This window comes from Mobula birostris, chromosome 9 (genome assembly GCF_030028105.1).
Source record: "Mobula birostris isolate sMobBir1 chromosome 9, sMobBir1.hap1, whole genome shotgun sequence".
Classification (NCBI taxonomy): domain Eukaryota; kingdom Metazoa; phylum Chordata; class Chondrichthyes; order Myliobatiformes; family Myliobatidae; genus Mobula; species Mobula birostris.
The window spans coordinates 112,418,492-112,562,670 of record NC_092378.1 but is presented as its reverse complement, the minus strand read 5'-3'; positions in this window follow the sequence as shown (position 1 = coordinate 112,562,670).

Here is a 144,179-nt window from a genome sequence, read left to right as displayed (position 1 = left end):
ATGATGAGTGGTGCTCTGCTTCAGTGGGCAACGTTACACATGGAACTTTGTCCTGGCTAAAGTGGCTAGGCCTCTGTTTGGTGCAAATTTCCTGTGGGCCCAGGACTATTTGTTGCTCTTAAGAACTGCCAGCTTGTGGATGTCAAGAACTTTGGGTTGTTATCCTGTTCCCCCAGTAAGTTCCCCACAACGACTCTGTCACGAGCATGCACCACTGCATGTGAGTTTACTCCACTGCTGGGCAAATTCCCAAACCTCACCAAGTCCACATTCTCCCCCACAGTCACAAAACATGGGCTCGAACACCACATTCTCACAACTGGCCCAACCGTCCATGCCCGCACACGTATACTGCACCCAGAAAAACTGGCAACCTCAAAGGCTGAGTCTGCCAACGTGGAAAGACTCAGAACTGTTTGCTGGTCAAATAGCCCCTGTGCTTCACCCCTCCATATGGTCGCTAAGTCTGATGGTGCTTGCTGCCCATGTGGTGATTACCGATGCCTTAACAAAGCCACCACCCCCAATTGTTACCCAGTCGCACACGTTCAAGACTTTTTGGTACATTTTGCCAGAAAGTTAATTTTTTCCAAAGTCAATCCAGTAGAGGCTACCATCAGGTGCCCCCGTGCTAGGAAGACATTCCCAAAATACAAGGGGTGATTGATACTTTTGTGGCCTAAGGTAGAAGGAGACAATTTTAGAAAACCTAGCACATTTTTTTCCAATATAATCCCCTCCCACATTTACACACTTAGTCCAGCGGTCGTGGAACATATGGATCCCTTCTTTGTAGAAGTCGGCGTCTTGGACCTCCAGAAAGTGGTCCAGAAAGTGGTCCACAGCAGGGGTGATTGATAAGTTTGTGGCCTAAGGTACAAGGAGGTGAGTTATACAGCTCTCGTTACGTGCATGTGCAGTTCAACTCTTTAAGTGATTATGCAGAAAATTTAAAGTTAATAACTCATCTCTTTCTACCTTAGGCCACAAACTTATCAATCACCCCTGCTGTGGACCACTTTCTGGAGGTCCAAGATGCCGACTTCTACAAAGAAGGGATCCGTATGCTCTAGGACCGCTGGACTAAGTGTGTAAATGTAGGAGGGGACTTTGTTGAAAAATAAATGTGCTAGGTTTTCTAAAATTGACTCCTTCTACCTTAGGCCACGAACTTATCAATTACCCCTCGTAGCTGTGATATCCCCGGTTTGGCCTTTTTGAGTTTCTGTGCATGCAGTTTGGACTAAAAAATGCAGCACAGAACTTTCCAATGGCTGATGGACTCTGTATTTTTCTTTTTGTTTACCCGGATGACATACAAACGTACTTGTCATCAGTGCGATCAAATCTGAACATGTATCCCATCTTCGCAGACTTTTGGCTTAAGCCAACACTGGTTGATTATTAACCCTGCTAAATGACAGTTTGGTGTGGTGTCAACCATTGACTTTTTCAGCCATCGCATCTCCACAGAAGGTTTGAAACCCTTCCCATCAAATGTAGCCGCACTACTAAAAAACTACAGGAGTTTTTAGACATGGTGAATTTGTATCACTGCTTCATCCATTGAACACATGCGCCCACCCCACCTGCTCCCCAGCACACTTGTAGCCATTGCTACTGACGCTTCAGATTGTGCCGTGGGTGCTGAGGACGAACAGTTGTTTGGAAGCGTGTGGCAGCCGCTCACCTTCTTCAGCTGGCAGTTCCGTCCCTCCAAAAGGAAGTACAGCACACTTAACCGTGAGCTTCTCAGTCTCTATCTGACTCTCCGCCATTTTTGTTTTCTTCTAGAGGATCGCCATTTCACAGCGTTCGTTGCCCACAAGCCCGCACGCCAAAATGATGGCCAAAATATCAGACTCTTGGCCTGCACGGCAGCAATGCCAGCTGCCTACATATCCGAGTTCACCACAAGTGATATACGACATATCAAGAGGGAAAATAATGCCGTGGCTGAATGTCTCTCACGGCCAGCTGTTGAGACTATACACAATGGAATTGATAATACAGGCTTGGCAGCCGGCTAAGCTACTGACCCAGAGGTTCAGGCTTACCGAACAGCAGTCATGGGCCTGACGTTAAGTTCGGGGAAAGTGGTGTTTCTCTCCTGTGCGATGTCTCAACCTGTCACCTTTGCCACACTGTGCCCGCAAACTGGAGGTGGACTGCTTTTGACTCCATACATGGTCTCTTGCATCTGGGCCGGAAGGCCTCACAGAAACTGGTTGCACTAATGATTGTGTGGCATGCCCTTAGAAAGGATGTGTGTGATTGGACTGCAGCCTATGTGGAGTGCCAGCAGGCAAAAATTAACTGTCATGTCCGGGTACCATTGGTACCTCTTGAGTCCCTGAGGATGGTTTGACCATGTCAATGTGGACCTTGTTGGTCCTCTTCCCCCCTCATGCAGTTTCAGGCACTTTCTTACCGTGGTGGACTGTACCACCAGGTGGCCAGAAGTCGTTCCTCTAGCGTCGATGATGGCTGTAGACGTGGCTTGGGCATTCACCAGCACCTGGGTTACTCAGTTTGGCCCCTCATCTGATACTTGCTCTGACCACTGTCCCCAATTCATTTCAGAACTCTGGGCTGTGATGAGCCAGATCGTCAGCGTTAGGCTACATCACACCACAGTGTATCATCCACAGTCCAATGGCCTATGCGAGTGGTATTACTGCTCCTTAAAGGATAATCTGAGGGCTTCCCTGACCGATGCATGTTGGCATGATCTTCTCCCATGGGTCCTGCTGGGGCTCAGAACAGCTCCAAAAGAGGGCCTGCGGTCGTCTGCGGCTGAGTTGGTAGACGGGCAGCCGTTACGAGTGCCAGGTGATTTTATTCCTGACACCACGACCACTTGGTCGGCCTCTCAACAGTGTTCCACCCTCCTCAGTAAAATTCAATTCCTTTTCACCTATCCCCGCTCCCATCATGGTGTACGGCACTGTTGGGTTCCTGACCTACATTCCACTTCATTTTCTTTTGTCTGCCACGATGCACACCAACATTCCCCTAGATTCCCTTACGATGGCCTGTTCTGCATTTTGGAAGAGGGAGAAAAGATTTTTGTCATAGGTAAACCTGAATGTATTTCAGTAGATCATCTTAAGTCATCCCACCAAGATTTGGAGGATTCTACTACCACGCCCCTGGCATCACAACATGACCATGAGCATGTCAACGCACATCTGGATGAGCCAGAGGTGCCTGTGGTTCCTCCACCCATGGAACACAGGAGCCGAGCTGGGCGGCTCACCCGAGCTCCAGACAGGCTCACAATGCCGGTTTTAGTGAACTCTGGGCGGGAAGGTGCGGGGTAACATAATTGGGAGGAATGTACGTCATTCACAACCACCAACTTTGAGTTGTGGTTTCACTTTAAGAGGCTGGTCTGACATGATGATATTATTATGCAAAAGGTTTTTAGTGTACTTTTGTGTTTAGGTTTCGGAGTTCAATAAAATGTGTTACGGGTTTCATTAAATATAAAACGCCTCACCTTGTTTTATTGGCGAAAATCTACAGTGGCAATCTCTGTCAAGGAAACGGAATTAGTGATGGGCAGTTTCTGGCTAGGAATCAGAGTTAGTGGTGGGCTGACCCCAGCTGGGGAACAGAATTGATGGTGTGTTGTCTTTGTCTAGGCAACAGATCTATTTGGTGGGTTGTGTCCGCCAAGAGAAACAGAATTAGTGGTGGTCGGTCTCCAGTTATGGGAACATAATTAGTGTGGCTGTCTCTGGTTAAGGAAACAGAGCTCGTGGTGGGCAAACTCTGTCTAGGTGACAGAATTAGTGGTGGGCAGTCTCTGACTAGCTATCAGAACTAGCGTGGGCTGTCTTTGGTTAGGGAGCAGAGTAGTGGTGGGCTATCTCTGTCTAGGGAACTGAATTAGTAGTGGGCAGTCTCCAGCTAAGGAACAGCTATAGCGGTATGCAGTCTACTGTTCAGAAACAGAACTAGTGATGATCCATCTCTGGCTAGGGAACTGAATAGTGGTGTGCTGTATCTGGCTAGGAAACAAAACTAGTGGGAAGATTCTGGCAAGCAATCAGAATTACTGGTTAGCCATCTATGACCTGGAAATAGAACTAGTGGGATGCAGTCTGCAGCTGGCAAATATACAGTGCTGTGCAAAGGTTTTAGGCACAAAATCTGTGTATCGGTAGGGTGCCTGAGACTTTTGCACAGTACTATATATTGGTTAAAATTGGAAGGTGGTTGGAAAGAGTACTTTTGTATTAGCTAAGGAACAGAACTAGTGGTGGTCTCCTGTTTGAAAACAGAAGTAGTGGTGGTCAGTCTCTGACTCAGATACAGAACTTCTGGCATGCAGTCTCAGGCTAGGAAACAGAAGTAGTGATGGGCAGTCTCCGGCTTGGGAACAGAATTAGTGCTGGCCAATTTCGGCAGGGAACAGAACTAGTGGTAGGCAGTCTCCGGCTAGCTGACAGAACTAGTGTGGGCTGGGAACAGTGACCGACTAGGTTAGGTGCCTGGACAGGAAGGATTTCTCAAATTACTGTATGTAAATCTATAAATGTGGGGCAGTAAAGGGTGGTAACACCAAGATTTTTCTGATTTTTTTTCACAAAGCAAACTATGGGAATAAACTGCTTTCAAAAGGATAACCGGAGTAACAGACAGAAAAATGCTTTTGTGTTAATTTCATCAACAGCTATTTTATTATGTAGGTCACTGGTATGAAGGAAACGAAATAATCAAAGAACAGGGAAAATATAGAATCAATTAGAAAGCCTAATTAACGGAGCAGTAACATTAAGTTTTATTCTGTTCTCAGTCGAATTACAGTTACTGTGAACAATACTACATGATTAATTGTGCAGTCACTTAAAGAAAAACTGTGAAAAGGTACAGAGCGTTGGTAATTAAATTGTATAATGAGGAAGAATATGGGAACTGATGTAGCATCAGAAAATCTTTTGCATTTTCAACTAAGATGCTTTGAAATTATTCTATGGCCCTAAAGGTACCTTAATTTGGCCTTGGATGGAGGTTGGGGCTATGCGTGGGAGAGGGGTAGCAAATGCAGCATTTTGATTCATATAGATACCAACAGAATCAACAAACTCATTCGTAAGGCCAGTGACACCAACAGAATCAACAAACTCATTCGTAAGGCCAGTGATGTTGTAGGGATGGAACTGGACTCTCTCACGGTGGTAACTGAAAAGAGGGTGCTGTCTAAGTTGCATGCCATCTTGGACAATGTCTCCCATCCACTACATAATGTACTGGGTGGGCACAGGAGTACATTCAGCCAGAGACTCATTCCACCGAGATGCAACACAGAGCATCATAGGAAGTCATTCCTGCCTGTGGCCATCAAACTTTACAACTCCTCCCTTGGAGGGTCAGACACCCCAAGCCAATAGACTGGTCCTGGACTTATTTCATAATTTACTGGCATAATTTACATATTACTATTTAACTATTTATGGTTTTATTACTATTTATTATTTATGGTGCAACTGTAACGAAAACCAATTTCCCCCGGGATCAATAAAGTATGACTATGACTATGACTATGACTATAAGGCCCAAGGTAGCTATGTAATATGTATTAGTCTTACGGGATGATGCACCAGGGTGAGAGGTGTTGGGCTCCTTCTGCACTCGCAGAGGGTGTGTGTAAAAAGAGTTCTTCACAGAGAAGGCACTGAAATTCCAGAACTCTGTGCCCCCACTGGCTGGTGGAAGCTGGACCATTGGAAGTATTTAAAGAGGAGGCAGATGTGGAATAGGGGTGTATGGAGAAATGGCACAGAGGTGGAGTTAAAGCCTACATAGATCAACCATGATTAAAGTAAATGTCGGGACAGGCCTGTTAGTTACTTGTGTTTCTGTGACAAAGAGTGCTATTCTGAATATTCCTTCTCGATTCTGATTGTTCATGGGCCTGTGATTCTCATGAGCCAGTAAGTATGTTACACACACCATGAATCTTCTTGGATAAACTGATTCTAGTGTCAGGGATATGTATTTTCTGTCAGACTGCCAATCAAGTTACCGAAACCCATTATTTGGAAATTAAAACAACAGGAATTCTGCAGATGCTGGAAATTCAAGCAACACACATCAAAGTTGCTGGTGAACGCAGCAGGCCAGGCAGCATCTCTAGGAAGAGGTGCAGTTGACGTTTCAGGCCGAGACCCTTCGTCAGGACTAACTGAAGGAAGAGTGAGTAAGGGATTTGAAAGTTGGAGGGGGAGGGAGAGATCCAAAATGATAGAAGAAGACAGGAGGGGGAGGGATAGAGCCAAGAGCTGGACAGGTGATAGGCAAAAGGGGATACGAGAGGATCATGGGACAGGAGGTCCGGGAAGAAAGACAAAGGGGGGGGACCCAGAGGATGGGCAAGAGGTATATTCAGAGGGACAGAGGGAGAAAAAGGAGAGTGAGAGAAAGAATGTGTGCATAAAAATGAGTATAAAAACAACACCTTATATTCCGTCTGGGTAACAACACCTTATATTCCATCTGGGTAGCCTCCAACCTGATGGCATGAACATCGACTTCTCTAACTTCCGCTAAGGCCCCACCTCCCCCTCGTACCCCATCTGTTACTCTGCTTCTCTGTTGGTGGATTAGAGTGCAAGTTGTTATTTTTCATGTAGTTTAACTTTCTTTCTGCTTGCTTATGTGTTTATATAATTACACATAATTTGTAGTATAGCTGGTTCTGTACTTCTTTGTTTGTAACGATTTGTTATGGGGGTTTAGTGACCTGTGGGTCAAAAGCCGCTTCCGTCATGCCAGCCATTGATTGGCCTGTTTAAAGCATATAGCAGCTCTTTCCCATTGGTTATCTTTTGCGCCATGGTACCGATGTCCAGTTTCAGGCACGTCAGACGTACAAGAATAGCACGTGCAGGAGGCTCTCTCTCTCTCTCTTCCCTTTTGTCTCCTGTGGCTCTTCAGACTGAGGTCGTGGCCAGTGCTGAAGAACCATTGGGAAAGTATACTCCAGACTTAGAGGACCTGCGTGCACTCTTAGCTAAATATCTGTTTGTTGAACATTCAGTTTCGTAGCCTCTGTAACTTGGAGGGACCTCGATGTTTAGTTGAATGTTTTGTTGTCTGTAAATAAATGGTTAATACCCTTATTTGTAATCAATGTCTTCTGCCTCACTCACCAAACCCATGAAGCTACTTCCATGTTACATTTGGCACTGCTTTGGCTGATTGAGGAAAGTTATTTAAGAGAGGACTCCCCCCACCCCCGTCGGATGAGTAATGTTGAGTCCCGGGGTAAAGCGATAACAGTCCGGGATTTGGGGCTCTCGCCAACCTACCGATGGGTTAGGGAGCCTGTAAGTTGGTCAGACCAGTTACATTTCCCTGGGGTTGAAACTGGACACCACATTCTGCCCATTCTTAACATGCTAGGATTCCCCAGGAGGAAGGATAGCTGAGGGGTGTTCTCTGGCTGTTTGCAGCCATCATGAGGCATCAGCACCAGGCAATCGCAGGCCCGAGGAATGAGGAGGAGGAGGAGGAGGAGCTGTTCCACTATGAGGGCTGCTCTGTGGGTTGGCCCAGACCCAGGCCACAGAGTTAGAACACAAGAAAATGGAGATAACCTGTCGGCTAATGACTGTACAGCAATTAGAGGTGGGCTGGCGGATTAATCGGCAACTGGATCCCATTAAGGCCTGAGCCTTTGATACGGCAGGGCAATGGTCCTACTGTGTGGATGGGGTTTGGGGGTGGGGGTGTCCAGTTGGACGGTGAAAATGGGGAAGAGAGGATAGAGTGGTCTCCCAGGATTCTCTTTCGAAATGATCATCCTTTCCCCTGTGTACCCAAAACAGTATGGGCCAGGCCAGTTGTCACGTGGTTACCTACCCACCATGCTGTGGGGCAATGGCCCACAAGTTTTTCCTCCCAGAAGAGAGGGGAGGAGGAATTTAGGGAATGTGTTGGTGGGTGGTACAAAGGGCCCTTTAAAGACAACAGATCAGGGAGTTCTCCGCTAGGGATTTGCCAAGATTGGCAGATAAGTATAGAGAGAAGCCTGGAGAGTCTCTGGCCGCACGATTGTTGAGCATATGGGATGAGCGGGGAGTGGGGCTACTGGAGTGAGCCTATCCAATAGAGAGTTGGGTGATTTAGGGAGCCTATTGCTCCAACACGCAATCAATAATGCCCTGAGGATACTGCTCGCTTCCCCTGAGCATAATGCATTTTATGGGATTGAGTGGTAGTGGTAGTTCAGGTTCAGGGACCCTTCTCTCTTTGAATAGGATTTAAAACCCAGAGTGGAATGGAGAACAGTAGAGGGAGGCACTAAAGCCCTTCACCAGTGGGCTCTTATTACAGAATTATACAGTGATAGTGATAATCTACCAGAGGATGTTGAACTGGGCATCTGGTTATGGCAGCAGCTCCCCACTTGAAAGGAGCAGCCCTGTCTGTTGGTTATGCCGCAAATGCAGCCATTCAGGGTTTGGAGTATGTAGGAGATGGTGCAAGCAGCCAGGTACAGAACTCTGATCAGCATACAGTGAGTGGGGGATCCCACATCACCAGTAAGGAAACAGTTTTGGCTTCCAGAAAGAGCAGGTAAATGGGGGATCCCACTCCCGCCCTCCATGCAATACGGAGGGGAGTACTGCCAGAAGGAGAGAGGTCAAGAGGCCATTAAGGGAGGATCATTCTTCAAGCCCTCTCCCAACAAGAGCTCCTTTTGTCCTCTGCTGGATCTCATATTTCATCCAGGATATCCCAGATCTCTTGCCAGAGGTTCTGCAAAAGGCAGTGGTCGGCCTTCAGCGGCAACAAGTGTCAGGAGATGGTTAGTGCCTTCATGCCTCATCACCCCCGCCTCCCTTAGGAGGGGGTGATTCAGCCTGCATCCCTCTTCCCCTTAAATAGAGTGTGAATAATTTGAGTGCGGCAGAATTGTTGGGTGCAGTGTGACCACACATCAGTTCGCTTGAGTGTTTGTGTGTCTGACTGGTTTGTCTTTAAGAGGCTGTGTGAATATATCAGCCCCGCCCAGTTATTCTTTCCCTTTTCCTTTGTTCTTTAGAAAGTGTGTTAATTTTTCCCCTGTGGGACGTAACTGTTTGCAGTCACATCCGAGGGTACTAAAGGAAGAGAAATTTTGAACCTCAAGATTCGTGTCTCATTCTTAACTTCCGAAGAACCTTCTGGACAATATAATCTCAGGATGTAACACTGCCAAAGGAATAATTTTGAGGTACAGCTGAGTCACTATGGTCATGTGGGAGAGTCTGGCTTCCATTTTGTACATTAGTAATTTCTTCTCCAGCCACTGGGAGGAGGAGCTTGAGGACGATACTAGTGATAACTTTCCTTCTGGTGAAGGGCAGAAGGCCTCTCTGTAGTTACCACAGTCGAACTTGTTGCCTTTCTTGTAGGCAGTCACAATTATGCTTACTTACAGGTCCTGTGCCATATCCATTTTTTCAGTGATACAACATGGAATAGGCCCTTCCAGTGCTTCAAGCTGTGCCACCAGCTGTTGTATATTTAATATTTCAGTAATATTTGAGTAAGCTTCTAAATATATTGCTTGATTAAGCATTCTTTGTTACTTATGTAATTCATTTTCATTATATGTAAAAATATGTGAACTGCATAGGTCACGACAAAACCAAATGATATGTGCATGCTGCGCTTAAGATAAAAGATGATGTTAGACCTGCATCTCTTACCTCCTTTTTCTTCCAATTCGTTAATGCTTTGGAGTTACAAAACATAACAGGGGCGGTAAGGTATTTTTAAAATGAACTCAATATAGCTACTTATCTGTGGAAGCCAGTGAGACATTCGAGTTTTAAAAAAGAACACAACACATGTTCTTCAGAAGGTAAGACACGATTGAGTTTAAAAAAAGGCAAAAAGCAGAAGAATTCAGGGTTCCAAAACAGTGAGTACTGGGTAATAATAATCATAGAAAAAGTGCAGAAATGGCTGTCTACATCGGAAAGATAGAAGGATTTGGTTGATCAATGGGTAACTGGCTCATGCAGACTGAGCTAATTGAACAGTATTTTCAAGCAAATTAATTAGCCAATGAGAAACAAGTAACAACTTTTCTGAGTGCATTGAGTTTAAAAGCATATATCTTGCTTTGAAGTTTGACTGCTCCAACCAAACTAGCAGAAATGAGCTTTGCTGATATTGTGAAAGTAATGCAGAAACATTTAGAACCAAAGCCATTGTTGATTTCAAAATGCTTCGGTTTCATAAATGGAATCAAAAGGAAGGAGAGTCTATTTCAATGTGCATGGCTGCAATGAAGAAATTGTCAGTTTAGTACTGGGTTTAATGAAGCACTGAGAAATTGTTTAGTTTGTGGAATCCTGCAAGAAAGCATTCAAAAATGGCTCCTAACTGAAACAAAGCTTGCATTTAAAAAAACAGTTGAAATAGCTGTATCAATGGAAACCACAGGGAACCCCCTGAGATGCAATTGCATTGCAGTCAGAAAAGAAAGTGAGCGTGAAGAAAATTGCAACGTCAAAACAGAAACCTGCCTTGTCAAACAAATTGTGTTACCTTTGTGGTGGGGGCTCAATGCAAATTGCAGAATTGCAACAATACACCAGATCAATGCAGATTTAAAGGTGAAACTTGTAGAAAATACAACAAAATAGGGCACATATAAAGAACACGCCAGGCAGACAAAACTAAATGAACTGCACAGAAAAGAGAATAAGGTAAAAAGTCAAGTTTCAGTTTCTAAAAGCACTATTCTGTGTGTTGATGAAAAAAATCTGATAATGCCAAGATTTACACAGGACTGTGTAGCCCTGAGATTTACAATGTGAAAACTAACATTGGACGAGAAATATGACATAAACCAGAAGTGAAAGGCAAATCAATTTAAATGGAATTGGACCCTGGCTCACCTGTTTCAGTTATTCCAACAAAGTGAGTTTGAATGGCATTTCGAAGATACTGATACTGGCAACACCAGTGGTCCCAGTAGGCAAGAAGAATAGGTCTGTCAGGATCTGTGGTGATTTTTAAGGTCATCATAAACACAGTACTGAAAGGAGATCAATATCTTCTGCCCATGGTAGAGGATATTTTTGCAGCCTTTCTGGAGATGTAAATAGAGATAGAAGAAGATTCCAAGCGTTTTTCACCGTAAACACTAACAAATGGCTTTATCACTATAAAAGGCTTATTTTTGGAGTAGTATCTGCACCTGAACTCTGGCAGAAAACTATGGCCTGGGTGCTGCAAGGCTGCCCAGGCACTCTGTGTTACCTGGATGGCATCATTGTTACTGGTAAGGATGACAAGGAACATTTCCAAAACCTCAGAACAGTGTTAAAAAGATTAGAAGATCTTGGGCTCAGAACAAGATGTGACAAGTATGAATCCTTTAAAGCAAGCATCACCCACCATGGGCACAGCATTGACACACAAGGATTACACAAGTGTGCTGATAAAATTCAAGCAGTGGTGGATTCCCAAAGACCAAAGGACGCGTCTCAGTTGCAGTCTTTTTTTTTTAGGATTTTTCAACTACTAAGACAAGTTCATGTCTATCCTGGCTACTGTGCTCCAACTCTTGAACATTACTACAGATCAGGAAGAAATGGCAATGGACAAAGCAGTGTGAAGTGGCTTTCAAAATGGTAAAAGAAATGGTGATGTCAGACATCGTCCAGTGAAGCTTGCCTCTGCCCTGTGGAATAGGTGTAGTCATATCAAATGTTATGAGTGATGGCACATTAGCCTTTGCATCATGTTCTCTTACTAGTTTGATGAAGAGGACTTGAGCCTGGTTTGGGGTGTAAAGTGTTTTAACTAGTACTTGTATGGGAGAGAGTTTACTCTCATTACTGATCATCAACCACTAGCGTCCATTTTCAATCCACAGAAGGGCGTTCCACTAAAAGTAGCAGCACAATTCCAGATAAAAACGGTGGAGGCATTTTATGTTTAAGAAAAATCGTAACAACTTATTTATTGTACTCCAAACACTGAACACAAAGTGCGGTAAAAGTACTTAACGATACTACGTCATCACGTCAGCAGTTATAATGGGTGACTTCAACCTACATGTAGATTTGATGAACCAAATTGGTAAGGGTGCTGAGGAAGAGGATTTCTTGGAATGTATGCAGGATGGTTTTTTGAACCAACATGTCGAGGAACCAACTAGAGAGCAGGCTATTCTGGACTGGGTTTTGAGCAATGAGGAAGGGTTAATTAGCAATCTTGTCGTGAGAGGCCCCTTGGGTAAGAGTGACCATAATATGGTGGAATTCTTCATTAAGATGGAGAGTGACATAGTTAATTCAGAAACAAAGTTTCTGACTTAAAGAGGGGTAACTTTGAAGGTATGAGACGTGAATTAGCTAAGATAGACCGGCAAATGACACTTAAAGGACTGACGGTGGATATGCAATGGCAAGCATTTAAAGGTTGCATGGATGAACTACAACAATTGTTCATCCCAGTTTGGCAAAAGAATAAATCAAGGAAGGTAGTGCACCCGTGGCTGACGAGAAAAATTAGGGATAGTATCAATTCCAAAGAAGGACCGTACAAATTAGCCAGAAAAAGTGGCTCACCTGAGGACTGGGAGAAATTCAGAGTTCAGCAGAAGAGGACAAAGGGCTTAATTAGGAAGGGGAATAAAGATTATGAGAGAAAACTGGCAGGGAACATAAAAACTGACTGTAAAAGCTTTTATAGATATGTAAAAAGGAAAAGACTGGTAAAGACAAATGTAGGTCCTCTACAGACAGAAACAGGTGAATTGATTATGGGGAGCAAGGACATGGCAGACCAATTGAATAATTACTTTGGTTCTGTCTTCACTAAGGAGGACATAAATAATCTTCCAGAAATAGTAGGGGACAGAGGGTCCAGTGAGATGGAGGAACTGAGCGAAATACATGTTAGTAGGGAAGTGGTGTTAGGTAAATTGAAGGGATTAAAGGCAGATAAATCCCCAGGGCCAGATGGTCTGCATCCCAGAGTGCTTAAGGAAGTAGCCCAAGAAATAGTGGATGCATTAGTGATAATTTTTCAAAACTCGTTAGATTCTGGACTAGTTCCTGAGGATTGGAGGGTGGCTAATGTAACCCCACTTTTTAAAAAAGGAGGGAGAGAGAAACCAGGGAATTATAGACCGGTTAGCCTAACGTCGGTGGTGGGGAAACTGCTGGAGTCAGTTATCAAAGATGTGATAACAGCACATTTGGAAAGCGGTGAAATCATCGGACAAAGTCAGCATGGATTTGTGAAAGGAAAATCATGTCTGACGAATCTCGTAGAATTTTTTGAGGATGTAACTAGTAGAGTGGATAGGGGAGAACCAGTGGATGTGGTATATTTGGATTTTCAAGTGGCTTTTGACAAGGTCCCACACAGGAGATTAGTGTGCAAACTTAAAGCACACGGTATTGGGGGTAAGGTATTGATGTGGATAGAGAATTGGTTAGCAGACAGGAAGCAAAGAGTGGGAATAAACGGGATCTTTTCAGAATGGCAGGCAGTGACTAGTGGGGTACCGCAAGGCTCAGTGCTGGGACCCCAGTTGTTTACAATATATATTAATGACTTGGATGAGGGAATTAAATGCAGCATCTCCAAGTTTGCAGATGACACGAAGCTGGGCGGCAGTGTTAGCTGTGAGGAGGATGCTAAGAGGATGCAGGGTGACTTGGATAGGTTGGGTGAGTGGGCAAATTCATGGCAGATGCAATTAAATGTGGATAAATGTGAAGTTATCCACTTTGGTGGCAAAAATAGGAAAACAGATTATTATCTGAATGGTGGCCGATTAGGAAAAGGGGAGGTGCAACGAGACCTGGGTGTCATTATACACCAGTCATTGAAAGTGGGCATGCAGGTACAGCAGGCGGTGAAAAAGGCGAATGGTATGCTGGCATTTATAGCGAGAGGATTCGAGTACAGGAGCAGGGAGGTACTACTGCAGTTGTACAAGGCCTTGGTGAGACCACACCTGGAGTATTGTGTGCAGTTTTGGTCCCCTAATCTGAGGAAAGATATCCTTGCCATAGAGGGAGTACAAAGAAGGTTCACCAGATTGATTCCTGGGATGGCAGGACTTTCATATGAAGAAAGACTGGATGAACCGGGCTTGTACTCATTGGAATTTAGAAGATTGAGGGGGGATCTGATTGAAACGTATAAAATCCTAAAGGGATTGGATAGGCTAGATGCAGGAAGATTGTTCCCAATGTTGGGGAAGTCCAGAATGAGGGGTCACAGTTTGAGGATAAAGGGGAAGCCTTTTAGGACTGAGATTAGGAAAAACCTTCACACAGAGAGTGGTGAATCTGTGGAATTCTCTGCCACAGGAAACAGTTGAGGCCAGTTCATTGGCTATATTTAAGAGGGAGTTAGATATGGCCCTTGTGGCTACAGGGATCAGGGGGTATGGAGGGAAGGCTGGTGCAGGGTTCTGAGTTGGATGATCAGCCATGATCATAATAAATGGAGGTGCAGGCTCGAAGGGCTGAATGGCCTACTCCTGCATCTATTTTCTATGTTTCTATGTTTCTATCACATCAGACCAGCCTCTCACAGTGAAACCCAACTCAGTGTCTGGCTGTGAATTCTGTATGTTTCCACCAATGACATTACCCTACACAGGCTCCCCCAGAGTTCACTGGAATCAGCAGTGAGAGCCTGGCCGGGGATCAGACAAATTGCCCAGCTCGGGTTCTATGTTCCATGGGCGGAGGAACAGCAGGTGCATCTGGCTTACCCTGAGGTGTGTTAACACACTCATGCCATGTCGTAATGGCAGAGGCATAGTCGCAGAATCCTGCAAAATGTGGTGGGTCAGTTTAAGGCGATCTACTGAAATACGCTTAGGTTAACCACTCACATCTATGGTAAAAGTCTTTTCTGTCCATTTCAAAATGCAGAACAGTCCCTCATAAGGGGGCCTAAGGGGATGCTGGTGTGCCTCATAGTGGACAAAAACAAACGAGGTGGAACGTAGGTCAACAGGAACCCAAGAGCGCTGTACACCACGGTGGGAGGTAGGAACAGGTGCAAATGTATTGAATTTACTGGGGGGGGTGGTGGCACGCCGTTGAGAGGCCGTCCAGGCAGGCATGGCATCAGAAAAAAAATCACCTGGCACTTGTAATAGCTGCCTATATGCCAACTCAGTGATGGACAACTGCAGGTCCCCTTTTGGAGCTGTTTTGAGCCACAGCAGGACCCAAGGCAGATGATCAGGCTAACACTCTCTGATAGGGTAGCCCTCAGAGCAGCTTTTAAGGAGAGGTCAAACTGCTTTCATAGGCCATTGGACTGCAGGAGATATGCTGTGGTGTGATATAGCCTAATGCCAATGTTCTGGGCTATTGCAGCCCAGAGGTCTGATATGAAATGGGGGCCACATTCAAAGGAATTATCAGATAGGGTGCTAAACCAAGCAACCCTGATGCTAATGAATGCCCTCGCCATGTCTGCAGCCATCACTGATGTTAGAGGGACTACCTCTGGCCACCTGGTGGTATAGTCCACCATGTAAGGAGGTACGTGAAACTGTGGGAGGGGGAGAGGACCAACAAGATTCACATTGACATGGTCAAACTGTTGGTCAGAGACCTCAAAAGATGCCAATGGTGCCTGAATATGATGGTTAATTTTTTGCCTGCTGGCACTCCACGCCGCTTGCCATCCAATCATGCATGCCCTAAAGCTGTGCCACACAAACCTTAGTGCAGCCAGTTTCTATGAGGCCTTCTGGCCCGGATGTGAAAGGCCATATATGGAGTGAAAAACTGTCCGCTTCCAGTTCGCGAGGGCGACCAGTTGAGACATCACACAGGAGAGAAACCCTTGCTTCCCTGAATTTAATGTCAGCCAAATGCAGGCCTGTGACTGCTGTTCAGTAAGCTTGGGCCTCTGGGTCAGGAGCTTGGTCAGCTGCCCTGCCTGCATAGTCAACCCCTATGTGTATAGCCATGAGGGGCAATCACCATGGCATTAATTTCCCCCTTGGTATCAGTTGTGAACTCTGATATGTAGCTCAGTTGGCATTGCTGCTGTGCAGATCAAGGGTCTGGTACTTTGGCCATCCAAGAGGTTTGTGGTTAATGAACGGTGTGAAATGGTGACCCTCTAGAAGAAAATGAAAATGGTGGACAGCCAAATAGGGAGCGAGAAGCTCAGAGTCAAATGTGCTGTATTTCCTTTCGGTGGGATGGAGCTGCAGGCTGAAGAAGGCAAGTGGCTGCCTCACGACTCTGAATAACTGTTCTTGCACACCACCCACAGCATAGTCTGAAGCGTGGCATTCCCTTTTACACAAAATGTTATGCACACATAATGACAAATACTTCATGGTGAACTGTTGACATGCTTCTACTAATTACAGATGGTACTATTATGGACTGTTTTATATGCAATACAAATAAGTCCTTAACATTACAACCAGGGAAGGGTAATAAATTTAAAGCCGTTTATAAGCTCCAATATGAAATATATAATTTAATTAGAGCCACATAATCCTTTTATTCTTTCAGTAAAACTCATTAAAGTTCCAAGATCTGGAAAATGCATTGAAATAATTGGAAGAGCTTTAAAGACTATGGAATTTTAACGTGAGGAAATTAAAGTTAGATTTAACGGAGCATTCAGTTGATTGTAGTTGTATCAGCCTTTCCTTAGAAAGCCTAGAATTACATCAGTAATGATAAGCTTGAACTACAGATACAGATGCGTAGCAATTTTCAGGCACTGTTGTGTGGAGACCAGCTGGGCACATGTTTTATGCACAGTCCTGAGTCTTCCTCCTTTAGTACCAGTCCATTCCTCACTGATTCTCACACATCCCCATTTTAAATTGACAAGAGACTGCACATCCTGGTATCTGGAGCCACACGCAATCTGCTGAAGGAACTCAGTGGGTTCAGCAGGAAAGAAATTACCGAAACTCTGCATCAGGACTGAGGGTAGAGAGATGAGAAGATGGGCAACAGGGGGAAGGGAAGAGAAATGGCAAGAAAGGTCTTCAAGGTGATTGGTGGACCGTGGAATGATGTAAGATGACAGGTAGGTAGTGCCATGAACACGCCCTCCTTCATCACCATCCAGGGACCAAATTAGTCCTTCTAGGTGAGGCAGAGGCTCACATATATCTCCTCCAAACATGTCTACCACATCTGGTTTTCCTCGTGTGGTCTCCTCTGCATTGGCAAGACCAAGTGCAGATTCACCTCTGCCCACAGTGGTCATCCTGAGCACCCAGTTGCTGACCATTTCAACTCCCATTCCCACTCCCACACTGGCCTTCTCTACTGCTGGATGACACTTAACAAACTGGAGGAGCAAGATCTTATATTTCTCCTGTGTAGTCTGCAAGCTAATGGCATGAAAATTGAACACAAGAGATTCTGCAGATGCTGGAAATTCTGAGCAACACACACAAAATGCTGGAGGAACTCAGCAGGTCAGGCAGCATCTATGGAAATGAATAAACAGTCAATGGATGAAGGATCTTGGCCAGAAACATTGACTGTTTATTAATCTACAGAACCCGCTGAATCCCTACAGCATTTTGTGTGTGATAAATACTATATGAAATATTCATTTGGCACAAATACAGAGTTTTCCAATTGTAGGTAACCCCCATTTTTCTTTTCTTCCCCCTCTCTGAAACCGTCCCATCTCCTTTTCATCCTCTGATCCTCCCATTTTTATGCCTTTTCCCACCTCCAGCCCTGCCTTCATCTACCTTTGTCCCTTTCACTCCCCTATCCACCCACTTCACACACAGGTTTACCACACTATCATACCTCCTATAAGGTTTCAACTGTTATTCACCTTTTCTTTCTCCTTTGTTGGTTCCCATTCTCACCTCCATTATTTATCCAAATCCAGCACTGGTATTCCTACTTAACTCCTTCCAGCAACTTTTTTTCCATCTCCACACCTTACTCCATCTGTTGTCTTTTTTCTTTTCTCCTTGTCTACCCCCATCTATCATTCACCTGCCATAGTCTTTCGGCTCCACCCTGATCATCCCTGACCTGCCTGTCATCATATACCCTTCCTCAGTCCATCAATCCCCTTGAATTTCTTTCTTGCCACTTCCCCTCGCTCTATGTCGGCCATCTTGCCTCTGCTCTCTCAGTCTTGACGCAGGGTCTCAGCCTGAAACTTTGACAACTTCTTTCCTCCCACTAATGCTAATTTACCCTTGGGTTTGTCCAGCAGATTGTTAGCGTGTCTCCTGCATTTTTCAAATGGATGCTTCACTGCTGATGGAGTGCTGAGGAATACCTTCTGTTCTCTTCATCCACACCCCTCCCTAATTATCGCTGCTCTGGCCTTTCTGTGCACAGGAACATAGCTAAACCTCCTCACACAATTTCAACAAGCCACTTCCATGTTTCTTGTTTAAGATGATTTATGAAGAGCAGAAGGTCTTGTCTCAGTACACATGCCAGAGGAGGATCTACGACAACTATGACCAAGGTGGAGATAAGGAACACTCACCCAAAAGATAACTATGCTGTATCTGATGAGATAACCCAAATGATTAGCCTCTCTGACACCCTCAGACAGCTCAGTAATCTCTATAAGAAAGGGGATGCTTGAGCCAGAGAATAACTTTTCAGTAAATTCCCTGGAGATGAGAAAGAATTGTTGTTTGCCTGGAGGTATAGATTGGCAGAGAACTTGGATTTTATCTTCATGTAAGGAATATTCCTATCACTTGCTTAGCTATGTGGTTCTGAAAATCTGAGATCTGATTAGGTCATTTAATACGCCTGTTTTTTGGGTGCTCATTTAGTATGGCAATAGCAAAATAGCTTTACCACAAGTGACACCGGGGACAGTTTCTGCCATGTAATCATGCACATGCTGGAGGAACTCAACAGGTCAGGCAGCATCTATGGAGAGGAATGAACAGTCGAAGTTTTGGGCCAAGATGGTAGGTGGAGGGGAAGGAGTACAAGCTGGAAGGGGGAGAGTGGATGAGGAAACTGGGGGAGGGGTTCTGATAGGTGGAAGAGGAGAAGGGATGAAGAAGAAGAAATCTGATAGGAGAGAAGAGTGGACCATGGAAGAAAGGGAAGGGGGAAGGGAACTGGAAGGAGGAAGGGAACTGGAGGGAGATGATGGGCAGGTGAGGTGAGAGGGGAACCAGAATGGGGAATGAAAAATGAGAGAAGGAGGGGAGGGTAAAACTCCACTCCCAGTTTTGCTCTGCCATGTATGAAAAATCTGTGCAATTTACCACCTTAAATCAGCAAACTCCTCCTTTCATGGTAAGTATTGATGGTCAGAGGCAATTATTCACAGATGTTGGTGGAGGGTGTGGTGGGATGTGGAGTGTTCACAATATTGAGATATGTATAGTTTGCAACTTAGATTAAGGGAGTTTTGAGGAAATGGAGACATAGCATGATAGTCAAGATCATGGAGTATGGTCCAGTAATTGTTTTATAGTGGGAATGCTATCCCAGAGCTTGAGAAAGAACATGGTTAAGTCTTTCCAGACATTACAGTTGCAATAAAGATTACTAATCAAGGTATACTCACTCTAGGGTTCTTCTTACACAGATCTACACTAAGATTCAAAACTGGAACCAACAGATGACCTTACACGGTGCCATTTCGGCTTGAAACTCATCATCTCAGAGGCAATCACTCAGGGAAGTATCATTTAGGATGGGACAAAAGGTGAGGCATGGTGCAAGGATAACCAAGGTCAGAGGGCATTAGTAGTTAGAAACGAAATGCCATATGTTTCCAAATCCTGATTTGTTCAACTCTGAAAAGGAGGACTGGCAGCTGGGTGTCCAACCAGGGCAGAGATGGATTCATGGCATTAGACACCTCAGCTTAAATAAAACTAGTGGGTCCAATCCTACCAATTAGAGGAATAGACTGAGGATGATGGCCAAAATCAATATGTAGTCAAGAGAGTTCTCCCACAGTATCACATCCGTGTCAGACTCTGTGCTCCAGACATCCATGGGGTTCTTTGCGAAATCCCAAGACATATCTCTGCTCCATACAATGAGAACCATCTGCACATAAAATGTTTCATATGAACTTTTCTTTTGAAAGGATCATAGAAACATAGAAACATAGAAAATAGGTGCAGGAGTAGGCCGTTTGGCCCTTCGAGCCTATACAATCATTCAGTATGATCATGGCTGATCATCCAACTCAGAACCCTGTACCTGCTTTCTCTCCATACCCCCTGATCCCTTTAGCCACAAGGGCCATATCTAACTCCCTCTGATCATTTAGAACAGACTTGAAGCTGTCCTGTTCAGTCACTTTGGACAACAAAGGAAGATTGGATTGACTCAAAATGACAGTATTATGCATTGTATCAGTGAGATGGGACACAGCAGGATTCCATTTACATTGCTCCAACTGCCTTTTGATTGCCAGTGGGATCACTCTGCTGCCAGAGACGGGAGACTGATTTTTGGTCACTGATGGGATCCCTTTGCTGCTGAAGAGGGGAGACTGCCTTTTGATCACTAGTGGAATCACTCTGCTGCCGGAGAGGGGAAAGCCTGCCACTGTGTCTGGAGAAAGTTACCCAGGTTTTCTGTGTTTTGGATATGAACTGGACTATGGAAGTTTTTTTCAGTCTTATAGTTTTTTTATATTCTGTGCTTTTCGACTGATCTTTCTCATTTATTTGTGTAAGGGGGATTTGGGGGGGGGTGGAGTCAATGTGCCTATTCCATTTTTATTCAGTTTTTTATGCGAGGAGGCTGGATTTGGGGGTAGATGATTGTGCAGCCGTTCTTCTCTTTCTTGGTTTCATAGCTACCTGGAGAAGAAGAATTTCAGATTTACAGCATATACTTTGATAATAAATGAACCTTTGAACATTTAAACCCTTAGGCATTTAACTAACGTTCTCTGCAGATCGAACTATCAAATTTTATGATACTGAAGTAGTTAAAAAGAAAATAACTTTTAACATAAACTGAAACCAGTATGAGTGTGGAAGTGTTGAAACTTTAAAATTAAAAGTTGTGAGTGTATTCCCTTCTCTCCTGTAGGAAATGCATTGCTGGCAATTCTCCTGTACTTACCCAAAGTGGCAAGTATTGGCCGTGACAAAGAATGCAATGTGCTATTTGACTGGCAAAGATTAGTAACTGATGTTATCTGTCTAGACTTCTCGCTGCTGCTACAAAGACTTCACCCACCCTTGACAGTTTCTTCTCCCCCCATTGGGCGGAAGACACAAAAGCCTGAAAGCACATACCACCAGGCTGAAGGACAGCTCCCATTCCACTGTTATAAGGCTGCTGAACAGTTCCGTACAACAATAAGAAGGACACAATGACTTCACAATTTAACCCTTTATTAGCTTGCACCTTATTGTCTGCCAGCACTGCACTTTCTCTGTAACCGTAAAACTTTATTCTGCACTCTGTTGTTTTCCCTTGTTCCACCTCAATACATTGATATAGTGAATTGATCAGTATAAGCAGTATGCAAGTTTTTCACTGCACCTTGGTACATGTGACAATAATAAGTCGGTTTACCAATTTACTAATTTACCCTCTAGCAGGAGTTATTGGGCAGATATCAGATATGAGTTTGGGATTGTTGGAACAGCAATGTGTGGAGTCTTGCGTCAGATTTAAAAAGCGGGCAGGGTTTGTTGGGACTTTCTGCTGTGCTTGAGGTATTTTGAGTTATTAGGCAACTGGCAAAGGCAAAAAATGAAGTTAGATTTAAGCGAAGTGGCCATTGTTGGAGCAAAATAGATTTAGAGTGGGGAACTGGGGCTTTAGTTCAAGAGCCTTTGGTGAGAAGAGGCAGAGTCTAGGTTGGGGTTTCTCTTTCTTAATTAATGCCTAGTGAGAGTAGTGAAAGTGGATTTCAGGTTAGGGATGGGCTTCTCATGCAAGATGTTGGAGATCTGGGAGACCTGCAGTCTCTCTGATTGCTACATCTGTGAGAAGTGCATTTGGGTCAAGCTCATTACAGACCTTGTAAGGGAACTGGAGCTGGAGCTAGATGACGTCCGGCTCATTTGAGAGAATGAGGTGTTCATATATAGGAGTTGCAGAGAGGTAGTCACCTCTAAGTTGCAGGAGGCAGGAAGCTGGGTGACTGTCAGGAGAGGGAAAGTGAATAGGCTAACTGTGCAGAATATGCCTTTGACTGCTCCCCTTAGTAACAAGGGCATTGCTTTGGAAAGTGTTGGGGGGTGGGGTGATGACCTACCGGGGAAAACCGCAACAATAAGGTCTGGCACTAAGTCAGTCTCTGAAGCTCAAAGGGAAGGAGGAGAAGAGGAGAGAGGTGCTCATAGGAAAACAAGCAAGACTGATGAAGGGTCTTGGTCCGAAACATTGACTGTTTATTCATTTCCATAGATGCTGCCTGACCTGCTGAGTTCCTGTGACATTTCGTGTGTGTGTTGCATTCCAGGTTCTGGTACGTTTTTATTGCTATTAGCTGCTAATTACAATGAAGATCCCCAGTGTATGGTGCAGAACTGCTGGCATAAAACAAGTCTGGGGTTATTAGTGGGCTCTATATGGAAATTTACATACAACTCGTCAATTGTGTGACATGCAGTAGCAATTTGGTGGCTAATTGTCAAATTGTACATTATTTCCTCTTCTACTTTTGAGTCAGGAGGAATTGAGCCAAGTGCTCTTGTGCTCAATAACACTGAGGCAATGGGGCTTCTAATCAGAATTTCCTCAGGAGAAAGAGAGGAGTAGTGAGGGAGCCAAGAGTTACACAATGCTTAGAAGAGGGTATCAGACATTTATTTTTTAAAATTTCATTGTTTTTTAATTGACATACAGCCTTTCGGCCCTTCGAGCTGCACCATTCAGCAACCCCCAATTTAACCCTGTCCTAATCATAGGACAATTTATAATGACCAGTTAGCCTACCAATTGGTATGCCTTTGGACTGTGGAAGGAAACTGGAGCACCCAGGGGAAACTCATGCAGTTACGGGGAGAGCGTACAAACACTTTACAGGCAGCAGCGGGAAATGAGCCCGGGCCGCTGGTACTGTAAAAGCATCGCGCTAACCACTACGCTACCGTGCTGCCCTGAAACACATTCATATCAGGCAATGACCATGTAAGAATTAGCATGTGTGTTAAACTGGTAAACATCAAGATTGAAATACCTTTAGTGAAAAGAATGCATACGACTATGCTTGTTAAATGCTGCCTCAGTCTTCCTCCCAGGTCCTTATGTGGCAGGATTACAGGATGTCATGGGAGGGACAAAGACACAGATTGGCATTGGAGCAACACACATCAAAGTTGCTGGTGAACGCAGCAGGCCAGGCAGCGTCTCTAGGAAGAGGTACAGTCGACGTTTCAGGCTGAGACCCTTTGTCAGTCCAAGGGTCTCGGCCTGAAACCTCTTCCTAGAGATGCTGCCTGGCCTGCTGCGTTCACCAGCAACTTTGATGTGTGTTGCTTGAATTTCCAGCATCTGCAGAATTCCTGTTGTTTGCGAGATTGTCATTGGAATTGGAACTGGGATTGGGTTATTATTGAGATGATCTGAAATACAGTGAAAAGCTTGTCTTGCTTACTCTTCATAAAGATCAGTTTATTACGCAGTACAAGTTTAAACAATAACAGAATTGCAAAATAAAGTGCAATAGCTACAGAGAAAACGCAGTGGAGGAAGTCAATAAGGTACATTCATTAAAAGGTAGATTGTGAGGTCAAGGGCCCATCTTTTTGTCCTAGGGACCTTTTTAATAGCAGTATTACAGCAGGGTAAAATCTATCCTTGAACCTGGTATATGTGCTTTCATGCTTGTAGATCTCACCCACTGGGAGAAGGGAGAAGAGTAAATGTTTGAGCTAGGTGGGATCCTAGCTGTTTTACTGCAGCAACGGAAAACATAGACACGGTGGATGGAGCGGAGGCTGGTTCTGATGATGTTGTGAGCTGTGACCACAACTCTGCAGTTTCTTGTGGTCTCAGGCAGAGCAGTTGCCGTACCAAGCTGTGTTGCTTTCAGATAGGAGGCTCTCTACATGTATCAATAAAGATTGGTAAGGGTTGATGGAAACATGCCAAATTTCTTTTGCCTCTTAATGGAAGTAGAGACATTGGTGAGTTTTCTTGGCTATGGTCTACATGGTTGGACCAGGACATGATGTGTCTACATGGTTGGACCAGGACATGATATGTCTGTATGTTTGGGCCAGGACATGATATGTCTGCGTGGTTGGGCCAGGACATGATGTGTCTACGTGGTTGGCCCAGGACATGATGCGTCTACATGGTTGGACCAGGACATGATATGTTCACGTGGTTGGACCAGGACATGATATGTCTACATAGTTGGACCAGGACATGATATGTCTACATGGTTGGACCAGGACATGATATGTCTACATTGTTGGACCAGGATATGATGTGTCTACATTGTTGGACCAGGATATGATGTGTCTGCATGGTTGGACCAGGACATGATATGTTTGCATGGTTGGACCAGGACACGATATGTCTACATGGTTGGACCAGGACATGATATGTCTGCATGGTTGGACCAGGACGTGATGTGTCTACATGTTTGGACCAGGACATGATATGTCTGCATGGTTGGACCAGGACATGATATGTCTGCATGGTTGAACCAGGACATGATTTGTCTACATGGTTGGACCAGGACATGATGTGTCTGCATGGTTGGACCAGGACATGATATGTCTGCATGGTTGGACCAGGACATGATTTGTCTACATGGTTGGACCAGGACATGATGTGTCTGCATGGTTGGACCAGGACATAATGTGTCTGCATTGTTGACCAGGACATGATATGTCTGCATGGTTGGACCAGGACATGATGTGTCTCCATGGTTGGACCAGGACATGATATTGGTAATATTCATTCCTAGGAACTTGAAGCTTTCAACCCCATCAACCTCGGTACCATTGATGAATACAGAAGCATGTTCTCTACTCCTTTTCTGAAGTCAACGACCAGCCTTTTTGTTTTGCTGACGTTGAGGGAAAGACTGTTGCCATAACACCATGTTACTTAGCTCCTTTTCTCCTTCCTGTACTCTGACTCATCATTATCTGAGATACATCCCACTATGGTGGAATCATCTACAAACTTGTAGTTAGAGTTAGAGCAGAATTTGGCCACACAGTCATGAGTGTACAGGGTGTAGAGCAGGAGGCTGTGGGCACAGCCTTGCAGAGCACCAGTGCTGAGAATAATTGCAGTGGAAGTGTTGCTGCCCATCCTTACCAATTGTGATCTGTTGGTCAAGAAGTCATTTGATTTTATGCATTTAGTAGAAATCAAAGCTGGAAATACTCAGACAGTTAAGTGAAGAAAGGAACAGAGTTAATATTTTGAGTCACTTTATTCATTTAGATTTATCACCTTTAAGAGTTAGATCCAGTGTCAGGACAACTATGAGCTGGAAGTTCGTCCACATTATATAAGTGAGGCCTGGGGAAGGCCAACTGACAACCATCTGGATGGAAAATACAAATACAGAATCCTGTCCTAGCTGTAGTTTGATTTTCTGACTCCCTGAAGCTTGAAGCTCAGCATTCCTGCACTATCAGCTGAACAGTTATATTTCTAACTTCCTCCTTCCATGCAGACGTTCTAACCTAGGTCAGCAGATTCGAACACTCACTCAGAAATGTGACGAGGTATCATACATATTGGTGAATTTTGATTATTACTTTTGTGTCTGTTTGTGAAACCTATTGGACATAGTAGGGTTTTACTTCCTACTAATAAGATGATCTGAAGTGTACAGACCAGTAATCTCAACTATTGTGTTTGGCTTACAGTTTGTCTAGATCTAGTCTAAAGGACTGATGTGAAAGTTAGTCTCTTTGACTGACTCATAAATTGCACATTATTTCTGGAGATGTGAGGTGGGCAATCAGAGGATTTGGGGAGTTATGTGGGATTAGAACATTCTATAGATGGCCTCTGCAATCCATCGCTCATTAAACCTGCACAAGTTGATGCACTAAGTCAATCTTACCATCCATAAAGTCTCGGCAAGTTCCACTGGCTGTCAGGCCCCAAGACCAGGTTCCACAGCCTCATTTTCAAACCACTCTACTGCCCAATTAATGAAGGGAGCTGCTAGGATTATACCCCTTTTCCAAATTAATGAAAGCCGCACAGAAGCACATCACGATTTGTGCTTTATGTGTTGGTACCATGGCATCCACACACTCTTATATTGCATACAGTGTTAAAACAATTTTAGCCCTTTTCCCTCACTATTTTGTTTACTTACACTTGTTACTATTTACCTGAAGAGAAGGTTCCTGATCACAGCCCTAAAGTTAATTTCAACTTTTTAATTAGTCTTATGTAACTAATCCCAACGAGAAAGTTCTGAATTCTCCTCCACACTTATCAGTCTCAAATTATTTGCCCATCACTTGCTGGAAAAGTACAATTAGCCATTGAGACTCTCAACTCTGTGCTCTGTGAACCTTTTCTCTCGCCTCCCTCAACACTCTCAAATAAATGCTATCTATCCCATGGTTTTGACTTGTTTTGAAACCAATTTTGCAGTTTAGGATTCTCATTTGATTAATGATTAAGTCATTGTTTTTACGAGTGACAGGACATGATACTCACATGTATCATGTGAATCCTCTGATGCAGAAAAAATTCCAGCATCTGCAGATTCACTTGTGTTTACTTCTCCACTGAGAGGTCCTTTCTTGTTCCGATGAAGGATCTCAGCCCAAAACGACAACTGTTTATTGTCCTCCACAGATGCTGCCTGACTTGAGGAGTTCCTTCAGCATTTTGTGTGTGTTGCTCTGGATTTCCAGCATCTGTAGAATCTCTTCTGTTTATGATTTCAAATGTCAAAGTCACTTTATCATCAAAGTATATATATGTTACCATATATAACCTTGAGATTCATTTTCTTGTGTGCATACAATAAATCTATAATAGAATAATAACTGTCAATGGAAGACCACATTGACTTGGGCATTCAACCTGTGTGCAAAAGACACTAAACTATGCAAATAAATAAACAAGCAAACATACAAATAAATAAATAAATATTGAGAATATGAGATGAAGAATCCTTGGAATTGCGTCCATGAGTTGAGAGAACTTTTCAACAATGGGGCAAGTGCTTTCCTGTGACAATATTCATGTAGATGTGCTCAACGGTGGGAGGGCTTTACTCAAGATGGACTGGACTTTATCCATTACCTTTTGTAGTATTTTTCATTCAAGGGCATTGGTGCTTCCATACCAGGCTGTGATGCAGCCAGTCAATATATTCTCCACTACACCTCTATAGAAGTTTGTCAAAGTTTTAGATGTCATGCTGAATTTTCGTAAACTCCTAATGAAGTAGAAGCGTTGCTGTGCTTTCTTCATAATTGCCCTTATGTGCTGGGCCCAGGACAGGTCCTCTGAAATGATAAGACTGAGGAATTTAAAGTTGCTGACTCTCTCCACCTGTGATCCACTGACGAGGACTGGTTCATGGACCTCTGGTTTCCTCCTCCTAAATTTAATAGTCAACTCAAACACAAGGAAATCTGCAGATGCTGGAATTTTAAGCAGCACACATAGAAGTTGCTGGTGAACACAGCAGACCAGACGACATCTATAGGAAGAGTCGACGTTTCGGGCCAAGATCTTTTGTCATAACTAACTGAAAAAAGAGCTAGTAAGAGTTGCCAATCACCTGTCCAGCTCTTGGCTCCATCCCTCCCCCTCCTGTCTTCTCCTATCATTTTGGATCTCCCCCTCCCCCTCCCACACTCAAATCTCTTACTAGCTCTTCTTTCGGTTAGTGCTGACGAAGGGTCTCGGCCTGAAATGTCGACTGTACCTCTTCCTAGAGATGCTGTCTGGCCTGCTGCATTCACCAGCAGCTTTTATGTGTGTTGCTTAATAGTCAGCTCCTTGGTCTTGCTGACATTGAGTGAGAGGTTGTCACTGTGGCACCACTCAGCCAGATTTTCAATCTCCCTCCTATATGCTGATTCATCACCATCTTAGATTTGGCCAGTGGCGGTGGTGTCATCAGCAAACTTGAATGTGGCGTTGGAGCTGTGCTTAGTCACACAGCCGTAAGTGTACAGTGAGTGGAGCAGGGGACTAAGCACACGGCCTTGTGGTGCACCTGAGCTGATGGGGATTGTGGAGGAGATGTTGTCGCCAATCTGAACTGAATGGAGTCTGCAAGTGAGGAAATTGAGGATCCACTTGCACAAGCAGGTATTGAGGCCAAGGTCTTGAACCTTATTGATTAGTTTTGAGGGAATGATGACATCGAATGGTGAGCTGCAGTTGATAAAGAGAATCCTAAGTATATACCTTTGCTGTCCAGATGTTCCACGGTTGAGTGAGGAGCTGACGAGATGGGATCTGCTCTGGGCCTGTTGCCGCAGTAGGCAAATTGCAGCAGATCCAAGTTGCTTCTCAGGGAGGAGCTGATATGTTTCATCACCATCCTCTCAAGGCGCTTCATCACAGTGGATGTAAGTGCTACTGGACAATAGTCATTGAGGCAGGTTACCATGTTCTTCTTTAAATTTGTCCTACATTTCATCCCATTAATCCCTTTTATTAATAATACAATAAAACAGGTAAATGTCCTGGATTAGGTCATTTCTATTCTCAGAATATGTTAAGTACTTCCATTCTCCAGATGAGAAAATCTGTAGTAATGTAAGTTGCTTATATGAGCTGGCAATGGTCAAGTTGTCAGCATATGTATCTGGCAAGGAGTTATGATTATCTGAAAAAGTGTAATATTTCACACACCCTTTCTCTTTTTTGTACTCATTTTAATATAGGGGGTGGTCATACAGCTCCAAAGATGTCCCACATAATTTCTGATAGCTTTTGTTCAATTTTACAACAATTAACATACAACATATAACAAAAGCATTTACAAACTATGAGAGTAAGAGATTTCTAACTAGCAGCTGCAAACTTCATTAAGTAGACACCAATCAGGACCTCATTACCAACTGGTTGTTGAATAAAACATGTTCTTTGACCCTCTGCCACTTTTATAATCAACAATACAATTTTGGCAGATGTGGTATGATAATAAGATGTTTCAGTTTCCTGTGCTGAATAATATAACCCAGAATTACAATATGAGGAGCCATGGAAACTAATTCCTAACTCTCTGTTTTCTGGCTAGCCTAAAATTTATGACTCTTTTCCTTGTAATGAATTCCCTCAAACCTATGCTTCCATATGCTTTTCTGAAGTACTTTTCCCCTGTGTATTGTCACTGCATCATTGGTGCTGTATTTTGTGTAGCAGACAATAATTTTCTCTTTAAGGATATTAGCAGAAGTAGAACAATGGGTTGGTATGAGATGTGGGGATTTCATGATACATGTTACAAGTGCACAATTAAGGCAGTAGTCTAATTAGTCTGTAGCTTCTGCAACTGTACTTATGTTAAGTATTTACATTTCCGCAAGCAGTAAATGGTTCTATTGCTGAAATGTCAGGGTTTTAATTTTGAAGCAATCTGAATATTTTAATCAGAAGTGTAAAAGTAGAGGATATCAGGTGGTTAAGTAGAAGAATTTAGTCAGACAGTTAAATAGGGAAGGAATTGAAGGATATAGCCCTAAAGCGGGAAAATGAGATTAGTGTACTGTAGATGGTGCCCATGGAGAGCATAGATACAATGGGCCAAAAGGCCTATTTCTCTGTTGTACAGCTCAACTCCCATTGGGGGTATAGAATCTCTAAAGTCTATAAAAGGGTGGACAAGGAGGCCTCTGCTGCTTTTATTGGGAGAACATTATTCTAACACAAGTAACATACAGATAAGAACCCTTGTACAAAATTGAAGCAATGAATCATTAGCTCCGGGCAAAGTATCATCTTGCTTCTGTGATCACACTTCCTGGTGGGAGCTCTCCAAATCTCACTTCTGATCAGGTTTGGTCCTGGGCCAGGTTGGTAATGATCACATGCACTATGTGTCTCTGATAGTCGATAGAATTTGGCATTGATAGGGATAGGCAACTGATATTGCGGTGGCCGGCAGGAGAAAGGAGAGGCACTTAATTTTAAGAATGAAGACATTACCACCACTCTGGACGAACGGAATGGAACATTCACTGCCAGATTTCTGCAGGATGTGTAGAAAGAGCATTTTAAGTGACGCTGAAGCTGGCTTTCCTCTTAGATCAAGGCCTACTCCTGGAGGGGAAGCCAAGGGCATTCATGAACTATGTAATCCATTTGGAAATTAGAAAGTGACATCAAAAATACTCAAACATGCCCAGCCATCTCTGTGTGTCAGTGAGTCATGTGCCTGGAAGACTAAACTGCCATTTCCAGCTGCACCAGTGACATTCAGATTGCACTTAGCAATTGGATTTTAGAATAAATTTCACTCAAGGTAGAATTTATAGGTCTCCGTCGTCACACAAAGAAGATATCGTATTAGCTACCGGTTATAGAAATGCAGAATATGTAGTGTGTACATGTGTATATGGCACTTTCAAAACTGGTTTGTATCACATGATATGACTCCAGATTCATTGCACCCATACATTGCTATTTAGTTGAGAATCACTGACTTTATTAAAGGATGTTATGTTTTAGCTCTGCATATGCTTATTTGCTAACATAGCATGCAATCGATATTTACTTTTCACCTACGGTGGGGGGAGCTGACTACTAAGAGGTGTGGCTGAAAAGTGAAGTGACTTGGAGAGTTTGTCTCTGCATTAACCAAACGCAGTGCCATAGGAGCAAGTCACTCAGTACATGAAGCATGGTTACAAATTGGATGTTTGTGTACTCAAAGCCTCAGTTGTCATGACATTTATTCTAGGTGTCAGGGATCTCTGTCTCTGGATGCTTTTAAAACCATCTTAAAGTTACTTTGTTCCAGTTAAAGAATCTGGAAAACGTCACATGCAAAATCACTATAAGCCGGTGAGTGGAGTAGTGGCAACAGCACAGGACTTCGAAGCGAGTGGTCTTGAGTTCGAATCCCAGCGGACTCCTTGCACGCTTCACATCCGCGCTGGGTTGAGCATCGAGCTAGCAACTCAGCCTTGTAAAAAACAAGCAGGTGCTATGGAAATGGGAAAAAATGTCATCTAATGTGCCACAAGGGAGAAAATGGAACAACACCAACAACAAAATCACTATAAATATTAGAACTCATTGGGGATTAGGAAATAACAGAATGATGGAGTGACAGAATGAAGAAAGAGAATAAATTGCTCAAATTTTAGTTTCTGCAATGGATGATTCGTTTGTCTGCAACCTATTGGTGTGTTCTTCTAGTTTGGAAGAACTGGAGCTATGTTTGGAAATCCTTGTAGTTTGGAAATCTTTTATATATCAGAAATCTGTGAGTGTCAAGTCTGTGTTAAGAAGTATTTGTCTAAACTTAAACACATGTCATTAAAAAGAAGCTAACTGTGTTTAAATTATTTCATTAGTTGGAAGCATCTCCTGCTTGGTGGAGTTGAGCACAACTCAAGCAGTGGGCATAGTCAGCTATCCTTTGGCACAGAGACTAGACAAGGAAGTAAGCTAGCCCTTGAAGAGTAAGTGGATACAGCATAACCTCCCTATAGTGAGGGTACCCCATAGATATCTGTATTCCTTATACTGAGGGGACACCATAGATATCTGTATTCCCTATACCGAGGGGACACCATAGATATCTGTATTCCCTATAGTGAGGGTACCCCATAGATATCTGTATTCCCTACAGTGAGGGTACCCATAGATATCTGTATTCCCTATAGTGAGGGTACCCATAGATATCTGTATTCCCTATAGTGACCGTACCCCATAGATATCTGTATTCCCTATAGTGAGGGTACCCATAGATATCTGTATTCCCTATAGTGACCGTACCCCATAGATATCTGTATTCCCTATAGTGACCGTACCCATAGATATCTGTATTCCCTATAGTGAGGGTACCCCATAGATATCTGTATTCCCTACAGTGAGGGTACCCATAGATATCTGTATTCCCTATAGTGAGGGTACCCATAGATATCTGTATTCCCTATAGTGAGAGTACCCATAGATATCTGTATTCCCTATAGTGAGGGTACCCCATAGATATCTGTATTCCCTACAGTGAGGGTACCCATAGATATCTGTATTCCCTATAGTGAGGGTACCCATAGATATCTGTATTCCCTATAGTGACCGTACCCCATAGATATCTGTATTCCCTATAGTGAGGGTACCCATAGATATCTGTATTCCCTATAGTGACCGTACCCCATAGATATCTGTATTCCCTATAGTGAGGGTACCCATAGATATCTGTATTCCCTATAGTGACCGTACCCCATAGATATCTGTATTCCCTATAGTGACCGTACCCATAGATATCTGTATTCCCTATAGTGAGGGTACCCATAGATATCTGTATTCCCTATAGTGACCGTACCCCATAGATATCTGTATTCCCTATAGTGACCGTACCCATAGATATCTGTATTCCCTATAGTGAGGGTACCCATAGATATCTGTGTTCCTTATAGTGAGGGTACCCATAGATATCTGTATTCCCTATAGTGAGGGTACCCATAGATATCTGTATTGGATGGGGCTTCAAGTATTCTTCGGAGTTTAGGGTTTTGTGGACAGGCAATCCGAAGCCATCAGAAGCAGCAAACCCATTTCGATGCTATTGAACTTGAGATGTTGCTGGTTGAAGGAGTGATATGTGAAAGTTCTGGGGTTGGAATTCTGTGTGGACAGGACGAACAAGGTCTGAAGACCCCCTGGGTTCATGATTTGGTGAGAGCGCGAGGCCTGGTGTTTGGTGATTCTCAGTCCTGCCGAGGATTGAGGCCCATGGGTTGAATCAGAGGTGCGAAGTTGAGGTCTGTTAGCCAGAGTCCCTGGCCTGCGAACCTCTGTGAGTCAGCTGAGATACTCGAAGACTCAATGTCTTCCTGGCCAAGTCTAATTCAAGTCTGAACCCGAGTCCACTGGAGGCTGAAGAAGATGGATCGTCTTGGTTAGTCTATGAGGATTGTGTTTGAGAATGGGAGGCAAGAAAATGGCCTGTTTTGCCTTTGTTTTGTTGCTTGTGCTCTGTGTTGATTATGTTAGAGCAATTCAGAAAGTGAAAGTTATAGGAGATGATTTTGTTACTTCAAAAGTAACAGCTATAAAAGGTAAAGATATGATGTCAGTGAAATAGTCTAAATACAAGCTTATGTGAAAGCTGACGCATGAAGATGGAAAGATTTAGAAAGTACCCAAAATAGATATTATATTTACAGTATCCAGTAATGTATACAAATATAGTGTGTAATTGTAGCTTATATAATGAGTGGAATCTGTATTAAGCTTTTGTGAATAGATTATTAGATACCTAGAACATGAAAACAATGATCCAGAATGCACAATAAAATGTTTGACAATTATTTTGAGGCCACAAACTTGGAAGGAAACTTGTTGTGAATGAAGCTCACCACACCTAGGAAGTGAAAGACTGGTGCCTGGTGTTGATACTTAAATACAGTTGGAAATGAAGAGTTTTATGCATAGTAAACAAGAAATCCCTTAAATGCATATTCTTGAAATTTACAAGTTTGTTTTAATATGAATAGTTATCTGATTGTCTAAGTTTGTAATGTATATATCCAATTGATTGTATGTGTTTAATTCCATATTACACAGATATCAATGTAATATATATTGAATAGAGTAATTTTAAGAGCTGGCTTGTGTCACAATAGATATGGGCATTTAGTTGGGAGTTTCTACTTTCAATAAAAAATATGGTTATAGGTGCCTCGTTTTCAGCTCTAACTCTGTTTACTGTCGTATGCAAAGCACCAACACAAAGGACTCATGGAAAGTCGACCTAAGAAGTATCAATACACATCAAATCCTGGAGGCCAAAGCTCTTCATCATCAACGATGAAGGGTCTCGACCGGAAACGTCGGCTGCTTATTCCTCTCCATAGGATGTTGCCTGACCTGCTGAGCTCCTCCAGCACATCCAACATCCATAGAATCTCTTTATGTATCCAAGAAGCATGCCATTGAAGCAAGAATGCATAATTCAGAACAATATCAGAATCAGTCATAAGTCGTCTCTTTACCACACACCTGCTCCCTTCTGAATTTTCCAATATTGGTTTTGTATGTTTTCATTTATTTTTTTTTAAATTTGGAAAACATTGACTTACCAGCAGGTTTCACTTTGCTTCCACGTAGCCATGTAAGATGATGTCACCGCATGGGCCTCCTTGCAAGTGGTAATTAGAGTTCTCATGGAGTCTTTTTCCTGATAGATTGCTTTGAAGTATTAAAATGTCACTGCTCAGTCCAAACTCCAGCGGAGGTCTTTATTATGACAATAAGAATGAAATGCTAGTTGTCTTGGCATTTATTCGAGCTTATTAATTTATATTCTATTCCAAACGATGAGTCAAAGGCAATAACATTTTGAATATACACACTTGTGAAACTTAATGGGCCTTATTGCTTAACACTTGTCCGTATATTCTTTGAAAAACTGATTGCATTATTGTCTGATGAATAAAATGTAGCAATTATCTTTAACTTTTGGACTTAAGGCAACTAATTACCTTTTTTTTCCCAAATGACTGGTTTCAGCTGGCAGTGTCGTGGGTATAGGAATTCTCAATGAGGAAATTATCAATTCATGCTGCCTTTGACATCTTTATCTGCCTGAGAGTAGTGCATCTTGGTATTACTCAACCATGTTGCCTTGATCTCAAGTCAATAAAGAAAGAGATCTGCCTATGAGCAATTATCAGAAGTTAGCTATCATGCACATGCTCCCGTGTGTATGTGTAGGTTGGCAAGGTGGAGGGGGCGAGGTTAAAGAGCTGTGAGCCTGCTTAAGGAATAATTAAGAAATATTGTGTTGCTGATTGAGGCAATCAGTGGCAATTCTGAGTCTTTGGGATAAAATCATGAAAGGAGCAATTTAAAGCATAGAAATTCACCCCAGGTTGGTAACAGTGAAGTGCTGGATGATAGCGGCAACATTTTGCACTTTGCTTCCGAAGCAGAGCAACATGGAAGTCAAGTTAATAGAACAGAATTGTGTGGTGTGAGCACAATTAACTGATCACTACCAACCTAGACAAATTTCAGCCCCCTTGTATTTTCCTCAACCAAACAGTGTCATTGGGTGAAATTTACAGATTTCAAATCTTCATTTTATTTTCATTTCTATTATTCCACCTCAAACAAATCACAAATAAAAAGCAATTTAAATGCAGCCACACGTGAAATAGAACTAATTTCTACATAAAATGCATTGTCTGAATCATTTGCAAGGATGGTGCTGCAGTGGGTCATTTTCAGAGGATCACATAATCAATCTGGCTGAGTCGGGTGCTAGGCTTTTTACATCTTAGGATGGAAATGCGAGCACCAACTAATTACTTTAAGAAAACATTTCTCAGTAAGAATAATTAGCATTCAGACACCAATCCCATCAATCCCTGATGACAGCCCTAGATCTGATCAGTCAAACTTCAACACTTCTGATCTATTCTGTGTGAAAATCTTCCTTCACAATGTCGTCTGCTGGTGGTATGCCATTTCTGGGAGGTGAGAAGCTATCCAACTGGGTTCAGACTATGTTTTAATTCAAAGTTCAAAGTAAGTTTATTATTGAAGTAGTCACTACCCACTACCTTAAGATTTGTTTCCTTGCAGGCATTTGCAAGAGAATAAAGAAATACGATAGAAATTATGAAAAACTGTAAATAACAAAGATTTCAATGGGCTGGAAGCTGCATTATTCTCTGTACTCAAACACATTCCACAATATACTCACTCGCCACTTTATTAGGTACATGAGTGGAATGGTCTTCCACTGCTGTAGTCCATCCACGTCAAAGTTTGATGAGTTGTGTATTCAGGAATGTTCCTCTGCATATTACTGTTGTAATGTGTGATTATCTGAGTTACTGTCACCTTCCTTGTCAGCTTGAACCAGTCAGGCCATACTCCTCTGAACTCTCTCATTGACAAGCATTTTCGCCCACTCACTGCTGCTTGCCGGATGCTTTATTTTGTTTTTTTGTACCATTCTCTGTAACTTCTACACTGTTGTGTGTGAATATCCCAGGAAATCAGCAGTTTCTGAGATACCCAAACCAGCCTGTCTGGCACCAACAATTACTCCACAGTCAGATTCACTTAGGCCATACTTCTTCCCCATTCTGATGTTTGGTCTAACAATATCTGAATGTCTTGGTCACGTCTGCATGCTTTTCTGCTTGGAGTTGCTGCTACATGATTGGCTAATTAGGTATTTGCATTAACGAGCAGGTGTACAGATATACCTGATAAAGTGACCATTGAGTATATATATATATATATGTAGCCCACCTGGCTTGCTGCTCACATTGGTCTAGGGGAATCAGCTTTCAGCCCTGCCAAACAGGGTATTCAAGTTTTGGTGGATGCTGTGTAATGTACCCCCGTACAAACCCACAACGCAAAATATCAAACAGTACACAATATGCGATTAAATGATTACACTTTATAACTCTTACTTCAGCTATGTGGTTAGTAGAGAAACAAAATATAAATGAAAAAGGCACCACTTTTATTAAATAGTTAGTGCACAAAATCGTTGGAGCTCATGCCTCAGGTATTCCTCCATAAACAACCTCTGCCATCTCCGCCATCCGGTGGTCTACCAGCACTCCCCGCACACATCCTTCCTCTTCCTTATTCTCGAACGAAAACCAGCGAAAACCCCGGCTCCCAGACGTACAAGAAAGAATAACATTTCTCCCATTGGTTAGCCACCCGTTATCTGTAGTTATAACCCAAACATTGCTGCTACAGGAAAACCATTACCTCAGCAGTTAACATCACAGAGAAGCCATTACATATAGCTTTATTATCCGAATAATAAATTCACATGAAGTGACAAATTTCTTCATTTGCAGGTCATAATTTCCCCTCAAATGCAGCTTCTCCATATGCAGCAGTACAGTTGGTATTCAAACACCTTTTTTCTCTTATCTTTCAACTAATTTCCTTGTTGATGTTTTTTGCTAATTAACTATGATGACCTCAAGGCACAGAAGAAACTTCAAATTCACGTTCCTCTGCAAATCATTGGGTTTAAGATGGTTCTGATGAAGCCCAGTGACTACTTACTCGTAGCCAATAAAACATAAGAATACAACTAAATACTTCATTAATAACACTTTTTCTTGTAAAGCTTATGGGAAACGATCACCGCTAACAATGGAGAGGTGAGTGAAGGCAAGGCTGAGCCGAGGGTTGAAGTGTGCAGCTGCGAGGTGAAGTCAAGGTGAGGTTGAGGCATGTTCGAGGCACAGTCAGGGCAAGTGGACTGCAGCAAGGTTGGAGTGGTGGGCAGGCAGATTTGAGGAATATCCTCCTACACCAAGACCGAGATTTGATGAATCTCAGTACCAGGCCAGTTTGGAAAAATTGGGGTGAGCTGTAACATGGTGGTGGGGACTAGGCCCAGAGCATATTGATGTGTTTGGTCCGGGTTCTAGTGCGAGGAACCACCTGATGTTTGGACAATTTAAATGCAGGCCAGATGAATTGAAAAGGCAGGGTGTTGGGACTAGAGGCAAGGGTTGGGCTGGTTCTGCTCGCTGCTCTGTGACATTTACTCGGCTCTGTGCTGAACTGAGGCTGAGGTCGTGGCCTGCGCCAGCTTCTTTGGCCTCTATGTCTGAAATCCCCCACAATATTTACTCAGCTCTGTGCTGAACTGTGACTGACACTGTGACCTGCTCTGGCTGCTTTGGGCTTTATGTCTACAGACTCACTCTTGTTCTGAATACTATTTGCTTACTTTTATTGTGTGGACAATTAGTTTTTTTTTGTTCTTTGCACATTGGGTGTTTGACGGCCTTTTTTAATGGATTCTTTTGGGTTTCTTTGTTTTCTGGCTGCCTGTAAGGAGATTAATCTCAAGGTTGTATAATGTATACATAATTTGATAATAAATGTACTTTGAACTTTGATATCTTCTTGCTTTTCTTTTACAATAAAGCATTTTTTTACAATGTGTATAAGATGATGGGGGTCATTGATCATGTGGATAGTCAGAGGCTTTTTCCCAGGGCTGAAATGGCTAACATGAGGGGGCATAGTTTTAAGGTGCTTGGAAATAGTTACCAAGGGGATGTCAGGGGTAATTTTTTCACACAGGGTGTGTGGAATGCACTGCCAGCAGCGATGGTGGAAGCAGATACAATAGGGTCTTTTAAGAGCCTCTTAGATAAGTACATGGAGCTTAGAAAAATAGAGGGCTATGTGCTAGGCAAATTCTAGGCGGTCTCTAGGGTAGGTTACATGGTCGGCACAATGTTGTAGGCCGAAGGGCCTGCAATGTGCTGTAAACTTTTACATTCTACGTTCTAATAATGATTCCACTTGAAATCTAGAATTCTCCATTCAGTGTAACCTGTAATTGAGTTAAAAAAATTTCAAAAACTTCCTATTCTTTCATCCATTCAAATACACAAAGTATAGTGGTCCAAAATAGCTATAGTTTGCATCAATCAGAATGTTGCAGAGTTATTGACTAAGTATACACTTCACTATAGATTTATCCACACTTCATGTTTTGAGGCCAATTGATTGGTTGAAGGAAAATCATAACCAGTCTAAATCATGTGGAAAACTTAGCCAAGAAGGTGAAAAATACACTTCCGGAAGATGAAGTATATCAATTTGCATCTTCTCTGATTCGTTATTGATTGTATCAGTTTTCCTTCTTGAAATTTCCTGCTTCCAGTTTTATTAGAACAGGGCACATAAGACAGTATGGCACTGGACAGGTCATTCAGCCCACAATATCTTCTTCCTGTGTATCATTCATATTCATCTATTCCTGTCATATTCATGTGTGTGTTGGAATATTTGTAAGATATCTCCAAAGATCACTTATGATACTTTGATGATATAAATGTGTTGGGTTCAGAAGCTCTGACACATCCTCTCATATAACTTCCAGTGTAGACCCTGGAGTTGAATCATCACAGTTAGTATTCCCCTCATAGAGCTTCCTGGTTTTCAATCAACAACAACCCAATGTGATACTCATCAACTTTCTTATGTTACACTTAGTATATCTGTCATTTGGTCAGTTCATGTAATAATTCTAAAACAATTAATTCAACAAACCTAAAAGTGTAGCTAATCAATGTATCTATTCAAATAGATCAATAGAAATTTGATCTTCGTGCCACATTCCAAACTTGTGGAAGTAGAATACAATGTACATAGGATACTGCTTTATATGTTCAAGGTTTTGTACATGCAACCATGAATTAATTTCTACCCTCACTGCCACTGAAATGAACACATAATGCCAGAATCAGAATCAGAATCAGGTTTATTATCACCGGCACATGCCGTGAAATTTGTTAACTTAGCAGCAGCAGTTCAATGCAATACATAATATAGAAGAAAAAAAGGTAAAAACAAATAAATAAATAAGTAAATCAATCACAGTATATGTAGATTGAATAGATTAAAACTCATGCAAAAACAGAAATAATATATATTAAAAAGGTGAGGTAGTGTTCATGGGTTCAATGTCCACAGGAAATCTGATGCTGGTCACCTGCACTAAACACACAACATTGGAGTCCTGTTCACTTTCAAAACCTGGTTACATTGACAAGAATGGAATTGAGCTCCAGAAGTAGAGAACACACAGAGTTCTATTAGTTATTTGAAGCTAATGTTTAGTTCCCCAAATGATAGTTCTTGTAAGCTTGTAGTTCTGCATTAAGTTTCAGGCTTCTGATACACATTGGCAGGATCTTGTAGCACCTGCTTTTATATGGTTTTCAAGTGTATGCATGGATTTTAGAGCTTCCCTTTGTGACTTTAAGTGTCTGGCTCAGGGATTAATATGAGACATAATATTCTCATTGAAAAATTGTGTCCAGCTGTCAAGCTCTCCTCTCGTTGAAAGCTAGGAATCCAGAATGCATTAATCAGGACGAGTTTTCCATTTACTTATTCAACAATGAAAGCAACAAGATTTTATTTGGAGAATGTGCTTTTATCATAATTCTTGATCAAGAGTAGAAAAAAATCTTGTGTGATTGGCATTTCATGCATTTTCAAGTATGAGGTCAGTACGAAACAATAATACTGGAATGACTACAATAATTGGCATTGAATCTGATAGCAGTGTAGCAACCAACTTAGAATTAGATATCAAAATAAGTAAACGAGCTATGACTTCACTTTGGCAAGATCAGCATAATCAATGTTGTTTTTTGTTCAAGATTTAATTCTTTTCAGAGGCCACAGTCAATCTGACATGCTTGGCAGTCATGAACAACATCACTAATGTTAATGTCAAGGGAAGGCTATCATAAGTGCATTATCTTCCTTTTTAAATCTTTTTATTGAATTAGTGCACAAAAGGTAAACCATATAGGCACTGATACACAGTTGCAATATAACTTTGCAAGAGATATTAATACACAAAAAAAAGTTAGTACAAACAGTGCAGTTCAGTTATAAAATAACCAGGTAATATAATAGTATACTAATTTTCAAACATGTCAATAAGGAAAAGGAAAAAAAAACAAAAAACCCCCCCCAAAAAAACCCACCGTGCAACTAAACTAAAAAGCAAAGCAAAGCACTGGGCTAACTAGGTATCAAGTAGAGTTAAACAACTTAAAACAATCACGTCCTCAAACCCTACCTCCATTAAAAACAGTTAAAAAGCAAGAAGGGAATGTAGATATGACCAGAGAAGGAAAAAAAGTTACATTAAATGAAAATGTTGAATAAAAGATCTCCAAGTCTGTTCAAATTTAACTGAAGAATCATAAAAATTACTTCAAATTTTCTCCAGATTTAAACATAGTATTGTCTGGGAAAACCAAAAGAATGTAGTTGGAGCATTAATCTCCTTCCAATGTTGTAAAATACATCTTTTCGCCATTAAAGTAAGAAATGCAATCAATTTACGGGCTGAAGGGGAAAGATTACTGGAAATTTTAGGTAATCCAAAGATAGTAGTAATAGGATGGGGAGAAACATCTATATTCAATACCTTTGAAATAATATTAAAAATATCTTTCCAAAAATGTTCCAAAGTAGGACAGGCCTAAAACATATGAGTTAAGGAAGCTATCTCCCCATGACATCTGTCACACAAAGGGTTAATATGAGAATGAAAACGAGCTAATTTATCTTTAGACATATGTGCTCTATGGACAACTTTAAATTGAATTAGGGGGTGTTTAGAACAGATAGAGGAAGTATTGACTAGTTGTAAAATATGCGCCCAGTCATCCTCCGGAATAATAAGACCCAATTCCTTTTCCCAATCTGACCTAATCTTATCAAATGGAGCTTTCCTAAGTTTCATAATAGTATTATAAATAATAGCCATTACACCTTTCTGATATGGATTAAGGTTAATTATAGTGTCTAAAATATATGTAGGAGGTAGCGTCGGAAAGGAAGAGAGTATAGTACTTAGGAAATTTCTAACTTGGAGATATCTAAAAAAACGTATTCTTGGTAAGTTATATTTGTTAGATAATTGCTCAAAAGACATAAGGGAACCATCTAAAAATAAATCCAAAAACCGTGAAATACCATTAGTCTTCCAAATTTGAAAGGCACGGTCAGTGGAAGAGGGAGGGAAGAATATGTTACCTAAAATAGGAATCGCAAGTCCAAATTGATTAAGATCGAAAAATTTTCGGAATTGAAACCAAATACGTAAGGTATATTTAACTATCGGGTTACAAACCAGTTTACAGCGTTTCAAATCAAAAGGAAGAGAAGAACCTAAAATTGAGCCAAGTGCATAACCTTGAGCAGATTGTAATTCCAATACTACCCATTTAGGAATGGATAGTGTATCTTGATCAAGTAACCAAAATTTCATATGTCGAATATTAATTGTCCAATAATAGAATCTAAAGTTGGGTGATGCGAAACCTCCATCTCTCTTAGTTTTCTGTAGATGTATTTTACCCAATCTCGGGTTTTTATTTTGCCAAATAAATGAAGAAATTTTAGAGTCAACTTTATCAAAAAAGGATTTGGGAACAAAAATCGGTAGTGCCTGAAATACATATAAAAATTTTGGAAGAATAAACATCTTAACAGCATTAATACGACCAATCAAAGTTAAATAAAATGGAGACCATTTAAATGAGAGTTGAGTAATGTGATCGATTAAGGGTAGGAAATTAGTCTTAGATAAATCTTTATGTTTACAGGTAATTTTAAACCCAAGATATGAAAAATGATTATTAACCAATTTAAACGGAAGATTCTGATATAAGGGAACTTGCTTATTAATCGGAAAAAGTTCACTCTTACCGAGATTTAACTTATAACCTGAAAATAGACTACATTGTGCTAATAAATCTAAAGCAGCAGGGATCAGCATAGAGTGATACTTTATGGGACTTTAAACTCCGAGTTATCCCAATAATATTTGGAGATTCTCGAATGGCAATTGCAAGAGGTTCTAATGCAATATCAAATAATAAAGGACTAAGAGGACAACTTTGTCTGGTACCTCGAAAAAGAGGGGAAAAAAGGTGAGCTTAAAGAGTTAGTATGGACTGAGGCCATAAGAGGATGATATAACAATTTGATCCAGGATATAAATTTCGGGCTGAAATTGAACATTTCAAGCACCTTAAGTAAGTAAGGCCATTCGACTCTGTCGAAGGCTTTTTTCAGCATCTAAGGAAATGACGCACTCAGGATCATTTTCTGAGGGGGTATAAACAATGTTTAACAGTGTGCGAATGTTATAAAAAGAGTAACGACCTTTAATAAAACCCGTTTGGTCTTCTGAAATAATATAAGGAAGTGCTTTTTCTAATCTGTTTGCTAATAATTTAGAAAAGATTTTAGAATCAACATTTAATAAGGATATTGGTCTATAAGATGCACATTGAGCAGGATCTTTATCCTTCTTTAATATTAAAGAGATCGATGCTCTATAGAAGGATTCAGGAAGTTTACCAAGTTTTAATGAGGCCTCCAGAACCCTGAATAACCAAGGGATTAATGAAGATGCAAAACATTTATAAAATTCCACGGTAAACCCATCAGGACCAGAAGCTTTCCCTGGACTCATAGAGAAAATAACATTCTTAATCTCATCAGCAGTAAAGGAAGTGTCAAGCATAGAAGATATATCATGTGAAATCTTAGGGAAATCTAGGTTATCTAAAAAGTCATACATATATTTAGAGTCTCGTGGAAACTCTGATTGATATAAGGAGGAATAAAAATCAAAAAAAGATTGATTAATCTCAGTTTGATCAGATATCGGTTGATCATTTTGATTACAAATCTGATTAATTTGAAATTTGGAATAGTTAGTCTTCAACTGGTTAGCCAACAGTTTACCAACTTTATCACTATGTATATAAAATTCACTTCTTGTTTTCGTTAATTGATTTGCAATCGAGGACAAAAGTAATAAACTATGTTCCATTTGAAGTTCAGTTCTTTGTTTATACAACTTCTCAGAGGGAGCTGTAGCGTATATCTTATCAATTTCCTTAATCTTGTCTACAATAACCAGCTCCTCATCCTTCAACCTCTTCCTCAAAGCAGCAGAATACGAGATGATCTGACCACGAATATAAGCTTTAAACGTGTCCCAAAGGATGTTCTTAGAAATATCTTCTGTATAGTTGATTGTGAAAAAGAGATCAATCTGTTCATTCATAAAGTTAACAAAATCCGAGTCCTGAAGCAACAGTGAATTAAAATGCCATTGTCTATTTATTTTGTGTGTTGGCCAATATTTTAATAGAAAGCTTAAGTGGAGCATGATCCGAAATAGTTATAAGAGTCATATTCACATTTGACCACTGAAGAAATAAGATGAGAGTCAATAAAAAAAAATCAATTCTTGAATAGGAACGATGAACATGTGAAAAAAAAAGAAAAATCTTTTTCCTGAGGATGCAAAAAACGCCAAAAGTCCGTCGACCAGGAATCTGACAGGAATGAGTTAATCAAGGTTGCAGATTTATTGGGTAAGGTCCGTAAAGGAGCCGAAAGATGGAGATAAACAAGTTTTAAAATCCCCGCCCCAAATTAGTGAAAACTCATTCGAATTCGGGAACAAATTAAATAATGATTTGTAAAATTCCGGACAGTCCATGTTGGGAGTGTAAACATTAACCAAAACTACCTTTTTATTAAAGAGTAAACCACTAACCGATAGGTATCTGCCATTTGGATCAGAAATAATATCGTGTTGTACAAAAGTGATTGAGGGATCTATAAAAGTAGAAACCCCTCGAATCTTAGCGTTGGAATTTGAATGGAAGTGTTGACCCCCAGAATTTGAAAAAACGTAATCTGTCCCCCCTCCACACATGGGTCTCTTGTAAAAATAGAACATGTGCTTTAAGTCTCCGGAATACTTTAAAAACTTTTTTCCTTTTTATTGGATGATTAAGACCGTTAGTACATAAGTGCATTATCACTCATCTTCTTATCCTTATTGGCCAGGATTTGGACCATGCACTTCTGAAATTTACAGAAGCCATGCAAAGTAAATATCATCTACAATTGAAATTTCATCTCAACATTTTAATTAATTGAAATTGGTGAAACTCATATATTAGGCCATTATTCAAAACATTGCACATAATATTGGACTGTAGAGGAACAGGTAGTGTTAGAAGACAAGCACTGGGATTTTCGAGGAAGGGGCAGTAGCAACAGATGAACATGGTCCCCTCATCCCTCTCACCCAGACAGTCTCCCAAAATTGGCCCCAGCCCTCCCATCAATTGTGTTTACTGAGTAACCAGAGGAGGAGTGCCTGTGACAGAAATCTGACAATAATCCAAGAAGGAAAAAATGAACAAGAATTTACCTTGAAGGAAATCTCCTTTCTCATTGAAGCTGCAATACCAGGCCTCCTGTCACGTCTCTGGCAGTGGCACATCCTCTCAGTGAAGGAGCAGGCCCAGTTCCAACAGATGACACTCAAATGTGGTCCCTGCGGATAAAATAACCACCTGCAAAGAGATTGTACTTGAAGAGTTGAAGAGATGTCAATGAAATTATGTAAACACATTGCATTTCTTGATAGATTTCCAGCCCAGTACCTTCAATATATATGTCACTAATCACAACTGAAATTCAACAGCTCTGGAAACCATTTCCATATGTCAGAATCCTGTTCAAAATAAGGATTGAATATTGTTTAGTGTGACAAATAAAATGTATTGAAATTCCATTTTGAAACTTCCAAATCATAAATTGAACAGTGCAGCTCTGAATTTTCTTTGAAGAGAGATTAGTTATACCTCAATCACAAGAAAATCTGCAGATGCTGCGAATCCAAACCAACATACGCAAAATGCTGGAGGACCTCAGCAGACCAGGCAGTGTCTATGGAGATAAACAAACAGTCGATGTTTCGAGCTGACAACCTTCATTGGGACTGGATAAAAAGATGGAAAAAAAAAGTCAAGTTATATCTCAGTTTTTTAGAGATTTGTATAAAGCTGGAGTTTGGTTAATGTTACATGGAACAGCTGACAATCAAAGAGATAGATGTGGATTATGAGCCTTGTATCCAATCTGTGAGCAACTGGTCTTGGAGGAGATTTAGTGGTGATTTGGAATAGCATGACTAGTCATTGTACCTCTTTCCATTTGAGACAGACCAACAGAGAAAATCAACAGCTCGTTTGGATCATATTGCTACAAGAGACACTTAGTATTAAAACTTCCAGCTATTGAAAATAATGCTAACATTCAGCTTTATATTCTTTTGCAGGAGCCTGTTCAATGGGTGTGTAGTAATTGAAATGTCTGGGGTACAGTTCCTGTAACAATTTCTCAGACACTGTAATGACAGCAAGTCTCTGTTGTTAGTTGGAGCGGGTCCAGAGGTTGTTGCTTTAATTGTTTTCCTTGGTTTATGAATTCCAAGCTTGTTAACAATGAAAGACAAATGAGCTACAGTGTCTACAAAAGAGACCCTGAACCTTGTCACTGATTTATCTTGGATTGGTTTTTGTGGCAGGAATATCGGTGGGCCTGACAGTAATCACCATTAATAAGCAGGACGTAAGAGGGAGCGCGGATTCCACACTCACAGTTACACAACTGGAAATGGAAGTCAGGAAGTCCAATATGCCCTGTGTCTTCACAAGAACCTCATCATGAGACTCAGCAGTAACAAAGGAAGGCTATGCTGCATAGCCTCAGGATATCCTAATAATCCTTACAGCCTAAGAATGGTCACTATTGTAAATATTCCATTTTATGTTTATATAGTGAATGGCTACAAAGACCTTTGTTGTAATGGCCAGATGGGCTTTGTTGAGGGGTGAACATTGGCTGTGTATTTGTGGATGTAGAAGCTGCACATTTACTTCCTCCTTTAGAATTGTGATTGCTGAGAATTGCTCCCCTGCATGTTTATATCTACTGAGGGGGCAGAGCGGCTCCCGGTTTAACATCGTTCTGATTCAGATTCATTAATTTCTCACAACACAACCCAAGTTTAATCTGCAGGCAACTCGCAAGTGCCACCACACATTCCGGTGCCAACATTGCATGCCCACAATGTTCAGCAGAACAACACAAGCAGCAAAGTAGAACAACAGCAACAAAACAACAACCACAAAACAAGCCCCTTTCCTCCCTCCCACTCATACACACGCAGACAATCCTCCAAACTCAGGACAAGCTGCCTCCGATGGACTCACAGACACTGGGCCTCCAGCTTCTACAGTAGACTTGAAGACTGGCAGACCTAAAGCTTTGGCCATCAGGTCTCAACTCCTAGACTCACCGATTTCAGTCTTCAACCATCGGACTTTGAACTTTGGTATCAACTCCAGGATTTGCCTGTAATGGGACCTTGAACTCCAGGCCTTAAACTCAGGACTTGCTGATCTTGTTTAGTTTAGGGCACTCTCAAAGTATTCCACTGGATTGGATTTTCGTGCTTAAGGTTTCCAAGGTAAGATGTGAATTCATGGCCTTCTGGGTACAACTGAATCACAGCACAAAATATCGGAAAGGTGTGAAGATGGGTTATTTATACCTTACATATCATTAAATGCACCAGAGAAAGTTAAGGCTTGAATTTCACTAGTAAGACAATTTTTAATGGATTATTGAGTTTTAATTTCCATCAAAAAATCTCTTGGCTCTGAAGAATTGCATCTTAGGATTGAAGGCTTGTTCTTGCAGATTTTGATTACTCATGGACTTAGAACCACAACAATATGCAGCACAGCAAAAGGGCCTTCAGCGGCACACACAAAAATGCTGGAGGAACTCAGTAGGCTAGGCAGCATCTAGGGAAAAGAGTAAAGAGTCAACGTTTTGGGTCTCAGCACTGAAACTTCAACTGTTTACTCTTTTTCGTAGATGCTCATTTTGTGTGTGTTGCTTTGGATTTCTAGCATCTGCAGAACTTCTCCTGTTTATGACGACCTTCAGCTCTTTGAGTCTATGTGGATTATTGTTTGCCCGATTTTACACTAATCCTACCCTATTCCGTCTTATTTTTCCCACAATCCCATCAGCTGCCCCTGGGTTCTACTAGTCACCTACACATGAGGAACAGTTTACATCACGAAATTAACCCACTAGCTCGCACATTTTTGGGATGTAGAAGGAAACTGGAGCACACAGGGAAAACCCAAGTAGTTGAAAACAGAACTTGCAAACTTTCCACAAATACCATCAAAGGTCAGGAGTGAACTTGGTTTGCTGGAACTGAGAGGGTCCCACTAGATACAGTATGTCTCCATGCTGCCAATCCTTACCACTGGAAAATATGAATAGTAAAAACATTAAAATAGTTCTTTCGTTGTTGTGTCTGCTTTTATCAGGAGAAGTGGCAAGTGATTGGCAAATGAAACACAATGTTGGAAAATGCATGGCCATGCACTTTGGTAGAAGTTATAAAGGTATAGACTATTTTCAAAATGGGGAGAAAATGCCAAAATCTGAGATGCAAAGGGATTTGGGAGTCCTTGTGCAGAACAACCTAAAGGTTAACTTGCAGGTAGAGTCAGTGGTGAGGAAGGCAACTGCAATGTTATAAATCATTTCAAGAGGTCTAGAATGCAGGGACATGATGCTGAGGCTTTAAAAGGCACTGATGATGCCTCACTTGAGTGTTGTGAATAGTTTTGGGCTAGCATTGGAGAGGGTTCAGAGGAGGTTAACAAGGATTATTCCAGGAATGAAAAGGTTATCATACGAGGAACGTTTGATAGCTCTGGGTCTGTACTTGCTGGAATTTAGAAGGATGAGGAAGGTAGATGTGGAAAGGATATTTCCCATGGTGGGGGAATTTAGGACAAGAGGGCACAGCCTCAGGATGGAGGGGTGTCCATTTATAAGAGAGATGTAGAGAAAATTCTTTAGCTAGAGGGTGGTGAAGTTGTGGAATTTATTACCACAGGCAGCTGTGGAGGCCAGGTCATTAGATGTACTTAAGGCAGAGCTTGATAGCTTCTTTATTGGACATGGCATGCAAGGTTATGGGGAGAAGTTCAGGAAGTGGGGCTGAGGAGGGGAAAAAGGATCAGCCATGATTGAATGGCGGAGCAAGCTTGACAGGCCAATTGGCCTAATTCTGCTCCTATGTCTTATGGTCTAATACACATTCTGCTATAAATGGAATGTAATCTCTGCTAATTGCTCGCTTCCATCAGGCCCCACTAGTGTTTAATTGCCAGTTATGCACATAAATACAAATCAAAACTGATTCTCTGACAACAGGCTTTGCCTCCACTTCCTTTAATGTCAAATGAATGGTTTGATCAGTATCCTGTTCTTATGATGTTTATTTCTACTGTCGTTTTGCTTATTCTATAATTTATGACTGGACACTTTCTTTTCCTGATTATCCTTTAATCTGAAATTTTTTCAGCTTTCCTCAGATAAGATTGAGGCAATGAGTTGGCACAGGAAAGTTTGCATTGTGAATCCTGCTATGTCCTAGACACTTACTTGCCTCTTGAACCTAGAGGTAATTAGGAATGTCCAATAAATATTGGCATTCCCAGTAGCAAGTAGATCACATGAACAAATAACTGCAACACACACACAAAATGCTGGAGGAACTCAGTAGGTCAGGCAGCATCTATGGAAAGTCAACGTTTTGGGCCAAGACCCTTCACTGTACTGGAAAGGAAAGGGGAGTAAGACAGAATAAGATTGTGGGAGGGGGAAGGAGTACAAGCTGGCAGGTGATAGGTGAAGCCAGATATGTGGGCAAGGAGGGAATGAAGTAAGAAACTGGGTGGTGAGAGGTGAAAAAGGTAAAGGGCTGGAGAATCTGATAGGATAGGAGAGTGGACCATGGGAGGAAGGACAGGAATTGGAGGTGATAGGCAGGTGAGGAGAAGAGAAGAGGTAAGGGGGGGCAGAGTGGGGAATAGAAGAAGAGGGAAGGAGAGGGGGAAAAATTATGGAAAATTAGAGAAATTGATGTTCATGCCATCAGGTTGGAGGCTACCCAGACAAAATATGAGGTGTTGCTCCTCCAACCTGAGTGTGGTGTCACCATGGCAGTAGAGGTGGTTATGCTGGAATGGGAATGGAGATAGGAATTAGAATGGTTGGCCATCGGTAAATTCTGCTTTTTGCAGAAGGAGCAAAACTGCTTGACAAAGCAGTCTCCCAATCCATGTCGGACCTCACCAATGTAGAGGAAGCTGCAGCTGGAGCACTGGATACAATAGATGACCCTAATATGTTCTCAGGTGAAGTGTTGCCTCACCTGGAAGGACTATTTGTGGCCCTGAATGGAGGCAATGAAAAAGGTGAATGGACAGGTGAAGCAATTATTGCACTAGTGGGGTTAAGTGCCAGGAGGGAGATTAGTGGGGAGGGATGAATGGACAAGGGAATCATGGAGGGAATGATCCCTGTGGAAAGCGGAGAGTGGTGGGGAGGTAAAAATGTGTTCAGTGTATGACCCTTTTGAAGATGGCGAAGTTGCAGAGTATGATGTGCTGGATGCAGAAGCTCATTGGGTGGTAGGTGAGGACAAGAGGAAATCTATCTCTGTTAAGGCAGCAGGAAGACGGTGTGAGGGCAGGTGTCCAGGAATGCAACTACCATAAATGTATCTGTCAGGAACTTCCTTCAATCTCCTCTAATGTCAGGGGTCACCAAGAAAATGTTGATATTAGTTTGTGTACCGGGTTGTGAACTGATGTACTGGAGAGAGACAGAGAATGAGCCAGAAATGGTAGGAGAGAGGGAAATACAGAGGTAGGATTTTCTCTGGATCTCCCCTTTCTTCCATCTGGATTTATGTTATATTCCTGCCCTGATCTTAGTCACTGGCAAGTTCTAAAGTTTACCCATCAATTGGTGTTATTTTCGGTTCATCCTTGGCTCTTTGCACAATGCAGACTCAATCCCATTAAAGTACCTGAGCAATAAGTGGGCTGTCTTTGGTTGCTGAATATCATGAGCATTAAATGGAGATGTAAAGATTGGTAACCAAGGAAATAGTTCAACCTATTTCCTTGATTGGGAATCACCACATAAACACATTGTCTATATACTTTATGGAACTCAAGATAGTGCCGATAAGCATGCCTCTTTGATTGCAGCTCCAATGGGAATCATGAAATATTCCCATTCAGGACAAATACAACTGAAATCCACATACACAACCATGCATACTTCAGTAAGCAACATTGTTTTAAAATGTTAAAAAAAATCTATCAATATTGTCAGACCCCGGACAGCAGACTTGGGTCATAAGTGTGGTTCCCCTTCAAGAAAATGGAAGCACGTAAGTGGAGCTGGTCTGCAGGTACGATTGAAACACAGAGGCTTTAGAATATCACTCCTGATGATCCTGCTGGAAAATAAAAATGAAGACCCCAGAGCAAGATTGCTGAGCCAGAGTGACATCAGGGACTGCTGTGTACTTTGTTTATGGAAACATGGCTCACACCCACAATTCTTGGCACAGTGCAGCAGCCCATGGCTTCACCATTCTTCACAAAGACAGGACAGCTCAGTCTTTTAAAGGTAGGGGAAGTAGAGTATGCTCTATGGTGAACTCATTGTAGTGCACAGACCTAATAGTTCTGTTTCAGTCCTGCTCACCCAACCTCAAAAATTCAGTGGTCAAGTGTTGTCTTTTCATCTGCCGAGGAAGTTTTCTGCCCTCAGCCTGTAGCAGTGTACATTCCACTTCAGGCCAATGACAGACAGGCTCTGGAGGAGCTCAGCACCGTAATCAGCAGCCATGAAGCAGCACAACCTGATGCCTTCCCTATTATTGTGGGGCATTAGAAGCAGGTCAGCATGAAGAAATCTCTTAACAACTACCATCAACATATCACCTGTGGAACAAGAGGAGCCAACAAACTTGACCATTGTTATACAATCAGCAAGAACACGAACTGTGCCAATCTAGGCCAACAACTTGGAAAGTCTGACCACCTACCTGTACTCCTACTCACAGAATACAGGCAGTGGCTAAAGAATGTAGCACCAGAGGTGAGGACCAAGAAGGTATAGTCAAGAGGGGCAGAGGAGTGCATTATCGGACTTCCTTGAGTTGGTGGACTGGAGAATTTTCAGGGACTCATCTTTGAAACTTAATGAATAAGGCATAGTCGTCACAAAATTCATCACGATTTGTGTGCCTTCAAGAACATACTGGCAGGGTTTGCAGGCCATTACTTCCTGCAAGGTGAAGCCTAATATTATGAATGGCTGTGATGCTTCACTCCCAGATGAGCTCGATGCCTTTTATGCACACTTTGAAAGGGAGAATAAGACTACATCTGCGTGAATCACTGCAGCATCCGGTGACCCTGTCATCTTTGTCTTGGAGGTTGATGCCAGAACATCTTTCGAGAGGGTGAAACCTTGCAGGGCATCAGGCTCTGATGTTGTACCTAGTGTGGCATTGAAAACCTGTGCCAACCAACTGGTAGGCATGTTCAAAGACATTTTCAATCTCTCACTGTTGCAGACAGGGCATCATACCTCAAAAGGGTGACAATCTTACCAGTGCCCAAGAAGAGCAGGATGAGCTGCCCCAAATACTATCACCCAGTTGCACTCACATCTCCTGAAATGGAGTGCTTTGAGAAGTTGATCATGGCCAGAATCAACTCCTGCTTAAGCAAGTACCTGACCCTCTGTAATTTGCGTGTCAACAATAGGTCTACAGCAGATGCAATCCCATTGGCTCTCCACGCCTTGGATCACCTGGACAATATCAGTGCTTACCTCAGGCTGCTGTTTATTGATCACAGCTCCCCATTCAACACAATCATATCCTCAGTGTTAAAAAACAAGCCCCAAAACTTCCCTCTACTACTAGATTCTTGACTTCCTCAGCAGGTGACCACAGTCAGTATGGACCGGAAATAACATCTCCTCACTGACAATCAACACTTGCGTACCTTAAGATGCATGCTTAACCCACTGCTCTACTCTCTCTACACTCGTGACTGCACAGCTAGGCACAGCTCAAATGCCATCTATCAGTTTGCTGATGACACGACTATTGTTGGCAGAGTTTCAGATGGTGACAAGGAGGTGTACAGGAGCAAGATAGATCAGCTGGTTAAGTGGTGTCACAACAACAATGTCAGTAAGACAAGAAACTTTCTGAACTACTTACTTAATTTAATTTTTATATATACAGTGCCTGTAAAAAGAATTCACCTCCCTTGAAAGATTTCATGTTTTATTGTTTTACAACATTGAATCACAGTGGATTTAATTTGGCTTTTCTGACACTGATCAACAGAATAAGACTCTTTCGTGTCAAAGTGAAAACAGACCTCTACAAAGTGATCTGAATTAATTACAAATATAGAACACAAATGAATTGATTTTTCACCCCCTTTAATATGACACAGCTAATCATCACTGGTGCAGTCAATTGGTTTTAGAAGTCACATAATTAGTTAAGTGGAGATCACCACGAGGAGTCAAGGCTTTTCAATTAATTGTAGTAAACATATACCTGTATCTGGAAGTTCCAACTGCTGTTGGAGTCAGTATCCTGGCAAAAACTACACCAGGAAGACAAAAGAACACTCCAAGCAACTCCACAAAAAGGTTGTTGAAAAGCACAAGTCATGAGATGGGTTCAAGAAAATTCCCAAATCACTGAATATCCCTCGGAGTACAGTTAAGTCAATCATCAAGAAATTGAAAGAATATGGTAAAGCCGTAAATCTGCCTGGAACAGGCCATCTTCAAATACTAAGTGACCATGTAAGAAGGGGATGAGAGAGGAAGTTCACCAAGAGACCTATGGCAACTCTGGAGGAGTTAACAAGTTTCAGAGGCTGAGATGGGAGAGATTGCACATACATTTGTTGTCTGGATGCTTCACCAGTCGCAGCTTTATGAGAGAGCGGCAAAGAAAAAGCCACTGTTGAAAAAAAGTTGCATGAAATCCCTGCTAGAGTTTGCTAGAAGGCATGTGGGAGACTCTGAGGTCAGCTGGAAGAAGGTTCTATAGTCTGATGAAACAAAATTGAGATTTTTGGCCATCAGGCCAAATGCTAAGCTTGGCGTAAGTCAAGCACTGCACATCATCAAAAACGCACCATCCCTACTGTGAAGCATTGTGGTGGCTGCATACTGCTGTGGGGATGCTTCACTGCAGCAGACACTAGAAGGCCTGTGAAGATAGAGGGTAAAATGAATGCAGCAAAATTCAGAGAAACCCTGTAGGAAAACCTGATGCAATCTGCAAGAGAACTACGACTTGGGAGAAGATTTGTTTTCCAGCAAGACAATGACCCCAAACATAAAGCTAAAGCTACACAGAAATGGCTTAAAAATGATAAACTTAATGTCCTGGAGTGGCCAAGTCAGAGTCCAGACCTCAATCCAATAGAGAACTTGTGGTTGGACTTGAAAATGGCTGTTCACTCACGATCCCCATGCAAGCTGACAGAGCTTAAGCAGTTTTGTAAAGAAGAATGGAGAAAAATTGCAGTGTCCAGATGTGCAAAGCTAATAGAGACCTAGCCACACAGACTCAATTGATGCCAAAGGTACATTTACTAAATACTAACTTGAAAGGGTGTGCAATCAATTATTTTGTATTTTATATTTGTAATTAATTTAGATCACTTTATAGAGATTTGTTTTCACTTCGATACAGAAGAGTCTTTTTGTTTGTGGATATCAAAAAATCAAATTAAATCCACTGTGATTCAATGTTATAAAACAATAAAGCATGAAAATTTCCAAGTAGGGTGAATAGGCACTGTATTTCTTTTGTAATTTAGTTTCTTTTTACCAATTATTACGTATTGCAATGTTCTGCTGCCCCAAATCAACAAATTTTACAACATATGTCAATGATAAACCTGATTCTGATTCTTATTCAGTCTTTTTCCATCATATTTTTCATCTTTGGTCAATGACTTCCTTCCATTTGAGTTCGATGGGTTCTGTGATGACTGACGAGTTTATTGTAAGATATATATAAAACATCTTTGCCTTATATGGGGCATCCGTTAGTCTTGCGAGACCATGGATCTGCGCCTGGAAAGTCTTCACTCTCCAGAGCGCAGGCCTGGGCAACGTTGTATGGAAGACCAGCAATTGCCCATGCTGCAAGTCTCCCCTCTCCACGACACCAATGTTGTCCAAGGGAAGGGCATTAGGATCCATACAGCTTGGCACCAGTGTCATCGCAGAGCAATGTGTGATTAAGTGCCTTGCTCAAGGTCACAACACATTGCCTCGGCTGGGGCTCGAACTCACAACCTTCAGGTCGCTAGTCCACGTGCCCACTATATGGGGCAGAAAGTACTTAACAGGACAGCTGGGTTAATATTTTGATCCAGTGTGTGCACCATCTGCTATCTGTACTCGGCTTCTGTGTTTACCCATTGAAAAACCTCAAAGTGATCTTTATCTTTCAGAGTGCTTCTTCCCTTTGTGAGGAGTTGGAGTCAGGAACATCCTTAAGTAAATGCTGATACTGAAGGGAACCTGAAGTGTTTACTATGGAAGGATTTTGAACAGAATATGTACTGTATTTTGAGAGTCGGGTTTCTAGAATCAGTACAACGTAGCTCATCTTGTGGAGTTGTTGGGTATGACGTTTGGCTTGGGAGAAAATAGTTTAATTGTCCCCTGGTCTTACACCCCAGTCACTGATAATAGTCACTCAACATCTGCTCCATGGGTGCTCATTTTACCAGTGTTGTGCATTCTTCAATAATCATGGACTGGTAGTGAATGCTTTTAATAACTATCTCTGCCTGACCTCATCATTGACTGCTGCATTCCTTGGGGAAGAGACTCACCTGTATTTTCCAACCCTGCTGACTCCTGCTGGAAGGAACACTCAAAAAATTGAACTACGGTACCATGCATCAAAGCAATGCCACCAGTGAACACTTTGTTCCACAATTCTGGCAGGTTTTGATATGTGAAAATAACGGTGTTTGATTTGGTTAATCATCTAAAATAATATTTCATCTCATCTGTTAAAACTGGTTAATCCCAACCAGATTACAGCAATTGAGCCAACACATGGGAGTAACTGTAGTGAATTCACAATGATCAGGCACTTATAAATCATGATACATAACATGTATCATGGATGAATATGCATGATTTACAGATGTGCAGTGGAGAGAGAGAGAGGGTTGAATAAACAAGAGGGACATGTTTATCTGACTCTCCACATCTCTTCACAATTCTTAGTATGCCCTGAACTATGTTTGGTACTCAAGCTGTGATCCGACTGGCACTGTTTCCGGTTGCAGCATAGCTTCCTTTTTTCTACTCTGTAACTTGGCTAATAAAGAAATGCACCCTGTATATATATTTAACCACCTTATTTACTCATACCTTGCTACCTTCAAGGATTTGTGTAAGTATTTTCTGAGTGCTCCTGTTTATTTCTCCCATTTATTGTATGCTTCTTTATCTTCTTTGCCAAACGTATTACCTCATATTTCTCTAGGTTACATTTTATTGATTTTTTTTTCTCCACAAGGGACCATACAATTGTATCTTGTTGAACTTTAGTACTTTCCTTCTTACTGTCAATAACATGGCCAAGTTTAACACTATCTGCAAACATTTTTATCATTCAGATCAAAATCATTAAATTTTATTATAAAAAACAAAGGATCAAGTGCTGAGTCTTGTGCAATCCCACTGGTAAAAGCCCTCCATTTGACAAAACAGCCATCTACTTCCTTTATTTCCTGTGACTAATCCAGTTTTGGATCCAGTTTGGACCCCATGTGCTTTTACTTTTTTTAGACCCACCTGCTCAGAGGAACTTTGTTAAACACCTTGTTAAATCCATACAGACGACATCAAATCCCAATCCTTATTGACCCTCCCTGTTAAACCTTCAAAAATTTCATGAGTTAGTCAGACATGAACTTCCCTTGACAATTCAGACTAACTGTTCCTTGTTAACCTGTCTTCCTAAATCAGACATTGCACAGCTGTTCTTTTTTCCAACTCTTTGAATTGATTCCAGCAATAATTCCACTGAAGTTAAACTAACAGGCTTGTAATGACTTGCTGTAATTTCCCCCTTTTTTAAACAAAGGAGCAACATTAGCACTCTTCTCAGTCAACCAGGAAGAACGGCAAAATTGAAGTCAGAGCCTCCATTTTCCTCCTTGCTTCTGTTAACAGCCAAGAATTTATTTTGTCTAGGTTTCAATCTTTAGGTATCCTCTTGCTCTTTATGTATTAAAAACAAAACATCTTTGAATTTCATTTTACTTACGGTACAGTATATGGTTATATCCTCTTTTTACTCTTCTAATTTCTGGCTACAATCCCAAAGATTATTTTCAGTTTCAGCCCTTCTCCAAAAGGCTCTTTATGTGTTGAGTTAAAAATCTCTCCTGGATACACCACAGCCCAGAAAGCTTTCCTGCTCACCCTTCACCTCCTGGTTGCTCCTGACCATTCAATGATATCAATAACCCTGGGGAGAAGATACAGTGCCTATAAAAGTATTCACCCCCCGCCCGTGGAAGTTTTCATGTTTTATTGTTTTACAATATTGAATCACAGGGGATTTAATTTGGCTTTTTTTTACACTGATTAACAGAAAAAGACCCTTTCATGTCAAAGTGAAAACAGATCTCTACAAAGTGACTTAAATTAATTACAGATATAAAACTCAAAATAATCGATTGCATAAGTATTCACTCCCGTTAATATGACACACCAAATCATTACTGGTGCAACCAATTGGTTTTAGAAGTCACGTAATTAGTTAAATGGAGATGACTGTGAGGAGTCAAGGAGTTTCAATTGATTGTAGTAAAACTAAATCTGTATCTGAAAGGCCCAACTGCTGGTGAGTCAGAACCCTGGCAAAAATACACCATGAAAACAAAAGAAAACTCCAGGCAACTCTGTGAAAAAGTTATTGAAAAGCACAAGTCAGGAGATAGAAACATAGAAACATAAAAAATCTACAGCACAATACAGGCCCTTCGGCCCACAAAGCTGTACCAAACATGTCCTTGCCTTAGAAATTACCTAGGGTTACCCATAGCCCTCTATTTTTCTGAGCTCCATGTACCTATTGAGGAGTCTCTTAAAAGACCCTATCGTTTCCGCCTCCACCACCATCGCTGGCAGCCTATTCCACGTACTCACCACTCCCTGCATAAAAAAACTTACCCCTGACATTTCCTCTGTACCTACTTCCAAGCACCTTAAAACTGTGCCATTTCAACCCTGGGAAAAAGCCTCTGACTATCCACATGGTCAATGTCTCTCATCATCTTATACACCTCTATCAGGTCACATCCCAACCTCTGTCGCTCCAAGGAGAAAAAGCCCAGTTCACTCAACTTATTCTCATAAGACATGCTCCCCAGTCCAGGCAACATCCTTGTAAATCTCCTCTGCACCCTTTCTATGGCTTCCACGTCCTTCCTGTAGTATGGCGACCAGAACTGAGCACAGTACTCCAAGTGGGGTCTGACCAGGGTCCTATACAGCTGCAACATTACCTCTCGGCTCCTAAATTCAATCCCACGATTGATGAAGGCCAACGCACTGTATGCTTTCTCAACCACAGAGTCAACCTGCGCAGCAGCTTTGAGTGTCTTATGGACTCGGACCCCAAGATCCCTCTGATCCTCCACACTGCCAAGAGTCTTACCATTAATACTATATTCTGTCATCATATTTGACCTAGCAAAATGAACCACCTCACACTTATCTGGGTTGAACTCCATCTGCCACTTCTCAGCTCAGCTTTGCATCCTATCAATGTTCCGCTGTAACCTCTGATAGCCCTCCACACTGTCCAAAACACCTCCAACCTTTGTGTCATCAGCAAATTTACTAACTCATCCCTCTACTTCATCATCCAGCTCATTTATGAAAATCACGAAGAGTAGGGGTCCCAGAACAGATCCCTGAGGAACTCCACTGGTGACCGACCTCCATGCAGAATATGACCCGTCTATGACTGCTCTTTGCCTTCTGTTGGCAAGCCGGTTTTGAATCCACAAAGCAATGTCCCCTTGGATCCCATGCCTCCTTACTTTCTCAATAAACCTTGCATGGGGTACCTTGTCAAGTGCCTTGCTGAAATCCATATACACCACATCTACTGCTCTACCTTCATCAATGTGTTTAGTTACATCTTCAAAAAATTCAATCAACCTGCCTTTGACAAAGCCATGCTGACTATTCCTAATCATATTATGCCTCTCCAAATGTTCATATATCCTGCCTCTCAGGATCTTCTCTTTCAACTTACCAACCACTGAAGTAAGACTCACTGGTCTATAATTTCCTGGGCTATCTCTACTCTCTTTCTTGAATAATGGAACAACATCCGCAACCCTCAGATCCTCCAGAACCTCTCCTGTCCCTATTGATGATGTAAAGATCATCGCCAGAGGCTCAGCGATCTCCTCCCTCACCTCCCACAGTAGCTTGGGGTACATCTCATCTGGTCCCGGGTACTTATCCAACTTGATGCTTTCCAAAAGCTCTAGCACATCCTCTCTCTAAATATCTACATGCTCAAGCTCTTCAGTCCGCTGTAAGTCATCCCTACAATTGCAAAGATCCTTTTCCATAGTGAATGCTGAAGCAAAGTACTCATTAAGTACTTCTGCTAGCTCCTCAGGTTCCATACACGCTTTTCCACTGTCACACTTGATTGGTCCTATTCTCTCACATCTTATCCTCTTACTCTTCACATACTTGTAGAATGCCTTGGGGTTTTCCTCAATCCTGTCCGCCAAGGCCTGCTCACGGCCCCTTCTGGCTCTCCTAATTTCATTCTTAAGATCCTTCCTGCTAGCCTTATAATCTTCTAGATCTCTATCATTACCTAGTTTTTTGAACCTTTCATAAGCTCTTCTTTTCTTCTTGACTAAATTTACAACAGCCTTTGTACACCATGGTTCCTGTACCCTACCATCCTTGCCCTGTCTCATTGAAATGTACCAATGCAGAACTCCAGGCAAGTATCCCCTGAACATTTTCCACATTTCTTCCGTACATTTCTCTGAGTACATCTGTTCCCAGTTTATGCTTCCAAATTCTCACCTGATAGCCTCATATTTCCCTTTACTCCAATTAAACGCTTTCCTAACCTGTCTGTTCCTTTCCCTCACCAATGCTATGGTAAAGGAGATAGAATTGTGATCACTATCTCCAAAATGTTCTCCCATTGAGAGATCTGACATCTGACCAGGTTCATTTCCCAATACGAGATCAAGTACAGCCTCTCCTCTTGTAGGCTTACCTACATACTGTGTCAAGAAACCTTCTTGAACACACCTAACAAACTCCACCCCATCTAAAACCCTTGCTCTAGGGACATGCCAATTGATATTAGGGAAATTAAAATCTCCCACCAGGACAACCCTGTTATGATTGCCCTTTTCCAGAACCTGTCTCTCTATCTGCTCCTCGAGATGGATACAATAAAAATTTCCAAGTCACTGAATATCCCCTGGAATGCAGTTTAGTCAGTCATCAAGAAATGGAAAGAATATGGCACAGCTGTAAATCTGCCAAGAGTAAGCTGTCCTCAAAACTGAGTGACTGTGCAAGAAGGGGATAGTGAGGGAAGCCAATTAGAGAACTATGGCAAACAGTGGAGGAGTCACAAGTTTTAGTGGCTGAGATGGGAGAGACTGAACATACAACAACTGTGCCTGGGAGCTTTATCAGTCGCAGCTTTATGGGAGAGTGGCAAAGAGAAAGCCACTGTTGAAAAAAAGCCAAATGAAATCTCAGCTAGAATTTGCCAAAAGTCAACAGGAACAAGGTTGTATGGTCTGATGAAACCAACATTTTAGCCATCATCAAAAACACACCATCCCTACTGTACAGCATGCTGGTGACTGCATCATGCTGTGGGGATGCGTCACTGCAGCAGGCCCTGGAAGGCTTGTGAAGGTAGAGGGTAAAATGAATGCAGCAAAATGTGGGGAAATCCTGGAGGAAATCCTGATGCAGTCTGCAAGAGAATTGTGACTTGAGAGAAGATTTGTTTTCCAGCAAGACAATGATCCTAAGCATAAAGCTAAAGCTACACAGGAATGGCTTAAAAACAATAAAGTTAATGTCCTGGATTGGCCAAGTCAGAATCCAGACCTCAACCTAATTGAGAATTTATGGCTGGACTTGAAAAGGGCTATTCCCAATCCCCATGCAATCTGGCAGAGCTGGAGTAGTTTTGTAAAGAAGATGGGGAAAAAATTGCAGTGTCCAGATGTGCAAAGCTGATAGCGACCTATCCACACAGACTCAAAGCTGTAATTGCTACCAAAGGTGCATCCACTAAATATTGACTTGAAAGGGGTGAATATTTATGCAATCAATTATTTTGTGTTTTATATTTGTAATTAATTTAGATCACTTTGTAGAGATCTGTTTTCACTTTGACATGAAAGAGTCTTTTTCTGTTGATCAGAGTAAAAAAAAATTAAATCCACTGTGATTCAATGTTGTAAAACAATATAACATGAAAACTTCCAAGGAGAGTGTTTTTTATAGGCACTGTATACCATCCTGGAGTTATGCCTGCCTGCACCCCTAACAAAAGTACAGAATCAGAATCAGACAGGAGGAATTCTGCAGATGCTGGAAATTCAAGCAACACACATCAAAGTTGCTGGTGAACGCAGCAGGCCAGGCAGATTCTCTAGGAAGAGGTACAGTCAACGTTTTGGGCTGAGACCCTTCGTTAGGACTAACTGAAGGAAGAGCTAGTAAGAGATTTGAAAGTGGGAGGGGGAGGGGGAGATCCAAAATGATAGGAGAAGACAGGAGGGGGAGGGATGGAGCCAAGAGCTGGACAGTTGGTTGGCAAAAGGTATATGAGAGTATCATGGGACAGGAGGCCTAGGGAGAAGGAAAAGGGGGAGGGGAGAAGCCCAGAGGATGGGCAAGGGGTATAGTGAGAGGGACAGAGGGAGAAAAAGGAGAGGGAGAAAAAGAATATATATAAATGTTCAGGGGATATAAGGTGTTGTTCCTTCAACCTGAGTGTGGCTTCATCTTGACAGTAGAGGAGGCCGTGGATAGACATATCAGAATGGGAATGGGACGTGGAATTAAAATGTGTGGCCTCAAGGAGATCTTGCTTTCTCTGGCGTACAGAGAGTAGGTGTTCAGTGAATCGGTGTCCCAGTCTGCGCTGGGTCTCGCCAATATATAGAAGGCTGCATCAGGAGCACTGGACGCAGTATATCACCCTAGCCGACTCACAGGTGAAGTGTTGCCTCACCTGGAAGGACTGCCTGGGGCCCTGAATACTCAGGTTGGAGGAACAACTCCTTATATTCCGTCTGGGCAGCCTCCAACCTGATGGCATGAACATTGACTTCTCTAACTTGCCCCTCCTCCCCCTGTACCCCATCTGTTATTTATTTATTTATTTATTATGTATATATATTATTTTTCTCTCTCTCCTTCTTCTCCCTCTCTCCCTTTCACTATACTTCTTGCCCATCCTCTGGGCTTCACCCCTCCCCCTTTCTTTCTCCCTAGGCCTCCTGTCCCATGATCCTCTCATATCCCTTTTGCCAATCAACTGTTCAAGCTCTTGGCTCCATCCCTCCTCCTCCTGTCTTCTCCTATCATTTTGAATCCCCCCCTCCCCCTCCCACTTTCAAATCTCTTACCAGCTTTTCTTTCAGTTAGTCCTGACGAAGGGTCTCGGCCCGAAATGTCTACTGTACCTCTTCCTAGAGAATCTGCCTGGCCTGCTGCGTTCACCAGCAACTTTTATGCGTGTTGCTTGAAATTCCAGCATCTGCAGATTTTCTTGTGTTTGCGTTTTTGAACCTGTTTAAGTGCACTTTTATGAGCTTTGACTCGCTCGACTAGCTCCTGAAATGTGGTATCCAGCTTCGTGGATAGAACACCATGCTGTCAGCTGTTGCTTAAATTCTGATTCATTCACAGCAACAGGGTATGGTCAGAATCTTGAGGCTTCCACACTGAACTGGCTGTGTATTGCACAAATCAGAGGTAATCTCTTAAACCTCTATTTATTAGATTAAATTATTAAACCTAAGAGAAATATCAGTACACAATTTGCTTTGCAAAAGTCTAAGTTTCATCTTCTCTGAAAGCAGTTCTTTGTGGAATTACTTTACACATTATTTGCTTGTGCATTAACAAAATGCCCCTTTTCTTTTCAGCCCTTTATTTAACAAGCTGGCATAAAGTGCAAGTCTATTTCACTGTATCATCCCTCTTCAAATATTGTGGATGAGGGTTCAATCAGAATTGCCAGACAAGCACTGAAGAAGCAAATGATGGGGTTCATGGTTTAACAATGGGACATCAGTTAGCATATGTACAGAACAATGTCACATTCCACAAAAATTATCATTTTACTTAGTTACAAATTTGATGGAGAGCCAGAGCATAATTAAACTTAGTCCCACAAAATGTTGAAAGGAGACTACAAAAGAGGCAGTCGAAACAAACAAAATTATGACTAAAATTATGGAGCGAAATCATTGAAAGAATTTGGTAGATTTCATCCGTTAACATTATCCAACAAATGTGTCACTCAAAAATGGAATCTTGGAATGATATTTGAAAGAAGTCACGCAAAGTGATACCTTGTGAAAACAGGAGATAAAATTACTTAGGGGTATACACATAGATCACTTAACTCTGGCATGTGACCATCAGCCTACTCCAGAAGTTGATTCAGTGGAGACTGTGGAATAAACAACATATAGTATGATTCTTATCTTGTCATCTTCCTCAACTGAATTGACATATATCTCTGAAAAAGTCAAAGAAACACTGAAAACTTGCAAGAAGCTAAAAGCTGTAAATAATATAAATGTACAAACTGGTCTGTTTGAAAAGGAGAAAACAGCATTATCTGTACAAACATGTGACATCTATGCATATACATAAAATAGTTGGATAAGTAAGAAAATAAAATTTCAGCTACTCCTCACATACCTTCATGAATTTCCCTGTTCTGCCATATTTAGAACAATACAAGACAATCAAAAACAATAGATACTAGAAACCTGAAACAAACCAGAAAATGCAGAAAACACTCAAATCAAGTGCCAGCCGTTAACAGAGAAATAGTTAATCTTTTAAGTGCATGACATTTCATCAGTTCATGGTTATCTATCTAAATGCAACAAATGTTTCAAATCAGTGGACTCATCTGTGGATCTGAATGAATACACCATGGTTATCATGGACTTTATTAAAACAGCTGTAGGTGAGAGGGTCCCCACTAAATCATTCAGAGCCTTCCCCAACCAGAAATGCTGGATGAACCATGAGATTATTGACTTCAGGAGGAGGAAACCAGAGGTCCATGAGACAGTCCGCATCAGAGGATCAGAGATGGAGCGGGTGATCAACTTTAAACTCCTCCTGTTATTATTTTGTAGGACCTGCCCTGGGCCCAGCACATAAGTACAATTACAAAGAAAGCACGACAGTGGCTTTACTTCCTTATGCGTTTGTGTACATTCAGAATGACATCTAAATCTTTGACAAGCTTCTACAGATAAGTAGGGAAGAGCATATTGACTGGCTGCGTCATAGCCTGCTATGGAAACACCAATGCCCCTGAATGGAAAATCCAACAGAACGTAGTGGTTACGGACGGCCCAGTCCATCATGGGTAAAGTTCTTCCCACCACTGAGCACATCTATGCGAAGAAAAGTAGCATCCATAACGAGTGACCTCCTCCAGCCACGGTAGGTACTCTTCTCGCTGCTGCCATCAGGAAGAAAGTACAGGAGCTTCAGGAGTCTTACCACCAGGTTCAGGAACAACTATTACCCCTCAAATATCAGGATCTTGAATCAAAGGGGATAACTTCACTCAACTTCATTTGCCCCATCATTGAGATGTTCCCACAACCAATAGATTCACTTTCAGGAAGCCTTCATCTCATGTTCTTGATATTTATTGATTATTTATTATTTATTATTATTTTCTTCTTTTTGTATTTGCACTTTGGTTGAAGGCCCAAGTTGGTGTGATCTTTCATTGATTCTATTATGGTTATTATTCTATTATGGATTTATTGAGGATGCCCACAAGGATATGAATCTCAGGGTTGGATATAGTCACATACATGTAATTTGATAATAAATTTACTTTGAACTTTGAAATGTAGTGAAAATTGCAGTTGACGAAGGCATTACTTTTATTAATAGGTATTAATGATTTGGATTTGAGTGCAGAGGCATAGTCTGTCTAAATCTTCATATGACAAGTTTATTAGAGGTGTGGTGAATTATTAGGATAGTCATAGATTTCGAACTTTGCAGCTCCTCCTGTGAAGAGTCAGACACCCTGAGCCAATAGGCTGGTCCTGGACTTATTTCCATCTGGCATGGTTTGCATATTGTTGTTTGATTGTTTATGGTTTTTGTATCGCTATATTTATGCTCTATTCTTGGTTGGTGCAGCTGTAACGAGACTCTATTTCCCTCGAGATCAATAAAGTATGTCTATGTCTAGATTTCCAGGCGACAGGCACAGGCTGGAGGAGTGGGCGTGTCATTGCTGATACTAAAGTAACTAGAACCAGAACACACACACACACAACTCAAACATATTTTATTTTACTCATGCACAAGGAGAACAGCATGACCCTTTTCACCACATGGTTCTGAAACCTGAGCTGAGAAGTGCCATTTTTATATAGAATTGATTAGCAGTCATGGATATTGACCATTTGATAAACTGTGTACGTTTGAATTCCTTACTTGCAAGATCAATTGCCATTCACAATAGAGGTGTTAAAAGTCAATAGAAATTACAAGTTGACAACCGATGATACTTTGAAGTTAGTAATGTAATTGTCTCTTGGTGTATGTGCCTTAGATAGCTTATCTGCTCTTCAAAGACCTTTCTAGCCTGGACTGTCTGCACTCCATCTGCAGCCTATCCTTGCCTGGATATTATGTTAGCCCTTGCCTTACCTTAACTTCCCTATTCCCTCCTTTTTGTCTTGTAGAGAGCACAGAAATCTTACTGAATTTCAGAGTCTCTGAAACTCCATGACAGTTTCATCAGGGACAGTGGGCTGTTAATATCAGGGATGTGCATGCAGCATTTCTGGCTAATAATGTCCAAGTACCACCTCTCTTGGACAACAAAAGTCGAGTACTAGTTGATTTTGACGGGCCACAGTGTGGATTGGCAGCATTTCAGCAGTGATGTCATTGATGGCATGGCTCATTTCATATAGTGCCAAACTATATGATTAGCCATTATCTCCAGCGGCACTGAGGATATATTACTGTTCTCTCAAGCCAGTCTGTCATGTCCCCACCATGCAGGCCATACCCTGGGAAGGAACAGGAACACTACAATCCAGAAACGCTCAGACCCCGTAATGCTCCTTTGATGGTGGCCCCACACAGTGTGACGTAGAGAGAGTGTAGGCAGGTCGTACATATAGGCCAGAAAACAACAAACCCTCCATGGCTTTGGTTCAGGCAAAAGATCCCAGTTTAGAAGAGGCAACCCTGGCAGCAAGTGATTCGCCTGTTGGCCACGTACCCAGTAAGTATCGTTAATGGGAGTCGCTGGGTCACCAGTAGTATAGACATTGCACATACTGTTATCTTACTGTAGTTCCGTCCTTTCATGGTTATAGTAACAGACTTCACCTTGATCCATATAAAGCAGCTTCAGGGCAGGGGGACTATGCAATCGTTGTGAGTAGTTGATACTGTCCCTCAATATAGTTGCACTGGTGAGAGGCATTCCAAAGGGCAGTGAAGTCCCATTCTCCCTTTACAGTTCCAGTTTCATTATCAAAGTAAAACACAGATTCAAACTCACTACGATCCAGGGTTACAAAGTAAAAGTTCAAAGTAAATTCTACTATCAAAGTACATTCAGTATATGTCAGCATATACCACTCTGAGCTTCATTTTCATAGAAACATAGAAACATAGAAAATAGGTGCAGGAGTAGGCCATTCGGCCCTTCGAGCCTGCACCACCATTCAGTATGATCATGGCTGATCATCCAACTCAGAACCCTGTACCTGCCTTTTCTCCATACCCCCTGATCCCTTTAGCTACAAGGGCCATATCTAACTCCCTCTTAAATATAGCCAATGAACTGGCATCAACTGTTTCCTGTGGCAGAGAATTCCACAGATTCACCACTCTCTGTGTGAAGAAGTTTTTCCTAATCTCGGTCCTAAAAGGCTTCCCCTCTATCCTCAAACTGTGACCCCTCGTTCTGGACTTCCCCAACATTGGGAACAATCTTCCTACATCTAGCCTGTCCAATCCCTTTAGAATTTTATACGTTTCAATAAGATTCCCTCCTCAATCTTCTAAATTCCAGAGAGTATAAGCCTAGCCGATCCAGTCTTTCATCATACGAAAATCCTGCCATCCCAGGAATCAATCTGGTGAACCTTCTTTGTACTCCCTCTCTATGGCAAGGATGTCTTTCCTCAGATTAGGGGACCAAAACTGCACACAATACTCCAGGTGTGGTCTCACCAAGGCCTTGTACAACTGCAGTAGTACCTCCCTGCTCCTGTACTCGAATCCTCTTGCTATGAATGCCAGCATACCATTTGCCTTTTTCACCGCCTGCTGTACCTGCATGCCCACTTTCGATGACTGGTGTACAATGACACCCAGATCTCGTTGCACCTCCTCTTTTCCTAATCGGCCACCATTCAGATAATAATCTGTATTCCTGTTCTTGCCACCAAAGTGGATAACCTCACATTTATCCACATTAAATTGCATCTGCCATGAATTTGCCTACTCACCCAACCTATCCAAGTCACCCTGCATCCTCTTAGCATCCTTCTCACAGCTAACACTGCCGCCAGCTTCGTGTCATCTGCAAACTTGGAGATGCTGCATTTAATTCCCTCGTCTAAGTCATTAATATATATTGTAAACAACTGGGGTCCCAGCACTGAGCCCTGCGGTACCCCACTCGTCACTGCCTGCCATTCTGAAAAGGTCCCGTTTATTCCCACTCTTTGCTTCCTGTCTGCCAACCAATTCTCTATCCACATCAATACCATACCCCCAATACCGTGTGCTTTAAGTTTGCACACTAATCTCCTGTGTGGGACCTTGTCAAAAGCCTTTTGAAAATCCAAATATACCACATCCACTGGTTCTCCCTTATCCACACGACTAGTTACATCCTCAAAAAATTCTATGAGATTCGTCAGACTTGATTTTCCTTTCACAAATCCATGCTGACTTTGTCCGATGATTTCACCGCTTTCCAAATGTGCTGTTATCACATCTTTGATAACTGACTCCAGCATTTTCCCCACCACCGATGTCAGGCTTACCAGTCTATAATTCCCCGGTTTCTCTCTCCCTCCTTTTTTAGAAAGCAGGGTTACATTAGCCACCCTCCAGTCCTCAGGAACTAATCCAGAATCTAAAGAGTTTTGAAAAATTATCACTAATGCATCCACTATTTCTTGTGCTACTTCCTTAAGCACTCTGGGATGCAGACCATCTGGCCCGGGGGATTTATCTGCCTTCAATCTCTTCAATTTACCTAACACCACTTCTCTACTAACATGTATTTCCCTCAGTTCCTCCATCTCACTAGACCCTCGGTCCCCTACTATTTCTGGAAGATTATTTATGTCCTCCTTAGTGAAGACAGAACCAAAGTAGTTATTCAATTGGTCTGCCATGTCCTTGTTCCCCATGATCAATTCACCTGTTTCTGACTGTAAGGGACCTACATTTGTCTTAACCAATCTTTTTCTTTTCACATATCTATAAAAGCTTTTACAGTCAGTTTTTATGTTCCCTGCCAGCTTTCTCTCATAATCTTTTTTCCCTTTCCTAATTAAGCCCTTTTTCCTCCTCTGCTGGACTCTAAATTTCTCCCAGTCCTCAGGTGTGCCACTTTTTCTGGCTAATTTGTATGTTTCTTCTTTGGAATTGATACTATCCTTAATTTCCCTTGTCAGCCACGGGTGCACTACCTTCCCTGGTTTATTCTTTTGCCAAACTGGGATGAACAGTTGATGTAGTTCATCCATGCGATCTTTAAATGCTTGCCATTGCATATCCACCGTCAACCCTTTAAGTATCATTTGCCAGTCTATCTTAGCTAAGTCACGTCTCATACCTTCAAAGTTACCCTTCTTTAAGTTCAGAACCTTTGTTACTGAATTAACTATGTCACTCTCCATCTTAATGAAGAATTCCACCATATTATGGTCACGCTTACCCAAGGGGCCTCGCACGACAAGCTTGCTAACTAACCCTTCCTCATTGCTCAATATCCAGTCCAGAACGGCCTGCTCTCTAGTTGGTTCCTTGACATGTTGGTTCAGAAAACTATCCCACATACATTCCAAGAAATCCTCTTCCTCAGTACCCTTACCAATTTGGTTCACCCAATCTACATGTAGATTGAAGTCGCCCATTATAACTGCTGTTCCTTTATTGCACGCATTTCTAATTTCCTGTTTAATGTCATCCCCAACCTCACTACTACTGTTAGGTGGCCTGTACACAACTCCCACCAGCATTTTCTACCCCTTAGTGTTATGCAGCTCTACCCATATCGATTCCACATCCTCCCGGCTAATGTCCTTCCTTTCTATTGTATTAATCTCCTCTCTAACCAGCAATGCCACCCCACCTCCTTTTCTTTCATGTCTATCCCTCCTGAATATTGAATATCCCTGAATGTTGATCTCCCATCCTTGGTCACCCTGCAGCCATGTCTCTGTGATCCCAACTATATCATATTCATTAATAACTATCTGCACATTCAATTCACCCACCTTGTTACAAATGCTCCTTGCATTGACACACGAAGCCTTCAGGCTTGCTTTTACAACACTCGTAGCCCTCATACAATTATGTTGAAAAGTGTCTCTTTTTGATTTTTGCCCTGGATTTGCCTGCCTGCCACTTTTACTTTTCACGTTACTACTTTTTGCTTCTACCCTCATTTTACACCCCTCTGTCTCTCTGCACTTGTTCCCATCCCCCTGCCACATTAGTTTAAATCCTCCTGAACAACAGTAGCAAACGCTCCCCCTAGGACATTGGTTCCAGTCCAGCCCAGGTGCAGACTGTCCTGTTTGTACCGGTCCCACCTCCCCCAGAAATGGTTCCAATGCCCCAGAAATTTGAATCCTTCCCTCTTGCACCATTTTTCAAGCCACGTATTCATCTGAAATATCCTCCTATTTCTACTCTGACTAGCACGTGGCACTGGTAGTAATCCAGAGATTATTACCTTTGTGGTCCTACTTTTTAGTTTATCTCCCAACTCCCTAAATTCACCTTGTAGGACCTCACCCCGTTTTTTACCTATATCCTTGGTACTTATGTGCACCACGACCACTGGCTGTTCACCCTTCCACTCCAGAATGTCCTGCAGCCGCTCAGAGACATCCTTGACCCTTGCACCAGGGAGGCAACATACCCTCCTGGAGTCTCGTTTGCGGCCGCAGAAACGCCTATCTATTCCCCTTACAAGCAACTCCCCTATCGCTATAGCTCTCCCACTCCTTTTCCTTCCCTCCTGTGCCGCAGAGCCACCCATGGTGCCATGAACTTGGCTGCTGCTGCCTTCCCCTGATGAGACATCTCCCCCAACAGTATCCAAAACAGTATATCTGTTTAGGAGGGAGATAACCTCAGGGGACTCCTGCACTACCTGCCTACTGCTACGCTGTTTAGTGGCCACCCATTCCCTTTCTGCCTGTGTAGCCTTTACCTGTGGGCATACTCAGCAAATATATAGACCTGTGTTTTCCTTTTCCTGAAGTCTACAATCATTTCCTTGGTCTTGCTGACATTGAGTAAGAGGTTGTTGTTGTCACACCACTCAGCCAAATTTTTTAATCTCCTTCCTGTGCACTGATATATCACCATCTTTGATTTGGCCTACAACAGTGGTGTCATCAGCAATTTTGAATATGGTATTGGAGCTGTGCTTAGCCACGTAGTTATACGTGTAAAGCAAGTAGAATGGGGGGTGGGGGGGTCTAGGCAAACAGCCCTGTGGTGCACCTGTGCTGATGGAGATTGTGGAGGAGGTGTTTTTGCCAATCTGAACTGATTGCAGTCTACAAGTGAGGAAATCCAGATTCCAATTGCACAAGGAGGTATTAAGGCCCAGGTCTTGGAGCTTATTGATAAACATGTTGGCAAGCCGCCTCTGATTGTACAGATCCCTAGAGGACACCAAACAACTCGACTGGTTAGTGCATGATGCATATTCATAACTTAGATAAAGTGTTAAGAGTGTTGGTGTCAAAATAATAATAATGATAATAATAATAATAGTTATTATTATTATTTTACCTTCTGCCTTTTTGAGAAACTCATTCCTCAGAAACTGATTGGAAAACTGAGCCTACTGGGCCTGACCACCTCCCTCTGCAACTGGATCCTAGACTTCCTGACTGGGAGACCTCAGTCAGTCCGGATTGGAAGCAGCATCTCCAACACCATCACACTGAGCATGGGGGCCCCCCAGGACTGTGTGCCCAGTCCACTGCTGTTCACTCTGCTGACCCGCAACTGTGCTGCAACACACAGCTCAAACCACATCATCAAGTTCACCGATGACACGACCGTGGTGGGTCTTATCAGCAAGAACGATGAGTCAGCATACAGAGAGGAGGTGCAGCGGCTAACGGACTGGTGCAAAACCAACTCTGAATGTCTCTGAATGTGAACAAAACAAAAGAGATGGTTGTTGACTTCAGGAGGACATGGAATGACCACTCTCCGCTGAACATCGACAACTCCTCCATAGAGATCGTTAAGAGCACCAAATTTCTTGGTGTTCACCTGACGGAGAATCTCACCTGGTCCCTCAACACCAGCTCCATAGCAAAGAAAGCCCAGCAGCGTCCCTATTTTCTGCGAAGGCTGAGAAAAGTCCATCTCCCACTCCCCATCCTCACCACATTCTACAGAGGTTGTATTGAGAGCATCCTGAGCAGCTGCATCACTGCCTGGTTCGGAAATTGCACCACTTCGGATCGCAAGACCCTGCAGCGGATAGTGAGGTCAGCTGAGATCATTGGGGTCTCTCTTCCTGCCATTACAGACACTTACATCACACGCTGCATCCGTAAAGCAAACAGCATTATGAAGGACCCCACGAACCCTCATACAAACTCTTCTCCCTCCTGCCATCTGGCAAAAGGCACCAAAGTATTCGAGCTCTCATGACTAGACAACGTAACAGTTTCTTCCCCCAAGTCATCAGACTCCTCAATACCCAGAGCCTGGACTGAAACCAACCTACTGCCCTCTACTGTGCATATTATCTTGTTTATTATTTATTGTAATGCCTGCACTGTTTTGTGCACTTTATGCTGTCCTGGGTAGGTCTGTAGTCTAGTGTAGTTTTGTGTTGTTTTACATAGTTCAGTGCAGTTTTTGTATTGTTCATGTAGCACCATGGTCCTGAAAAACATCTCATTTTTACTGTGTGCTCTGTCAAACTGACACTGAAAAGTGACTTGACTTGACTTGAATTTTTGGCAGAAGGTAAAATATTTCTCTTACCTAAAGGGGAAATCACAAACGATCCAGCAAAATAGCATCCTATTACTTGTTTACAAATTATATATAAAATTGTAATGTCATGCATCTTACAACTAATCACCACTCATTAAGATAACCACAATATACTTACAGAAGAGCAGAAAAGATGCCGTAAGGCTATGAAAGGATGTAAAGAACAACTGATAACAGATTCTGTAATTCTAAATCAAATCTAGCAGAAAAGCAGAAATCTTTCATGTTGCTATGTCGACTACCAAAAAGCATTTGACTCTGTCCTATACTCATGGTTAATAGAAGTACTTAATATATATAAACTACACCCGATACTTGTGGAATTCCTTCAACATCTGATGAAGCATTGGTATACTATAATCACCCTATGTATTAACAACAAAAAAGGAACAACCGGCGTTATCAAAATAAACCGAGGCTTCTTCCAGGGTGACGATTTAAGTCCACTATGGTTCTGTCTAGCTTTAAACTCATTCTCTAATTTACTAAATCAGACAAAAATTGTGTATCACATCAGAAACAATGAAATGAATTATACCTTGACACACTTTCTATACATGGATGATCTAAAATTATATTGTCCTTCATCAGTAAAGCTAAAGCAATTGATTCTAATAGTAGAACTATTTTTGAAAGTTATAAACATTAACCTTGGACTGGATAAATGCAGAACATTAAACATAAAGAAAGGTGTAATAGAGCTATTAGAATACAAAACACAGCAGCAGGATACAATACAACTGGTGGTTGAATATGAAACATATAGGTATCGGGAATATCAACAAGAAAAGAAAATAGATCATAGTGTGACAAAGGAAAACTTTTGACAGAATTTACTTCAAGGCTTAAGAAAATCTGCCAAACAGGGCTCAACAGTAAAAATATAACAAAGGCAATAAACACTTTTGCTATATCCGCATTAATGTATTTTGGCATAATACCTTGGACTGAAACCGATCTGGAAAATGTACAAAGAAAAATAAGAAATGAAATGACAAATTTCAGAAAACATTATGTACACTCAAATGCTCTTAGATTAACACTACCTTGGATAGAAGGGGGAAGAGGAATAACAGACAATAAAAATCTACACAACAGTCAGATAAAACTTCTAAGGACATATTTTCATCAACAAAAACAGGATTCAGCACTCCTTGCAAGCATATGCAATTCTGATAGGAAGTACACACACTAAACTTCAATGAAACCACAACTCAGAAAGACAAAAAAATTATCACTATTGAAGAAAAATAGTGGAAGAGCATGACCCTCTATGGAGGACATTCCCACGATCTGAGCAGACTAGATGTCGACAGGGAAGTGTCGAGCTCCCAGCTCAGGGTTGGAGACCTCTTCCCAGAAGTAGAAGCGCTCCTTGTGGTGATACAGGATCAGGTGGTTAACACAAAAAAATTATCAAAAATACATAATAAAAGACCAACAAATTCAAGACGATAAATGCAGAAAATGCCAAGAGAAACCAGAAACAATCCAACATATTGCAGGATTTTGCAGCAGTTTAACTCAATCTGATTGCTTAGGCACAGGCACAATCAAGTAGCAAACATATTTAATCAAAATCTTGCTTTAAAGTACAAACTCATAAAATCAATTGTACCTTACTATAAATACAAGCCTGATCCAGTTTTAGGGTCAGAATCCCACAAATTATATTATGACTGATCTGCTATTGCAGATAGGACAATCCATAAAAAATGGCAAAATTGTACACCCTTGACTGATAAGGGAGGTCAAAGCTAATGTAAAAGCGAAAGGGAGAGCATGCAACAAACCAAAAATTAGCGGGAAGATAGAGGACTGGAACGCTTTTAAAAAGCTACAGAAGACAACTAAAGGAGTTACTAGAAGGGAAAGGATGAAATATGAAAGCAAGCCAGTAAGCAATATCAAAGTGGATAGTTAAAGCTTTTTCAAGTATGCAAAAAAAAAGAGATGAGAGAGGATATAAGACTGCTAGAAAATGAGGCAGGAGAAATAATAATGTAGGACAATGAGATGGCTGCTGAACTAAATGAGTATTTTGCATCAGTCTTTACTGTGGAGGGAAGAGAAGCGAGTGTGGTTACTACTACAAGGGAGAAGGTGCTCTAAAAGCAGAAGGAGCTAAGGTTATGTAAGTCACCCGGACTGGATGAATTGAACCCTAGGGTTCTGAAAGAGGTAGAGGTAGAGATTGTGGAGGCATTAGTAATAACCCTTCAAAAATTGTTGGACTCTGGCATATTGCCAGAGGACTGGAAATTGTAAATGTTAAGAAAGGAGGAAGGCAGCAGTAAGGAAATTATAGACCAGTGAGCCTGACCTCAGTGGTTGGGAAGATGTTGGAATCAACTGTTAAGGATGAGGTTATGGAGTACTTGGTGACACAGGACAAGATAAGTCAACATGGTTTCTTCAAGGGAAAATCTTGCCTGATGAACCTGTTGGAGTTCTTGGAGGAGGCTACAAGTAGGATAGACAAAGGGGATACAGTGGATGTTGTATATTTGAACTTGCAGAAGGCCTTTGACAAGGTGCCACACATGAGTATCAGGCAACAAGTGAGAATAAATGGATCCTTTTCTTGTTGGCTGCCAGTGACTAGTGATGTTCCACAGGGGTCAGTGTTGGGACCACTTCTTTTTATGCTGTGTAACAATGATTTAGATGATGGACCAAGTTAAGAGCCCATGGCATTATAGGAAAGTTACTGGCATGGTTAGAGCATTGGCTAATTGGTAGGAGGCAGCGAGTGAGAATAAAAGGATCCGTTTCTGGTTGGCTGGCAATGACTAGTGGTGTTCCGCAGGGGTTAGTGTTGGGATTGCTTCTTTTTATGCTGTTTATCAATGATCTAGATGATGGAATAGATGGCTTTGTTGCTAAGTTTGCAGATGATACGAAGAGGGGCAAGTAGTGTTGAGGAAACAGGTAGGCTGCAGAAGAATGGGCAAGAAAGCAGAAAATGAAATACAATGTTGGAAAATGCATGGTCATGCACTCTGGTAGAAGAAATTAATGTGCAGAAAATCCAAAAATCTAAGGTGTACAGGAACTTGGGAGTCCTTGTGCAGGACAACCTAAAGGTTAACTTGCAGGTATAGTCGGTGGTAAGGAGGCAACTGCAATGTTAGCATTCATTTTAAGAGGTCTGGAATACAAGAGCAGGGATGTGATGCTGAGACTTTATAAGGCACTGATGAGGCCTCACCTTGAGTATTGTGAGTGGTTTTGGGCTCCTCATCTAAGTAAAGATGTGCTGACATTGGAGAGGATTCAGAGGAGGTTCACAAGAATGATTCCGGGAATGAAAGGGTTATCATACGAGGTATGTTTGATAACTCTGGGTCTGTATTTGCTGGAATTTAGAAGGATGAGGGAGTCTTCAATGAAGCCTTTTGAATTTTGAAAGGCCAAGACATAGTTTCCCGTGGTGGGTGAGTCTAGGACAAGAGGGCACAGGCTCAGGATAGAGGAGCATCCAGTTAAGACAGAGATGCAGAGAAATTTCTTTAGTCAGAGTGTGGTGAACTGATGGAATTTATTGCCACATGCAGCTGTGGAGGCCAGGTCATTGGGTGTTTTTAAGGTGAAGCTTGACATGTTCTTGATTGGACATGACATCAAAGGTTACGGGGAGAAGGCCCGGGGAGGATTACAAAAAAGGATCAGCCATGATTTAATGGCAGTGCAGACTTGATGGGACAAATGGCCTAATTCTGTTCCTGACTTATGGTCTTTTAATAACTGTATGGATATAATAATACAGGATAAACATATAGCCTAATATAGCCATTCCAGATACACATAACATAGGAGATACAATAAGAGAAAAACTCCAGAAATATTCTGAATTAAAAGAGGAAATTGAAAGTCTTTGGAAAATGAACAGGGTATACATTGTACTGATAGTAATACTTACAAATTGTATAATTCCAAAGTCATCTAAAAACAAAAGTGTGTTTTAATTTTTCTGCATCTGAAAGGCCAGATTCAACTTTATTTCTAAGATCACACTTTTTTATTGCTACCTACCAATAATCAAAATTTCTGTTTTTCCCTTATTTAGTTAGGAAAACTCAAACTCATTCATTCTGTAATGCAAGTAAGACATCAGACCAGAGGGTTTAGAGCAGTGATTCCCAGTGAGGGTGGTTACGTGACCTGAGGGAAATGGAAGTTGTCGGGAGACATTGAAGATTGTTGCAGGGGGAGCGGTATGCAGCACCCTAACTTGAGGCATGAGACCTGACTGACTGTTGGTAGAGGAGGCCTTTCCAAAAAAAAAGGACGAGGCACTGGAACACGGAAAGAGCCATAACCCTGCAGGTGGTGAGTACTCGTCGTCAGAATGTGTCTGAAACTCAGCAATCTTATCAGACCTTACCAATCGAACAAAAATTATTTGGAATGTATAAGTTAGCAACCAGGGTGCCCAGCAGTTCTCCTTGACTCGAGGCACGGAATTTAACAGTTGGTAAATCAAGTACACCCACTCATCTTTCTCCACAGATCTATGGAAAACAGGTTGCACAACGATACAGCACCGGCTGGACCCAAACAGTGAAATAGAGCCAATCAGTGAACATGCCAACTCCGAGGATTCCTCTTGAGGTGTTCAAAGCAACCTCGGCTTCATATGTGTGGTCAACAACCATCTTTGGGGATTATGAGACCTTAGCTGATGGTCAGTTGGGCTAACTGGAATAGTATAAAGGTATCTTGCCGATCTCCAGCTCTATCCTGACTAACACTCAATCTGAATCCTTGTCAACATAATTTTCACTGTTCTGATCATCTTCATCTTTGCTTCGCTGTTCCTTTGTGTGGTGATTCCATCACTCAACATCTGATAGGCATTCCCAGTTTGTGTTCACTTTAAAATTTTAATTTAGCCCCATTAATGATGGTTAAATAAGTTTGACACAATCTCTATGGGACTGAAGGCAGTGAAGTCCTGAATTCTAATCCTGCTAAGAAACAGTAACTACAGAAAGTATGTCAATACAATGTTACATACCTGGAGTATGGTTTTATTCCGTTCCTGTCAGATCAGAGATGCCCCACGTATCTTATTTGTAATACTGTACTGTCTAATGAAGCCATGAAACCATCAAGATTGCAGGAACTCTTGCACAAAAGACAGCCTGAAAAGGCTGCTAATGGTATTACTCAGTTCCAGAAGATGAAAGAAGCATTTGAAAGGTGTTGCACATCCAAGTCATTTGCCAAGAAAGCTAAAATGACCATGATAGTGGTCTCATTGCTTCTTATAACATTTCCAAAATGATAGCAAAGTGTGAAAAATCTCATACAACTGGTGAAAGATTAATCATGCCCACTGTATCAGATTCTCAAAATGGATACCAGTATTTTAAAATTAATTCCTCTGAGGAATAACTCTGTAGCTTGTCATAGTGACAAAATGAGTGAAGACACTGAGTATCAGTTATGCACAGAGCTACAAAAAGCAGAATTTGGGATACAGCTGGATGAGTCAACTGTGCAGGACCATGAGGCATGACTAATGGCATATGTATGGTTTATCAAAAATGGAAAAGTTTATGAAGAAATTCTCTGTTGTAAGAAGTTAAAACAAATATCAAAGGAGAATCAATCTATGATGAGCTCAAAATGTACATTGAGGATAAAAGTAACACACATCAAAGTTGCTGGTGAACGCAGCAGGCCAGGCAGCATCTGTAGGAAGAGGTGCAGTCGACATTTCAGGCCGAGACCCTTCGTTAGTCCTGACGAAGGGTCTCGGCCTGAAACGTCGACTGCACCTCTTCCTACAGATGCTGCCTGGCCTGCCGCGTTCACCAGCAACTTTGATGTGTGTTGCTTGAATTTCCAGCATCTGCAGAATTCCTGTTGTTTGAGGATAAAAGTATTTTGATTAGAACCATGATTTCTTGTGCAACAGATGGAGAACCATATATGACAGGTTGTCATGCTAGTTCAGTGCCATTTCTGAAAAAAGAAATGCCAAGACCATTTGCAATCCATTGCGAAATTCATCATCAACACCTCACAGCCAAAGACCTCAGCCAGTGACTTTTCAAGCATGATTTGTAATATCTGCTATGAACAACAATAAAGCTCATCGATTAAATAGCAGAATATTTCGCCAGTTATATGGAACTGTTGTATAGTGCTCAGGCACTGTGGAAGTTTTATTTAAAGACAAATAAAAATTTAAAGCAGAATCATTTTTCTCATGTTAGCATATGGTAGACATGTTTTTACACTATGGGAGTGCCGGAGAGTACGTTGTGCCTAAGAGAGATGTTAGCAAGTATGAAGGTGCCCTCGGAGTCCTTGGCAATTATGAAAATGCTTTAGGGGGGAGTTGGGCTAAAAATGATTGGGAAACACTGGTTTAGAGCCTTAGGGTCATCTGGCACAATAGACAAATAAAGTCGTATGTCGTCTGCATAGTTGTGGTAATTCACCTTGTGCTTTGAGATAACCTGACCGAATGACAGCGTGTAGAGTGAGAACAGCAATAGCCAAGAATTGATATTTGAGGCACATCAAACCGCTACAGCTAACTAAGAATTTTCCTCCTGTTTTATAAGATTGAAATCAGCTTAAAGGCGATGCAAGAAAGACCTACCCATTGACTAAGGAGTTTATGAGAGGGCTGTGATCTACGGTATCAAATGTTGTTCTCAAATCTAAGAGAACAAGAATTGATGTTTTACCTGCCTCGGCTTAAGCCATGAGTCATTAACCACTTTAAGCAATGTAGTTTCTGTACTATGATTTGATCAAAAACCTGATAGATACTTGTTAAGAATAGAAATTTTATTCAAGTAATTATTTAATTATCAAAAAAACTATTTTTCTAAAATTTTACTTAGAAAACGCAGGTTGGAGCTAGGTCTAAAATTGTCCAAAACAAAGCAGCACTCTCGATTATATTTCTCAAGCAGGGGTTTAACTATTGCAGTTTTTAAGGAATCCTGCAAAATGCCGGAAACTAGTGAGCAATTAACTACTTCAAATACACTGTTGATTAGTGTGTTAGAAACTTCTTTTAAGAAGTCTGTGGGAATAGGATCAAGAACACAAGTGGACAGTTTTAGCTGAGTAATTATTTCTTGACATGAGGTAGTTCTGTACTTAGCTAGAAAACAGATGCTCGAAATGTATAATGCATGATGGCCCAAGTAATGATAATCAAATTCAGAGACAGATGTGAGAAGCATGGAGGAACATCTGGAGAAACTTCTGAAATGCTCGGTTCGCTGCCGCTGCTACTGTGCGATCGAGAATCTCTGGAGGGTGGCCCCGAGTCTTTGGCTTTGCCTGTTGCTGGCGGCCGGGGCTGGGGTCAAAGCGCTCGGCAGAGATGGTGCTCGGTGCTCGGTGTCAGAGGGCTGGTCGGAGGCTCATAGTTTTCAGACGTCTCTGAGTCGGACTGTGGTTGGGTGCTTCCAGGATGCTGCATCGGCAAGTTTGCGGCACTGGAAGCTCATGGAAGAGTTTTCTTCCTTCTCCCGTCTGCGTGAAATCTTGGGACTTTCGAGAGACTTTGAACTTTTTTTTACCGTGCCCATGGCTTGTTCTTCATCAAGTTACGGTATTGCTTGCACTGTTGTAACTATATGTTATAATTATGTGGTTTTTGTCAGTTTTTCAGTCTTGGTCTGTCTTGTGTTTTTGTGATATCACACTGGAGGAACATTGTATCATTTCTTAATGCATACATTACTAAATGACAATAAAAGAGGACTGCATGTCCTCATAATCTAATCTAATCTAAAAATTCAGTTAATTAGTTCTTATCATCAAGGTTCTTCTGGCCAGCTGTTCTGGTGGCACCACTGGCTTAATGTGTGAGGTATGTATCTATTTTGGCTTCCCTTGGAGTTGTATATGTGGCCTGCAGCACTTGGAATGGACCTTTCCAGCAGAGCTCCAGGCAGTCCTTTCATCAGTAGGCTCTCACCAGTGCCCAACCTCTTGGCTGGTATGATTGGCAGTCAGCACGATCTTCTGGGCTTCAGGTACCTGTTGATGGGAACCTTTAAGAGCTTATTTTAGTTTTATACAATAATGCAACATGCTTGAGTGCTCATGTGTTAAACCAAAAAAGGAGTGACTTAGAAGTGCATGAGATGTCCCAGAACTATCTCATGTGGATATAGCTCTGTTGTGCAGGTGGAGCACAGTGCCTTGTTGTGAGGACCAGTGGAAGCAACTCTGGCCATTTTATACAATTTAGCTAATCTGCATTTTAGGTCCCTATCTGTCTTTCAGCAGCCCTATAAGATCAGGGGTGGCCAGGGCACGTGAACAACGTTTACATCATTTCACACAAAAAGACTTTTTTAACTACTATAGAATTTTACCCCAGAAAGTGAGGACTATTATTTAAGGTGAAAGTCAATGATAGGAAATGAAAAGTATTGAACATTGGCAGGAAAAAAGGGAAGGGTCAATGTTAACTTAGGCAGAATTCAAAAAGATACCTGAACAAAGAGACTTGAAGTTATCTGTAGAAGTAGAAAGACAAGTTGATCAAGTATTTAAAAATGCACATAGGACCCTGGATGCTGAGTATAAGAGCAACCTAGTTTATTTGACTACCCTGCCTTCTCCTCAGAGCCCTTCTCTTTCAGGTGTTTATCTAACTGAGACAAGTAGCACCAGATTACGCTGTTGACACAATTTGACCTGTAAATAGCTGAAATATGGCCTATGTTGAGCTAGACTGATTTTCAATTCATTACTCTGAAAAAAAAAACATGTGGTTGAATTTAAGGCAGTCTCACTTTCTCCTTTTAATCCACAGCATCATTTGGTCTGCAGTCTTCCTGCCACAGAACCATATATCTACTGAACTGCATTCTAGTAATTGCTCAGAAACCAACTCTAAATTTCCTAAGCACTAATTGATGAAATGACAAATTTCCACATGTTTTTAGAAATAGTTTCTTTTCATTATGAAAGTAAATGCTTTGAATCAACTAAAGAATGATATAGCTTAATGCTTTCATCATTTAATATCTAATGTACTGGGGAGAGAGTCTAGGACAAAAGGGCACAGCCTCAGGATAGAGGGGCGCCCATTCAAAACAAAGATGCAGAGAAATTTCTTCAGTCAAAGGGTAGTGAATTTGTGGAATTTGTTGCCACATGCAGCTGTGGAGGCCAGGTCGTTGGGTGTATTTAAGGCAGAGATTGATAGGTTCTTGATTGGACATAGTATCAAAGCTTACGGGGAGAAGGCTGGGAACTGGGGTTGAGGAGAAGAAAAAGAAGGATCAGCCACGATTGAATGGTGGAGCAGACTCGATCGGCCAAATGGCCTAATTCTGCTCCTATGTCTTATGGTCTTACGGTATAAACTGGGGACTGGGTGATTTTTACAGATTATGAAAACAATTGCTGAAAAATTTACTGAAAGACATCTTGAAATTGTACTGTGGTGTAAAATTAGTGATTACTGTATTAAGTCCACCTATTGTCTATTTCCATTGAAACTTTCCACAATAAAAAGAGTTGTGCAAAATGTTTTAGATGTTTTTGATTATCCAATTTGCTCTATCAAATGAAGTCAATGTCAATCCTTGTAAATTATTGTAGTGATCCTTATTGATTAAAGTGAAAAATAAAAATAAGAAATTTAAATCCTCTTCAGAAGGGATTAATAGCATCTATCTATGATATAATTATGACATTACAGCCAGGTATATCTGATAAAATTAAAAATGAATGGGAAAGGGAACTTCTACTTTGCCTACCTATAGAGAAATGGGATAAAAAATTTCAATTAGTCAGTACTTCCTCTATATGTGCTAAACATAAATACAATTTAAAGTAGTGCATAAGGCCCATATCACTAAAGGTAAATTAGCCGTTTTTATTCCCATATAAACCCTATTTGTGACAGATGTCACTCTGAGGTGGCTTCTTTAACTCATATGTTTTAGTCCTGTCCTCTTTTGGAAAAATATTGGAAAGATATTTTGACATTATCTCAACAGTTCTGCGTTTTGATTTACAACCCCATCCTATTACGGCAATTTTCGGATTGCTAATGGTAGAGCATAGATTTTTGTCTTCTTCAGCCTGTCGGATGATAACATTTGTTACTTTAATGGCCAGAAGATCCATTTTATTGAACTGGAAGGAGACCAATCCTCCTACTACATTCCAATGGTTTTCCCAAACTATATTATGTTTAAATTTAGAAAAAATTAGAAGTGATATTTTTGATTCTTCTGTTAAATTTGAAGAGACTTGGAAACCATTTATTCAACATTTTCATATGATGTAATTTGACCTTTCTGAATCTTCTTTATTAACTTAAAATATATGAATAGAGGAACAGAGTTGATGACATTATTGAACGTGTTCGATTTAAGATAAAGGTCTAGCCTTGTTTTGTTCCGTTTGCTTTTTTGGGTTTAGTATCTAGTTCTTTTTTTGTTTCTTTTTGGGGTTTTTCTTTGTATTTTTTTCTTTTTATTTCTTTTTTCTCTATGATTAAATACATCATGAGTTTGGAAGTCTATTATACCTGTGTTATTTGAAATCCTTTCTGTATATGCTTATTAACAATAAGATTATTCCAATCTCTCTGTATCAATATTGTTATTTTGTTTGTAACTTTGGAAAATTAATAAAAAGATTCTAAAAGAAAGAAAGAAATTGTCCCCTACAGATGCCAGAATTGCAGCTGCTGTATTTTACATCTCAGAATAAATACATATGTATTCCTCAAACATGCTGGAGATTCAAGCAACACACACAAAATGCTGCTGAATGCAACAGGCCAGGCAGCATCTATAGGAGGAAGTACAGTCGACGTTTCGGGTCAAGACCTTTTGTCAGGACTAACGGAAAAAAAGAGACATTAAGAGATTTGAAAGTGGGAGGGGGAGGGGGAGGAGGAGACCCGAAATGATAGGAGAAGACAAGAGGGAGAGGGATGAAGCCAAAAGCTGATTGGCAAAAGGGATACAAGGCTGGAGAAGGGGGAGTATCATGGGACGGGAGGCCTTGGAAGAAATAAAGGGGGAGGGGAGCACCTGCGGAAGATGGAGAATAGCCAAGGAGATATTGTGAGGGAAAGAGAGAGGAACCCCCAATAAATAAATAAATAAACAAACAAACAAACAAACAAACAAATAAATAAATAAATTAGGGATAGGGTAAGAAGATGAGGAGGGGCATTAACGGAAGTTAGAGAAATCAATGTTCATGCCATCAGGTTAGAGGCTACCCAGACGGAATATAAGGTGTTGTTCCTCCAACCTGAGTGTGGCTTCATCTTTACAGTACAGGAGGCCGTGGATAGACATGTCAGAATGGGAATGGGATGTGGAATTAAAATGTGTGGCCACTGGGAGATCCTGCTTTCTCTGGCGTAGGTGTTGGGGGGAGGGGAGTGAATGGACAAGAGAGTCCCTGCAGAAAGCAGAAAGTGGGAGGGGGAGGAAAAGATGTTCTTGGTGGTGGGATCCCGTTGGAGATGGCAGAAGTTACAGAGAATTAAATGTTGGACACAGAGGCTGATGGGGTGGTAGGTGAGGACAAGAGGAACCCTATCCCTAGTGGGCTGGTGAGAGCAGATGTGCGTAAAATGGGAGAGATGCATTTGAGGGCAGACTTGATGATGGAGGAAGGGAAGCCCCTTTCTTTAAAAAAGGAAGACATCTCCTTCGTCCTGGAATGAAAAGCCTCATTCTGAGAGCAGATGCGGTGGAGACAGAGGAATTGAGAGAAGGGGATGGCATTTTTATAAGTAACAGAGTGGGAAGAGGAATCATCCAGGTAGCTGTGAGAGTCCGTGGGCTTACAGTAGACATCAGTAGATAAGCTGTTTCCAACGATAGAGACAGAGAGATCAAGGAAGGGGAGGGAGGTGTTGGAAATGGACCAGGTAAATTTGAAGGCAGGGTGGAAGTTGGAGGCAAAGTTGATGAATTCAACGAGCTCAGCATGCATGCAGGAAGCAGTACCAATGCAGTCGTCGATGTGGCGAAGGAAAAGTGGGGGATGGATACCAGTATAGGCTTGGAACATAGATTGTTCCAAGTCCATATGTATTCCTGTTTGCTTCTTATAAGCCTTGAAGATGCATATTTTAAGAACTGATTCTTGCCTTAAATTGACTTCTTCTATACATTTATGAGATATGTGTGTTGCTGATAAGACCAGAATTTATTGCCCATCCCTTAGAATATTAGATTAGTTTTAGCTTGGAAAGATAATCCCAAGTGAGCCATTCTTCATTTCATTGTTACTATAAGGTAGAACTATTTCTTTCATTTAACATGGAAAATACCACAATCCATGAAAGAGAAGTTATTAAAATCCTTCACACTACAGTTTTATAGAGTTTTTAAGCAACTCATAAGGTTATTTTATTGTTCTTGACCCTAACTCTAACCCCTTGCCAAATCTGAACACTACATCACAGCAGAAATGTAGGATATGACAGGAAGAGGCAATCAAAAGTCCAAGCACAAATTCTAATATAGAACAGAAAAGAAGTAGATGGAGTAAAAGATAATCAGCAGTTTATGCAGGTCTGTATAGGTTATTATTGCTCATGAAAGCTGCTTTAATAAAAACTGGTGAATTGGGTTAAAAGCAACCATAAACAGAATTCAGCTAACACTGGTGGTTGGTATAGAGCAATCAATCACAATGTCAGTCAGATAAAGATTCCAAATGACTTTGATATCAATCAAAGCACCTTCAATGACATCATGAAAAGTTTTGATTATTTATCTCCAGCATGGATTGTATTAATTAAATGAAATTCAAATCACTAGCGACAGCTCTAGACAAATATGGTCCTCTTGGTAAACCTTGAAAGGAAAAGAGAAAGCTACTTTTGACGTACAACCTTTTCACAACTACAGGGTGTTCTAAAGGACTTCATGTACTATTAATGACTGTGGAAATGCAATTGCTGTCAGTTCATTGGTAAATATTCCAGGGGCATCAAACAGTAATTCTCCCAACTTCATTATTTCACTGGGTCCAAGACGCATGAAGATTATAATTGCTCTTACCCGGCCACCAGAATTTCAACTGGAACATAACAGAAGTAGAAGCAGGAGAAGGCCCCAGTACAGCCCCCTTCACTTGCTATCACCAAAGTAAATTGATTAGCAGAATATGAGAAGCATAGTGGCCGTACCAGAGATCAAAGTAAAGAATGCAGAGGATGAACCAAGCAAGTCCACTGGGCAGAGCAGATAGTCAGGTTACGAGTGTGGGAGTACGGGCATGCTCAAGTGCAAGAAGTCTCACTAGTAAGGCAGATGAGCTTAGAGCTTGGAACTATGGTTATTTCAATCATAGAAACATGTGGAAGTGCAAGACTGGCAGTTTAATGTTTGGAGATAGAGGGACAAAACAATTTGATGGAAGTAGAGCAGTTGATTTGGTGAACATGGATTTTAGCAAGGTGTTCAACAAGGTACCCAATAGTAGGCTCATCTGGCATGGGTTCCATGGAAACTCAGATTGCCTACGGAAGACAAGAGGTGCTAGTAAATGGAGCATGTCCTGTCTGGAGATCAATGACCAGTGGTGTTCTGCAAAGATCTGTTCTCGGACCCTCGCTCTTAGTGATTTTTATAAATAACTTGGATGAGGAAGTGGAGGCATGGAATAGTACGTTTGCAGATGACACAAAGGTTGGTAGTGTTGTGGATAGTGTTATGCTGAAGTAGTGGTTGGAGTCAAGCTTTTCGAGTATGGGATCCATTTTGTAGCCAGAAGTAGTTGGAAGGAAGTCTTCATCTATTTTCATTGTCATTGTTTGAGGAATCCCTGATTTAAGTGTTACTTTTATAAATGCCACAAAATACTTCTCAACCCAAAATTTTACCTTCATTCTCAATGCTTGCATAGGGAAGCCCGGAATATTGAGCATCCACCTTAATCCAAGGGTTTTCCATCAACATGCCACTTTCATCTCAGTGGGGAATGCAAACCTTTTAGCTGCAAACCCATGTTTTAACTGATTTCTTTTCCTTTTTAAAGTTATTGTGTTTCCCCCATCATCTCAGACAGAGCCGTTATGTCCAAAAATCTCTGATTCAATACTTTCTCTCGCAGTGATGCTCTTCAATTTACAGTAGTCTAATTATCAAACTATAAGCAGAACAAATTTTCAACTGATTTAATTCTTAAATGTCTCTTTTTAAATACATATTTGTCTCATTGTACCAAGAGCTCTGATTAATAAAACTCAGGGTTCATAAATGCTTCCTTAAGTAAAGAAACAGTATGATCACCTCGTTCTTGCACTTAAGGTTTGTGAAATTGAATCCTTTGGCATTTCTGCTTTAATTTAAGATTTGGCAACATAATGCTTGTGCACTCAAAAGATAACATTTTCACTGTAGGGAGCAATGACAAGAAACTAAGTTCATACTCCATGGGGAGGCACATTTTCTTCCACAAGTTTTTATGTGAAGTTACACTTACTCAAATAAAATGTGTAATTTCCTGAAATTACTTGAAGATTAAAATGACTGTTTTAAATTGATATCAATAGCACTGAACTCTCTACATTGTTGGAGCTGAAAATTGCTGCAGTTGAAATACAGCAGATGGAAATAATTTCAGGAAATTTTCCCAAGTGAATACTTGTATGTTATTACTGCAAGAAAATGCACAGCATGTATTTTAAATTGTTTAGTGGAGGCAATAGGACATAAAACCAGAAAATTCTGTAGATTCACAGAACTAAAAAAGAATAATCATCCTGTGCTGTTATTTCAGTTTCAGGTGACAGGGTTTTGGCATAAATCAGGTACATGAAATCATTAGACCATAAGACCACAAGGTTTAGGAGCAGAATTGAATCATTCGGCCCATTGAGTCTGCTCTTCCATTCCGTCATGGCTAATTTATTATCTTTCTCAACCCCCATTCTCTTGCATTCTCCCTGTAACTTTTGACACCCTTACTAATCAAGAACCTATCAACTTCTGCTTTAAATTTACCCAATGAATTCCACAGATTCACTGCTCTCTGGTTAAAGAAATTTCTCCTCATCTCTGTTCCAAAGGGACCTTCCTCTATTGTGAGGCTGTGCCCTCTGGTCCTAAACATCTCCACTATAGGAAACATTGTCTCCACATTCGCTCTATCTAGGAAATTCAATATTTAATAGTTTTCAATGAGATCCACCTCTCATTCTTCTAAACTCCAGTGAGTACAGACCCAAAGCCATCAAATGCTCGTCATATGTAAATCCAGTCTTTCTCTGAATCATTCCTGTGAATCTTCTCTGAACCCTCTTCAATGCCAGCGGATATTTTCTTTGATAAGGGACTGAAAATTGTTCACAATACTCCATGTGCAATCTAACTAATGACTTAAAAAGCCTCATTATTACATCCTTGCCTTTATTTTCTCATCCTTTCAAAATGAATGCTAATACAGGTCGACCTTCACTAATCCGACTACCTGTAATCCAGTTCCTTCGATAATCTGGCACTGATTTCAAATTTTCCGCACAACAGTAATTTCAAATTTCCCGGGCCACCATGCCAATCTGCTGCGCGTTGTTTTGGTTGCGCTGTATCTGCTCACGTCTTGGCACGCGCTTTTAAGCACAGACAGGCGATTCCTGCTTGATTTCCTGCATTTATTAATATCATTGTCTCTTTTTTAGCCCCAATTATGGCACCAGTGAGTAAAGGGAATGCACCTCGTGCTGTGAAGCGAAAAGACCGCACATTATCCATTAAAGATAAGGTTGAGCTCTTGAAAAAACTGGACAGTGGTGTATCGGTGAAAAGCTTGTGCAAATGTTACAACATTGGCTCTTCCACAGTGTACGATATAAAGAAACAGAAAGAAAAACTGCTACATTTTTTTGCTGATAGTGTCTCAAAGAAACAGATGTGTGTAAAAAAAATGAAAGACAGAAGAAGTTCGGAACTCGATAAAGTGCGGATAACGTGGTTTAATCTTCGTGTAAATGAAGGTGTTGAACTCTCTGGAGATATGGTGAAGGAACAAGCAAAAGTGTTTCATGAAGAACGAGGACTAGATTATGAGTGTGACTATAGTGAAGCCTGGCTTCATCGGTTCAAGCAGCATCACGGCTTACAGTTTCGTGCAGATTGTGGTGCAGCAGCAGAGTTTGTTGAAGAGTTCGCCAAATTAGTCTCCGATGAAAAATTAAACCCCGAGCAGGTGCACAATGCTGATGAGGCTGCTTTGTATTGGAGATGTACACCGAGAACACTAACAACAGCAGATGCAGAATTGCCAACAGGCTATAAGGCATCGAGAGATTGTGTGACTTTGCTAGGCTGCTCTAATGCTGCAGGAATCCACAGATGTGAGTTACTGGTCATTGGCAAAAGTTTATTTACGTTCCAGAGCCTTCAAAGGTAATGACGCAATTTCCTGTAATTTACCGTGCTAACAAAAACGGATGGATTACAATTAGCATCACACTAGAATGGTTTGAAAATTATTTCATTTCCGAAACACGAGCTCACTGTGACTCTGTTGGCCTGCACCACATCTGTAAGATGTTGATGATCCTGACAACCCCACACTTGCAGACATGTAACTTTGCCTGAAGGTATATTAAACGCCTCACTTTAGAAGCGGAAGTGCTCAACTTTTCTGTATAAGATAATTTCTGTACATTTACCTGTACCCTTTATTTTATCTTGAGGTAGTGGGTAGTGGCTCCATATGCCACTACTACAGGGCGTGACGACCCTGCCTTACATGAGTCCTGGGCTCAGCTGGCTCCGGCCGACAGTACCCGGTATGAGCCCCTATCCAGGGTTACGAATCCCACTGTCTTGTGGGTATCTTCGGGATAAGAGAAAGCTAAGGAGTAAACCTTACACCAATCCGGAGTGGAGCCCCTAAGGCAGTTGGATGACGTATCACTTCACCTCCTGGCAGCTCCTGCAGCCAAGCTGATGCTAAATGTACTGCTTTGCATTCCTTTGGACCACATCCGTGAGGCCAAGAGGGGGATCTTGATATCTTGATGTCCTGGCAGCCCCGGATCTCCATATTCATCGCCCAGGCCTGCGCCCCGGAGATGTCACTGCTGCAAAGCAGCAAAACCAACACGGGAAAACGAACTCGACTGTGGTCGGACAGAAGAGAGAGAAGGAAAGCTGTGGAAGTGACTACCCAGCCGCAGCCATCAGCCTTCCTGTGCAGCAGCTGTGCCAAGGACTGCCGCTCAAAAATTGGCTCATTCAGCCACCGCTGACGCTGTTCCACACCCAATTGAGTCCTAAACGGGGTGCATTCAATTGTCTACTTAGATAGATGGAGCTATTAATTAATTTTATCTGTGCATGTACAATATATTACTTCATTAAAATTTCACTTGCTACATATTTAATATTTCTGTTTCATTATTATCTAACTTGTACTGACTTACATGCTATTTTAAAGGCTGTTAGCTATTGCTTAACGTGATCCTTCTGTAATTTGGCATTTTCATTAATCCGGCACTCCTCAGGTCCCAGTGGAACCAGATTAGTGAAGGTCAACTGTATTGTATCTTCCTTCCTTACTACTGAGTCAATTTGCAATTAAACTCTTCGGGAATCCTACACAAGGATTCCCAAGTCCCTTTGCACCTTTGCTTTCTGAATATTCTCCCCATTTAGAAAATAGTCTACACCTTTATTGTTTCTATCAAAATGCATATTCATACACTTCCCAAAACTATATTCTTCTACCATTTCTTTGCCCATTCTCCTAAACTGTCCAAGTCCTTCTGCAGACTCCCTGCTTCCTTAGCACTACCTGCCCCTCCAACTATCTTATATCATCTGCATCTGCAGATGTGGCCATCTGATGGCCACAAAGCCATCAATTCCATCATCAAATCATTGGCATATGTATGGCGTGAAAAGAAACGGTTCAACACTGACCACCGTGGAAAACCACTAGTCACTGTCAGCCAAACAGAAAAGGCCATTTTATCCCCTCGCTTTGGCTCCTGCCGGTTGACCAATCTTCTATCCATGCTAGTATCATTCCTGCAATACCATGGGCTCTTGTTTAGCAGCCTCATGTGCGGTACCACGTCAAAAACTTTCTGAAAATCCAAGTAAACAACATCCACTGACCCTCCTTTGCCTATCCTGTCTGTTATTTCCTCAAAGATTAGTTAGCAAGATTTCCCCTTGAGGAAACCATGCTGATTTGGCCGATGTTATTGGCCGAGGAGTGGCCAATGTTACTGCACTTTGAAACCTCATCCTTAAAAATGAAGTCCAATATCTTCCCAACCATTGAACTGCTGTTAACTAGCCTATAATTTCCTTTCCTTTGATTCTTCCCTTCTTAAACAGTGGAGTGAAATTTGCAATTTTCTAGTCCTCTGGAACCATTCCAGACTCTAGTGATTCTTGAAAGATCACTGCTAATGCCTCCACAATCTCTTCAGTAACCTCTTTCAGAACCTTGGGGTTTAGTCCACCTGGTCCAAGTGACTTATCTACCTTCAGACCTTTCAGCTTCCCAAGCACCTTCTCAGTAATAGCAACTATACTCACTTCTCACCCAACACTCACAAATTTCTAGCTTACTGTTGGAGCCTTCCACAGTGAAGATTGATGCAAAATATTTATTAAGTTCATCGACCAATTCTTTATCCCCTATTACTACCTCTCCAAGGTCATTTTCCAGTGGTCCGATATCCACTTCGCCTCTCTTTTAATCTTTATATATCTGAAAAACTTCTCTTATCATCTTTTATATTATTACTTTATATTGAATCTTTTCTCTCCATATTACTTTTTAGATGCCTTCTGTTGTTTTTTAAAAGCTTTCCAAAGCTCTAACTCCCCTCTAACTTTTGCTATATTATATGCCTCTCTTTTGCTTTTATGATGTTTTTGACTTCCCTTGTCAGCAATAGTTATCACATCCTCCCATTATTTCTTCTTTGGAATGTATCTATCCTGCACCTTCTGAATTGCTCCCAGAAACTCCAGCTATTGCTGTTCTGCCATCATCCCTGCTAGTGTCCCCTTCATATCAGCTTTTGCCAGCTCCTCCCTCATGCCTCTGGAATTCCTTTTATTCCACTGTAATATTGATACATCTGATTTTAGCTTCTCCCTCTCAAACTTGAGGGTGAATTCTGTCATAATATGATCACTGACTCCTAATGGTTCCTTTACCTTAAACTCCCTAATCAAATATGGTTCATTATACCACACAGAATTCAGGATTGCCTTTTTCCTGGCTGCTCAGCCACAAGCAGCTTTATAAAGCCATCTTGTAGGCATTCTACAAATTCCCTCCCTTGGGATCCAGCACCAACCTGATTTTCCCAATCTACCTGCATATTGAAATCCCCCATGGCTATTGAAATATTACCCTTTTATCTTTCCTTTTCCATCTCCCATTGTAATTTGTAGCCCACATCCTGGCTATTGTGCAGAGGCCTGTATTTAACTCTTGCAGATCTTTTTACCCTTGCAGTTTCTACAACTTCGGATCCTACTGTACGTATCCTCTTTGTAAGCATTTGTTCTCATTTTTTAACAACAGTGTCACGCCACCCCCTATGCCTACCTGCCTGTCCTTTCAATACAAGGTGAATCCTTTGATGTTAAGATCCAAACTACGATCTTCTTTAAGCCATGGATCATTGATATAGTATAATTTCACAATTACAGAACATTACAGTATAATGTTATAGCTCAGGAGAAAATTCAGCTCGCTGTGTTTCTAGCTGCTCTTTGAAAACTGTCCAGGCAATTTCTTTATGCTGTCCATTTCACAGGGCCCTGCAAACTTATCATCAAGCATAACTATAAATAATGTATCCATAAATTTTGAAAGAGGGAAAAAAACAATGTATAAGCCTGTGGTAACAGTTTTACAAATTAAATCTGAAAAGTAATACAAAACTAATAGTGAAAATATGTTTTATTATTTCTCACACATAATATGTTAAATTATATAATCAATAAGAAGTTGGAAAGATAAATCAAGTTTGAAGTAGGTTTTCTGCTATGGGCATAATTGAAGAATGTAAATCAAAATGTGCTCAAACTTTCATTCTCAGTACAGCTCATGGTTTCAATGGAATGATCTTACAACATCAGAAATGGAATATTTTTCACACATCAGCTTAAAGGAAACTAAACATTCCTTGGTGTATCATAGCTTCTTGGATTTTCAACAGTTGCATTAATACAAATGAAAACGAGTCACTAAAAATAAGTATTTTTAATAAATATCCACCCAAGAGTAAGCTGAATTTGAACCTGAAAGTGGGTCTGAAAGACTACACTCCAGTTGTTATTAGCCAATGTATATTCAACAACATTTTAGAAAATTAAATACCTTTGATTAGCAAAAGATTTCCAATGTCTTTCGACTTAGTGTGTGGGAATATGTATAGCCTGCTTGAACAAATGCAATTAGTGGAATCTTGTGATGTTGGCAGTGAGGTGAGGTATATCTGCATAAATTGAAACTTGAAGTATCATGAAGAATTATGGCAAATAAAAACATAAATGGGCTTGTTTAAAGTTTCCTAATCTTTGTGCTAGTTCAGCACATTAAACCAATGCTGTGGAGATATTGCTAATGTAAATAAGCAGAAAGCTCACTTATTGATTCTTGGAATCCACATTTCTTTGGTAATAATGGATGTGAATCTCTAGAAGATGCTTCCTCAGAGGGTGGTAATTATTGGGAATAATTAAAATGCTGATCAATAAGTATTTAAAAGATTGATGAATTGAAGGTTATAAAGAACTGGCACAGATGAGTTGAGACTACCATAAATCAGCTATGATTACATCAGGCTTGAGGGGCCTGATGTCGCATTTCTGTTCCTATTTTTGAGTGTTCTTATGCATTCAGTTTCCCACCCATAACGTTTATTCTTGTTATAGGAAGTTTTATATGGTTATTTGGAGTTATTATCCAGCACAGATGGCTGACACTGGATATATCCTATTAGATAACTTGCATGGGAGTGCATATTGCATTCTTACAGCAGTACCATGCAATATTCAAGATTATTGATTGGCCTGTTCACTATTCCTTTTTTACAGTTTTTCCCATATTTGGTATCAATTATCATTCAACCGTTTTCCTGGTTATGTTACAAATAGAACCAGTTGCCTAGCTCATTATCCTAAACAAAAATAAAGAGAATTTTCAATTAAAATTCATGACACAAAGCAACTATTTGATTTATTTTCTGTTATGAAACAGACCTTATTATTTAAATTCCATTTGCAAAGCTTTTTCTGAAATATTTATTTATAACTAGGGGAATTTCCTCTGCTGACTTTGGTCCTATGATTAATATTGATCTTGGTAAGTTTCTACAATGAATCATTAACATCTAATATATAATGAAAAATAGCATAATTAAAAAAACATCATTCCAGTCATTCACCATTAAATTAACTTTCCAATTAACTATGAATTAATAAATATGTCTGTGAAAAGCAATGTAGAGATAGGTAATCCTGTAAAATTTTAGCTGATAATTCTATTAGAATAAAAACCACAAGGCCGATCAGTGCAAGAATTTGCTCACTCTTTCCTGTTGTCTCTATTCATGTATGAAGTTTAGGCCTTATCATACCAATAATCAACAGATGGAAATGATCAGCTTCAATTAGTTGTCAATACCAACACAATACTGTCTCACATCATTGGGAATTTGGAAAAGAAAACTAGCATTTCATTTTAACACCCATATTTTTCAGTTCAAGCTCTGACTCTGTGTATTATGCTTGCTTCCGGATGGAGTTAGATCCCTTATCTGACATGTGCGAGGTTTGTTACTCTCTTCCACCTACAAATGAAAAGCGTCATGTGAGCATTTTCTTTGTCTAAGAGAAGTCCTAGTATAATGCTTTAAAATATGAGTTTGAAAATATGGGGCATGAATAGATACTCTTGAGTAGATACCACATGAATATAATAAACTGCATCAAGTGCAGCAATTACAGTGATCTGCCAAAACCCTCATCTGAGAAAGAATGATGACAGATTTGATGCATAAATGGCCAAGTTTAACCAATAACATTCCGGATATACCTGGAGGGGAGAAGGAAGAATAATCATCATCACAGCAATGAGTATGATATGCCTGTTGTGAGCATGTGAAAAGCTCTGCATGCACAGTTGTCTATTCAAAGTAAGGACAGCCTCAAAGTAATTGTAGCTATTGTGTTGATTGCCCCCACCTCAGGGCACAGCACTAAAAATATGTGAGGAAACACTAGGTGCATGCAACATGCTATCATACAGATAATTTGTGATGTTCTTCAAGATTTGATCACTGTTATTAGTAACGTGTTTACTTAAGTTTAGTACTGGGAAAAATAAGCTGGCTTGTTGAATGCATTACTTTTTGGCTCTCAGATGAGACATTGAACTTTTTGGCTCTCAGATGAGACATTGAACTTTTTGGCTCTCAGATGAGGACTTATCTGCGCTTTCAGGATGAAACATCCGTGGCACTATTCTGCAGAGGAGTGGGGAGTTTTTCCCCTCTACATTCCTCAGTACGTCAGTTGCCACCAACTACAGTGTAAATGGTTATCTTTTTACTGTTATTTGCAAGTTTTTTTAATGCCAACATTGCAGTTACAGCTCACTATACAACAATAAAAAGTGTTTTCTTATTTGTAAAGCATTTTTCAATATACTGGGGTCATAGAAAGCGCTTTTCAAGTTCAAATTCTTTCTTATCATTCTTTCCATTCGGATGGTTCAAAGTAGACACTGAAATCAGTTTGCCAGGTCTCAAATATGAGGGATGATTGATAAGTCCTTGACCTAAGGTAGAAGGAGTCAATTTTAGAAAACCTAGCACATTTATTTTTCCTACATTTACACACTTAGTCCAGTGGTCATGGAGCATACGGATCCTTTCTTGGTAGAAGTCGGCGTCTTGGATCTTCAGCAAGTGGTCCACAGCAGGGGTGACTGATAAGTTTGTGGCCTAAGGTAGAAGGAGATGAGTTATTAACTTCAAACTTTCTGCACTTTCACTCAAAGAGTTGAACTGCACATGCATGTTATGAGAGCTGTATAACTCATCTCCTTCTAGCTTAGGCCACAAACTTATCAAATCCTTCACAATTGTCTGTTCTTTCAACACTTTCCTCAGCTTTCTCAGGAAAGCAGTTTCACATTCAAATATGGATTTCACCGAGCTTTGAAAGGTAATTAATTTCACTTTTCTGTTCAATGACTGAGGCCTTGTTCCCTCACAACTGAGTGCGCTACCTTCAACCTGTTGTTAGGACTCAAACAAATCAATAAAAACTAATAAATCAGAATACATTGAACATATGGTGCTTCCCTTGATCCCGCAGTATCTCAAAGTATCTTAAAGCTAATAAGATACTTCAGAAATGTAGGGTCTTTTATGTACTCAGGACAATGAAATCACATGAAGAAATAGTCAGATGTTTTTCATGTTATGATTTAGCTTAATTAGTTTTGGACAGAATAGCACCCTACCTTTGTGGGAATAAAGAACTTTCATTGATTATCTTATTGAAAATACATTGTATGTCCGTTCAGTATTTCCCCATTAAAATTTCTGCCCATATCATAAATTCAAAGCATACAAAATCTGAGCTTAAACACGTCATTATGTCCATGCGACACTAAAGTAATTGTCCAATCAATTATGAAAATAATTTAGTAAAGAGACATGTAGGTATAGCTAACCTTGCATGATTTTAACTAGTAATTGTATTCAGAATAATGATCAGAAGACCAATCATTATGCAAATTCATGCTCACATTTTTATCTTGTCTCTATTCATGCAATGCACCTTTGGGATACAAATTATCAGCTTCAGTTGGTTCTCATTAACAACATAACAGTGCTGATTGAAATCTTAATGTTTCAATAGAGACAGTGAGGTAAAACTTAGTGTAAAAATCCATATATTTGAATGTAAGCCACGAGGCATATTTGGCAAATGTGACATGTACTCTAACCTTTTGCCTTCTGCATTTGTCTCCAGTTATGAGACTGATTTTTTTACCACACCCTCCGGACAAGCAGATTTTGTTTTTAATGGTATTCTGGTTGTAGTTCAACATCAGCTCAGGGGGCTTTCCGGTCCTCCTGAAATTAGCCAATGAATGCCAGGCAAGTTTGCAGGAATGATTTAAGGGAAATGAATAAACTTCAAGGAAACATCCCCACAAATACTCAGCAATATCTGTAGTTTTCTTACCTGTTAGTGAAAAAGGACAGTTATGTTGTTTTAGAATGAATTTCAAGCATGAAAAAGAAAACTAACAGCGTGTACAGACTTGTCTCAGCCATCAGAAGCTGCACTGCAGAGACTGGTCCAGCAGAGAGATAACCAGATGTGGAACGACTCTTCTCTTCATTGTCACTTCTCCGAATAATGATGCCCATGTTCAATTGAGCAGAGCGAGGGATAGGTTGTGCCACCCGAAACAGAGGCTCCACTGCTGTCCCAGCCTCCACTACCTACCCTTGCTTTATTGTGTGGTGTGGGTTACCAGCTGATTGCTTAACTACCTGGTACCATCGTCCAGCTGAGGTGGATTTGCAATGGTCCTTAGGCTTGGAGTGAATATGGCAGTAAAGGGCTCAAATCATCCATGATTTCTGCCATTCTTCCTACCGCCATTAAAGCTGTGGAGAGTTTGAATTAGCACTGGAAGAGTAGGAAAAAGAAGTTACTCTGATGAAGATTATCATACATCATCTTTTTAACATGGGGATAAGATGTTAGTAGTCTTTATTTAGTTGTGAAACCATCTTCCTAACTTCAGTAATTAACAACACTGTAGACCTGCTGATGCCTTTTACCTCCTTCTCTACATTAATCTGAGAGACGTTGGAGGGGGTGGGCTCCCCTTCTCCCATTGGTACTCTGTGACTTCATATCCCACAAGGAGGGAAAGAAGGAGGGGACAGTTTTGATGGTGCAGGATATCCAAAGGGAGGGGAGCATTTGACGATGGTGTATTTGTGGGAATGGGAATGCAGAAAGTAGGGGCAGAAGGGGTGTAGAGGAGTGTGCACCTCTGTGTGCAAAATGTGGCAAGGTGGAATGATGGAAAGGGCAATGCTTAGAGAATAATGTGGCTGGGTGTTCACTAAGATCACCCATCCTGCTCTGTTAAGATTAAAGCACATGGTGCATTGAATCACATGTTCCTTCTGGTGACCTCTGCAAGCACACCTTCTTGGCCTCCACATAAGCTAATTCCACCTAGAGCTGGGGAAGAGTATCTTTCTCTTAAACCAACAGATCCTTTAAGGGGTCAATGAAACACATCCTTGTTGTGATATCTGCTTCACTTTTCCTCTGAGTTCTAATTTCCTCAACTTACCACTGTGGTAGCATCCCAGAGTTCTCATCTGTTGGATGTGTGGTAACAAACTCCTCCTTTTTATACCTATGGTATTACACCAGGTCACTCAGTGTCCTACAGTACAAATCTTTTTTCACTGTTGGCACACTTGCTGGAAAGATGTAGACTCAAGTTTTACTTCACAGGCTAAAGCATGTGGTTCTGATGCAAAATTTTCAGAATGCTACACTATCTGAGGTTCTTTATTTGGACAAAATATTAAACTGACCCCTGTGTGGTTTGCATATAGAGATAGTGCATCTAATTATAATATCAGAGAGGAAAAGCACATTCTTTTACTTTGAGATGAGGAGCAAGGTAGCAGGAAATTCATTAGCTTTCTTGTTTTTAATTTTCAAAATATTCAGTGGTCATTCTTGATTGGTCTGGAAATATGATATTTTAGCTGGTTTAATATATACCAATAACTGGCAGAATGTGACAAAGTACAATTTTTTCACTTATGCCATTATAGGACATCATTGATGTGGCTTAGATACTGTGGCTAGATAATGGCTAATTAGACAAATGCTAAAATGATATGGTAATCCTCCCTCATTCTGGGAAAGTCTAAGTCTAAAATCTTTGATTTTAGGTTTTTGCTCATAATCACTTTCCAAATTCTGTTAGAGAATACCTCTGTGTCAGGTAAGGACAGCAAGGGGTTTGGATATTATATATTTTTAGCTGGACCAACCACTAATGCTTGTCATTACAATTTACAACAAGACCTACGGGAAAGGAATAAAGAGAAATAAACAAATAAAATATATAACACATTGAATTTAAAATTAAATTATGAGCTGCAAACCAAGGTAAGAGTAGAGTATACGCTGTAAGTGTTGCAATGACAACTTAGCTAAAATGATATTTATTTAAAATGAAACACTATACCCCTCAGCATCAGCTCACGGTATACCATTCCATTTATGGAGTCTTACATTTGTTCGCAGAAAATCTAACTTATATTGCTATAGTTTACAGTAATTGAAGAGAGTTTACATATCTAGAGCTGATCAGTGGCATAATTAAGAAGCAGAAATCAATTTTCAAAATTTGCACCACAAACAACATAAAACAGATTGAATGATTATTTTCCAAGTTGCCTGACAATCCTGTATGATCATGTCTTATCTACGCTGTCCTCCACTCCTCTTCTGTGCCAGCTCCTCAAAGCCCTGAATTCCTTTAACTATCTCCATCTTAAGTATGTCTCATGATCAGCCTCCACCACCCTTGGGGGCAGAGAACTCCAGAGATTCACTACCCTGTAAGAGAAGCACGGAAGGTCTAACCAGTTGCACTCAGACACTCTGCAATAATAATCAAATAATAACAACTGGCCTGCTTTCATATTCTGACACTCAGGTATTGAAATGGCCCAAGGCGTACAACAGAAGCGCTTACAAGTGAGAGAAATGACACAAAATTGACTCAAAAAGAGCTATCAGAGCAGATGGCTGAAGATTTACACAGAGGTATAGTCTGTGAAGGTAGGGCATCGTGAAGTTTGAAAGAGGGGGCTGGCAAGGTGGAGAAGTTGGTTGTTTACCTTGGTGAAGACTCAGATATTGTTATGCAGCATACAGTATATTATTCATAGTCTCCCCATTTTATAGTGCACTGTACAGCTGAATACATGTAGAAATGTCACATCAGGGTCGACCTGGAGCTGTAATCCTTCAATATTTATTATTTCTCCAAATAGAATGCAACTCAATGGCACTAATTTGTCCTTTATAAACTGTTATGAATGATCTTGTAGATTCATTAATGCTGTTGCCGTGCCAACCATTATCCTGGCAGACTTTGAACTACAAATGGATCACTCCTGTATAGGGCAAGAAAGTTTCTTGACCCTGTGTGAAAGATGTAGCATTTGCCCGTTCCACGCTGGCCTATTTCAGTCTTGACACTGGAACATTTCAATCTGAAGGCTGCTGAGTGAAACACTAGAAGTCAAACTCCATCACATGTTGGCAGATTAATTTAAACAGAGGCTCTCAAGCACACCTTATGTTATGAGTGTTCCCAGAGGATGTCAGGGATGATTTTGATGTTATGTCAAATTGACAGATGAAAGTGTTAGTTGGTCCGCACTATGCAGCTGATTTTCCATTCAAGCAGGTGAAGTGCAGCATCAGACCAGTCTGGAAGATGCCATTTGGAGAAGGTCTGAGACAAAATCAATCTGTGCTTCACACTGACACTGCTAAGTCAGTCTGATAGTGTTGATCTCATTTTGGTACTACTGTCCACCTTCTCCATCATCTTTGACCCACACAAAACCGAATGACGCATTCTCGCCCAGAGAGCTGTGTAGTCACCTGCTCCAGATAGTTATCCTGCTTTCTCTTATCATGTGTTGCAACTTCCCCCTATGGCTGGCCTGAAGCCATCTGCTGTCTTTAATTGGTCAAGCTTCTTAGAGTCAATTTGTCGGCTGGTGGCGCAGTGACATCAGTGCTGGACTCCGGAACGGAGGTTCCCGGGTTCGAATCCAGGCGGGCCGTTCCCGAGTACGCTTTCCATCCTTGAAAGGTTGAGTGTTGAGCTCGCAACTCGACCTCGTAAAATAAAGAAGCATACTGTACTGCGAAATGTCTGTGCGAGGAGTGGTGCGCCACACAGTCTCTCGTTCCGTGCTTTGTAAGGCATGAAAATGCCCAACGCTGGCCTCTCAGGCCTGAGTTGACATCATCATCATCGTCATTCTTAGAGTAGCTCAACCCAGAACTCTTAAAAATTACAACAGAGAAAATGTCATAATCAAAATAACTTAAGGACACATATTGCAAATATATAAGATAAACACAGCTCATTTGGTCTTGACACTGCTTCACCACAAGCTTATAATTCACTTCTTGGAAGTTTGCTATTCCTCTCATGATGTTATGATGTCTGCCTCAGTCAAACCCAGTGCATTCAAGATCTAATATTTTTTTTTGCATGAGGGAACACTCACATAAACAACTTCAATTCAGCATCCTAGTCCCTGTCACTGATTCCTGGTTAATAGATAAAGTCTGTTGCTTCTTTGGCATTGTAAGAACCTAATTTAAATGCCTGGGAGTCCTTGTAAGCTCCTGTAGAAAATGCTGTTGTTATTTTGAGTCACTCTCACATTGTAGACTTTGAGTGAAGCTATACTTTATACCTTCTATGATTTTAGTAACCTTTCTAAATGGGGCATGCAGGACTACACTCAGTACTCCAGTTCAGGTGTATCAAATGATTTATAGTGAGTTCTTGTTATTTCCTTATCCCATCTTGCAAAACTCTTCAATTAATAGACATGTCTTCAGCTTCCAGGGCCATAGATTTGAACCTAGCTCTTTAAGCCTTTCTGCATCTTTGTCCTTCTAATAGGATACCCCTTAAAACTTCCCCCTTTGGCCAACTTTTGATTAATATGATTTCTGATATAGCTCATGTCAAACTTTCTATTGATCTTTATGCTTCCCCTTATAAAACTAAACTACAATTGATCTTTTCCTGAATTTGTTCAACAACTTAATCAACAGTTACTATCTTTCTTTTTCAGAAATTGCTTTTAGCCTCATCCTTCTAAGTTAGATCTACAACATCAAGTTCCTCAATGAGCTCCAACCTCTTCTGACAGTAGACTGGGAAGGCCAAAGCCTTGGCAATCATCCTTCTCCAAAAAATTCTAACTACTTTTCACTGATTCTGTTTACCAACACGATTTCCTCCTGAAACTGAAGGATCTCTGACATTAACTATCACAAATATAGCTGACAGTAAAAGTGGTATTTAGTAGGTAGTAGGGCTGTTGTGATCTGATGTTTTCTGGTTTCCCAGACCCGAGGTCGTGGAAGAGAGGAATGTAGTTAAAGTATTGTTGAAATGAACGGAGATTCACCAGCTCTTGCTGTGAAAGTCAATAAAAAAGTAATTTGTTTATTTTTCAGGGTTATTTGTACTGCCATAGGCCACTGCACCTTTAGATACCAGGATCTGAAAGTTTGGAACCATCTCCCAGAAACTCTCCATCTCCAAGGACCCACACACCCTCCATTTTCCAGAACCCCCCATCTCTCAGAGCCCTTCCATCTGCCAGAACCCCTTCATCTTCCAGAAGCCATCCATCTCCAAGAAACCCTCAATTTCCCAGAACCCTTCAATTTCGCAGAACCACCCATTTCCCCAGAACCCCCATCTCCCAGAAGCCCCATTTTCAGGAAAACCTCCATCTCTCAGAACCCCTTCATCTGCCAGAAACCCTCCATCTCCCAGAAACTCTCCATCTCCCAGAAACCCCCCATCTTCCAGAAACACTCAAATCCCCAGAACCCCCATCTGCCAGAACACCTCCACCCCCCAGAAACACTCAATTTTCCAGAGCTCCTCCAAATCCTTTCCTTCCTTTAAAATACTTTCTGACCAAGATATTTGTCAACTGTCCTTATATTTCTGCTATGGTTGTGTATAGTTCCTGTAACAAACCTGGGGTGCTTACTACATTAAACACACTAAATGAATTTGCTGTTGTAAAGGAAGTGCTGAAGTCAGATTAAACAAATTTGGAAGATTAAGAAGCACATTTAGGAGCAAAGATTCAAGGACATTATTTTGAGGATTATTTCACTCATGAAGACCTAAAAGTAGGGAAGGATGGAAATATTGGGGAAACCAACACATGTCTAAAGGTGCAAGGAAGAAGCAAGCTGTCATCCTGGGTGATATTTGGATGAATATTCCATAAGGCGTTCTTAAGAACAGAGGGAAATCTAACTGCAAAATGGTAAGGCCTGAGTCAAGGGAAAGCGGCTAGGTAAACTAATGAGCCAAGAACAACAAAAAGAGATCAATATTCATGAGGAAATAATGTATCAAAATTGACTAGGGGAATAAATTGAAGCAGGATGGTTACAATCAGTGAAAATTCAGAGGGATTGCTGAGGCAAAAATGAATCGTGGGAAAAGAAATCATGTTTAATAAGGCATAAAGGTTAAAAATAGAGTGTGGGAAATACAAAAGAGCAACTGGAAGCAATAATTCTGCAACAATGTTTAACTTTAATAGCATTAACAGAAACCTAGCACAAACTTATCAAGATGGGAAGTAACTGCCCTGGATATGAAATATTTTAAAGGAATATGAGAATAAAGCAGGAAGGAAATGGGATTATTGGTTAAAGTAATTAAACTTACTGCGGAAAGGGTAAAACTCATCAAGAAAAGGGTACAAATTCAACTGAGTAGAACTTAATTGTCCATATTTAAAATATGGATAGTTAAACATAAGACAGCTGAAGTTAGGCACCATTTTGTAGCCATATCTTACGTAAATCGTTAGCTAACTGTAGACAGCAGTTCAGTCAACTTCTACTGCACACAAATGGATGACAAGCACCCAACCACCGGGAGAAACTATGGGCAGTTCCTGGCTGAGAAAGGATGGGGTAGCTGTTGGTATGGGTGCAGGCTGGCGAGTGTATGATGAGGGGTGAGCCTGGGCTGACACTGCTTGCTTCGATTTACAGAGGAGGATTCCCACCCTCCCAAAAAAGTAATTTACAACTTATCTTCTGGGTGTAAAAACAAAATCCTGGGGAGAAGTCAGCAGCTGAAGCAGCATCTGTAGAGGGAAACGGATAGTTGACATTCTGAGTCGAGGCTCTTTAAATATGGTAGAGAAAAAATGATCGACAAGACAAGTTATCTTGTGGAAGTCTGTAGAAATAGACTAAAATCCAAATAGCCATGGCAGATAAGATCCTTTAAATACAATTTCAAACATGTCTTTGGAAACTGGTTTTACTGGGTTTTACTCAGCATATTTACCTTTGGATGTAACTTCAACCTAAAACCAATATTTGGGTCCTAAGAACCTGATCTGTCAGTTTTCATAAGACATCAGCAATATGCTGATGAGAATTCTGCGATTAATAGGAGTCAATCTGCACTAGTGACATCATTAATGAATTTTTAATTCAATCTTCATTTGTTTCCCAGGTAGAAGAATCCAATTGCTCCCTTTGCTACATATTCCTTTGAGGGTGGATATGTGTCAGAGAATTAGAGTGCATCTCATGCCATACCACTTCTTTAAAAAAAGAATGTTTGATATCTGGAAGGCGCTGCCAAAGGAGGTAGTGAAATTGAAACAATTACCACATTTAAAGGCATTTAGTCAGACACTTAAATATGGTCCTAAAGCAGGACGATAATATTACTGAAGATGGCATAAAGGTCAGTGTAGATTTGGTGGGCTGAATGGCCTTTTCCTGTGCTGTACTATTCTGTGACTTTATGAAATTATCCAAGTTACTGCATGCAGCTTTTGTTTAGCATTCATTGCTGGGGACGCTAGGGATAATTGTTTTGGTCTTCTGAACACTGAGAGAAAATGCCTGCTTATCTAATAAGGATATTGCAGAAGCTCAGTCACCAATCACAGGCAATGGAGGATGCAAGGGAGACAGTGATGAGCTAAAGGTGGTGGTTAACAAATAACTGTTGTGAATGGGTGAGTTTTGGATGAAAAATATTTAAATATGAGGTAAAATGATACTGGTTTTTAAAAATTGTAAATAGTCCTATGCTGTATTGAGAGCTTCATCTTTACGAAAAACTAGTTAACTAGTTTACAAATTAGTTCCTTAAGGTTGTTATAGCCGGGGGGGTGGGGGATGGTGTGGTAATGGGGACAAGCTCCCACTATCGATTAAAGCTCCCAATGGCGTGACAATGTCTCAATTAGCCTCTGACAACCAAGTCCAGCTCCTGGCCTTCACATGTGGCTTAGCTACTAAGCCTGGTGGAACTGCTTCTTCCGACAGGAGAAGGGGCAAAGGCAGGTTGCTAGTGCCCTAAAGCCAGTAGCTTTGGGCAGATGGGACTCTCAGCCGTGGTTGGCAGCTTGCGTGGGAGAAGGGAGAACTCTGATTTCAAACCTCTGCTGCCCTGTGGCTATACCCACTCATGGGAAAGGCTTTGCAATACCGACTGGCAGCTCATAGTATCAAAGTGTATCGGTTTCTGCCGTTCCTTTGGGTTCATCTGATGTGTGGAGAGGGGAGCTTGCTACATGGGCAGAATTGTAGTTCCCAGGCTTGCGTATCTGGGCAGTAGGACGCAATATCTATGGTCAACTCTGACTGATAGAGACCTCACAGTTAACCAGTAGATGTAGTTTATTAATTTTAACACATTGGGAATTATTTATACCTCATAGCTTGCTCAAAGACCAATAATAAAAACAAAAATTATTATCCATGTCCACCAGTTAGCAGAAAGGTAGTGTTATGGAGAACAACACTGCAAAAAAATCAGGCAGCAACTTTTCATGACAATCTTAATAAAGTGACAAATCTGAGAGGAAGTCTATCCTTCACTTTCAGGCATTGACTGTTCCACGTTGCATTTCTGGTATTAATTAATCTTATTTACAATATGACTATGTAAAATCTCAACATGGTTCAAAATGATTCATAAAGAATCTAACTGTCTCCCATTAGACCAGGTTGGTGGGAAAGAGGAGTCTAGTTTAAGGAAATACTAAATATTTTAGATATGAATGTTGTTTGACCTTTATGGCGTTTGCACAACCTGATATTTTCTAGAAGAAAAAAAATAGCAGAAACTTCAAAAGAAGCTGGTGAGTGCACATCACTGACTGAGAAAAAGGATTGATTTTATTTATAAACCTGGCATGGTTAACCTCTTCATCACAGTCACTGTACCTTGGAAAATCTTTACAATATGCTAAATTCTACAACCATATGAGGTACATTTTGTGATTTTCTTTACAATGTTGCTTGAAAAATGTTAAAGTAATGTTATTCATTCTTGAGTCATAAGAACACAAGTAAAAGATGCCTGTTTTGATCATTTTCCTCGGGGCCATATCCCTGCACTTACATCACATCCCTTAATTCCCTTCATATCAAAAATTTCATCAGCCTCTGACTTGGCGATTCAGGACATAGGGTATGTCAGAGGTGCTCATATGCAGTGCCTCCAGCATTGTCGAGCCGACCCCTCATTTCCTCAACGTCTTTGACCTCCTGCTGTCTGAAGCAGATCCGGCAGCTTTCTCCTCCAGACGTGTGACTCCCTAACACACAAACACACTCTCATCCTGCACCGGTCACTTTTCATCTTTTATTGCTGAAGTTTCACACATTTATACTATAGTCTGTTTACTTATGACAATTCCAGTAACCTTATACTGTCTGACATAAGCAGGCATCTCACACTTTATCTCAACTGGTCATTCTTCAGACAATGCCATTTAGAGACTTGCGCTAATATTCTTAAACTATATGCCAGATTGTAACTATATGTTCTGTGTGTGACTGTATTTTGCACCTTGGTCCAGGAGGAACAATGTTTCACTTAACTGTATACATGTGTACGGTTGAATGGCAATAACATTTAACTTGAACTTGAGTATACTGAATGACCAAGCTCTCACAATTCTCTCCAGAAGCAAAATCCAAGGACATTCTGTCTCAGCATGAAGAAATATTTTTTCACCTCAGTCTTGAATGGCCAAGTCTATAATCATCATCATCAGGTGTTGTGCCCAGTTTGAGCTTTGACTGCCATGGCCCACACACTCCTGTTTCCGGTCAAGTGGATCAATTCATTATTATTCATTTCCTGTTCTCTGTGCTGTCTCCATCATCATTTGTCTTTGTCTTCCTCCTGCTTTCTTCCTTTCAATCTTTCCCATAATTACCGTGCATTCTAACTCCTCTTTCCTAATCACATGTCCAATGAAATTACGTTGTTTTTTCACGATCTCATACATTATTTCTCTTTTTGTGTTTGCTCTTTTCATGACATCCTCTTTAGATATTCATTCCGTCCATGATATTCTTTGCATCCTCCTCAAAAACCACATCTCTGCTGCTTCAATTCGTTTCCTCTTGTTACTAGATATTGTCCAACATTCTGAGCCATATAACATAACTGGATAAATGTAACATTTCAGTACTCTGAGACGGATAGTCATGCCTAGTTTAGTATTGATCAGTATACTCCTTATTCTCGTAAAGGTGTCTTTTGCCATCCCTATTCTTCTTTTGACGTCCATGTTGTACCTGCCATCTGATGTCATCCAGCTTCCTAAGTAGCAAAAGTTCTGTACTTGTTTTATGTCTTCCCCGTTTATTCTCAGGCTGCAGACAGGATATAATAAACACTCAGAAGCTGCTTTATTAGGCTGATTTATACACCAGCTTGCTAATGCAAATATCTGATCAGCCGATTATATAGCAACAGCTCATGCAAGAAGTGGTCAAGAGATTCATTTTTATTCAGACCAAACATCAGAAAGGGGAAGAAATCTGATCTAAGTGACTTTGACCATGGAATGATATTTGGTGCCAGACAGGGTGGTTTGAGTATCTCAAAAATTACTAATCTCATGGGATTTTCATGCACAATAGGAGGTACCTAATAAAATGGCCACAGTGTGTAAGTATCATGTTCTGGGACGCATTATAATTTATTCCCATTAATTACTGCAATACTAATTTTCTCTAATGCTAATTTTACAAGCTCCTCATTCATGTTAGACCAGTGTTTCTCCATTATTTTTAAGGTTTCTATGCCCATTTTTGTGAAGGCAGACAAAACTATTTATTTAGTTTCTCTGCTACTTTCTTATTCTCCAATGTTTCGCATCCTCAGTGTATCAGAGACTCACATTTTTTTATTAATATTTTTCCTTTTTAGATATCCATTAACACTCTTGCAGATTGCTTTTGTTTTTCATTACCCTACTCATCTATTTTAATTCCCTTTATCAATGTTTTGTGCCCATTTGCTGAATTGTGAAATTTTCCTTATCATCAGATTTATTTACTGTTTTGCAGCATTACCCACCTTTTCCTTTGTTCTAGTACAAGTTTTAATTTTTCTTCTTATCAGCCGCTGGGTTACACATCTGTTGATTTTTCTTTACCCAAAATCTAAGGAATTACTGTATTGCAATGTTTGTGGCTGAGGTGTGCATGTTAGTAGCTTCAATGTGGAACCTAATGTATTTTCAAATAACTTGTGGAGGGGTAAGATTTGGATGAAATTATTTATATAGAAAGTGATACATTGATCTTGAAGGATAATTTACACACTGCATGAATTTATCCTCTACACTGTAACCGCTGATTTGATTTGCCCAGTAATATGAGGAATAAAGTCACTGATTATAATTGTGTTAATTTCATTTAAAACAGATCTAATTTCTTAATTTATGCTATGCACTACTTTACCTCTATGGGATTGGATGTTTATACCAATTTTTTCTGTTCCTTGCTGTTTCTTGATTACATACATGGATATTCCTCTTGATTTTATGAGATTAAGTTCTTCCTTTGTCAAATTTTTCAGATTTCAAAGCTACTTGCCTCCTTTTTCATTTCATTCCTCCCTTCAAATATTAGGTATCCTGGAACGTTTAATTTCTAATCTTGATCACTGTGTAATCACAGGTCTGTAATGGCTATTAGATTGTACACATCTTTTTCCATCACATTTTCATAAAGGGTGCATATGTTCAGACAGAGTTTTCTACCTTGTCATTTCAATAATTTCTCTCTGCTGTAACTCTAAATGATCATATACTCTAATGCTTGACCACATTGCCTCTTCTTGACAAATTCAGGTTATCATTATTAAAACGACAGTGCTAGAAATACTCAACAGGTGAGGTGCGTTCAGCGAAGACAGAAAACCCATTAGTGATTCAAGTCAAGAACCCGAAAAGTAGGGAGACATGTGTTTCAGGTTAGAGGAGGAAGGAACAAAGGAAATGCCTGTGATAGGATAGAGACCAGGGTTGTCCAGGTGACAAAATGCTTTCATAACCATCAAGTTAGTCGATGAGCCAGGGCAAAATGAGAAACAAACGTGCTAGAACCGTGAGAGACAGAACAAAGCAGTTGTTGACAATCTGAAACAGAAGATTAATACAGCATTAGTAGAGATAGAAAAACTGAGTGGTGAAGTTGGATGAACTTACAGCAGAACGGGCAAACAAGAAAAGCTGGTTATCTGAAAGAGCTGAATCATATTGACGGTGACAGGAGTTATGGAGGATGATTCATTGAATGTGAAAGGTCTGCAGAATCAGAATCAGAATCAGATTTAATATCACCAGCATATGTCATGAAATTTGTTAATTTGTGGCAGCAGTACATTGCAATGTATAGTAATAAAAACTACAAATTGCAATAAGTGTAATTAAAAATAGATAATTAACTTAAATAAATATTGCAAAAGAGATGGAAAAATATTGATTAAGTGTTCATGGGGTCATTACCCATTCAGAAATCTGATGGTGGAGGGAAAGAAGCTGTTCCTGAAAGGTTGAATGGATATGTTCAGGCTCTTGTACTGCCTCCCTGATGGTAGCAATGAGAAGAGGGCATGTTCTGGGGGTCCTTAATGATGGATGCTGCCTTTTTGAGGAATTTCCTTTTGAAGGTGTCCTGGATGCTGGGGAGGCTAGTTCCCATGATGGAGCTGGCTGAATTTTCAACTTTTTGCAGCTTTTTCCTGTTCAGAAAAATGAACTGACTATTAGCTCATTTTATCTGCCCAGTTCCAGACAGTAATGCAACCAGTTAGAATGCTATTTATGATATAACTACAGAACTTTGTGAGTGTCTTTGGTGACATACCAATCAGCCTCAAACTCCGAATGAAATAAACCCCTGTCATGCCTTCTTTGTAATTCCATCAATATGTTGGCCCTAGGACAGATCCTCAGAGATGTTGACATCCAGGAATTTGAGACTGCTCACCCTTTCCACTTCTAATCCCTCGATGAGGATTGATGTATGTTCCCTTGACCTCTTCTTTCTGAAATCCACAACCAATTGCTTGGTCTTAATGATGTTGAGTGCAAGGTTGTTGCTCAACCAGCTGATCTATCTTCCTCCTGTATGCTTCCTTGTCACGACCTGAAATTCTGCCAAAAATAGTTGTGTCAGCAGCAAACTTATAAACGGCATTTGAGCTGTGCCTATTTACACAGTCATAGGTGTAGAGAGAGTAGAACAATGGGCTAAGCACACATCCTTAATGTGTGCCAGTGTTGGTTGTCATTAAGGAGATGTTATTTCTGATCCACACAGACCGTGGTCCCCTGGCCAGGATGTCAAGAATTTAATTATAGAGGGAGGGTACAGAGGACCAGATTTGGAGCATTTTGATTCAAACTGAGGATAAGGTTGTGTTGAAAGCTGAACTGTAGTCACTAAGCAGCAAACTGATATAAGTATTACTATTGCCAAGCGATCCAAGGCCGAGTGGAGAACCAGCGAGATTGCGTCCGCTGTAGACTTATTGTGGTGATAGTCAAATTTGCAGCGGGTCCGGGTCCTTGATTAGGCAGGAGTTGATTCTAGCCATGACCAATCGCTCAAAGCACTTCATCACAGTAGATGTGACTGCCACTGGATGATGGTTGTTGAGGCAGCTCATCCTGATCTTCTTGGGCACTGGTATGATTCTCACCCTTGTGAAACAAGTGGGATCCTCCAGATGCAGTTGTGAGAGATTGAAGGTGTCCTTGAACTCTCCCATTGGTTGGTTGGCACAGGTTTTCAGAGCCCTACCAGGTATACCACTGGGACTGGACGCCTTGCAAGGGTTCATCCTCTTGAAAGATGTTCTGACATCAGCCTCTGAGTTAGAGATCACAGGGTAATGGGATCCTGCAGGGATTTGCACAGGTGTAGTTTTATTCTCACTTTCAAAACATGCACAAAATGGTTTGAGCTAATCTGGGAGTGAAGCATCACTGACCTCCATGATGTTAAGTTTCGCTTTGTAGGAAATGATGGCCTGCAAACCCTACCAGAGCTGACGTGCATCTGATTTCATCTCTAACTTCAATTGGAATTGATTTTCTGTTCTTAACGTAGCCTTCTGTAAGTTGTACCTGGACTTCTAGTATAGTTCTGGATCACGGGTCTTGAACGCCAATGATCTAGCTCTCAGCAGATTACGCATCTCCTGGCTCGTCCATGGCTTTTGATTTGGTAAGCTCTTGAAGGCACACACTCATCCACACAGTCTTGATGAAGTCGGTGACAACTGTGGTGCATTGGTTCAGACTTAAAGATGAAACCCTGAATATTGATGAGTCCACTGACTCAAAGTTGTCCTGAAAGTACTCCTCCGTCTCCCTTGACCATACCTTCTTGGTCTTCACCACTAGTGCTGTGGTCTTTAGTATCTGTCTATATGCTGTGAGTAGAAGTACAGACAGATAAAGTGTGGGCATGGGATGCTCTTGATAGTGGTATAACAGTAGTCAAGTGTGTTGCTTCCTCTGGTTCCACAGATGAACTGTTGGTGGTAGTTTTTCAGAGTCTTCTTCAAGCTGCCTTGGTTGAAATCCCCCATAGGAAAGGCATCATGGTGCGTTGTTTCATGCCTGCAGATTATGGAGGCAAAACCGGTGAGGCCTGATGTTGGCCTGAGGTGGTATGTACACTGCTACCAGGTTGATGGCCAAAAACTTCCCTGGCAGATCAAATGGACAACATTAGACCTCTAGATATTTCAGTTGTATTTTTGAAGTGGAAGTTGACGACAAGGAGGCATTTTATTCTTAATCTAGCTGGGAAGAGAGAAGTCAAGAAAGTGTCATCAAAAGTCATATATGGACATGTGAGAAGAGTGCAAACTTGTCTGTTTGGACAATCCTGATTGTGGATCAGTGGAGAAGGTAGAAACAGGTTGTGTTTGTGGGAGGATTATAATGCTGTGCTCTGTGAGAAGTTCTCTTGAAGAGGTGCAGTCAGTGACATTCTGGGAGTCAACAGCTTGGGCAGATAAAATGGGCTAATAGTCAGTTCATGAAACTACGTGGGTGCCACCACTGTCAGTGGGTTTGATAACAATGTTGGGCTGGTCCTTAGGGAGCAGGTGCTGGAAGTTCAGAAGGGGTTAGAATAAAGGGAGTGGGATATTAAAATGGTCCATGGCTGTGTTGGCATTTAATGATGATTAGATATAGAGAGGGGAAGATGAGCAAGCTCTCAGACCTACTGGCTATTATTACCTCTTTTTCTCCCCTACATTATTGGTTTGCTTATATATTCTCCGCATTTTCTCTCAGCAGAATACCCTCACCTTCTCCCTTATCTATAACTCCAGTCATCTAATTCGTTAGAAATTCTATTTATCTGAGTACAAACTAACATTATAACAAAAATGAAAAAGTTAAATATTTAATCCTACATAAAGTTAATCCTAAATGTTTTAATAAAAATAAACACATGAAAATGTTAAATATTTTTTGTTTGCTAAATGTACATATTTATTTTAATTGATTCCTTCTGCCTGCAGCATTGCCTTAGTGTGGGGTTGGTTGCTTGTTAATAATGAGCAAATTGGCAATAAGAGCACAGCTGCTCATAAAAAATACATTTTGTGACATGTAACAACACTGTGTGAATTTTTGCACTGCATGAAAAGGAAGGATGCTTTCTGAAATGTCTAATTTGAGAAAAGTGTATCATGATCATCATATTTGCAAAATGATATATTTTGTTGCTGTGGAATAAGGATTCCATCTGTTCATACCCAACAACAATATAACCACTCAAAAACCTTTGCTGCACAAAGGAAATCCCCCCAGGTCTGAACTAATAAAATTTGCAATGTGGCCCATAAATGCCTAATCTCCCTAGTTACCAGAATACTTACTGGCCCATACTTCCTTAATTAATATCCTTTCGCAATGAGCTCGGTTGTGTGAACAAAGATTCAACACTGCATCCTTTTCCTTCACTTGTCCTGAAGCCGCAAGGAGCAAGAATACAGTGCACAGCTGATTAAGTACTAGCTCTATAAAGTAAGGCTCAGGTAAAATGGAACATATTCTTACAGTGACTGTTGGTTCTAAATGTTCCCCTTCCTCTAGCAAAGAGGTGCTTCACTCTGGGTAACTCAAGAGAGTGACATCATGGAAGTCAGAAGTTCATTGTGTGCAGAATCACAGGGACAGATCCATAGAGTTATAAAGCACATAAGCAGACCCTTCTGCCCATTGAATACACACTGACCACCAGCCAAGCATGCCACACAGTCTGTAGTACAGCTGTCTGAATGTGGGCCTAGACATTGGTTGAGATTGTAATCCATGATAAAATATCACTAAAACTGCATCCAATAGAAATCTATAGCCAGCAAGGTATTTAGCTCATAGTTTGTAGGATGGGACTATGTGAGAAAAGATTGCTGTGTTTGTCTGTGACAAAGCTCAATGGACACTTTCCATTTGGCTAATTAGATAAACTCAGGATAGAAATATCTACTTGATTATTTATCCGCTTACCACCTTTTTCACCAATACCCTCTCCCCTCTTCCCATCTTCTTCCTACATTCTTACTGTGTTGAAATCAAAGTTCATTAAATTGATCTAAGCAATCATCCTCTTGCAGTTTGGAGCTCTCATTCATTCCGTCCATCAGCAGGTGACAAGCTTTCCAAACACTTTTATTCATTCGAAGAGAGGATGTAAATGGCAAGTTCTACAGGGCTTCTGGCAAACATCCACTGAAATCACAGTGGGAAATCAGGAGCAGTTAAGGAAATTACAGGCACATCCTATCAACTTCAACTTCTTTCACACAGGGTAATTTTATAAAGCAATGAATCAGTCAGATTATGGGGAATGCATGCTGGAATTTTTGAAGCACATATTACAAACAACACACAGCTCAAGTGTTCCATGTTGACATTTATGCTCCAATTGAGACTCTCCGTTCTTTCCTCATTTAACCTCATCATCATGATCTTGTATTGCTTTCTGTCTCACATGCTTTTCTAGCTAAATCCTTCCCCTTCAATTATGACCTGCCACAACAAGTTGCTGTGGAAGTGAGTTCACCGGCCACTGGGCAAAGCAGTTCCTCCTGTAACACCCTTTTACATTCCTTTTTATTATATACTGATGAACCCTTGTCGCACTTCTCCACGTGAAGAAACACACCGTCTACTAAATTCTTCCTGCTAAGTCACCACTCAGCCTTCTCTTTATCAGCAATGAGAGGTTTAACTGTTCATTTTTTCTGACAAGTATAGCCCAGCTATTGTAGTATCAACCTTGTAAATCATTTTGCGCCCTTTTCAGCCTCTCTATCTTTTTAATATGACCTGGTGGCCAGAAATGTATACAGTAGTCCATGCGTTACCTGACAAACATCCAAACATCAGTCACGTCATCCGGACGGCTAACTCGCATCTCCCCAAACAGATCAGTTGAAGGAAGGTCAGTGAGCCTCTGGTGGGTAAAGGAAACACTTCAAAGATAACATCAAAATCAGCCTGAAGAAATTCAACATCACATCTAAAAGCTAGGAAGTCATTGCACTCAACAGATGCACCTGGAGGGAATCTGTTCAAGAAGGAGCTGCACTATGTGAAAATGACCTTGGTGTGCCATGGAGAACAAGCAACATCTGTGAACGGAAAGACGAACAACCAAAGGACCAGCCACTAACCACAGCCACCATTACTGCACCAAAATATGTGGATTCCAGATCGGCCTCTACAGACACCTGAGGCCCCATCAATAGATGACCCTTAGCAGCGCATCATGTTCAATTCAAATGAATGCACTACTATTTAACAAATGTTTAATAAAAGTCTAGTGTAAATTTTTTTTTACTCTAAGGCTTCTAGAAACAAACATTTGTGCTTTATTTACTTTTTAAATGTCTTCTGATCTGTGCCTCAATGTTCAGAGATTTATACAAACGTCTTTGTATATTGATATGTTCCAATCTCTTTGCTCACCTACTCCATTTAGATTTTAGCTTTTTAGCATCAACTAAGTTTTCTTTTGAAAGTGTAACTCCTCACACTGAAATGTATTGAACATAATGATTGATTAACTGCCCACTCCCTGTGGTTTGTGTATGCTGCTCATGGAAAGCAAGTGAATGAATTTTATGTAAACACGAGGAATTCTGCAGATGCTGGAAATTCAAGCAACACACATCAAAGTTGCTGGTGAATGCAGCAGGCCAGGCAGCATCTCTAGGAAGAGGTACAGTTGACATTTCAGGCCGAGTCTCAAACCTCTCCGCTACTTTTTGGTACCTCGACACAGTATTATCCCCCCTTGTTCAATCTCTTCCTACCTATGTTCGTGACACTTCTCACGCTCTTAAACTTTTCGATGATTTTAACTTCCCTAGCCCCCACCGCTTTATTTTCTCCATGGATGTCCAGTCCCTATATACTTCCATCCCCCACCAGGAAGGTCTCAAAGCTCTCTGCTTCTTTTTGGATTCCAGACCTAATCAGTTCCCCTCTACCACCACTCTGTTCCGTCTAGCAGAATTAGTCCTTACTCTTAATAATTTCTTCTTTGGCTCCTCCCACTTCCTCCAAACTAAAGGTGTAGCTATGGGCACCCGTATGGGTCCCAGCTATGCCTGGCTTTTTGTTGGCTTTGTGGAACAATCTATGTTCCAAACCTATTCTGGTATCTGTCCCCCACTTTTCCTTCGCTACATCGACGACTGCATTGGTGCTGCTTCCTGCACGCATGCTGAGCTCGTTGACTTCATTAACTTTGCCTCCAACTTTCACCCTGCCCTCAAGTTTACCTGGTCCATTTCCGACACCTCCCTCCCCTCTCTAGATCTTTCTGTCTCTATCTCTAGAGACAGCTTATCTACTGATGTCTACTATAAGCCTACTGATTCTCACAGCTAAACTGGATTATTCCTCTTCTCACCCTGTCTCTTGCAAAAATGCCATCCCCTTCTCGCAATTCCTCTGTCTCCGCTGCATCTGCTCTCAGGATGAGGCTTTTCATTCCAGGACGAGGGAGATGTCCTCCTTTTTTAAAGAAAGGGGCTTCCCTTCCTCCGCCACTAACTCTGTATTAGTGTAAAATAGGTGCTTATTGGTCAGCTTAGACTCAGTGTACTAAGAGGTCAGTTTCTCTACAACTGTGACTCTAAAATAGCTTTGGTACAAGGTCAATTAATGTATACCATAGCGGTTCATAGAGCTGGATCACACTGTGAAGATCGAGAGCTGCTTCCTACAAGGATCCAATCAGGGTTTCAGCTTGCAGGACAAGACCACTCAATTTCATTAGTGAGGCAACCTAAAACAGCATTGTGATTCAAGAGCCAGTCACTAGAATGATTTACACAGCCTTCCATTTTATCCAGCGAGTCCTGTTGTGCTTCTCCCATAAAATGATAGTCGCCAAATTAGCTGCTTCATTTCCTTTCCCATTTAACACCATGAGTGCAATTCTCAAAGGACACAATGGGTAGCACAGAGGCACATCTAGCAGACCTGCAGTTTCACAGGTCTAGTGGCCTTGACTTCTGGTTCTGTTTGTGTGGGGTTTGTATGTTCACCTTGTGATCACATGGGTTTCACCTGGCCTATCCTATTTCCTCCTAAATCCCAAATATATGCTGGTTGGTAGGTATTAAGCCACGGTGAATTGTCCCTATTGTGTAGATGAATAGTAGAATCTGGGAAAAGTAGATGGGAATGTGGGAAGGTAAATGGGATTCTTGTAGGATTAATGTAACTGAGTGCTTGATGATTGGCGCATATTCAATCAGTCAGAAGCTTTTTCTATGCAGTATGCATTTATGACTCAATGGCTATTGTTAAAGGCTCCAATTGCTTTCTGCTGCATTTTGATTCTAAAACTTGGTTTCATTGATGTTAACTTAAAAAAAAGGAAACACCTTTCTTTTTAGTACTTATGTGCATGAGTCACACTTAACTGTCCAGCCAATTTTTCATTCTGCAGCTATCAAATTTATGTATTTCTCACTTGTCTGTTGATGAATTATTTTAGACAACCAAAAATCTCTGTTAAGAGGTTTGAACTTTAATTCCCAAGCTTTTCTCATATAACTTTTTAAATGCTGTGTTGCTGAACTCACCAAGGTAATAGCAATGATGACTAAATACTCACGGAGAAGATGCAGAGAATAGATGGGAATGTGGAGAGATAAAATGGGATTTGTATAGGGTTAATGTAACTGGGTGCTCGATGGTTGGCACATATTCAATCAGCCAGTAGTTTTTTCCATGCAGTATGTATTTATGACTCTATGGTTATTGTTAGAAGCTCCAATGCTGTTCCAACTGATCTCTGCTGTGTTTGATTCTGAAATTTGGTTTCATTAAAGTCAACTAAAAAAAGGAAACCCTGTGGCGGCCCGCACACGCGGGACTCGAACCACCACCGGGAGCCGCGGGCAGACACGTGGTAGCGCGTTTGGAACTACCCGCTTGGGGCGGACCTTCCGGAGACAGTCTGACGTCACGTCCGCCCTGCGGGTCGCAGGGGCCAATAGGAAGGGAGATTTAAGTGCGTGATTTTGAATCAGTAGAGGCATTCTGAGTTCAGCTCTCTCTGCCTCCATGTGTTTCTTTAGTAGCGTGTTTGCGCGCGACTACAACCCTCACTAAAAGAATGTTTTAGATTTTGTGAAGTTATTAAATAAGATGTGAGAGTCACAATCTCTCCGTGGTTTATGAGTATCACTTTAGTTTGGGTGTTTTTGACTTTTTAAGAGGTGTTGACTCTCTGCCTTCTGTGGTAGGCAGCTCCTGTTGATGATTTTGAAAAATGCCTAAACCCATAACTCCATTGATAATTTTTAATAACTTTTGCTTTACAGTATTTGGGAATCATCAATATTTTGGTAGGAGGAAAATTTTCACCACTGGTCTAAGTTGAACTTGCAGGTATTGCCTTCTCATCCTCTTCTACTTGTTGCCAAGACACCATATTATCATTGAAGGTGTGGCAAAAACTTTCAGGTTCTTGCCAATACTATCCTCAAACATCCATCTACTGCTTTGGTGTTGAAATGGATAAATTACCACTTTCTCAGATAAGTATTAAAAAGACCAAAACCATAAGGATTTTTGTCTGCTTATGTTTTTATATGTGAAGTCTTGCTATAATCTGCAGCTTGAACTCCCTAGAATGTTATCAAATCCATATGAGGATTCTGAACCATAGAACATAGAACATTTACAGTACAGACCCTTCAAAAACCTTTCAACCTACTCTAAGATCAATCTAACTCTTCCCTCCTACATAGCCCTCCAGTTTTCTTTCATCCATGTTCCTATTTAAGAGTCCCTTAAACATCTCTAATGTATCTGCTTCTACTACCACCACGGGCAGTGTGATCCATGTTCTTACCACTCTCTGTGTAAAACAAAACTACCCCTGACATCCGCCTGATACTTTCCTCCAATTTCCTTAAAAGTACGTCCACTTATTCTAGTCATTGCCTCCCTGGGAAAAGGTGCTGGCTGTCACTCTATCATCTCATACACCTTCAATACGAGTCCTTTAGTCCAAAAATTTTCTTCTTTTTTTGAGCAAGCTAGGGTGTAAGATGTTTTTTTCTCCATTTTTTTCATTTTTTTTCTCATCCTCATTTTATTTGCCCAGTGCTTTAATCCTTTCCCCAATAGAAATAGATTTTCTGTATGTGCCCTTCATGACTTTTAAAACCTTGTATCAGATCTGGTCCAAGGAGGAAAACTCATCTTCTTCTGTTTATCCTTGCAAATGAAGTCTCTCAACTCTGGATTCATCTTGATAAATCTCCTCTGCACCATCTTCAAAACCTTCATCTTTCCTAAAGCACGGACCAGTACTCAACCCACGGCCAAATCAGTGTCTTATAAAGGTTCATTATGACTTATTTGCGCTCATGTTCTGTGACTCTATTTATAAAGCCCTGGATCCCATTTTTGAACCACTTTCGCGAGCTGCCTTGCCAGTTTAAATGAACAATACATACAGATATCCTGATCTCTCATTTTTCTACCACTTTAAGAATTGTGCCTCTAGCTTATATTCCCTATTATTTGTATAAAAATGTAACAGTGACATGCAACACACAGAAAAGTTGCTGGTGAACACAGCAGGCCAGGCAGCATCTCTAGGAAGAGGTACAGTCGACGTTTCGGGCCGGGGCCCTTCATCAGGACTAACTGAAGAAGAGCTAGTAAGAGATTTGAAAGTGGGAGGGGGAGGGGGTGATCCAAAATGATAGGAGAAGACAGGAGGGGGAGGGATGAAGCCAAGAGCTGGACAGGTGATTGGCAAAAGAGATGTGAGAGGATCATGGGACAGGAGGCCTAGGGAGAAAGAAAAGGGGGAAGGAGGGAAAGGCCAGAGGATGATCAAGGGGTATAGTGAGAGGGACAGAGGGAGAAAAAGAATGTGTGTATATAAATAAATAAATAACGGATGGGGTACGAGAGGGAGGTGGGGCATTAGCGGAAGTTTGAGAAGTCAATGTTCATGCCATCAGGTTGGAGGCTACCCAGACGGAATATAAGGTGTTGTTCCTCCAACCTGAGTGTGGCTTCATCTTTACTTCCTTGCTTTCCTTGCTCGTCTCAAACATTTTGTGACTTTTATTTTGAGGACACTGTAAAAATGGAATTATTCTAGATCATAGAACTTGACTTGCAAGAAGAGATTGGATAGGCTAAGTCTTTTTCCCCCAGAGCTATGGAGGCCAAGGGGTGACATGACAGAGGTGCATAAAATTATGAGAGGCATAGCTAGATCAGAGAGCCAGAGTCTGCTCCCCTAATAGAGGAGTCAAAAAATGAGAGAGAGAAAAAAGTTGACCAACAGCTGAAATTGAAGTGGAGGGGAAAGATTCAGTTGCCGTGGTCCAATGATGTAGGAAAAACAAGGAAGAGGTTCTGTTTAGGGGATTTTGAACAGCTAGTGACTAAATTAAAATGCAGAGCCAAAAAGGTAATAATCTCTGAATTGTTACCTGAGCCACATGCAAATAGGCGTAGGATTAATTATATTGGAGAACTAAATGCATGGCTCAAAGATTGGTGTGAGAAAATCATGGATATGAGGGGATCATGGGACAGGAGGCACGCATGTCTCATAATACAGTTGTTCGAAGTGTCTGACACAGCTCACAAGCATACTGTAACTTGATTTTAAAATTGTGACTGTAATTACTATCAGATTCTTTTGTTAATTGCAATGTCTCAGAAGCTTATTTTTTAAAAGTTAGATTTTAATGTTTTTATATCACTTCTATAAAAAAATGATTGTTATTAGAGGATAAAAAAAGCAAATACTGAACTGTAGATTAATGGGCTGGAGATGGACAGACTTGATTTGGTTCCCACTGGATTCCCAGAGATATTCCACTGACTCCTGTTCTCAATACTACAAATTGTGCTGATAAACAGAACAGCTCAAAATGAGCTATTCAACACGTCAAGCTCAAAAAGCAATCCAATCAGCCCCACTCACCTTCAATAAGTGCTTCTGCAGATAGTTATTCTGTCACCTTTTTTACGAAAAAGTCTATCTGTTCATAACGGTAAACTCTAATGAAGGAGTCTCACTGGTTAGTTGACAGTGTAGCTGGATGCTTCAGCAAACACCACCCACTGCCTGCACCATAGATGAGAGAAGTTTACACTTACAGGGTAACGTAATTGAGAGAAATGTACAAAATTCACAACCACCAACATTGAGTTGGTGTTGTGTTTTAAGAGGCTGCTGTGATGTGATGACATTATTACGTAAAGGGTTTTTAGCTCGTATTTGTAAGAAGGTTTTGGTGAGTTCAAAAAATATGTTATGGGCTTCATTAAACATAAAATACCTCACTTCGCTCTATTTGCATTAACCTACAATGGTGACCCCAATGCTCTAAGACAATTACGAAGTTATTGAACATGTCGGCCAATGCAGTTGCTTTGAAGCTGTCAGAGTTTTGGGAGCAAAACTGCTGTCACTTGGTTCATACAAGCTGAGTCCCTGTTCACCCTGCAAGAAATCTCTGCTGACAGCACCAAATATTTCTACGTGGTAGTATCGCTCAGCAATTCCATGTGGCAAGACTGGTGAGTTTGCCTGAGCACCTGCCTGAAGACGATAAATACCGATCACTGAATACTCACATTTTACAGACTTTTGGACTATTGGAGTCTGAGCAATTCTTACAGTTGCTTTCCTTACACAGTCTGAGTGATGGTAAGCCTTCAGAGCTATGGACCATTTGTTTTCTCTCTGGGAAATCACCACCCTTGTTTTACTTTTAAAGAACTCTTTATGCTGCAAATGCCTGATCAAGTTTGCATAGCCCTTGCTAATGCACCTGTGAAAGACTAGGGAGCTTGCTAAGATGGCTGATAGTCTACACTCAGCTAGGCAGCGATGCATCATTCCTCCTCCTTTCTCAACCTCAATAAGCCCAGCCCCCAACATAAGGTTGGCTGTGGTTGTGAAACAGATGACGCTGTGACTGTGCTTTTATCATGCTCACTCCGGTAGGAATGCTGGGAAGTAACAGCCATCTTGCAGTTTTGAAAGTGCCAGCGCATCAGGACATCAGAGGTGTGTAAACACTGTGGGTTCCAGCTGCCAGGGTCACCTACTCTTCATCACAGACAGCGACAGTTCCTGCGTGACATGGATGCTCAAGTGAGCATGCTGCCAGCATCGCCCATTGATGAGAAGGTAAAGAGAGACGAAACCTTGCTGGAGGTCACCAATGGAAGCAGGATCCAGACCTATGGGACACAACGGGTGATGCTTTGCTTCAGTGCATGATGTTACACATCCCTGGCTAAAGTAGCTAGACCTTTGCTCGGTGCAGGTTTCTTGTTTGCCCAAGGACTCTTTATTGATCTTAAGAACTGCTGGCTTGTGGATGTCAAGGACTTTGGGTTCTGTCAAATGCATGCACAACCGCGTGTGTGTTTTCTCTCCTTCAGGGTGAATTCCCAGACCGCACCAAGCTCACATTCTCCACTACAGTCCCAAAACATGGGGTCGAGCACCAGATTCCCACAACTGGCTCGCCAGTCCATGCCTGTGTATGTAGACTGGACCCAGAAAAGCTGGCAACCACAAAGGCTGGCAACCACAAAGGCTGAGTTTGTCAACATGGAAAGACTTGGAATTGTATACCAGTCGAATAGCCTCTGGGCTTCACTCCTCCATATGGTCCCTAAGTCCAATGGTGGTTGCCGCCCATGTGGTGATTACCGAGGCCTTAATGAGGCCACCACCCCTGATCATTACCCAGTCCCACATCTCCAAGTCCTTTCAATACATTTAGCTGGAAAGTTAATTTTTTCTAAAGTCAATCTAGTTAGGAGCTACCATCAGGTGCCTATGTACTTGGAGAACATTCTCAAAATAGCTGTGATAACTCTGGCCTTTTTGAGTTTCTGTGCATGCCATTTGCACTGAAAAATGCAGCACAGACTTTCCAACAACCTAGATTTTCTTTTTGTTTACCTAGATGACATACTTGTTGCCAGTGCGATCAAATCTGAGCACATATCTCATCTCTACACACTTTTTGAGTGCTTAAGCCAATATGGATTGATCATTAACCCTACTAAATGCCAGTTTGGATTGTCAACCATTGATTTTCACAGCCGTCGCATCTCTGCAGAAGGTGTGAAACCCCTCCCATCGAAGGTAGCACTATTATGTGTTACGTAAGCTGTAACTGGGTTGCCAAACCAGCAGAAATGGATCACTCAGTTGGAGTCTGGATTACTAGAACTAAGAAAGTTTTATTAAAGAAACAAGCAACACAGTAATCGAAAGGATAATAAATGCAACAGTTCAGCAATGATAAACACACATGTGCACAGAATTAAGATAACAGCATCAATCAAGCTCTATCGTTGTCTAGGGATAAATGACCAATTTCAAAGTGACACAAAGTTCAGTCCAATTTAGTTCAGTTCGCAGTAATCGTTGCCATGGCGATGGACAAAGTGGGGGGAGGGAGAGAGAGAACGAGAACGACTGATCATTCAGAAACGGCTTCCACTCACAGACCGGCGATATTGCTTACAAGCAGCTTTCGGGCGGGTCCTTTGTGATGTCACCTGAGGTCACCGACTGTGACCCGTCCTCCAGATGCGGTCGATCCTCTGCAATGAACCCGGCACCCAAGCGAGGGTGGACACACACTGGGTTCCCGCTGATCGTACCTTTCCACCCTGTGCGTTTATGGCCCGGTACTTCCCACTGACTTGTGGGAGGTGCACCGCTTCCAGGGTCTCGTTACCTCGGGTGTCGTGTGTGTCCTGCGTTAGTGAACCTGTCCCTTTTTATCCCCCTGCTGGGGTATCGCCTGTCCATCACTTCAAACAGTTCAGGGTTCAAAGGGGGAGCCGATCTTGACAATACCCAGACTGATGGCTCCTTCATTAACACCTCCGAATGCTGCTTCATTGTGTGCCTTATCTCTCCCTCCCCTGAGGACAGGTGGCAGACCAACTGCTGATGCCACTGTTGCTAGCCCAGGCCAGCAAACATCTTAATTTATGTGTATTCTCGTCACATATGGATTTCTCAGTGCCCCGCACTACTAAAGTACTACAGGAGGTTTTAGGCATGATGAATTTCTATCACTGCTTCGTTCCATGAGCTGCTAAACTTATGCTCCCCAAGATAGTGTGTTTAAAGACAATACCCCTCATCAAATGCCTGACTGGTCAGCGGACACAACCAGGGCATTTGGTGCTACCAAGCGAGCTCCTTCTAACACGACCTTATTTGCACACCCGCTCCCTGATGCACTGTAACCATTACAACTGATGCTTCAGACTATGCTGTGGTGCTGCACATAAACAGTTGGTTGGAAGCGTGTGGCAGCCACTCACCCTCTTCAGCCAGCAGATCTATCCCTCCAAAAGAAAGTACAGCATGTTTGACCATGAGCTCCTCGGTCTCTAGCTGGCTGTCCACCATTTTTGTTTTCTTCTAGAGGGTCGCCATTTCACAGTGTTCATTGATCACAAACCCTTCATGCACGCAATAGCCAAACAATCAGATTGTTGGTCTGCATAGCAGCAACACCACCTGGCCTACATATCAGAATTCACAACTGATATACAACTTATCAAGGGGAAAATTAATGCTGTGGCTGATTGCCCCTCACGGCCACTTATTGAGACCGTACACACAGGGGTTGATTATGCTGGCACGGCGGATGACCAAGTTACTGACCCAGTGGTCCAGGCTTACCGAACAGCAGTCATGGGTCTGCAGTTGGCTGGCATTAAGTTTGGGGGAGCTGGGGTTTCTCTCCTTTGCGATGTCTCAACTGGCCGCCCTCACCCCATTGTGCCCGCAAACTGGAGACGAATTGTTTTTGACTCCTTATGTGGCCTCTTGCTGCTGGGCTGGAAGACCTCACAGAAACTGGTTACACTAAAGTTAGTTTGGCACAGCCATAGAAAGAACATGTGTGATTGGACTGCAGCTGGTGTGGAGTGCCAGCAGACAAAAATTAGCTGTCATTTTCAGGCACCATTGGCACCTTTTGAGGTCTGTTGGCAATAGTTTAATCATTTGGATGTGCATCTTGTTGGTCCCCTTCCCCTTTCATGTACCTTCTTACCATAGTGGACTGTACCACCAGGTGGCCAAACGTCATCCTCTCTGGAATCGACGAAAGCCATAGACGTGGCTCAGGCATTCATCAGCACCTGGGTTGCTTGGTTTGGCACTCATCTAATATTTCCTCTGACCACGGTCCCCAATTAATTTCATCCCTCTGGGCTACAATGGCCTAGAACCTCAGTGTTAGGCTACACCACACCATAGTGTATCACCCACAGTCCAATGGCCTATGCGAGCAGTTTCGCCACTCCTTAAAGGCTGCTCTGAGGGCTTCCCTGACCGATGAGTGTTGGCATGATCGTCTCCCATGGGTCCTGCAGGGGCTCAGAACTGCTCCAAAGAAGCACCTGCAGTCGTCCGTGGCTATGTTGGTGTATGGGAAGCCGTTACGAGTGACAGGTGATTTCATTCCTGATGCCACGACCACTTGATCGGCCTCTCTACAGTGTTAATTCTTCCTCAGTAAATTCAATTCCTTTTCACCTATTCCTACCTCCCACCATGGTGCACAGCCATCCGCCATGACTCACACCAACATCCCTGTAGGCCACCTTACGATGGCCCGTTCCATGTTTTGGAATGGGGAGAAAATCCTTTTATCATAGATAAGCCGGGTGGGCCTGAACCTATTTCAGTAGATCACCTTAAACCGGCCCACCAAGATTTGGAGTACCCCGCTAACATGCCCCAGCATCACAACATGGCCTTGAGCATGTCAACACACAACTGTGGTTGTGGCTCCTCCACCCACGGAACACAGGACCCCTGCCAGGCAGCTCGTTTGAGCTCCAGACGGGCTCACAATCCCTTTAGTGAATGCTTGGGGGAGGCGCTGTGTAGGGTAATGTACTTGGGAGAAACATACATAATTCACAAAGCAAAATTGAGTTGGGGTTTCGCCTTAAGAGGCTGGTCTGGCATGATGACGTTATTATATAAAAGGTTTTTAGTGCGCTTTTGTTGTGTTAAGTTTTGTGGTGTTCAATAAAATGTGTTACAGATTTTGTTTAACATGAAACACCTCACTTTAGTTTATTTGTGAAAACCTACAGACAGATCTATACAATGAGCTGAGTGTTAATTGCAGGATATGGAACAGATGGCAAGAATCCAAGTTGCTAAAGTACAACAACTTGCTGCTGGACAGCTGTTGTAATGGCCTCTAGTCTTTGCTACACCTTGGGCTTGCTTGTGTGATGGGCATATGACATAACGGTGGCAGTGTTGAATGAGACCCAACAGCTTTGCTCCGGATGGTTCATAAGTGTGCCAAGAGCTAGTCTGGAGACACCTGCATCTGGAATACCACATTGAGCTCAGTTATACCTATTTTATATTTGCAAATCACACATGAAAGAATTTCACTTTTAACTTTCTATGAAACAAAAGAAAAATCCATCAACAAATTGAGAAGGAGACATGAATTATAGGCCCTTTACTAAGGCACCTGTCCACTCAAGTATTCAATACTCCATAATGTTGCTGAGGCCTATTAACTGCTACGTACATTACTTTGATGAACCTGTGTTTGATCCCTTGGAGCCAGCTATGGCACAGGTGTCGATTTCAACCAACAGATGAGTGGAGTCAGTGTGATCACAACCTGAAAGCGCATGTTTCTGTTTCCATTTACTTTCCTTCGCTCTCAAGACAACTGTTATGTGACTGCACTGTGGTGGCCGAGAGGTGCTTTCTGTAATTCACAGTGCTGAAGACACAGCAGCTGTGGTTCCCATAGGCAGCTGCTATTGGGGAATGAGGGCTGCATTTTAACATAACTATCGAGCTGAAAGCCTCCCTAACTTTTCTTTAAATGTAAGTTTTATTAGTATCATAATTATGACAATGAGAAATCTCCCACCAATGGGGCAGCAATATTCACTTCACGCCTGAAGTAAAAGTAAGCATTGATTTCTAGATGTATGTGCTTACTTTATTATTAAACTTCAATTTATGTGTATATTACCTCTTCATAAAAACCTAATGTATGTTCATTGATCAAAGAGGAATTGATCAGAGTCAGCAAATGATTTAAAAAGAAATATACTTAAAAAGACAATTATTTAAAAATGAGCTTTCACTTTTGGGGTGATAAAGTTAATAAAGTTGCTGCTTGCAGCTCAAGTGACTTACGTTCATTCCTGGTGGAGCCTTTGTGGAGTCTAAACATTTTCCTTGAAAGCACATAGCTTTCCCCTTGGTGATCAGGTCTCCTCCCAAATACGTGCAGATTAGTAGATTGGCCAATATACAGTACTGCGCATGTGTAAAAAATTCTGTGAAGCAAAGATGCTTTCAAAATAATGAAATACAAAGTTTCTAAATATCAAAAAATGTACTCTATAGTAGGCAGTGAAAAAACTAAATCAAATTAATATTTGGTGTGACCATGCCTTGCATTCAAAGCTGCATCAATTTTCTTAGATACTCTGTTGTGCTGTAGATTGTTTCAAGCATCTTGGAGAACTTGCCACAGTTCTTCTGTAGCCTGTGGCTGTCTTGCTTGCTTCTGTCTCTCCAGGCAACCTCAATGATGTTGAGATCCGAGCTCTGTGGAGACCACACCATTTGCTGCAGAACTCCTTGTTCTTCTTTTCGCTGAAGGTGGTTGTTTATGACCCTGGCCATATGTTTGGGTCATTGTCCTGCTGTAGAATGAAGCTGGAACCGATCAGACACCTCCCTGATGGTATTGTGTGATGGATGAGAACCTGCTTGAGAATTCCATTAATTTTGACCAGATCGCCAACTCCATTTGCAGAAATGCAGCACCACACCTGTAGGGAACCTCCATCGTGCTTCACTATTGCCTGCAGACACTCGTCCAATTGTAGTGCTCTCCAAGTTGAGACAAAAATTTAAGTTTTTGACTTGTCAGTCCAGAGCACTTGCTGCCATTGTTCAGCACTCCAATCCTTGTGTTTTTGTGTGTGGTGAAGTCTCTGGGCTTTGTTTGCAATTTGGAGGAATGGCTTTTTGGCAGCAATTCTTCCATGAAGACCACTTAGGACAAGATTACTCCAAACTGTATGTAGGGAGATGTGCTTGGGTTCTGGAGGTTTCTGCGAGCTCAGAGCTGATAGCAGTGAATTTAAAAGGGACATCAGCTTGATGGATCTCTCATCTGCTGCACTCAGCTTCCATGGCTTCCCACTTCCCACTTCCCACTTACCTCCTGTAAAAATGCAATGCCATTTTCTCAATTCCATCACCTCTGCCGTATCTGTTCCCAGGATGAAACTTTCCTTTCTAAGGCACAGGAGATATCCTTCTTCTTGAAAGAATGAAGTATCCCTCCCTCCACTATTGATGCTGCTTCTATTCCTGAAACATCCATGCTCACCCCATCTTCCTGCTGTCTTAAAAGTGATAGGGTTCCTCTTGTCCATAACTACTGCCCCAAGAGCCTCCATGTTCAACATTTCATTGTCCACAACTTCCCCCATTTCCAAAGGGATCCTGCCACTAAACATATCTTTATTTCCCCCCTTTCCACTTTTTGCAGTGATCACTGCCTCCAAAGGTCCCTTGTCCATTTGTCCCACCACACTAATCTCCCTCCCACTTATCCCTGCAAGGAGCCCAAGTGCTACACCTACACATTCACCTCCTCCCTCACCTCCATTCAGGGCCCTAAACAGTCCTTCCAGTTGAGGCAACACTTCATCGTGAATCTGTTAGGGCCGTCTATGGTACCGGGTGCTCCCGATGAGGCATCCTGCACCTTGGTGAGACCCACTGTTTCGTAAAGCACCTCTGCTCCATCTGCCAAAAGCAGAACTTCCCAGTGGCCAAACATTTTAATTCCCATTCCTGTTCTGACATGTTGGTCCATGGCCTCCTTTAGTGCCAAGATGAGGCCACCCTCAGTATGTAGAGAAACACCTTATATTCTGTCTGAGTAGCCTCCAACCTGATGACATGAATATCGGTTTCTCTTTCTGGTAATATTTTCCCTCCCCCTTCCCTCTTCCTCTAATCCCCACTCTGGCCTCTTAACTCTTATCACCTGTCTATCACTTTCCCCTCTTATGGTCCACTCTCATCTCCTATCAGATTCCTTCTTCCCCAGCCTTTACCTTTCCCACCCACCTGACTTCACCTATCACCTTTCAGCTCTTCTTTCCCTCCCCCCACCTTTTTATTCTGGTGTCTTCCTCCTTCCTTTCCAGTTCTGAAGAAGGATCTCCGCCTTGACCTGCTGAGTTCCTCCAGCATTTTGTGTGTGATGCTTTGCATTTCCAGCATCAGCAGACTTTCTTGTGTTTCTGAACTATTAGTTAATATGTTACTTTCTCTAATGAAATACAAGTATTTCTCTGTAATTTTTTGGAAAATGAATGTTTGGAAATATAAAACTTGTTCTTTCCTACTGACACACTAATGCAGAAGACAAAACATAAACATCTAAAACAAAATTTATACTAAAAACCTGGGGTGCCTAAGCCTTTTGCACAGTACTGTAAATTGCCACTAGTGTGTCAGTGATAGTGGAATTTGGAGGGAATTGATGGGAATGTGGGAAGATGAAAATGGGATCGGTGTAAACAGAGTGCTTGATGCTTGTCACAGACTCAGTGGTTGAAAGAACTATTTCTAAGGCTACGTCCACACTAGACCAGATAATTTTGAAAACGCCGGTTTTGCGTTAAAACAATTGGTGTCCACACCAGGCGTTTTTGAAAACACCTCTGTCCACATTAAAATGGGTATTTGGGCAAATTTCCTCCTACTGGGCATGCGCAGGACACACAGAAAACAAGCGAAGAGGAAACGGTATACTTGGTGTGCGTTTGTCCAGTTACAGACTGGAAAAACTTAAAAGGAAATTGCCAAATGATTGACAGCTGTTGGCTCTCACGCAGGAGGACTTAAATCTAAAAACTCAATTACTGGAGTGTATGGAGGCAACCGACAGGGAGTTCACGGACAGTATGACCTGGCTGACGACGAACATTGAAAAACTGACTAACTCTGTTGCAGAGGGATTTGCAATGATGAGGAATACGATGGCTCCCCCCCCCCCAAGTACTTTTCACTGCCACAATACCAGCTTCACAGTCACTACAATAGCTACACATATGGACATACAGACCCGCAGGTGGCCCCACCAACATCTTCCCCACTCCCACAGAAGGGTCACCCTGGAAACATTTCCTACAGCTATAGTCTCTTCACTAATGAAAGGGACGACAGCTACAACTAAATGCAATAAGGCTTGTTACTGGGCAAAAGCGAAATTTGCTGTTACCTCATTTGTTTGCCTTTACTTTTGTCATGTCTTTCTGTGTTATTTTGCTGTATTTAACATGTGCAATAAAACGAGTTACTGGGCGAAAGTGATTTTATTTTTACCTGAGTAAAAGTGGAACTTACAATTTTCCTTTTTTGGCCTTAACATTTTCAAGTCTATGCCAAATATAAGCTACTACTTAAAAATGACATTTTAGAAGTAGTGACAATTGCATCTATTGAATGTTTGCACAAGTACTACATTAATAAAGCACCTTGTTAAATGTGTAAAACATGTCTGCATCAGTGTTATCTTGTATTTCCATACAATGTTACATTGGGCTATTACACATCTATTGTCAGACATTGTTGTTGTGGTGTTGGAGGTTCCGTTCAAGAAAACAATGAAGTGCCATGCTGCTGCCACTATCTGTTCCGGCACGTCATGACAGCGTTTTTAAAACTTCCGGTTACCTTGTACACACTACACCGCCCAACCGGCGTTTTCAGATTTAAACACTCTGGACAGCGTTTTAGAAAAACTCCATTTTCGGGGGAGGAAAACGCCATTTCAGTGTGGACGGAGGGTCAAAACGAAGAGAAAAAGCTTCGGTTACGGATTTATCCGGTCTAGTTTGGACGTAGCTTAAGTTGTATGATTCTATGACTCAAGTTTGGAGATGTCAAGGCAATGCACCAACATCTCTACTTCCTCTGGAGGCTAAAGAAATTTGGCATGTCTCCTTTGATCCTCACCAATTTTTAGCAATGTACTATAGAAGACATTCCATGCAGATGCATTATGGTTTGGTATGGTAACTGCTCTGCCCAAGGCCACAAGAAACTGCAGAGGCTGTGGACACAGTTCAGCACATCATGGAAACCAAACCTTCCTGCTGAAGGTACGTCGACTGTACTCTTTTCCATGGGTGGTGCCTGGCCTGCTGAGTTCCTCCAGCATTTTGTGTGTGTTGCTTGGATTTCCAGCATCTGCAGATTTTCTCTTCCATGAACCCTGTCTACACTTATTACTGCCTTGGGAAAACAGCCAACATAATCAAAAACACCACTCATCCTGGACATTCTTTCTTCTCCCATGATGAAGCTGAAAGTAAAACCCTGAAAACTCTATCAACCGGTTCAAGGCAGCTTCTATCCCATTGTTATAAGACAGTTAAAAGGTCTTCTGGACTCTTCATTTCGCAGTGTACCGTGTTATGACCTTGGAGCTTCTTGCTTGTGTGGTCTGAACTTCCTCTGTAACAGTAACACTTTACAGTATTCCGTTTTTATCATTGTTTTCCCTTGTTCTACCTAAATGCACTGTTGTAATGAAATAATCTGTATGGATGGCGTCCAAAACAAAGCTCTTCACTCTATTTTAGTGCATATGACAATAATAAACCAATTTACCATCTTGAGACTGGTTCTATTTAAACGTTACTTGAAATCTTCACTGTGCCGATAATGGTTTGGAAGAAATGCTCTAATCAAGACAGACTCTCAAGATGTGCAATGGAAGTGTTGCAGATAAGTGAAGAATATTCCAAATCTACTTGGCAAGACTGTACTGTGCTGATGATTTGGAGCACAGGAAAAGAATGGGTCCAAGCACCAGCACCTCTTGCCTTAATAGTGGCAGAATTATGTGGTGATAATTTCACCTGGACATACTGTGCCAAAGCTGAGAATAAACACAGGGTGATTTTGTAAATACATTGAGGTTCTGTAAGTACAGTCAACTATGCAAAAACATTCCTTTTTGGAAGTGCAGATTTCATAGGAACATGACCCATGTAGAACAATGTTGCATAAACTGAATGAAGAAAGGTACAGGCTTCATATAAATATTTTGGAAGAAGTACCAAGAGGTGACCTGTGTTTGAAGTTTCAGGTCTCACCAGAGTGTGAAAAGGATTGTTTCGAGAAACTAACTGGAAACTAGACAAAACAGTTGAGATTTCTCTTGCAGGAGCTCACCTATACCAATACAAACACAGTACTTAATCCCAAAGAAATCTCTTGGGTTCACAGAATAAATGTCAATTTAAAACTAAAGAAATTCTAAGGATACAGGAGCTTCGGAACTGCGGAAGGAATAATGAAATAAATCCGGTGATTTTGGTGAGAGCTAGTACAAAAAGAACTATTATTCTAGAAAAAAATATCATTGAAAAAGTCAACTGCACATAGACAGACAACCAGAACAATTGATGAGGAACCAAGGATAATAGATTTTGTTGTCATTGAAATCTTTGTTTTGGATGGTGGTAAGTGTGTTACACCTAAATTGGAGCCAGACAGCTGACTGAAATTATAAATGGACATGGGAAAACAATATATTCATATTTACTGTGCGTACTGAAAAAGTGAGCAAAGATTTTAAACTTGAAATAGAATTGGAGTCACTTAATCTGTAATTAGATTTCACGTGGAACCCATTTCACTGTGAGAGAATCAGAATCAGAAACACTTTTAATAACACTGGCATATGTTGAAATATATGAAATATATTGTTTTGTGGCAGCAGTATATTGCAAGACGTTAAAACTATAAATTACGATGAGAAATAAATAAAGAAATTAAATAGTGTGGTAGTGTACATGAGTTCATAGTCCATTCAGAAATCTGGTGGTAGTGGGGAAGAAGCTGTTCTTTGACCATCGAGCGTGTGTCTTCAGGCTCCTGTACTTTCTCCTTGATGGTAGCAATGAGAAGAGGGCATGTGCTGAGTGATAGGTATCCATAATGATAGATGCCACTTTTTTGAGGCATCGCCTTTTGAAGATGTCTTCGATGCTAGAGAGGCTAGTACCCACGATGGATTGGATGATTTTGCAACTTTCTTCAGCTTTGTTCTGATCCTGTGCAACTGCTCTCCATGGCACATCTGTAGAAATTTGCAACTGTCTTTGGTGACATACCAATTCTCCTCAAACTCCCAATGAAATATAGCAACTGTTGTGTCTTCTTTATAATTGCATAACTATGTTTAGCCCAGGATAGATCTCCTGCGACATTGGCACCCAAGAACTTGAAACTCAACCGGCTGATCCACCTGACTTCTGTACGCTTCCTCAGCACCATCTGAAGTCTTGCCAACAATAGTTGTGCCAACAAATTTGCGGAAGGCATTTGAGCTGTGCCTAGCCACACAGTCATAGGTGTAGGGGGATTAGAGAAGTGGGCTAAGTGCTCATCACTGAGGCGCACCAGTATAGATTGTCAGCAGGAAGAAGATATTATTTCTGATCTGCACCTGATGAGGAAATCAAGAATGCAGTTGTAGAGGGAAGTACAGAGGCTCAGGTTTTGAAACTTGTTGATTAGTACTGAGGTTATGATGATGCTGAATGCTGAGCTGTAATCAATAAACTGCAGCTTGACTTAGGTACTGGTAGTGTTCAGGAGATCCAAGGCCGGGTGGAGAGCCGGTGAGTTTGTATCAGCTGTAGACCTATTGTGGCAATAGGTAAGTTGCTGTCGGCAAAGAGGATGGTGGATGGATGGGCGGGAAACTTAATAATACCGAAGGCCCGGTTTATGCAGTGATGCTAATAAATGAGTCCGATGGATGGTAGTGAGACTTCTATGACCCTCTCAGCTGTTCTTACAGTTTTTTGTAGGGACTTCAGGTCCGATGCTCAACTGTTCCCATACCAGATGGAAATGCGACTTGTCAGGATACTCTCAGTAGTACATGGTGCTTGTGTAAAACACATTTAAGATGGGGGAGGCAGCCTTGCTTGCCTCTATCTGCTTAGGAAGTGGAGTCATTGCTGTATCTTCTTCTTCTTCAGGGAGGTGATATTAAGGGACTAGCTCCTCTCAAACCAACCCACCAGCCACTCCACTTCCTCTCTATACTCCATCTCATCATCGTTCTTGATGAGGCCAACCACTGTTGTGTCATCCGCAAACTTGAACGCATGATTTGTGCTGGATCCTGTGACACAGTCATGCTTCTGCAGTGTGAGCAGCTGCAGGCTGAGCACACAGCATTGGTGAGCACCAGTGCTCGGCATAATGGGACAAGAGATGTTGCTACCCACACAACCAGCTGTTGCCTTGCTGTTAAGAAGTCCAGTATCCAAATGCAGAGAGAGGTGTTGAGACCCAGCAAGGACAGTTTCCCCACCAGTTTTTGGGGTATGTTGAATACCATAGATCTAGCCCTTAGCATACTATGAATCTCTGGGTTCATCCATGTCTTTTGGTTTGAGCATGTCTCAAAGGCACACATTCATCCATGCAGGTTTTGATGAAGCTGGTGACACTGTGGTGTATTCATTCACATTTGAAGATGAATAGAACATAGAACATAGAATAGTATAGCACAGTACAGGCCCTTTGGCCCACAATTTTATGCTGACCCTTAAACCCTGCCTCCCATATAACCAACCACCTTAAATTCCTCCATATACCTGTCTAGTAGTCTCTTAAATTTCACCAGTGTATCTGCCTCCACCACTGACTCAGGCAGTGCATTCCACGCACCAACCACTCTCTGAGTAAAAAACCTTCCTCTAATATCCCCCTTGAACTTCCCACCCCTTACCTTAAAGACATGTCCTCTTGTATTGAGCAGTGGTGCCCTGGGGAAGAGGCACTGGCTGTCCACTCTATCTATTCCTCTCAATATTGACGAATCTCAATACAGACATTCCCTGAATATTGTCCAGACCACTGAGTAAAAGCAGTCCTGTTAGCACTTCTCTGCCCCCCTCCCCCCCTTGACTATGCCTTCTTGTTCTTCACCACTGGTATTGTGGTCTTTAGTCCCTGCCTGTACTCTGGGAGTAGGAGTACAGCTGGGTGAATAGACTTTCCTAAGTGTGAGCCTGAGATGGCATGATAAGCATTCTTGATGGTGGTTTAGCAGTGGTCAAGTGTGTTGTTTCCTCTGGTTGCACAGGTGTTAAGTTGATAGTAGTTGTTCACAGACTTCTTCAAAATCCCCTGAAATGAGAGGGAAGGCATTAGGGTGTGCTGTTTCATGACTGCTGATCATGGTGCTCAACTTGTTCAGTGCCTGCCTGATGCTGGCCTGAGGTAGAATGCACATCACTACCAGGATAATGGCAGAAAACTCCCTCGACAGATAAAATAGACGACATGCGACCGATGGATGTTTCGGTTTGGGTGAGCAGGACTGGGACAGAACCACCACGTCTGTGCTCCACCATGAGTTAATCATGAAGCGTACTCCCCCTCTTCTACATTTAAAGACTCAACTGACTTGTCTTTGAGGTAAGTGGTGATGCCATCGGGTTGCAGCACTGTATCCAAAATGGTGGGGTTAAGTCATGTTTCCATGAAACAAAGTACACAGCAGTTCCTGATGTCTCTGGCACTGCAAACTTCAATCTTATTTTCCAGAGACAGTATATTTTCCAGTAGGATATTCAGGAGTGGTGGTTTAAGGCCTTCTAGTTGTAATCATACCAGCAGACCTGATAGACCAGGCATAGATTATGGTTTTGTGGGATGATTATAATTGTGTGCTAACTATAGCTTGACAATAAAGATCTCTGTTTCGGACAAAGGCATGGTTAAGCATGGATAATATTGAATATATTGATGATGCCATTCACTGTAGTCACTGTATATGTGATAAGTGAATATAAAATTAATTAACCATTAATTCCAGAGCTAATGAGATGTCCTCCTCCTTCAAAGAAAGGGGCTTTCCTCCTTCCAACATCAATGTAGCCCTTACCCACATCTCTTCCATTTTGTGCACATCTGCCCTCACCCCAGCCACCCGCCACCTCACCAGGGATAGAGTCCCACTTGTCTTCAGCTACCACCCCACCAGCCTCCATGTCCAGCACATAATTCTTTGGAACTTCCCCAATCTCCAGCAGGGTCCCGCCACCAAGCACATCTTTCCCTCCTCTCCCCTACTTTCTGCTTTCTGCAGGGATCACTCCCTACGTGACTCCTTTATACACTTGTCCCTCCCCACTGATCTCCCTTCTGGTACTCATCCTTGCAAGTGGAACAAGTACCTCACCTACTCCTATACCTCCTCCCTCACTACCATTCTGGGCCCTAAACAGTCCTTCCAGGTGAGGCAACACTTCACCCGTGAACTTGTTGTGGTCACCGACTGTATCCGGTGCTCCCAGTGTAGCCTCCTGTATATTGACGAGACCTGACATAGATTGGGAGACTGCTTCAATGAGGACCTATGCTCTGTCCTCCAGAAAAAGCGGGACTCCCAGTGTTCATTGTTCATCCAATTTAATTCTACTTCCCATTCCCATTCTGACAAGACCGTCCATGGCCTCCCCTACTGCTGCAATGAGGCCACACTCAGGTTGGAGGACCAACACCTTATATCATCATCTGGGTAGCCTCCAACCTGATGGCATGAACATCAGTTTCTTGAACTTCCTTCACCATTCCCCAATCCCCATTCCCATTTCCCTCTCTCATATTGTCTCCTTACCAGCCTATCACCTCCCCTTGGTGCTTCTCTCCCTTCCCTTTCTTCCATGCCTTTCTGTCCTCTCTATTCAGATTCCCCTTTCTCCAGCCCTTTATCTCTGTCACCAGTCAACTTACCAGCTCTTTACTTCACCACTCCCCCTCTCCTAGTTTCACCTATCACCTACCACCTTGTACTTCTTCCTCCCCTCCCCCCACCTTCTTACTCTGACTTTGCATCTTTTTTCTCCTGCCCTGATGAAGGGTCTCGGCCCGAAACATTGGCTGTACTCTTTTCCATTGATGTTGCATGGCCTGCTGAGTTCCTCCATCATTTTGTGTGTCTTGCTTGGATTTCCAGCATCTGCAGATTTTCTCTTGTTTATTTATCAAATTCTATGTATCTGATATAGAGATATCGACTGGAGTTTAACAACATAATTGGGCTATCTACATTGTCTAATCAGGCTCAATGAAACAGTAAATCTAATGTTGGGAACTGGTCAGATAGCTATTCTAGGTCTGATAACAAAGCCAAAGCAGTTTGGATCAGTTCAATGGTAGTAACTCAAAAGAAAGATGAGCACATATTTAAATGCCAATGATTTGAATAAAACCATTAAGAAAAAGAACATTGTCTACTTCCATGTCCACATGATTACAAAATTATTGGGACAGTCAAAATTAGCTACTGATGTAAGACACTTTTGTTACGATACCACAACCTCACAGGAAGGCACTTCTTCATCGATTGTCATGAAAAGCATCAAAAGCCTTACCACAGCAAAGGCGCTAAACCAATTCAATCCGAACAATCAGCTACGCGTATATTCCAAGAATAAGTTCCATGACTAGTGTAGTGGGGGGGGGGGGGGAGGGAACGTCGACTCAGACCATGAGAGTCCTGCGTCGAGAATTTTCATGCCTTACAAGGCTCAGATTGGAAGTCTGTGTGGGGCGTCACTCCTCGCACAGACTAGAGCAATGTGTGATTAAGTGCCTTGCTCAAGGGCACAAACATACTGCCACAGCTGAGGCTTAGTGGGAGGGCTTGAATTAATAAGCATGTTCTTAAAAAGTTATGATATATAAATTAGAAACATTTTGGATTTAGATATATTTTTCACATGTACAGTGCATCAAAACATACTGTGAAATGTGTCATTTGTGATAACAACCAACATACCCAAGGATGTGCTGCGGGCAGCTGGCAAGTGTCACCACATATTCCAGTGCCATATCATCATATCAAAGGAATTGGCATCAATTGATATATGGTAGTGTGCCAATTGTGAAAGAAATGCTTGATATTGAGGACTGTTCTGAGATGCAGGATAGCACAGAGTGTTTCTCCTGAATTATTCAAAAATCCTGAACTACTCACACACCAATGCGTGAAATAGGCTTAAGATCACACATACACATGAAACGCCATTGTCTCCTACACAATATGTCAGAGCAAGCATGTCTGCTTCTACTTTTCCTCCCCCTTCATTGTTCAAATTGGAGGGACGACAGGATTGCTGATGCAGGGTAGTGGGTTGTAATGAGTAGCTCTTCCCCTTGTCTTTGCTTGCCCTGAAACTGCATGCAGCCTTGCACCTCTATGTTGTCAATCCCAGAGCAACATCATTTCTGGGGCCCTTGTCCTTTCGTTGGATTGTGATGGAGTAATTAGAACATTACTGAATGGTTTGAATTCATGAGCACAACTCTGTCGGGCCATTGGTTGACTAGCCTGTGAGGTGGCTCTTCCAGGTAGATCCATTCTCTGCTCCGCAATGGAATTTTGCTGTGTGGACAGATCTGAGTATGCATTTGGCGTGTCTATATCTAGTGCATAGGTTTTTATTGGGTGATCAAGTCTGTGTTTTATCTTATTATATTTTGTCATTGTAGATTAATTCTAGGTCCTTTCAGAGAACATTTAAAAATCTGGGGTCTAACTAACTGTTCGGTTTAAAATTCATTTTTCTCTAAATGTGAAGTGAGCTAATAAAATGTTATGTGCACAGGTGGGAGCACATCACACTTCACTGATGCGTAGTTGATCATATTTATCTCTCTTATGCAGTTATGTGAAATTCTGGAAAAAAAATCATGGCAAACCTCACAAGTGATTCTGCTGCATCCATATTTGGTGTAGCCTGCAGTAAATCTGCCAAGCTGAGTTTTGTCATTAAAACAATTTTGTTCCTTAAGCTTATATTGTCTGTTTCATACAATATCACTTGATTTTGTGACCTACAGTCAGCTTTAAGAGAGATCTAAATAGCCTAGCCTTTGGAATTCAGGCAAAACAAGCGATATTCCAAGCTGACACAAATTCTACAATTGATTCAGATGTGCTGTATCACTGTATACACAAAATAACTCTTGGTCCTTTTAAGCTATAACTTCTAATATCTCTCTATGAAAATAAATATCTTATCCTTTTAAGCATATCATGTGATTCTCTATTTGTGGTCTTTGGAATTTTTCGTAGATTGTTCTAAGTTCAAGATGCGAGCCTGGAAATTGCTCTTTGCCCTTTATTTGGCATTAAAATGGTTTCAGAGTTCCCACAAACATGGCATAAATCTAACTTTTGATGAACTGTCTGAGCTAAATGTCCCCCAGTGCAATGGCATCCTGAAACTGCCATTGACATTCCCAATTGTGCACCGTATGGTCCTCACTGATCTCAGCATATGGCATGAGCTTTAAGGCAAAAAGCAATCATCCAACTACAATGAAGTGCTGTTGTTAAGCCAATGGGTGCTGAAGTAATGGGAACTCAGGAAAGAAAGGGACTTGGAGAAGGGACCCTGAGGGGTTAGAGGGGCTTGGAGAAACTAGTGAAGGTCATTGTCAACAGGAGGTGCTTTCTTTGAAAGAAACGTCTAGAGCAACCTTCCATGGCTAAATGTTCCTCTTGGAAATCATCATAAGGACTTGAGTGCTGACTCTGAATGCCTGCATTTGGGGAATCCTGCAAAGAAAGCAAAGCTCTTTGTTCTAGTGGGGACAGAAGAAAAGAAGACAAAGTCCTTCCTCCTTCATTATGGAGTCCAGACGACATCTCTATTGCAGCAGCGAGGAACAAATAGAGGTGCCAGCGGTAATCAGCTGCAAACAGGAATGATCTTGAGCATAGGGAGATGAGAGTGACCTCCATTAGCAAGTAGCCAGGACACATGTGAAGCCGTGTTTGAGCTTATAGGTCAGAGGTGTCTGTGTGGATAAAAGTTGTTGCACTTTTAACAGCCCGGAGGCAAAACCTTTCTGCTCTGTGAATAAGTAGAAACTATTGCAGTATATAATCTGCTGGAGGAATTCAATGGATCAAGCAGCACCTGTGGGGGAATTTAATGTTTTGGGTGAAAACCTGCATCAGTACTGGATCACGAAACCTGAAACATTGACAACTCCTTTCCCACAAATACCGCTTGTTCCGTTGAGTTCCTCCAGTGGATTGATTGTTGTCCCAGATTCTAGCATTTACAGTCTCAAGTGGTACTTGTTAATTGCGTGTCCTTGTTCTGATTGGTTCAATGTATTTAATATGAACATTGTTGGTCTGATCCGAACTCTTGCCAGTAACAGATGTTAAGATAGGCCAAGCTTTGGAGCCTTTGTGGATTATTCATTATTGTTTTGCCTCTAACTGCAAAATCTGTACCTGGGCTGTTTTGTTGAAGCCTGCACCTATTGATTGGTATAAGTAATTGCAAGCTAATTTTTTTAGTAATTTATGTTCCTAAGTCCCTTGATGCCTTGCTCACTTCTCCTCAATGTGTTTGCATGTCTTAGGGTAGTGTTTTAAATCTGTTAAAGACTTTGTTCATTATTCTGCTCACTTATTAATCAGTATATGTATGTATTTAGTGATATATCATGAAGCAGGCCCTTCTGGCCTTTTGAACCATGCCACCCCATCAACCCAAAACAAACCCGATCAACCCTAGCCTAATCACAGGAGAATTTACAATAACAAATTAACATACCCAGTAAGCCTTTGAACTGTGGGAGGGAACTGAAGCATCTGGAAAAAAACCACGCATTCCACATAATCCTTCAAGGCGGTGCTAGTATTGAACTCCAAACTGAATGCCCCAAGCTGTAATAATATTGTGTTAGCGCTCCAAATACCAAGTGTATTGTTATAATTTGCAGTTCCCTTCTATGTACACTTCCATAGAATCTGAATAATTCTGCTTCTGCTTGGTACTGCGCAAGCACTGCCAGACGGCTGTTATAACGCGCAGTTGCTGTGAACGGCGTGGGAGTTAAATTGTAAAGTGAGCTTCTTTGACTAGATCTACTAAATCGATTTGATTGAGTCTATCTTTAAAAATATTAATGTCAGAAATTCTGCACAGGTCTGGCGACAGAAGATTCCACTCTCTTGTTGATCTTGGGTAGAGGGAGTCATTGAATGAAGGAGTTTCCAATATGTGAGGTCCAGTTTGCTGTCGAGTTGAACTGACCCTGTGACGAATTTGGATGCTTGATGGAGCGATGTTGTGAACTTCTTTGAAAATGAAAATTAACCGTAGTTTAATACGTCGGATTTCAAGTGGTTCTCATTAAAGTTTAGAGAGCATGTTGGTGACACTGGAATACCTGCTGTAATCATTTAACACAAAACGATCAGCACGGTGTTGGATTTTTTTCGATGGACTTCTTATTGTTAGCTTGATGGGGGTCTCATATGGCTGCGAAATACTCAAGCTTTGGATGGACAAGTGTCTTGCATGCCGTGTCCTTGACAGATTTACTACGTGAGCGGCAGTTTCTTCTCAGGGTACCCAGCATTTTATTTAATTGAACACACACACACACACACACACACACGCACACACCATGGGTATAATGACAGATTTACATAAATATTCTGAATGTCGGAGAAGGAAACATTATTAGTTCATCTCATAAACCTTATGTAAATGCAAAGACACACACAGAGTCATACTAATCTGTGGCATTCAAGGCTGATGATCTGGAACTATACAAGACGTCTAGGTATGGCCTACAGATAAAAATCAATTCCATTTGAGGTTTGAAATGGAATTGGATGCATATCAGCTCTGCAGGGTTTGCAGGCCATTACTTCCTAGAAAATGAAACATAACATCATAAATGGCTGTGATACTTCACTCCCAGATGAGCTTCAACAACTTTTATGCACACTTTGAAAGGGAGAATAAAACTACATCCATGTAAATTCCTGCAATATTCGGTGATCCTGTGATCTCTGTTTTGGAGGCTGACATCAGAAAATCTTTCAAGAGGGTGAACCCTTGCAAGGCGTCAGGTCCTGATGATGTACTGGGTAGGGCATTGAAAATCTGTGCCAACCAACTGGTGGGAGTGTGGGAGTGTTCAAGGACATCTTCAATCTCTCATGGCTGCAGTCAGAGGTTCCCACCTGTTTCAAAAGAGCAACAATCATACCAGTGCCCATGAAGAGCAGGGTGAGTTTTCTCAACAACTATTGCCCAGCTGCACTCACATCTACTGTGATGAGGTGCTTTGAGAGGCTGGCCATATCTTAAATCAACTCCAGCTTAAGCAAGGACCTGGATCTGCTGCAATTTGCCTATCGCCACAATAGGTCTACAGCAGATGCAATCTCACTGGCTCTCCATCAGCCTTGGATCCCCTGGACAATAGCAATACCTACCTCAGACTGCTGATTATTTATTGTCACTTGGTATTCAGCACAATCTTACCCTCAGTTCTGATAAACAAGCTCCAAAACCTGGGCCTCTGTACCTCTCTCTATAACAGGATCCTTAACTTCCTCAGTGAGAGACCACAGTCAGTGTGGATCAGAAATAACATCTCCTTCTCACTGACAATCAACAGTGACGCACCTCAAGGATGTGTGCTTAACCCAGTGCTCTACCCTCTCTACACCCATAACTGTGTGGCCAGGCATAACTGCAACTCCAACATTTGCTGATGACACAACTGTGGTTAGCAGAATTTCAAATAGTGATGAGGAGGCATTTAGGAGCAAGATTGATCAGCTGGTTGAGTGGTGTCACAGCAACAACCTTGCACTCAATGTCATTAAGACTAAGGAATTGATTGTAGGCTTCAGGAAGGGGAAGTCCAGGGAACTCACAGCAGTCTTCATCAATGGATCAGCAGTGGAAAGCTGAGCAGTTTCACGTTCCTGGATGTCAGCATCTCTGAGGATTTATCTGGGGCCCAACATATCGATGCAATTACAAAGAAAGGATGACAGTGGCTACATTTCACTAGATGTTTTAGAAGAATTGGTTTGTTACTGAAGAGACCGGCAAATTTTGTCAGATGTACTGTGGAGAGCATTCCAACTTTGTTGAATCACTGACTGTATGGAGGGGCCACTGCACTGGATTGGAAAAAGCTGAAGAACGTTGTAAGCTCATCTGGCACCATCATGGACACTAGACTCCCCAGCATCCTGGACACCTTCAAAAGGTGATGCCTCAACAAGGAGGCATCCATCGCCAGGGACCTCCATCATCAACGACATGCCCTCACTCATTGCTACCATTAAAGGGGAGCTACAGGAACCTGAAGACATAAACTCAACAATTCAAGGACAGCTTCCCCCGTCAGCCACCAGATTTCTGAATGGACAATGAACCCATGTACAGTATCTCACTATTTTTTTCTCTTTCTGCATTATTAATTTAATTGAATTTTATATATATGTATAGTTTTTTTATGTATTGCAATGTCCTGCTGCCGCAAAACAACAAATTTCATAACATATGCCAGTGGTACTAAGTCTGGTTCTGATTCAGCTGATCCGCAAATGTTCTAATGTGTTCGGCTGTGCTTTTAATTGCCTGTCTTTTTCTGCATTGTTATGGGCTGTACCCACATATTATATTGCAAACATGTGAATTAGTAAAACCTATAGTTTAATGGAAAGACAAGAGAGGAAATTGACCCTCCAATAGTTAAAGTCTATTTACAACATTTAGCTTAAGTCTATGTATAGCTCGTAAACAGGTTGTTGAGTGTACTGGGCTATATTACATGAAGTCTGATGAAATATAAATACATTAAAATAAATCTACCCTAAATTTGATTTAATGCATGTTATACATCATGAATAAACAAAAAAAAATAGGAATGGAAAGTTAAGTGATGTGGAATAATATAGTGTTTCATGCATTTACTGCTGTGTCTCATTAGTATTTAAGAAAATACCTAAACCTGTGGTGGAAATGCCTCATAGGAGCCCCTGTTAAGAAAAACATTCAGAGGTGTTACTGTAACCTTCTGCTCTCCTGTTGTAGAAATAGTTTTCTATTAAATCGGTGCCAAATTAGAACAGCTCAAATGATAATTTTCTTCTCCATATGCTCAATTACAAATGAACATGTATTTTTAAACACATTTTATTATTTCATTTATTTAGAGATACTGGACAGTAACAGTCCCTTCTGACTGTTATACCCCCACCGACCAGTTATACCAATGTGATCAATTAATCGTCCAACCAATACATCTATGGCATTTGGGAGGAAACCAGAGCACCTGGAGGAAATCCACACATTCATGGAGAGAATGTACAAACTCCTTACAGGCAGTGGCAGGAATTGAACCCATGTCTCGGGTGCTGTAGAAACATTGTGATAAACACTACACTATCATCCCACCCTATTTCCTCTCACAGAAAGTAATTACTTGGTTAATCAGATTCTGTTAAAGTGTGAATATCAAATAGACAAACTTCGGAGCATTTCAAAATCCATTCGAAGTGAAGGACCTAATTTATTTCAGCCTGATGTGGAATATACAGGTTGCACCGCTACATTAATGATATGTGTTTTTATGGTCCAATGGTATTCCTGTAATAAGACTACAAATCAGGAATGGCAGTGTAAATATTCTTCATTAAAATTAACAACTGATAAATGAAAGCAACCTTAGCAATAAATTCTCTGATTTATATGCCTTTAGTTGGAGGATTCCACACTGGGAGCAGAGATTTTCAGCTTCAGGTATTATATATTGTACTGGTTTAAAACACCTGTACTGTGAGTTCAGTGGGATGGAGTAAATTCATATTGCTGAGGTAAATGGGAACTGTTTCTGTCATTTCTGGCAATCTTTTGTTGCAAGGAAAATAATATATCTTTTTGTGTGATTTACGTAAAACTGTAAGACAAGTCTTTGTTATTAGGATAATTTTCTTTACCAGTCACAAGCTGAGTGAAAACTCAGAGTCTCTCACGTCTGGTTCCCAGTAAATAAATACATCAGGATCACGAACAGCGTAAAGGGACTAGGACCCAGAAGAATCAGAGGAACCTGCTCCTGTAAAAAATCTGGTGTTAGCTAAGTTAATGGGGAATAATAGAACAAGTGTGAGGCTTCAGGTAAATATTATGCACTTTCATCTCCTTCAGACTAGTGCTAACTTGACACTGTTTTTGTCTTTTACTCTCACCTGCCTTCCTTCTATCATAGACAGGTTTGTAGTCTGTCCTCTCTTTGTTTTCTTGCATCTTGAAAAACTCTTTACTTTCACTATTCTCAATCCTGTTGAAGTGTTGTTCCTGTTCCACAGATGCTGCCTGACTTGCTGAGTACATCTAACATATTGTGTATATTATTTCAGATTTTTGTTATTAGTTTTCATAGG